The sequence below is a fragment of the Ranitomeya imitator genome, chromosome 8 (genome assembly GCF_032444005.1).
Source record: "Ranitomeya imitator isolate aRanImi1 chromosome 8, aRanImi1.pri, whole genome shotgun sequence".
NCBI lineage: Eukaryota > Metazoa > Chordata > Amphibia > Anura > Dendrobatidae > Ranitomeya > Ranitomeya imitator.
The window spans coordinates 122,100,058-122,244,236 of NC_091289.1; the positions used below are offsets into that span (position 1 = coordinate 122,100,058).

At 45.5% G+C, this 144,179-nt stretch overlaps 1 protein-coding gene across 1 annotated transcript; it reads left to right on the forward strand.

Moving 5' to 3' along the window:
* The first annotated feature begins 4,418 nt into the window (after nucleotides 1–4,418).
* On the forward strand, nucleotides 4,419–115,638 carry KIF14 (kinesin family member 14). The gene is made up of 30 exons (XM_069737332.1): nucleotides 4,419–4,464; nucleotides 6,197–7,138; nucleotides 13,449–13,703; nucleotides 15,372–15,456; nucleotides 16,474–16,572; nucleotides 21,388–21,440; nucleotides 26,975–27,005; nucleotides 39,648–39,755; nucleotides 40,759–40,875; nucleotides 40,958–41,076; nucleotides 52,455–52,627; nucleotides 52,718–52,865; nucleotides 55,715–55,778; nucleotides 56,093–56,277; nucleotides 64,144–64,246; nucleotides 67,868–68,028; nucleotides 68,124–68,271; nucleotides 68,373–68,525; nucleotides 70,312–70,438; nucleotides 80,048–80,141; nucleotides 96,251–96,395; nucleotides 97,425–97,525; nucleotides 97,770–97,864; nucleotides 100,620–100,865; nucleotides 103,483–103,667; nucleotides 104,771–104,929; nucleotides 108,328–108,450; nucleotides 109,407–109,481; nucleotides 111,854–111,977; nucleotides 113,571–115,638. Exons 2-30 carry the CDS (start codon nucleotides 6,324–6,326, stop codon nucleotides 113,816–113,818), a joined length of 4,539 nt encoding a protein of 1,512 aa, XP_069593433.1. The 5' UTR covers nucleotides 4,419–4,464; nucleotides 6,197–6,323; the 3' UTR covers nucleotides 113,819–115,638.
* The last annotated feature ends 28,541 nt before the right edge of the window (nucleotides 115,639–144,179 follow it).

The following is a 144,179-nucleotide window of genomic DNA, read 5'->3' on the forward strand; positions in this document are numbered from 1 at the left end:
TACGGCCTGTGTGTGTGTGGTACATCGTATACGGCCTGTGTGTGTGTGTTACAGTGTATACAGCCTGTGTGTGTGAGGTACGCTGTATACGGCCTGTGTGTGTGTGTGGTACAGTGTATACGGCCTGTGTGTGTGTGGTACAGTGTATACGGCCTGTGTGTGTGTGGTACAGTGTATACGGCCTGTGTGTGTGTGGTACAGTGTATACGGCCTGTGTGTGTGTGGTACAGTGTATACGGCCTGTGTGTGTGTGGTACAGTGTATACTGCCTGTGTGTGTGTGGTACATTGTATACGGCCTGTGTGTGTGTGGTACAGTGTATACGGCCTGTGTGTGTGTGGTACAGTGTATACTGCCTGTGTGTGTGTGGTACATTGTATACGGCCTGTGTGTGTGTGGTACATTGTATACGGCCTGTGTGTGTGGTACAGTGTATACGGCCTGTGTGTGTGTGGTACAGTGTATACGGCCTGTGTGTGTGTGGTACAGTGTATACGGCCTGTGTGTGTGTGGTACAGTGTATACGGCCTGTGTGTGTGTGGTACAGTGTATACGGCCTGTGTGTGTGTGGTACAGTGTATACTGCCTGTGTGTGTGTGGTACATTGTATACGGCCTGTGTGTGTGTGGTACAGTGTATACGGCCTGTGTGTGTGTGGTACAGTGTATACTGCCTGTGTGTGTGTGGTACATTGTATACGGCCTGTGTGTGTGTGGTACATTGTATACGGCCTGTGTGTGTGGTACAGTGTATACGGCCTGTGTGTGTGTGGTACAGTGTATACGGCCTGTGTGTGTGTGGTACATTGTATACGGCCTGTGTGTGTGGTACATTGTATACGGCCTGTGTGTGTGTGTGGTACAGTGTATACGGCCTGTGTGTGTGTGGTACAGTGTATACGGCCTGTGTGTGTGTGGTACAGTGTATACGGCCTGTGTGTGTGTGGTACAGTGTATACGGCCTGTGTGTGTGTGTGGTACAGTGTATACGGCCTGTGTGTGTGTGTGTGGTACAGTGTATACTGCCTGTGTGTGGTACAGTGTATACTGCCTGTGTGTGTGGTACATTGTATACGGCCTGTGTGTGTGTGGTACAGTGTATACGGCCTGTGTGTGTGTGTGGTACATTGTATACGGCCTGTGTGTGTGGTACATTGTATACGGCCTGTGTGTGTGGTAGTGTATACGGCCTGTGTGTGTGTGTGGTACAGTGTATACGGCCTGTGTGTGTGTGGTACAGTGTATACGGCCTGTGTGTGTGGTACATTGTATACGGCCTGTGTGTGTGTGGTAGTGTATACGGCCTGTGTGTGTGTGGTACAGTGTATACGGCCTGTGTGTGTGTGGTACAGTGTATACTGCCTGTGTGTGTGTGGTACATTGTATACGGCCTGTGTGTGTGTGGTACAGTGTATACGGCCTGTGTGTGTGTGGTACATTGTATACGGCCTGTGTGTGTGGTACAGTGTATACGGCCTGTGTGTGTGTGGTACAGTGTATACGGCCTGTGTGTGTGTGGTACAGTGTATACGGCCTGTGTGTGTGGTACATTGTATACGGCCTGTGTGTGTGGTACATTATATACGGCCTGTGTGTGTGGTACATTGTATACGGCCTGTGTGTGTGTGGTACATTGTATACGGCCTGTGTGTGTGTGGTACAGTGTATACGGCCTGTGTGTGTGGTACATTGTATACGGCCTGTGTGTGTGTGGTACAGTGTATACGGCCTGTGTGTGTGTGGTAGTGTATACGACCTGTGTGTGTGTGGTACAGTGTATACGGCCTGTGTGTGTTTGGTACAGTGTATACATCCTGTGTGTGTGTGGTACAGTGTATACGGCCTGTGTGTGTTTGGTACAGTGTATACATCCTGTGTGTGTGTGGTACATATACGGCCTGTGTTTGTGTGGTACATTGTATACGGCCTGTGTGTGTGTGGTACAGTGTATACGGCCTGTGTGTGTGTGGTACATTGTATACGGCCTGTGTGTGTGTGGTACAGTGTATACGGCCTGTGTGTGTGTGGTACAGTGTATACGGCCTGTGTGTGTGTGGTACAGTGTATACGGCCTGTGTGTGTGGTACAGTGTATACGGCCTGTGTGTGGTACAGTGTATACGGCCTCTGTGTGTGTGGTACATTGTATACGGCCTGTGTGTGTGGTACATTGTATACGGCCTGTGTGTGTGTGGTACAGTGTATACGGCCTGTGTGTGTGTGGTACAGTGTATACGGCCTGTGTGTGTGGTACATTGTATACGGCCTGTGTGTGTGTGGTACAGTGTATACGGCCTGTGTGTGTGTGGTACAGTGTATACGGCCTGTGTGTGTGGTACGCTGTATACGGCCTGTGTGTGTGTGGTACAGTGTATACGGCCTGTGTGTGTGTGGTACAGTGTATACATCCTGTGTGTGTGTGGTACATATACGACCTGTGTGTGTGTGGTACAGTGTATACGGCCTGTGTGTGTGTGGTACAGTGTATACGGCCTGTGTGTGTGTGGTACAGTGTATACATCCTGTGTGTGTGTGGTACATATACGGCCTGTGTGTGTGTGGTAGTGTATACGGCCTGTGTGTGTTTGGTACAGTGTATACATCCTGTGTGTGTGTGGTACATATACGGCCTGTGTGTGTGTGGTACAGTGTATACGGCCTGTGTGTGTGTGGTACATTGTATACGGCCTGTGTGTGTGTGGTACAGTGTATACGGCCTGTGTGTGTGTGGTACAGTGTATACGGCCTGTGTGTGTGTGGTACAGTGTATACGGCCTGTGTGTGTGTGGTACATTGCATACGGCCTGTGTGTGTGTGGTACATTGTATACATCCTGTGTGTGTGTGGTACAGTGTATACGGCCTGTGTGTGTGTGGTACATTGTATACGGCCTGTGTGTGTGTGGTACATTGTATACATCCTGTGTGTGTGTGGTACAGTGTATACGGCCTGTGTGTGTGGTACAGTGTATACGGCCTGTGTGTGTGTGGTACAGTGTATACGGCCTGTGTGTGTGTGGTACATTGTATACGGCCTGTGTGTGTGTGGTACATTGTATACATCCTGTGTGTGTGTGGTACAGTGTATACGGCCTGTGTGTGTGGTACAGTGTATACGGCCTGTGTGTGGTACAGTGTATACGGCCTGTGTGTGTGTGGTACATTGTATACGGCCTGTGTGTGTGTGGTACAGTGTATACATCCTGTGTGTGTGTGGTACAGTGTATACGGCCTGTGTGTGGTACAGTGTATACGGCCTGTGTGTGTGTGGTACATTGTATACGGCCTGTGTGTGTGTGGTACAGTGTATACATCCTGTGTGTGTGTGGTACAGTGTATACGGCCTGTGTGTGGTACATTGTATACGGCCTGTGTGTGTGTGGTACAGTGTATACATCCTGTGTGTGTGTGGTACAGTGTATACGGCCTGTGTGTGGTACAGTGTATACGGCCTGTGTGTGTGTGGTACAGTGTATACGGCCTGTGTGTGGTACAGTGTATACATCCTGTGTGTGTGTGGTACAGTGTATACATCCTGTGTGTGTGTGGTACAGTGTATACGGCCTGTGTGTGGTACAGTGTATACATCCTGTGTGTGTGTGGTACAGTGTATACGGCCTGTGTGTGTGTGGTACAGTGTATACATCCTGTGTGTGTGTGGTACATTGTATACGGCCTGTGTGTGTGTGGTACATTGTATACGGCCTGTGTGTGTGTGGTACAGTGTATACGGCCTGTGTGTGTGGTACATTGTATACGGCCTGTGTGTGTGTGGTACAGTGTATACATCCTGTGTGTGTGTGGTACAGTGTATACGGCCTGTGTGTGTGTGGTACAGTGTATACATCCTGTGTGTGTGTGGTACAGTGTATACGGCCTGTGTGTGTGTGGTACAGTGTATACGGCCTGTGTGTGTGTGGTACAGTGTATACATCCTGTGTGTGTGTGGTACAGTGTATACGGCCTGTGTGTGTGTGGTACAGTGTATACGGCCTGTGTGTGTGTGGTACAGTGTATACATCCTGTGTGTGTGTGGTACAGTGTATACGGCCTGTGTGTGTGTGGTACATTGTATACGGCCTGTGTGTGTGTGGTACAGTGTATACATCCTGTGTGTGTGAGGTACACCTATGCCGCTCTACACCGGCTGTCAATACACATCGCTGCCCAGACCAGGAGGCCGCGCAGTGCAGCACACCGAGTGAACAGACCGCCCTCAGCGTAGCACAGCAGCAGCATAGGCCGCGCCTCCGCACGTCACCCATTGCTACAAGTTCTAAACTGAGGTCGGAGTCCACTAACAAATATGGCCGACACGGGCTCAACTTCCGAATGCGGAACGTATGACGTCACCAGCAAGACGTGTCAGCAGTTCTACCAATCAGAACGGAGAGAGGGGAATTCGAAATGACTGGCTTGTTGGCAAACGGAAGAAGGTAGAAGAGACTGCTGCGCCTGGAAGCCGAGGTAACCCGCTCCGTGCTGGCGGTGCGCGATGCCGCTGGTCCCTACACAGTTAGGGCGGCTCCCAGGTCATGTACGGGACGTGCGGCTGGTGCTGCCTCATCCACAGGGATAGTGTGCAGGAAGCCATGGCTGTTATCCGTGCGCCCCATCACTGCGGGGAATGGTGGAGGTTGTCGGGATTTCACATACCTCTAGAGTAGTGATTAATTACCTGACAGTCACATGACTGCTGCAGCCAATCACTGGCCCCAGCAGTCATATGATGTAAATGCAAGTGTCAGCGCAGAGGTCAGCGATTGGCTGCAGTGGTCATGTGACCACAGACGTGACCTCATAACTGCAGGATTGGTGCCAATGCCCAGTAGTAATGGTATTGTTATTATTTTACACCATCTCCTGCTGTCACACAGCCTAGTGCTGCTTTGTCTGGAAGTTGCTGTTTTATACTTGTTATGCCACCTCCTTCCCATCATTTATCCCTGGGCAGAAGGCGCCATAATAAGTGCTCCGTCCCTGCCCTGTGGGGCTGCTGAGCTCTGCTTCAGTGCGAAGAGGAAGGAGCGGCCATGTTGCTGCTGGACTGCGCCCGTCGCTGATTGGTTGTGGCAAAACGCCCATGACCAATCAGCGATTTGGATTCCATGACAGACAGAGGCCGCGACCAGTGAATATCCGGGACAGAAAGACGGAAGTGACCCTTAGACAATCTATATATATGTAAGAGGCATTGTGATTACTTGTTAATCCCGCCCCCTACACAGTAGCTCCTCCCCCACCATATCACCACACGAGGCTCCGTCCCCACACATTACCACACGAGGCTCCGTCCCCACACATTACCTCACGAGGCTCCGTCCCCACACATTACCACACGAGGCTCCGTCCCCACACATTACCACACGAGGCTCCGTCCCCACACATTACCACACGAGGCTCCGTCCCCACACATTACCACACGAGGCTCCGTCCCCACACATTACCACACGAGGCTCCGTCCCCACACATTACCACACGAGGCTCCGTCCCCACACATTACCACACGAGGCTCCGTCCCCACACATTACCACACGAGGCTCCGTCCCCACACATTACCACACGAGGCTCCGTCCCCACACATTACCACACGAGGCTCCGTCCCCACACATTACCACACGAGGCTCCGTCCCCACACATTACCACACGAGGCTCCGTCCCCACACATTACCACACGAGGCTCCGTCCCCACACATTACCACACGAGGCTCCGTCCCCACACATTACCACACGAGGCTCCGTCCCCACACATTACCACACGAGGCTCCGTCCCCACACATTACCTCACGAGGCTCCGTCCCCACACATTACCTCACGAGGCTCCGTCCCCACACATTACCTCACGAGGCTCCGTCCCCACACATTACCTCACGAGGCTCCGTCCCCACACATTACCACACGAGGCTCTGCCCCCTCCCCCCCCCCCCCCCACATTACCAACACGCAGCACTTCCTTTCTATGTAATTCAACCACTTCAGCCAAGGTAAACGTACATTTAATTGCATAATCACCAGCAGTGTTAATTGCATATCATTGAGCGTGCCGAGCGTTAGCTGGCTGAAAACAGCTAGTTATATAGTAGATTCAGTGACTTGGTTCCTTTAGGCTTCACAGTAAAGGTGGCCCGTCACTATATTTTGCAAACCATAAAGCATAAATCCATATTTGATCACTAAAGCATGGTTTTCTTACTTTCAGGATGATGGCGCCCAGTGCATCCAATGGATAACTCCTCAGACCCGATGAGGGAACTTTCACCTTCTTGAAGACGTGATTATTCTTTAACCAATTTTTCCTACTAAGTGGCATCTAAAACTTTAAAGAAATGTCACATAAAGTTTTCCACCCTAGCAAAGAAATAAACAGAACATACGTCATTTCTGCATGTAAAAATGTCCGATCTCCTGGAAACCTAAAGCTGCAGCGCAGGGAGATGATGGTGAGTTCTCCTCATGTGGAGCAGCCATGTCAGGACAAGGATGAGCCGGAAAAGCGTCTGACTTTACAGAGGCGGCCTAGAACTGGATCCACTGAAAATGATGATCTGGAGAAAAATGGAAAATCAACTGAGAAGTCCAAGCCGACACCAGCAGTGACTAGCACCAATGATTCCTCCGGTCAGACCGAATTAAAGACTAAACTGACCAATGTGAGCGGAAAACTACTCCATCCTAAATCTGTTTTCATTGGCCATAGATTGGCAAATCCGCATGTGAACGGATCATCAGATCACGGAAAGTTTCAAGGCTTGAAGAACACAAAGGGAAAAGATTCTGACAAAAATGTTCTCAGTTTTGGCCAAGACGTAATTAGGACACCAGGTGCAAAAAATGGAAATCTGGAGAACCAAAAAACACCCAAGAGTGGGACCTCTGGTCTGATGAGATCAGCATCGACTCGGGAAATCAAAAGCCCAGCAGTCACACCAAAACGTACAGTGGGAACATTACCGGCTGCCCACAAAAAGGTGTCTTCTGTGGTTGGCCAGGGTGAAAAGACTCGGGAAGCAAGCTTTCCATCTGAGGCTCTGCATGGAGAAGATGAGAGGAGTAGTCATCATGTTACCACAGTGGATGATTGCCACCAGGCAGAAAACTGTGCTGTGACTGTAGCAGTGAGAGTCAGACCATTTAGTGGCAGGTAAAAGTAGATCACCTACCTCACATTATGAGCGCCACACAAGTCACAATGCAAATTTAAAAAAGTTGACCAGAGAGGACATGTTTTTACCTATCCATAGGTGATTGGACTTGGGATAGGTAATGGACCTGCACCGATCAGCAGAATGACGAGCTTTTATCCCCGTAAGGCTGGGGTGACACTTGTTCAATGCGAGAAACTTGCATGATGTCCCAGCACTGCCGCTGGTCCTCGGTACTGGAGTGTTCAGCTGCATGTATTTCTATGGGACCGGAGTGTGCGGCTACGAGTACCGGCGGCAGTGCCGGGTATTGATGCGAGAGACTCGCGCTGAACTCGCAAGTGTGACCCTGGCCTAAGAATGGAGATGCCGAGCACATCATCCACCATTTTGTATCGGGCTGCTGGGTACTGTGCTTGGGTTTTTCCGGATAGATAAGGAATTTATAAAGTAGTGGTCGTGCATCCGTCCTGCCGCACCATCTCGTAAGAGGGATATGTCTCCTGATCTGCCGATCGGTGCACGTCCCAGGGGTAGGAAGTGAGTAATAGGCGATAGCTTGTTTTAACCAGAAAACCCCTTTTAATGATCGTATTCTTCTGCCACAAAGTAGTTCTTTTTATATGTTTTTCTTTTTTTTAAAAAACTCCATGAAATGATAAATGAATGTAGAGCAGTGTCATTATCTTATTTCCATTGTGAATCATTTAGTAAAACCAAAAACTGATTCTCGTGGGTTTCAATCAGTTTTTCTGTCTGTTTGGATCGCACTCTGAGTGAAAAAATGGAAAACCCAGTAAATGCTATAAGAAGCATAAGTGCAGAGGTGACATGTCTGTTCTCGCTCAGCTATGGCGGGCTGTGAACGCATCGCGGTAGATGAACACTTCATGTGTACGTTCAATATTGCCCCAGCTCCCATTCACCTTTTGGTCTCCATTGGGGTTGTATGTGTCTGCATCTTATATAAAGTGCAGTACCTGGCAGCCACCACTAAACAATATATGGCGCTGCACTCTTCTTCATGCATCACTTATATACGGCAGCCACTTGAGCAATTTCATCTGATCAGTGGAGGTGTCAAGTGTCGGACCCCCACCTATCTCATATTTCCCCCCACCTATCTCCTTTTGATGGCCCATCCTGCAGATAAGGTCATCTGTTGTTTTTTCGTGGACAATCCCTTTAAGGGGAATCTGTCACCCCCCCAGCATGTATATGACCTATTATGGGCATGCAGGTAATAGAAATGTTACACTAGTTCCGCCTGTATGTACCTCATATTAATGGTCTTGTTGTGGAGAAATGTTATATTCTGTCTTTACGTTAATGATTCCTTCCAGTCTCCGGGGTGTGCGGTGCCTAGAAGAAACCCCTGCCCCCTGTCCTCATCACAATACTACCTCCCTCACATGTGCGTCAGTTATGGCCCTGGAATCGTGCTCCTGTGCCCTGCACTCCCTCAGAAATCCCTACCTCATCCTCCCTTCTGTGTGTGCTGCATTCAGGGATCTTCTGCGCCAGAGAGTCACTGTGACCTCCGGTGTGTGCGCTGATAAGGTGCTCTCCCCACTTCCTCCTGCACAGTTATCGCTAGGAACCATGTGTACGTAGTGTAGTTTTTAGTGCAGCAGGGTTGGTACAGTGTGACAGACAGGCAGGGACCACAGGAAAGTTTACAGCAAACGTGTTTAATTGTCCAAACTCACTTAGTGTATAGCACACGGTATCCTCCGGATCGCAGCCAGGAAACAAGACAGGTCATAAATGTGTCCAGTTGCCGAGGGCAACTGCACCACTGTATCACGCTGTGGGGTGCCAGCAGTTCGCTCTGCTGGTTCTGTGCTACCTCACACAGACGGAGATTCTGCAGAGCCGACTGCTCCACAGATTGCCAACTCCAAACTGACACACCCAAACCCTTCCCGCAGGACTTTTCTACACTGGAATCTATGGCCATGGGCCACTTGTAAGATCCAGCCTGAAGGAAACGGACCGGCCCTACTGCCTTCCTGCCGTCTGTTCCAAAACTAAAAGCCCATACCGGGTTTTCCTGAACAATTCCTTGGCCACATAACTTGACCAGGTTTCATGCTTACTTTTATTCTGCCGTGTGACTCGCAGGTATCCTTCTGTGACCACCAGGCACTCCAGCGCATCTAATAGGCTTCTGAGCGCATCCTGGGGGACACATAGCGACCCTCACAAATCACACCAGCCGCTGCCTCACAATAGAGATGACTGTGCAGGGAGGAAGTAGGGAGCACACCTTATCTGCGCACACTGGAGGTCACAGCACCTGCGCAGAAGATCCCTGAACACAGTCCCCATAGGAGGGAGGATGAGCTATGGATTCTGGAGGGAGTGCAGGGCACAGGCGTGGGATTTCTGCGCCATAACTGACGCTGATGGGAGGGGGATAAGTATTACAATGATGACAGGCGGCAGGGATTTCTTACAGCATCGCACACCCTGAGACCTGGAAGGAATCATTAGCATAAAGACAGAATATAGCAAAAAGACCATTAACATGAGGCATACAGGTAGGACTAGTGTAACATTTCTATTACCTGTATGCCCATATTAATAGGTGATATACATGCCGGGGGTGACGGACTCCTTTTAATCGCTATATAAAGTTCTATATCTTCTCTAAAATAGTTTGAAGAATTTCCGTAGACCCGGGTTTCAGGCTGTGTTCACATTACTGTGTTTGCACATCCCCAGTCCTGGTAATAAATGCATTATTACAGCACAGATGTCCCCAAATCTTTTCTACCATGCATCGCTCTGAAATCCCGGCTGTATAGCTCTTATACCGATGCCGGACCCCAGAACGAGACGTGGGCCGGTGTTCAGCCTTAGGAGTCGCTCACTGGCAGCAAACCAACATCTGTACACTGGTAGTGGATGCATTAAAGTGGAGTAGAGCGCTGTCTGTTCCTTCATACAGTGATGGACGGCACGGACAGAATCAGAAAACACTTGTATACGGAGTCCGTCACCCCCAAAATGCATAAATGGGCTATACAGTATGGTAGTGGACTTCACCCCTATAACTACCATACTATTACTGAGCTACTACTGGTACAATGCCTGAGAAAATAACTTTTAATTCGTATGCAAATGAGGAGGCTTCCGTGTACCCTTGGTGTGGCCGAGAGTTCGGTGCACCATTATACCTCCCTTCTCCTGCTTGTGACAGTGATTGCTTCCCAGAGCGAGCGCTGTCTGAATGCTGCCAATGTGTGCGGCCGCGCATGTTCTCCTTCCTACTGATGCCGCCCCCTGCACTTCCGGAGTCGCACATGCCGGCTGTATTCAGACAATGTTCGCTCTGGGAAGCAATCACTGTCAAACAGAACCGAGGGAAGACCCCCAGTATGCAAATGGGAGGCGTAATGGTGTACAAAACTCTCGGCCACACCAAGGGTGCACTCAAGCCTCCTCATTTGCTAAGGAATTTTAAAGTAATTTTCTCAGGTACTGTACCAGTGACCGCTCAAGAATAGTAGGGTTGTTATTGGGGCTAAGTTCACTGCGATACTGTATAGGCCATTTAAAATGCAGTTTGAGAGTGAAGGGAATCTGTCAGTAGGACCAGTCCTCCTAAGCCATCTATATGGGCATGTAGATCATAGGAAGCTAAATGAAATAATACCTTGATATCTGTGATCCGATGTCTTATTCCAGAGAAATTCACATTTTCTTAATATGTAAATGAGCTGTTAAGATCTATGGCGGGACACTGATCTCCGTGAGAATCTGCCTCCAGAGATTATTATAAATATACTAGATGGTGGCCCGATTCTACAATATGTATGTAGTTTATTTATGAAGTTTTCAGAATAATGCAATTTATACACAGGATTCGGCCGGCTGGGCGCGCCCAATTAGCGAAGCGTGGTTCAAATTCCGCGCCAATTCGCGGCCGGACTGCGCCTGTCGCTGATTATTCGCGGCTGGGCGTGACCAATCAGTGAAGCCAGGGCCTGCTCCAGGTTTTTGAAGGCCCCGTGCGAAAGCGTCTCAGTGGGCCCCCGTTTTTAACACATACCACGATTCATGATGCACAGATACAGCAGAGAAATATAGCACAGCCAAGTAGCATACAGCCCACGTAGTATATAGCACAGCCCACGTATATTACCCAGCCACGTAGTATATAGAACTGCCTCCATAGTATATAGCACACACGTATATTGCACAGCCACATAGTATATAGCACACACGTATATTGCACAGCCACATAGTATATAGCACAGCCACATAGTATATAGCACAGAGACGTAGTATATAACACAGCCCATGCAGTATATAACACAGCCACGTAGTATATTGCCCAGCCACGTAATATATACCACAGCCGTGTAGTATATAGCACAGAAATGTAGTATACAACACAGCCCACGCAGTATATAACACAGAGACGTAGTATATAACACAGCCCACATAGTACATAGCAATGTGGGCACCATATCCTTGTAAAAAAAAAAAAAAAGAATTATGACAAAAAATAGTTATATACTCACCTTCCGTCGGCCCCCGGATCCAGCCCAGGCTTTTACCGATGCTCCTTGCACGCTCCGGTCCCAAGAATGCATTGCAGTCTCGCGAGATGATGACGTAGCGGTATCGCGAGACCGCTACGTCATAATTTCGCAAGACCGCTATGCATGGACCGGAGCGTCGTGAGGAGCAGCGGGAGAGGCGACGGAAGGTGAGAATATAATGATTTTTTATTTTGTTTATCATTTTTAACATTAGATCTTTTTTACTATTGATGCTGTATAGGCAGCATCAATAGTAAAAAGTTGGTCACACAGGGTTAATAGCAGCGTTAACGGATTGCGTTACACCGCGGCATAACGCGGTCTGTTAACGCTGCTATTAACCCTGTGTGAGCACTGACTGGAGGGGGCACTGACAGAGAGTAGGAAGGGGTGAATTCGCGGCCGGACTGTGCCCGTCGCTGATTGGTCACGGCCGGGATTTCCGTGACAGACGGACAAACAGACGGAAGTGACCCTTAGACCATTATATAGTAGATAAGGGGGAGCTACCAGTGTGAGACATAGATCAGGAGAGCAGACTGTCAGTCATTACATGTCTCACACTGATAACACCCCTTTGATTTACAATAATCTCCAGAGCAGATTACGACCCAACGTTTTTAACAGCTCATGTACATATAATTAAAATGTGTAAGGGTACCGTCACACAGTGGCACTTTTGTCGCTACGACGGTACGATCCGTGACGTTTCAGCGATATCCATACGATATCACTGTGTCTGACACGCAGCAGCGATCAGGGACCCTGCTGAGAATCGTACGTCGTAGCAGATCGTTTGGAACTTTCTTTCGTCGCTGGATCTCCCGCTGTCATCGCTGGATCGGTGTGTGTGACACCGATCCAGCGATGCGTTCGCTTGTAACCAGGGTAAACATCGGGTTACTAAGCGCAGGGCTGCGCTTAGTAACCCGATGTTTACCCTGGTTACCAGCGTAAATGTAAAAAAAAAAAAACCACTACATACTTACATTCCGGTGTCCGTCAGGTCCCTTGCCGTCTGCTTTCCCGCACTGACTGACTGCCGGCCGTAAAGTGAAAGCAGAGCACAGCGGTGACGTCACCGCTGTGCTGTGCTTTCACTTTACGGCCGGCAGTCAGTCAGTGCGGGAAAGCAGACGGCAAGGGACAGACACCGGAATGTAAGTATGTAGTGTTTGTTTTTTTTACGCTGGTAACCAGGGTAAACATCGGGTTACTAAGCGCGGCCCTGCGCTTAGTAACCCGATGTTTACCCTGGTTACCTGGGGACCTCGGCATCGTTGGTCGCTGGAGAGCTGTCTGTGTGACAGCTCTCCAGCAACCACACAATGACTTACCAACGATCATGGCCAGGTCGTATCGCTGGTCGTGATCGTTGGTAAATCGTATAGTGTAACGGTACCCTAATCCTCTGGCATAAGACATTGCATCGCAGATATAAGGTATCCCTTTATTCAGCTTCCTATGACCTACATGCCCATATAGACAGCTTAGGAGGGGCGATCCGACTGACAGATTCCTTATATTAAATGGAGGTGTCGTTCTCCCTTACACACCTCCCCTGTTCTCTTGATTACTCAGGGTCCCAGTGGTCGGCCCCCCATCGCATACTTATCACTTACACTGTGGACAGGGGATTAGTTTGGATATGTGGACAGCCCCTTTAAGTTGGCTTTACTCTGCCATCTGGTAGAGTTTAATGTAAGTAATTTATTTTCACCACTTTAATCTCCTGACATGTTGATTACTCTTCCAGGGAAATGAATGAGAAGGCCGCCCAGGTTGTCTTCATGAATGGCCAGGAGACCATCGTACAGTATCCAGACTCCAAGCAGAACCACAGCTTTCTCTACGATTTCTCTTTTTCATCTTTTGAAAAAACTGATCTCAATTATGCAAGTCAAGAAAAGGTGTATGAGAAGTTGGCTGCTCCCTTGTTGGACTGGTCGCTGCTGGGATACAACACCTGCTTGTTCGCCTATGGTCAGACTGGATCCGGGAAGTCCTATACGTATGTAGGATCTGTGCATTGTGGGGCAGGGTTCTCAATGTGCTGCTGCGGAATACAGGGTCCTGAAAATTGGTTTTGAAAAGGCTACATTCACATGTCGTGCTATATACATGGGTTTTTTTTTTCTCTGTGGTTTCCCAACAGAGTTTTTTTTTGTTTTTTTTTAACCCCTTCACAACCTTGGGGTTTTCTGTTTTTGCGTTTCCGTTTTTGCGTTTCCGTTTTCGCTCCCCTTCTTCCCAGAGCCATAACTTTTTTTATTTCTCTGTCAATATGGCCATGTGAGGGCTTGTTTTTCGCGGGACAAATTGTCCTTTTGAACGATACCATTGGTTTTACCATATAATGTACTGGAAACGGAAATAAAATTCAAAGTGCAGTGAAATTGCAAAGAAAGTATAATTCTACAATTGATTTGTTTGTTTTTTTTTTTTTTCTTTTTTACCACATTCACTAAATGCTAGAACTGACCTGCCATTATGATTCTCCAGGTCATTGCGAGTTCATGGATAACAAACATGAATAGATTTTTTTTTTTTTTTTTTTTATTTAAGTGGAGAAAAAAAATTCCAAAGTTTGCAAAAAAAAAAAAGTGTCGCCATTTTTCAGGATCTGATGGATGAGGGCTTGTTTTTTTGTGAACTGAGCTGATGTTTTTATTGATACCATTTTGAGGTAGATCTGATGTTTTGGTAACTTGTTATTGCATTTTATTGCAATGTTACGGTGACCCAAAAAACATAATTCTGCCTTTTTTTTTTAATTTCTCGTTAGACTGTTTACCGATTGGATTAATTATTTCTATATTTTGATAGAGCGGGTGTTTATGAATGCGGTAATAACAAATATATTTATGTTTTTTTTTTTAAATTATTTTGAATGGGGCGAAAGAGTGATTTGAACTTTTTATATTTTTAAAAACTTTTTTTTTTTACTTGCTTCAATAGTCTCCTGATATTTGTAGCTAAAATGATCATCTGTTATGAGTGCCAGCCACAGGACGGTTCTCATAGCAGATCGGCAATGACGATAGAGGTCTCCCGCAGACCCTGAGTTGTCATGCCAACCCATCAGTGCTCTGTGGTCATGTGACATGCTTCCAGCGCGGCCATGTTAAATACCACTGTCTGAGATTGACTGTGGCATTTAACATGTTAACGGCCATGGGTGGATCGCGATTCCATCTACGGCTGTTAGAGGATCAAATCAGCTGTCATGTGCCGGAAAACATGTGGGCTCAGAGCCGAAGCCCCCATGGAATGCAGAGACGCGACTTATGATGTACCAATATGTCATAGGTCGTGAACGGGTTAAAGGGTTGCCCACTACTAGGACAATCCCTTCTCACTCTGAATATTTTCCCTCTTTAAAATAAAGACACTTATACTCCCCTCCGTTGCTGGCACGGCGCTCCCCGGCCTTGTGTGAGGTTGTCACGTGACCCCGGCATCCAATCGGCAGAGGCGTTACTGTCCCCGCTGTCTGACGTATAAGTAATCGAGAGGGAGTGACGGCTGCGGCTGGACACTCACTTGTTGTTAATTGCTTATACTGTATAAAAATGATTGACAGAGGTATTTTTAGTGCTGGTTTATCATCGTTTCAGGGCATATGCTGAAGAATTTTGAACTTGAAGTGTGCTGGACTTTTTTTTTTTTTTTTTTGCAGTATGATGGGTTTTGGTGAAGAACTAGGAATCATACCAAGGTTTTGTGAATATCTATTTTCCCAGATTCAGGCTGTAAAGCAGAAGGTACAGACATTTATTTTATATTAATCACTTTACTAACATTAAGGCAAGTTGTATAACAGCTCATGTGTCAGCTGATAAATACTTTATTGGGTGATCTGGCCGAAGTTTTTCAATAATAATTTATTAATCTGTATCTACAGGGATCTGACATTGTGTATGGAGAGATGCATTGTACTGCCCCATGTGCGGTTGGGTCTCTGCATGACAGATGTCACATCGGGCAAGACAATAAAGGTTATTCCCCAAATTATAAAGTAGTCTGTATTTCTGTACGACCAGAATTAACCATGTGTGCTATAAAACTTACTGGTAATGCTGTCGAGCATGCTCAGATGCACCCAATGACCCTGTGTAGTAACACATCTGACAGCGTGGTTGTAGCACAGCTGAAGATCCCATTGATACCAGCTAAATTTGAACTTAATGTTCATGTCTAATTCATGAAGAACAGATGCACATATGACCCTGCCTAATAAAACATCCTCCAGCCGCTCTCCCTGTAGTCTCATTGACCTGATGGCCTGGTTGTAGCTCAGCTCAGCTATTCTATGCTCAGCTCTGCTATCCATACAGCGGACACCATGAGCGTGCTCTAAATATTCCCAGAAACCAGCAAAGAAATGTGCAGTCAGTAAATAATACTCAAGTTGGGTCACAATAGTGGATCACAGTTACAATATTCAAACTATTACTTTTCACTTCATCCCTAGAAATAAAAATTGTCTATATGGAGATGTATTTATCTCTATCAGAAAGCACACAGGAGAGCAGGGGAGGGGGCCTGCAGCACTGAGGAGAAGCACTGTGCTGCTGTGATATGTAGTTTTACCGGTTAAGATTAGAACTGCCAATTCAGAGGACTACATTGAGGGGCAGATGGAGATGACAAAAAGGCACAAGAAAGAAACTTGATGTTGGGACTGTACTGTACACGAACAATAGTCATGCTGATACTGCGCTTTGTAAAAAAATATTGCCACTGTGGGGATAACCCTTTAACGTGTGTTTTGTGAACAGGTCTCCTTCCATTTGGAGATGAGCTACTTTGAAGTGTACAATGAGAAGATACACGACCTCTTGGTTTTTAAGGCAGATAACGGACAGAAAAAACAACCAGTAGGTATCTTTCCCTGATCATTATGATATCGTTTTGCAGCTCTACTCTTCGAGCTACGTCACACATGTACATCTGCAGATCTGTAATCTCATCGTCAGCTCTATGGCTGAGTAATGGTATCATGTGTCCCCAGCAGTACAGTATAACAATGTTTGCACGGAGTTGCTCCACCATGAAACCACAAGGCCACAAAGTGTGTGCACGCATGGGGTCATAGTACTACTAGTATACTTGGCACACATTTTCTCAGATAACACAGATCCGTTGCTGCAGTTTTGCTCTGTGACTAGTAAGGCTTTGTTCAAACATTTTGGTGTTGACAAGGATTTCAGCCTGGGTTGCATTACGAGATCCGCATCTCACGCATGTGAATTGGGTTACTAGAAACCTGTCTACATGCAATAGAAAAATCTGGGGAGATATTAGGAACCCCATATGTAAACACACTGCTGCCAATCCAATTTCACACTGAAAATCAGAGTAGACCTAATGAATAGCAATGGAGCCAATCCTTATACTGCTGCAGACCCTCATAGAGTGTAAAGCCCACCCCATGCATGTTAGCTGAAGGATGGTTCCTGCAGCAGCCATCTTGGTGGTCTCCTCTATACACAGGAGCACTCATTTTGCTCAGAGCTCCTACCTAGTAGTGGATCTGGAAGAACAAAACAATCGACAGTACAAAATCGGACCTGTCAAATCCTTCCCCAAACATCACAGGGCTCCTATACACATTAGACAGTCGGACCCCTTGATATCAGTGGGTTTGGCTAACATTTGTATAATGTGTATGGGGGGGCTTAAGCCTGGGATTTCTGCTTCATTCTGACATTAGAATGTGAGATTTGATATGTTCTACAGAAGCAAGGGGACAGACACATTTATATTAACATGTATTATATGTTGTTGGAATTTGGGAAGTTTGCTTATATTTGTTCTGCGACTTCTTCACAACCTAATGCCTAATGGTCGTGTCCCTGCCTTTGATGCTGGCTCTGATCTTGTGCCCACATATTTCCCTGCATTTGATGGCTGATTTAATCGCGGATGGATTTAATAGCCGCGGATGGATCAGTGTTCTGCCCGCAGCTGTTAACCAGATAAATCCCACTGCCAATCATTGACAGTGGCATTTAACACACATTGGATGGAGGTGCGTCACAACCCTACCCATCGGCACCCCTGTCATGTGATCAAGGGCGCCAATGGCATGTCCTGACAGCTGGGGATCTGCAAAAGACCCCCCCGTGCATGTCATTGTGAAACTCCGGTAAATGCCGGCGTTCATAGATCATCATTTTTGCTATACATAGTAGTTGGAGTTCGGACGATCATCGCTTCTTGTCTCCTGAAAGGACTATTGAACACAGTAAAAAAAAAAAAGAAAAGTTTTTAAAATATGAATAAAATAATTAAAAAAAAACAGTTCGAATCACCCCATTTTTGCCCCATTAAAAATAAAACAATAAGCAAAAAAAAATTTGTATAGTTGCTTTCAGAGATGTAAAAATCCATCAAAATATAAAATAAATTAATCCGATCTGTAAATGGCATAGCATGAAAAAAAATCAAAACTCCAGAATTACACAATAAGAGGCAAACAAAACATAACTATCTACCCCAAAATGGTATCAATAAATCCGTCAGCTCAGGGCGCAAAAAATAATCCGTCACCCAGCCCCAGATCCCAAAAAATGAAAATGCTGCGGGTCTTGGAAAAATAGCAACATGAGCTAAAATATTGTTTTCTTATAAATATGGGATTTTTTTTTCACCATTTAAACAAAAAAAACAACAACAAAAAACTACACGTGTTTGGTATCTGCGTACTTGTACGGACCAGGAGAATCATATTAGCAGGTTGGTTTTATCATACAGTGAACATGGTAAATTAAAAAAAACAAACAAAAAACAATTGTGGAATGCATTTTTTTTTCTTTGCAATTTCACTGCACTTGAATTTTTTTCCCCATTTCCCAATGCAGTATACTGTAAAATCCATGGTGTCATTCAAAAGTACAACCCCTGGCAAAAATTATGGAATCACCGGCCTTGAAGGATGTTCATTCAGTTGTTTTAATTTTGTAGAAAAAAAACAGATCACAGACATGGCACAAAACTAAAGTCATTTCAAATGGCAACTTTCTGACTTTAAGAAACACTAAAAGAAATCAAGAACAAAAAATGTGGTAGTCAGTAATGGTTAATTTTTTTAACCAAGCATAGGGAAAAAAATATGGAATCACTCAATTCTGAGGAAAAAATTATGGAGTCATGAAAAACAAACAAACAAAAAACACTCCAAAACATCACTAGTATTTTGTTGCACCACCTCTGGATTTTATAACAGCTTGCAGTCTCTGAGGCATGGACTTAATGAGGGTCAAACCGCACTCTTCATCAATCTGGCTCCAACTTTCTCTGATTGCTGTTGCCAGATCAGCTTTGCAGGTTGGAGCTTTGTCATGGACCATTTTCTTCAACTTCCACCAGAGATTTTCAATTGGATTGAGAACTGGACTATTTGCAGGCCATGACATTGACCTTATGGGTCTTTTTCAAGGAATGTTTTCACAGTTTTTGCTCTATGGCTGGATGCATTATCATCTTGAAAAATGATTTCATCATCTCCAGTTTCCATCCATTCGTTCCTCATTTGTTTTGTTGTGCATTTCCTGTTTTGGAGACATATTGCTTTAAGTTTCCGGTCTTGACGCTTTGATGTCTTCCTTGGTCTACCAGTATGTTTGCCTTTAACAACCTTCCCATGTTGTTTGTATTTGGTCCAGATTTTAGACACAGCTCACTGTGAACAATCAACATCTTTTGCAACATTGCGTGATGATTTACCCTCTTTTAAGAGTTTGATAATTCTCTCCTTTGTTTCAATTGACATCTCTCATGTTGGAGCCATGATTCATGTCAGTCCACTTGGTGTAACAGCTCTCCAAGGTGTGATCACTCCTTTTTAGATGCAGACTAACGAGCAGATCTAATTTGATGCAGGTGTTAGTTTTGGGAATGAAAATTTACAGGGTGATTCCATAATTTTTTCCTCAGAATTGAGTGATTCTGCAGCGCCCCAGGGTCCTGGTCGTTGCAGTAATGTCATTCTTTTTCACCAGGAGGAGTAATGTTACGTCTGATGGCAATAATGGAGATCACTTTACCAGGTATCACAAACCACACAACAAACTTCACACTCCAGTCCACCAGGGGGAGCTATGCTCCTATCTATTAGGGCACTCCTCACAATTAGGTAAAACTGGTGGTCTGGATAGGAAGTTAGGCAGAAGCTGACTGGGCATTGACTGAGTCAAAATCTGACTGGGCTTCACCCAGGCAGCACCTGTCAGGCAGACAGGGGAAAGGAGGAACATCAAACAGCTGCAGACAGAGTGGTCCCTGACAGGGGTGGGATCCTATCAGAGGCCTAGATAGAGGGTTACGGAGCTGCGCCTGCCCCGACGTGCGGCAGCATCCTAAGAAAGGATACGAAGAGAATTGCGTTGCTGAGAGTGAGAAACGAAGTCACAGCACAAGGAGAGGAATCCAGAGGGAGTTCTGCCCTGTAAAAGGCTGCCTCCCTCTGAGGCGCAGAAGCCAGTAGCCAGAACACCGAGGGAGTAAGGAACTCTATGCTTTACTTCAGAGACTGGAAGGACAGTTAATCCCACGTTAGCTGCCCGACCTTACACCCAGGAGGCACGGTGGCAACTTGTGGGGGCTGGGGCGTCTCTAGGGTCCCTGTAAAAAGCCTCAGGCCATCAGTCATACGGGATTGTCCTATCCATACCATCTGGGGGACAGAGAGAGAGAAAGAGACATAACATCGAGAACATCAGCATCAGTTGTGAGGACCTCACCGAGAAGCTCAGCAGGGAGGTACTACAACACTCAGGCGCTAGAGGAAGGCTACTGATTTCCACCTGGATAAGGGGACTCTGGATTTGCCTTCAGACCGGCCGGACTCTGCCTGCCCTGTGATCTGTGCTCTGGACTGGACGCTGAAGCCTTTAGTAAAGGTAAAGAAACTGCATCCTTGTGTTCTCGTTATTCACTGCGCCTTACAACATCCACCATTCTCCATCCACACTCTGGGAAGCCCTGGGGACACACTTCACCTGTGGGAAGGTATACCATCTTGCTGCCATAACATCACCCTAGCGGACCCCTAGGCAGCGTCGGTCACCTTGACCGAATACCACAGGTGGCGTCACGAACACTATCCCTTTAAAGACCTTTCCCCCATTTATTAACGGACGTCCTCTAGGGCCACGGACCGGGTCAGCCACCGTGACATCCCCACTGAGAACAGAAGGGCCCGAATCCAAGTACCCCACTGCCCTACTGGGGGGCGATCCAATTCCATAATTTTTTCCCTATTCTTGGTTACAAAAAGTAACCATTACTAACTACCACATTTTTTGTTCTTGATTTCTTTTAGTGTTTCTTAAAGCCAGAAAGTTGCCATTTGAAATGACTTTAGTTTTGTTCCATGTCTGTGATCTGCTTTTTTTTTTTCTACAAAATTTAACAACTGAATGAACATCCTTCAAGGCCGGCGATTAAATAATTTTTGCCAGGGGTTGTACAATGCGTCCCATAAAAAACAAGCCCTCATACTGCCGTATTGACGGAAAAATAAAAAGTAGTAAGCACAAAACCTGAAAATCGTAAGGTCATGAAGGGGTTAAAATGTATTTAGGAAAAGTATCTCAGTAAGTGAACGTCACATATAGACATGATCATGTCACTGTGTGAGATTCCCAAAATAATAACATTTTACTTTAACCAATGTCTTCAATTCACAGCTCCGAGTCAGAGAACACCCCCTGCTGGGTCCCTACGTGGAGGACCTGTCCACGTAAGTAGTAGCACTTAGGTCTGCTTATTAACCCCTTGCTCTGTTTGTGGCATGACTTACATTTAATAAGGTGACATATTTATATATTTAGTACATATACCTTTTGTGGTTTTATTTTATAAGAATTTATTTTGACAAAAAATGCATTTCTGCATACAAGATCTGCTCCAATTTATAATAAGTTATACTATTATTTTTTTGTTTTCCAATTGTGACCACCAAATAGTGTATATAAATGTTTTGTGAATTCTCTTTAACCCCTTTCTGCCATTGGACGTAATATTCCGTCCATGTGGGGTGGGCCTTAATTCCCAAGGACGGAATATTACGTCCAGCGCGATCGGCCGCGCTCACGGGGGGAGCGCCGCCGATCGCGGCCGGGTGTCAGCTGCTTATCGCAGCTGACATCCGGCACTATGTGCCAGGAGCGGTCACGGACCGCCCCCGGCACATTAACCCCCGGCACACCGCGATCAAAGATGATCGCGATGTGCCGGCGGTGCAGGGAAGCATCGCGCAGAGAGGGGGCTCCCTGCGGGCTTCCCTGAGACCCCCGCAGCAACGCGATGTGATCGCGTTGCTCCGGGGGTCTCCTACCTCCCTCCCTGCAGTAAGTCCCGGATCCAAAATGGCCGCGGATCCGGGTCCTGCAGGGAGGGAGGTGGCTTACCAAGTGCCTGCTCAGAGCAGGCACTTGGTAACGCTGCACTGCTCTCAGACAGATCGGTGATCTGTCAGAGTGCTGTGCAAACTGGCAGATCACCGATCTGTATTGTCCCCCCCTGGGGCAAAGTAAAAAAGTAAAAAAAAAAATTTCCAAGTGTGTAAAAAAAAAAAAAAAAAAAAAAAAAAAAATCCTAAATAATGAAAAAAAAAAAAAAATATTATTCCCATAAATACATTTCTTTATCTAAATAAAAAAAACAAAACAATAAAAGTACACATATTTAGTATCTCCGCGTCCGTAACGACCCGACCTATAAAACTGGCCCACTAGTTAACCCCTTCAGTAAACACCGTAAGAAAAAAAAAAAAAAAACGAGGCAAAAAACAACGCTTTATTATCATACCGCCAAACATAAAGTGGAATAACACGCGATCAAAAAGACGGATATAAATAACCATGGTACCGCTGAAAGCGTCATCTTGTCCCGCAAAAAACGAGCCACCATACAGCGACAACAGCAAAAAAATAAAAAAGTTATAGTCCTCAGAATAAAGCGATGCAAAAATAATTATTTTTTTCTATAAAATAGTTTTTATCGTATAAAAGCGCCAAAACATAAAAAAATGATACAAATGAGGTGTCGCTGTAATCGTACTGAACCGAAGATTAAAACTGCTTTATCAATTTTACCAAACGCGGAACGGTATAAACGCCTCCCCCAAAAGAAATTCATGAATAGCTGGTTTTTGGTCATTCTGCCTCACAAAAATCGGAATAAAAAGCGATCAAAAAATGTCACGTGCCCGAAAATGTTACCAATAAAAACGTCAACTCGTCCCGCAAAAAACAAGACCTCACATGACTCTGTGGACTCAAATATGGAAAAATTATAGCTCTCAAAATGTGGTAACGCAAAAAATATTTTTTGCAATAAAAAGCGTCTTTCAGTGTGTGACGGCTGCCAATCATAAAAATCCGCTAAAAAACCCGCTATAAAAGTAAATGAAAAAAATGTATTTATTTCCATTTTCCCATTAGGGTTAGGGCTAGGGTTAGGGTTAGGGCTAGGGCTAGGGTTAGGGTTAGGGTTAGGGCTAGGGCTAGGGTTAGGGCTAGGGTTAGGGCTAGGGTTAGGGCTAGGGCTAGGGCTAGGGTTAGGGCTAGGGTTAGGGCTAGGGCTAGGGTTAGGGCTAGGATTAGGGCTAGGGTTAGGGCTAGGGTTAGGGCTAGGGTTAGGGCTAGGGCTAGGGTTAGGGCTAGGGTTAGGGCTAGGGTTAGGGCTAGGGTTAGGGTTGGGACTAGGGTTAGGGTTAGGGTTGGGGCTAGGGTAAGGGCTAGGGTTAGGGTTAAGGCTACAGTTAGGGTTGGGGCTAAAGTTAGGGTTAGGGTTTGGATTACATTTGCGATTGGGATTAGGATTAGGGGTGTGTCTGGGTTAGAGGTGTGGTTAGGGTTACCGTTGGGATTAGGGTTAGGGGTGTGTTTGGATTAGGGTTTCAGTTATAATTGGGGGGTTTCCACTATTTAGGCACATCAGGGGGATCTCCAAACGCGACATGGCGACCGATCTCAATTCCATCCAATTCTGCATTGAAAAAGTAAAACAGTGCTCCTTCCCTTCCGAGCTCTCCCGTGTGCCCAAACAGGAGTTTACCCCAACATATGGGGTATCAGCGTACTCAGGACAAATTGGACAACAACTTTTGGGGTCCAATTTCTCCTGTTACCCTTGGGAAAATACAAAACTGGGGGCTAAAAAATAATTTTTGTGGGAAAAAAAGAGATTTTTTATTTTCACGGCTCTGCGTTATAAACTGTAGTGAAACACTTGGGGGCTCAAAGTTCTCACAACACATCTAGATAAGTTCGTGGGGGGGTCTAGTTTCCAACATGGGGTCACTTGTGGGGGTTTCTACTGTTTAGGTATATTAGGGGCTCTGCAAACGCAATGTGACGCCTGCAGACCATTCCATTTAAGTCTGCATTCCAAATGGCGCTCCTTCCCTTCCGAGCCCTCCCATGCGCCCAAACGCTGGTTCACCCCACATATGGGGTATCAACGCACTCAGGACAAATTGGACAACAACTTTTGGGGTCCAATTTCTCCTTTTACCCTCGAGAAAATACAAAACTGGGGGCTAAAAAATAATTTTGAGGGGAAATTTTTTATTTTATTTTCACGGCTCTGCGTTATAAACTGTAGTGAAATACTTGGGGGCTCAAAGTTCTCACAACACATCTAAATAAGTTCCTTGGGGGGTCTAGTTTCCAATATGGGGTCACTTGTGGGGGGTTTCTACTGTTTAGGTACATTAGGGGCTCCGCAAACACAATGTGACGCCTGCAGACCATTCCATCTAAGTCTGTATTCCAAATGGCTCTCCTTCCCTTCCGAGCCCTCCCATGCGCCCAAACGCTGGTTCTCCCCCACATATAGGGTATCAGCGCACTCAGGACAAATTGCACAACAACTTTTGGGGTCCAATTTCTCCTGTTACCCTCAGGAAAATACAAAACTGGGGGCTAAAAAATTATTTTTGTGGGAAAAAAATTTTGTTTTATTTTTACGGCTCTGCATTATAAACTTCTGTGAAGCTCTTATTGGGTCAAAGTGCTCACCACACATCTAGATAAGTTCCTTAGGGGGTCTACTTTTCAAAATGGTGTCACTTGTGGGGGGTTTCAATGTTTAGGTACATCAGTGGCTCTCCAAACGCAACATGGCGTCCAATCTCAATTCCTGTCAATTTTGCATTGAAAGGTCAAACGGCGCTCCTTCCCTTCCGAGCTCTCCCATGCGCCCAAACAATGGTTTACCCCCACATATGGGGTATCAGAGTACTCAGGACAAATTGTGCCACAACTTTTGTGGTCCAATTTCTTCTCTTACCATTGGGAAAATAAAAAATTGGGGGCGAAAAGATAATTTTTGTGAAAAAAAAATGATTTTTTATTTTTACGGTTCTGCATTATAAACTTCTGTGAAGCACTTGGTGGGTCAAAGTGCTCACCACACCTCTAGATAAGTTCCTTAGGGGGTCTACTTTCCAAAATGGTGTCACTTGTGGGGGGTTTCAATGTTTAGGCACATCAGTGGCTCTCCAAACGCAACATGGCGTCTCATCTCAATTCCTGTCAATTTTGCATTGAAAGGTCAAACGGCGCTCCTTCCCTTCCGATCTCTCCCATGCGCCCAAACAATGGTTTACCCCCACATATGGGGTATCAGCGTACTCAGGACAAATTGTGCCACAACTTTTGTGGTCCAATTTCTTCTCTTACCATTGGGAAAATAAAAAATTTGGGGCGAAAAGATAATGTTTGTGAAAAAAAATGATTTTTTATTTTTACGGTTCTGCATTATTAACTTCTGTGAAGCACTTGGTGGGTCAAAGTGCTCACCACACCTCTAGATAAGTTCCTTAGGGGGTCTACTTTCCAAAATGGTGTCACTTGTGGGGGGTTTCAATGTTTAGGCACATCAGTGGCTCTCCAAACGCAACATGGCGTCCCATCTCAATTCCAGTCAACTTTGCTTTGAAAAGTCAAATGGCGCTCCTTCCCTTCCGAGCTCTGCCATGCGCACAAACTGTGGTTAACCCCCACATATGGGGTATCAGCGTACTCAGGACAAATTGTACAACAACTTTTGGGGTCCATTTTCTCCTGTTACCCTTGGCAAAATAAAACAAATTGGAGCTGAAGTAAATTTTTTGTGAAAAAAAGTTAAATGTTAATTTTTATTTAAACATTCCAAAAATTCCTGTGAAGCACCTGAAGGGTTAATAAACTTCTTGAATGTGGTTTTGAGAACCTTGAGGGGTGCAGTTTTTAGAATGGTGTCACACTTGGGTATTTTCTATCATATAGACCCCTCAAAATGACTTCAAATGAGATGTGATCCCTAAAATAAAATGGTGTTGTAAAAATGAGAAATTGCTGGTCAACTTTTAACCCTTATAACTCCCTAACAAAAAAAAATTTTTGGTTCCAAAATTGTGCTGATGTAAAGTAGACATGTGGGAAATGTTACTTATTAAGTATTTTGTGTGACATATCTCTGTGATTTAATTGCATAAAAATTCAAAGTTGGAAAATTGCGAAATTTTCAAAATTTTCGCCAAATTTCCGTTTTTTTCACAAATAAACGCAGGTAATATCAAAGAAATTTTACCACTATCATGAAGTACAATATGTCACGAGAAAACAATGTCAGAATCACCGGGATCCGTTGAAGCGTTCCAGAGTTATAACCTCATAAAGGGACAGTGGTCAGAATTGTAAAAATTGACCCGGTCCATAACGTGCAAACCACCCTTGGGGGTAAAGGGGTTAAAGAGGTTGTCTGCCCCCCCACCCCCATCCATCATCAGTTCCTAACACCGGCGGTTGTTGGCGGTCGGCACTGTGTATGGATGTGCTGCGCACAGCTCCATTCATTGTGGATACTGACTAGGCACTGTTCTGCAGCACTCTGCAGCTGCCGCTACACAGTGGATGGAGCTGCACTTCATGCTGCCGGAGCTTATAACAGCTGATCGAGGGGTGCCGGGTGTCAGACCCTCACTGATGTCATGTAGCTGACCAATCCCATGGATATCCGGTCACCAATATAATATGACCGGACAACACCCCTAAAGGGTTGTCTAGAATAAGAAAAACATGTTTACCCTTCTTGCAGGAAGTGTTCCACCCTTGGCCATGGATTGTGCAGGGTATTGGGGCAGAATCAATGAATCAACAATGTTTGTCATGTGTCTTGAAAGGGTTAACATTTAATGGCGAAGGAGCAGTTGTGATGTCTTGGGTGCAGTAGCCATTATTTTATTCACCTTAGATACTGACTTTAGCTTTATCTTTTTTTCAGAAACGTTGTATCTTCTTTTCAGGACATTCAGGTGAGACATGCCACCTTCCCAGTATTCTACATCTGAACCTCCTATAGGAATTGTAGGAATTGTGCTAGTTTAACCCCATAGTTACCATATATTGAACATAAACAAAAACCTAAAGAGATGATCTGGAATATAAGTTGATGTGCATGTTCACACTGGCCACTAAACAGACAAAACCCAAGATTAAAACAAAATAAGCGAATACCCTGCAGTAAATAAATAGCAATAGTGCATGAAAATGATATAGGGTGTTTAGTTAACATAATTTTGATCAAAAAACGTAAAAGCCATCCACCACGTCACGGTGACCCTATTTGAGACGGTCCTAACCTCTAGTATTAATACCTTTTTTTTTCTTCCTGTCTTGGGTTTTGTCTGTTCAGTGGCCAGTATGAACAGGCGCCTACACGCTGCATGCACAACAGTTTATATTCCAGTTAATCTCGTTAGGGTTTTTGTTTCAGTTTTTTTTGCCCTCTGTGCAAATAAAGGTGTAGCCTCTCTTTTATTGAGCTGGACATTTATTCTCCATGTCCGGGTGTCCATTAGCCGGGTCGCAGTCCTTCTCAGCCCTTATTCACATTACATCACTTGATAAATAATAAAGGTACCTTCACACATAACGATTTTGTTAACGATATCGCTGCAACGTCACGCTTTTTGTGACGTAGCAACGATCCCGCTAACGATCTCGTTATGTGTGACAGCGACCAACGATCAGGCCCCTGCTGGGAGATCGTTGGTCGCTGGGGAATGATCAGGACCTTTTTTTGGTCGCTGATCACCCGCTGTCATCGCTGGATCACCGTGTGTTACGCCGATCCAGCGATGTGTTCACCTGTAACCAGGGTAAATATCGGGTTACTAAGCGCATGGCCGCGCTTAATAACCCGATATTTACCCTGGTTACCATTGTAAAAGTAAAAAAAAAAAAAAACAGTACATACTCACATTCCGATGTCTGTCACGTCCGCCGCCGTCAGCTTCCCTGCACTGACTGTCAGCGCCGGCCGTAAAGCAGAGCACAGCAGTGACGTCACCGCTGTGCTCTGCTTTACGGCCGGCGCTGACAGTCAGTGCGGGAAGCTGACGGGGGGGGGGGGACGTGACAGACACCGGAATGTGAGTATGTACTGTTTTTTTTTTTTTTTTACTTTTACAATGGTAACCAGGGTAAATATCGGGTTACTAAGCGCGGCCCTGTGCTTAGTAACCCGATATTTACCCTGGTTACCCGGGGACTTCGGCATCGTTGAAGACAGTTTCAACGATGCCGAAGTCTTTCCCCTGATCGTTGGTCGCTGGAGAGAGCAGTCTGTGTGACAGCTCCCCAGCGACCACACAACAACTTACCAACGATCACGGCCAGGTCGTATCACTGGTCGTGATCGTTGGTAAGTCGTTTAGTGTAACGATACCTTAAGGTTTTAATACTAGTGGTTAGGACTGTCTCAAATAGGGTCACCGTTATGTGGTGGGATGGCTTTTATGTTTTAGGTTAAAATTATGTTAACTAAACACCCTATATTATTTTCATGCACTATTGCGGTTTATTTACTGAAGGGTGTTTGCTTATTTTGTTTTTGTCTTGGGTCTCCTATACTGCTCATAGTATATTTTTTGCATTGCATTGATAATGCCCCATGGCCTGTGATGTTTTCTGCAGATGACGGAAGCGTCCTATAGAAAAAGTATTTCTAAAGTCCGTTTATGATATGTAAATGAGGGCTTTGACTAGACAAGGGGGCGTATGTGTCCCTAGACTAGTTGGCCCACTTAGCATGTTATCACACCCTTCTGGAACATAACTTACAAGAGCCGGTGTCATCGGTAGTGTTATAATTACCTCGCGCATGCGCGTGGCTACTTCCTCTCTCACCATTGATCCTCTGAAGCCAGATGTACGCCTGCCGGCTTCAGAGAGGCGCACACTGCGCATGATCGGGAGTTCCGAGGCTCCCTTTAAGAAATAAGTTATCACTAGTGATAAGCAAATATTTTGAAATGAGATTTCACTAATTCAAATTTTGCTGAGTTTTTCCATAATCTGTCCAATGTGAATTGCAAGTACTTCAGTTGTCATGACACGTATAACACTCTGAGGTCTCCTGGGACTGTATACAACCCCTTCAAAGCTCTTTAACATAATCGTAGCCTTAGTACTGTCACAATGACCTCAACATTTATGACTATGGTTAAATGCATGGGTAACTATTTTTCACTGCTCTGCTGTCACACATCATCTGTTGTACTTGTCCAATATTTTAGGACTTTCTAGCTATTGCTATATGGTGAACTCTGGGTACAAATATACTCTCAGTATCCAGATGTACCCTAAAATGGCTGCTGCATTCCCTGATTTGGCTTTTATACAGACTGATAGTCCCTCCTTGATTGGCTGTTCTATACCATGTGATGCCCGCTTCCTTGCACCTGCGATCATGTGATTTTTCTCTTTGGGATGTAATCTTCTGCAAAGTATCAGTAGTCATTTTAGGTTGTTTGAGTGAAGTTAGTTAATTTCCAAAAATTCGAAACAAATTTGATTTGCATCATATCGATTCACTCATCTCTAGTTAGCACACATATAGGTAGGACTATAAAGAAAAAAAAATAGTGATGGGGCCAGGGTTATACAGAGCTCCGCTTTCAGAGCACTGCTAGATCCGCAGCAGATAAAACAGTGATTGTATCAAAATGACAGCAAGCAGCCCAGTAAGTGATACATCACTGGAATCAGGGTGTCTGTCCCTACATTATGTTGCTTTCAGATTACATGGCAAAAACCCAGTGACAGATTCCCTTTAATGTAAAAGGGCCAGGTTGGACTACTGTCGCTTGAGTATTGGTTTTCTCAGCTCGGCAAAGCTTTTTTACGGGGCAGGTACCTGTTGTGTCTGTTTTGTGCACCTATTTAATTGAATAGGCGAGTTTGATTTGCAAATCAAACGAAAGTAGGATATCATGACTAGCTCCATAGGATCTAAGCTGTCGGTGTACCCAACAAAAATGGACGTGTGAATGAGGTCATAGTCTCCTTTTTGCTGTTTTTTGGCTATTTGTCCCAAACCCTAATGAAGTTATATTTGAGTAAACAGGTTGCACAAGCTCCCATTCGCCTTAGAATAAGCTAGGGAAACTCTGTTCCTCCAAAAAAAAAAAAATTAGAATTTTGGTTCCAGTCTTTTTGGGCACTTTGTTGCCCCCACCCTCATTTTAGCCTTCTAGCCATCAACTTACTGGCACCACATCTTCATCCTTCGTCAAAGGTGTTATAGGATCCAGCACTCCATCAAGCTGTCACTTGGGTTGTAAGTTGGCTCCTTCTTTTGTATAGAGTCTTTTATGAGACTTGTGACCCATCATTGTAGGACCTTGAGTCTACAAAATAGAAATGATCTGAGCCCCAGGTCGGCTTCCTTCAGTCAGCCCCTCTTTGCACTGTGGACTACCTTCTGCCCCAGGGTGTAATTATCTGTGTTTTGCAGTAGAGAAGCTCTGCACCGTTCGCCTCAGCCCTTTTTGTGTGAAGAATTGATAGAGCTGCTTTCTCCTCATTTTACAACAGATAATGCGTTTGTGAAAGTAAAGTTTTGACAGATTGTTTTAATCGGGTTTTTGGATTTAAATGTATTTTTTTTATACTTTTTAGATATCAGTCTTTATAATACTAGATTAGTAATCTTGCAATTTTCACTCTGGTCATTGTGGCTATTTTAGACATTACTCTGAGACTTTTCAGGAAGCGTTTTCAGCAAGCTCGTTATCATCAGAGGCAGGATTGCACTGACAGGTAACACCTGTGTACACAGCTGATAACACAATAGGAGATGTCACAGCTGACCCTGCTCCTCCTCCCTTCACACTGAACTTTGCTCAGGCTCATTACACACTATAAGAGTAAGTTCACACAGGACGTTTTTGCTGCTTTTTTATGCTAATTTTCAGCTGCTTTTTACAGTTACAGCAAAGCCTATGAGACTTCAGAAATCTCATGCACACACATTGGGTTTTTGTGTGATCAGTATTCTGTGCTTTGCTGCGTTTTTTGGACATAGAGCATGTCACTTCTTTCAGCTTTTTTGCTGCGTTTTTCACCCATTGACTTGAATGAATGGTGAAAAAACGCTGCAAATACGCAGGTTGACTTTTCTTGCAGTGTATTTTCTGCAGAAAAGTCAAGGCTAGCTAGATGTGTGGAGCGCCCCCATGGGGCCGTGGGGTACTCGGTACCGGGTCCTTTGGTTCGCAGGGGGATGTCACGGTGGCTGACCCGGCCTGTGGCCCTGGGAGGTCCGTGTAAAAGGGAAAGGTCTTTAACCCCTTTCTGACATCGGACGTACTATCCCATCCATGTGGGGTGGGCCCCTATGACCATGGACGGGATAGTACGTCCAGCGCGATCGGCGGCGCTCACTGGGGGAGCGCCGCCGATCGCGGCCGGGTGTCAGCTGCCTATCGCAGCTGACATCCGGCACTATGTGCCAGGAGCGGTCACGGACCGCCCCCGGCACATTAACCCCTGGCACACCGCGATCAAAGATGATCGCGATGTGCCGGCGGTGCAGGGAAGCACCGCGCAGGGAGGGGGCTCCCTGCGGGCTTCCCTGAGCCCCCCGCAGCAACGCGATGTGATCGCGTTGCTGCGAGGGTCTTACCTCCCTCCCTGCCTGCTCGAGCCCCGGATCCAAGATGGCCGCGGATCCGGGTCCTGCAGGGAGGGAGGTGGCTTCACAGAGCCTGCTCAGAGCAGGCACTGTGAAGCAGCCTGCACTGCTCTCAGATCGGTGATCTGACAGAGAGCTGTGCAAACTGTCATATCACTGATCTGTGATGTCCCCCCCTGGGACAAAGTAAAAAAGTTAAAAAAAAAAAATTTCAAATGTGTAAAAAAAAAATATTCCAAAATAATGAAAAAAAAAAAAAATATTATTCCCATAAATACATTTCTTTATCTAAATAAAAAAAAACAAAACAATAAAAGTACACATATTTAGTATCGCCGCGTCCGTAACGGCCTGACCTATAAAACTGGCCCACTAGTTAACCCCTTCAGTAAACACCGTAAGAAAAAAAACGAGGCAAAAAACAACGCTTTATTATCATACCGCCGAACAAAAAGTGGAATAACACGCGATCAAAAAGACAGATATAAATAACCATGGTACCGCTGAAAACGTCATCTTGTCCCGCAAAAAACGAGCCGCCATACAGCATCATCAGCAAAAAAATAAAGTTATAGTCCTGAGAATAAAGCGATGCCAAAATAATTATTTTTTCTATAAAATAGTTTTTATCGTATAAAAGCGCCAAAACATAAAAAAATGATATAAATGAGGTGTCGCTGTAATCGTACTGACCCGAAGAATAAAACTGCTTTATCAATTTTACCACACGCGGAACGGTATAAACGCCTCCCCCAAAAGAAATTCATGAATAGCTGGTTTTTGGTCATTCTGCCTCACAAAAATCGGAATAAAAAGCGATCAAAAAATGTCACGTGCCCGAAAATGTTACCAATAAAAACGTCAACTCGTCCCGCAAAAAACAAGACCTCACATGACTCTGTGGACCAAAATATAGAAAAATTATAGCTCTCAAAATGTGGTAACGCAAAAAATATTTTTTGCAATAAAAAGCGTCTTTCAGTGTGTGACGGCTGCCAATCATAAAAATCCGCTAAAAAACCCGCTATAAAAGTAAATCAAACCCCCCTTCATCACCCCTTTAGATAGGGAAAAATTAAAAAAATGTATTTATTTCCATTTTCCCATTAGGGTTAGGGGTAGGGTTAGGGCTAGGGCTATGGTTAGGGCTAGGGTTAGGGCTATGGTTAGGATTAGGGTTAGGGCTAGGGTTAGGGCTACAGTTTGGGTTGGGGCTAAAGTTACAGTTAGGGTTTAGATTACATTTACGGTTGGGAATAGGGTTGGGATTAGGGTTAGGGGTGTGTTTGGATTAGGGTTTCAGTTATAATTGGGGGGTTTCCACTGTTTAGGCACATCAGGGGCTCTCCAAATGCGACATGGCGTCCGATCTCAATTTCAGCCAATTCTGCGTTGAAAAAGTAAAACAGTGCTTCTTCCCTTCCGAGCTCTCCCATGTGCCCAAACAGGGGTTTACCCCAACATATGGGGTATCAGCGTACTCAGAACAAATAGGACAACAAATTGTGGGGTCGAATTTCTCCTGTTACCCTCGGGAAAATAAAAAACTGGGGGCTAAAAAATAATTTTTGTGGGAAAAATTTTTGTTTTATTTTTACAGCTCTCCATTATAAACTTCTGTGAAGCCCTTGGTGGGTCAAAGCGCTCAGCACACATCTAGATAAGTTCCTAAGGGGGTCTACTTTCCAAAATGGTGTCACTTGTGGGGGGTTTCTACTGTTTAGGCACATCAGTGGCTCTTCAAACGCAACATGGCGTCCCATCTCAATTCCTGTCAATTTTGCATTGAAAAGTCAAACGGCGCTCCTTCCCTTCCGAGCTCTCCCATCCGCCCAAACAGTGGTTTACCTCCACATATGGGCTATCAGCGTACTCAGGACAAATTGTACAACAACTTTTGGGGTCCAATTTCTTCTCTTACCCTTGGGAAAATAAAAAATTGGGGGCGAAAAGATAATTTTTGTGAAAAAATATGATTTTTTATTTTTACGGTTCTACATTATAAACTTCTGTGAAGCACTTGGTGGGTCAAAGTGCTCACCACACCTCTAGATAAGTTCCTTAGGGGGTCTACTTTCCAAAATGGTGTCACTTGTGGGGGGTTTCAATGTTTAGCCACATCAGGGGCTCTCCAAACGAAACATGGCGTCCCATCTCAATTCCAGTCAATTTTGCATTGAAAAGTAAAATGGCACTCCTTCGCTTCCGAGCTCTGCCATGCGCCCAAACAGTGGTTTACCCCCACATGTGGGGTATTGGCATACTCAGGACAAATTGTACAACAATGTTTGGGGTCCATTTTCTCCTGTTACCCTTGGTAAAATAAAACAAATTGGAGCTGAATTAAATTTTTTGTGAAAAAAAGTTAAATGTTCATTTTTATTTAAACATTCAAAAAATTCCTGTGAAGCACCAGAAGGGTTAATAAACTTCTTGAATGTGGTTTTGAGCACCTTGAGGGGTGTAGTTTTTAGAATGGTGTCACACTTGGGTATTTTCTATCATATAGACCCCTCAAAATGACTTCAAATGAGATGTGGTCCCTAAAATAAAATGGTGTTGTAGAAATGAGAAATTGCTGGTCAACTTTTAACCCTTATAACTCCCTAACAAAAAAAATTTTTGGTTCCAGAATTGTGCTGATGTAATGTAGACATGTGGGAAATGTTACTTATTAAGTATTTTGTGTGACATATCTCTGTGATTTAATTGCATAAAAATTCAAAGTTGGAAAATTGCGAAATTTTCATAATTTTCGCCTAATTTCCGTTTTTTTCACAAATAAACGCAGGTACTATCAAAGAATTTTTACCGTTGTCATGAAGTACAATATGTCACGAGAAAACAATGTCAGAATCACCAGGATCCATTGAAGCGTTCCAGAGTTATAACCTCATAAAGGGACAGTGGTCAGAATTGTAAAAATTGGCCCGGTCATTAACGTGCAAACCACCCTTGGGGGTAAAGGGGTTAAAGGGATAGAGTTTATGTTTGTGACGCCACCTTTGGTATTCGGTCAGAGTGACCGACACTGCTTTAAGGGGTCCGCTGGGGTGATGTTATGGCAGCTAGATGGTACAGCTTCCCACAGGAGAAGTATATCCCCAGGGCTTCCCGGTGTTTAGATGGTGGATAGTGAGAGGCGCAGAGAAGAACGAGGACACAAGGTTGCAGTCTCTTTACCTTTACTGAAGGCTTCAGTGTCCACAGTCCAGGGTACCAGACCACAGGGCAGGCAGAGTCCGGCCGGTTTGGAGCCAAATCCAGAGTCCCCTTATCCAGGTGGAAATCAGTAGCCTTCCTTTGCGCTGCAATGGTGTAGTCCCTTACTGCCTATGGCTTCACATAAGGGTCTCACAGATGCGATGTTTTGCGCTCTCTGTCCCCCATATAGGATAGGACAAAACCCATATGACTGGTGACTTGAGCCTGTTTATAGGGTCTCTTAGATAACCTGGCTCTGTAGGTGTCACCGTGCCTCCTGGGTGTAAATGCGGACAGGTAACCTGCAATTAGCTGTCCTGCCGGTATCTGAAATAAGGCTTAGAGGTCCTTACTCCCTCGGTGTTCCGGCTACCGGGATGTTGCGCCTCAGAAAGGAGACGGCTTGAGCGGGGCTGGTCCCCTTGTGGTATCCTCTCCTTTGCTTTGCTTTCCTTCACGCTTGCTGCAATATAGTTCTGCCTTTCAATGTCTCTTTCTGGGAGATGGATCGCTGAGGGCATGCACAGCTCCGTTAACCTTCTGTCCTCCTCCGACTCCGGTCTGGAACTACTGACTGGAGCTCTGTCAGGAACTGACTCCTATCTGGAACTGACTAAGTTTCCCTACAGACTACCAGTTATATATATGTGGGGAGTGACCTAATAAATAGGAGCAGAAGCTCCCTCTGGTGGCCTGGAGTGTGAAATGTGTTGCATGTTTGTGATACCTGGATGCAGTTATCCTTCTTTGCCTCCAAACGTAGCATCACTTTCCCCGAGAGGAAAGCAATACCACTGCAACGACCAGGATCCTGAGGCGCTGCATGTGACCTCATACTCGGCTCTGCTACATCTAGATGGCAGGCTGCATGATATGTCCATACAGCCTGTCATCCAGCAGAGCGGACCCGATCCCCATTCACTTGAATGGGGAGTCTGACATTACAGTGTTTGACACGCGATCATATGCATCATCCCCACCTATCAGAGAGCCGCGGTTCCCACTCTGTCAGAAGACAGTGGGTGCGCTCAGCTGTGATCGGAGGTATAAACTCCCCTCTGATCACTGGTGTCAGCTGATGGGACCACTGATCCCATCATCTGACACCTACAGCCGCTAATTCCAGTGAGAGCAGGAGCGGCGGATGGGAGTATTCATGTGCCGCTCCTGTGCTATAATTAAATTTAAAAAAAAAAAAGGCGTGGGTCCCCCCCCTTTGATAACCAGCCAGACAAACTTCACAGCTGGGGGCTGCAACCCCCAGCTGTCAGCTTCAGCAAGGCTAGTTATCAAGAATAGAGGGGTCCTCACGCTTTTTTAATTTAAAAAAACAGCATGGGGTCCCCCCCATTTTTTGACAACCAGCCTTGCTAAAGCTCACAGCTGGGGGCTGGTATTCTCAGGCTGGTAAGGGGCCATTGATATAGGCCCCCCCAGCCTAAAAACAGCAGCACGCAGCTGCCCAGAAAAGACGCATCTATTAGATGCACAAATTCTGGTGCTTTGCCCAGCTCTTACCACTTGCCCTGTAGTGGTGGCAAGTGGGGTAATGAGGGGTTAATGTCACCTTCCTATTGTAAGCTGACATTAAGCCGGCTTAGTAATGGGGAGGTGTCAATAAGACACCTATCCATTACTAATCCTATAGTAGTTAAAGGGATAAATAAACACACACACATGCAGAAAAAAGTCTTTTAATGAAATAAAACACCACACAGTTTTGCAATCTTTATTAGTCTGCCATTCCAAACGAAGCCATCGATATCCTGAAATAAAAATAATAAACCAACACAAATACTCCCTGGTCCGATGCAGTCCAATATAACAAGTGTCCCACGCAGTATCTGGGGGAGATAAAGCTTACAACCAGGAGCACTGCTAATGTTACCGCTCCCGCCTGTAAGTGACTGGGGAATGAATGAGACGGAGCAGGCGCAGGCTCAGTAACTAGCGGTGACGTCACCTAGCCTGCGCTCCCTCACTGCCTGACCTGAGGTAACCTCTGCACCGTGGGAAAATGCCAGGAAAGATGATAACACAGGTAATGTATCTATTCTATCAATATATGTGTTCATTCTATCTATTCATTCTATCTATTCAATCTATCTATCTACAGGAAGTTTTTTTTTCTGTGTGCACTCAACTTTATTGGCATGCACAAAGAGGGGAAAAAACGCATGAAAAAAAACGCGACAAAAAGCGCACCTAAAACTACGTTTTTGGCGCAGCTTCTGTCCTGCTAAGAAGGTCAGGTTTTGCTGCAGAAAAAAAAGCAGCAAAAATGCCCTGTGTGAACTTACCCTAAAAGATAGGGTTGAGTCTGCCCATTGTGGCTATGTACACGTGTTATTTCCTGAAACATTAGTAAATTAGCCTAATAAAGTTCCAAGTGGCCAGATTGAACATTGCAAGATTTCTATTTTTTACTATATATACAGTGGGGCAAAAAAGTATTTAGTCAGTCAGCAATAGTGAAAGTTCCACCACTTAAAAAGATGAGAGGCGTCTGTAATTTACATCATAGGTAGACCTCAACTATGGGAGACAAACTGAGAAAAAATCCAGAAAATCACATTGTCTGTTTTTTTAACAATTTATTTGCATATTATGGTGGAAAATAAGTATTTGGTCAGAAACAAACAATCAAGATTTCTGGCTCTCACAGACCTGTAACTTCTTCTTTAAGAGTCTCCTCTTTCCTCCACTCATTACCTGTAGTAATGGCACCTGTTTAAACTTGTTATCAGTATAAAAAGACACCTGTGCACACCCTCAAACAGTCTGACTCCAAACTCCACTATGGTGAAGACCAAAGAGCTGTCAAAGGACACCAGAAACAAAATTGTAGCCCTGCACCAGGCTGGGAAGACTGAATCTGCAATAGCCAACCAGCTTGGAGTGAAGAAATCAACAGTGGGAGCAATAATTAGAAAATGGAAGACATACAAGACCACTGATAATCTCCCTCGATCTGGGGCTCCACGCAAAATCCCACCCCGTGGGGTCAGAATGATCACAAGAACGGTGAGCAAAAATCCCAGAACCACGCGGGGGGACCTATTGAATGAACTGCAGAGAGCTGGGACCAATGTAACAAGGCCTACCATAAGTAACACACTACGCCACCATGGACTCAGATCCTGCAGTGCCAGACGTGTCCCACTGCTTAAGCCAGTACATGTCCGGGCCCGTCTGAAGTTTGCTAGAGAGCATTTGGATGATCCAGAGGAGTTTTGGGAGAATGTCCTATGGTCTGATGAAACCAAACTGGAACTGTTTGGTAGAAACACAACTTGTCGTGTTTGGAGGAAAAAGAATACTGAGTTGCATCCATCAAACACCATACCTACTGTAAAGCATGGTGGTGGAAACATCATGCTTTGGGGCTGTTTCTCTGCAAAGGGGCCAGGACGATTGATCCGGGTACATGAAAGAATGAATGGGGCCATGTATCGTGAGATTTTGAGTGCAAACCTCCTTCCATCAGCAAGGGCAATGAAGATGAAACGTGGCTGGGTCTTTCAACATGACAATGATCCAAAGCACACCGCCAGGGCAACGAAGGAGTGGCTTCGTAAGAAGCATTTCAAGGTCCTGGAGTGGCCTAGCCAGTCTCCAGATTTCAACCCTATAGAAAACCTTTGGAGGGAGTTGAAAGTCCGTGTTGCCAAGCGAAAAGCCAAAAACATCACTGCTCTAGAGGAGATCTGCATGGAGGAATGGGCCAACATACCAACAACAGTGTGTGGCAACCTTGTGAAGACTTACAGAAAACGTTTGACCTCTGTCATTGCCAACAAAGGATATATTACAAAGTATTGAGATGAAATTTTGTTTCTGACCAAATACTTATTTTCCACCATAATATGCAAATAAAATGTTAAAAAAACAGACTGTGATTTTCTGGATTTTTTTTTTTCTCAGTTTGTCTCCCATAGTTGAGGTCTACCTATGATGTAAATTACAGACGCCTCTCATCTTTTTAAGTGGTGGAACTTGCACTATTGCTGACTGACTAAATACTTTTTTGCCCCACTGTATATATTGTGTTTTTTTAATGAATGTAGCACAAAAACATGATTTAAACAAAAATGATTTTGTGAGAATATCTTCCCTTTCAAGAAAATGTTCTGAAGGATATTTTTGAAGGACATTGCTATGTTTTCTTTCTACTATGGTGATCTGGCCTCCTTAATCTAATATATTCTGCTCAGTAGAGATTCTTCAGACTTCACTTCATCCTGACAACTGCTTTTCAAATCCGTACAGAGGTGCACACCACGCCCATATTAGAGAAGCCCATGGCTTTCTGTATAGTGTCTTCCTAGGGTCCTTTCTCTTAGGGGGCATCACAATTGTCCACTTTATTATGCTAGTCTAGTGTCCAGCCCACCTGGACCATTTTCTTCTTCTGTCCTAACAGTACATCATGTCCCGATTTGTCTTCTCTTCGTTAGACTCCCCTATTTTAGGCCATTTGTTCACATCTAGAATGGTGATGCCTCTTCCGTCACTTACATGAGTCATCATGGTGACTGCAGTATTGCCGACCTCTATCTGCTGCTCTCTTCCCCCACAGCCGATGTCCAGACTTTGTTTCCTGCCTTGTGCAGAAGACAATTTAGTTGTCCTCTGGGATCACTTCATCCTAATATACATCTGTGATCACCAAACACCTTTTTTATTTTGTTGTTGCTTGTCTATTTTGTTCATGAAGTTAATTTTCGTTTCTATTCCATTTTTGACCATTTTAACTTTTGACTCCATGTTTCAGAGTTGGCTGGAGCTGGGAAATAAGCAGAGGGCGACTGCTGCAACCGGGATGAATGATAAAAGTTCCAGATCTCACTCTGTGTTTACTCTCATTATGACCCAGACCAAGGTAAAGACATCTAACTTGTCAAGCACCTTTTCACCTGATGAGACTGTTAATTTACTTTGAAAATCCATGTTAGAAAGGCTGTAAAAGGCTGTGTGCACACAGCACTCATTAAACACCGGTGCAGCCGCCAAGTTTTCCCAGCCCCTGCTTCTTATGAATGACGCGTCCTCCATCATCCACACAGTGGCCCCAGATTCTACCCATCTGATGGCAGAGCATGCTTATGTGCCAGGAGAGGACAAAAGCGCTGGTGACCCAGAAGTAATGCTGGCGCATGCTCAGTACAGAACTATGCTCCACCATCAGCAGAGCAGAATGAAGTACGCCTGCGCAGGAGCGAGATTGGGGCGCTGTGTGGATGATGTAGGCATGTCATCCACGTGAAGCAGGGAAGGAGGATGACCATTGCGGAGAGAGAGGAGGCGCCAAGCAAGATCAGTGATTCCCATTGGACCAGACTGTCATATGGGGGATTATAGAAGGTATTTTAGGGGGTTATGCAGAAGGGGTTGGGGACTTATATGCAGGTTGCTAGACTATAAAAGAGATGGTAAAGATGGCGGCCGTAGTGGGAAAACCTGTCAACAGGTTCCCTTATCTGAGAATCCATCAGTCAGCCCGGTGTGATGGGGAGTTTGTACCTCTTTAATCTGCCTTTTCTGAGCTCCTCTACTATAATTTACGACCACAGACCACATCAAAGATGCATTTAAGTGGGTAGTCTGGTCTTCTGATAAGACTGCTGTTACTCTATGTGACCACACACTGTCAGAATGCTCCAGGATTCCTGGCGAGAGCGGGTGGTCACGTGATATAGATTTCTTTAGCTTCCTGTCTTGATCTGTTTGCCACCCTGTATGTAGCGGCGGTAGTAAAGTCTCCCTGTTTTCTCTATCTGTGGTAGATACAGGGTGTCCTTCCATCTTACACATCTGATGGTTTCAAGTATATGTATGCTTTATGTTATTCTATGTATCCTTTTATGTTTTTGCTTTCCTTGCAGACAGAGATGGTGGATGGGGAAGAACATGATCACCGGGTGACCAGCAGGATCAATCTCGTGGATCTGGCAGGCAGTGAACGATGCACTTCAGCTAAGACCAGCGGAGAGCGCCTCAAGGTGTGACCCCAAAGGAGCGCACAGTAACGGACAATGTATCACCTCATATGTCGCATGATTATTGTCTCCCCAATGCCCACAGGAAGGAGTCAGCATCAACAAGTCCTTGTTGACCCTGGGAAAAGTGATCTCTGCGCTATCGGAAAGCTCTCAGATGAGGAAGAAGGTGTTCATCCCATACAGGGAATCCGTCCTCACCTGGTGAGTAGACCCAGTCACTGATGAGATGGGACACGTGCAGGAGGGCAGTCAGCAGAGCATGGGGTCCGAGATGGACAATACAGGAGGCCACCTCTACGTTTGGGTTTCAGAAGGAAATGTGATTTTTAGGTCCCAAACATAAAAGTGTATCAAACAGCTGATGAGACTAAACCAGTGGTCAGAGCGGAGTCACTGTGGTCTACTCCTGACTAGTCCTGACTGTATGGATTCTTATTTGCTGTGGGACTGCTCATCATTTGATGCTGGGAGTGCTGTTCATCCTCCTACTACCACAACGGAATCCCGACTATAAACCTATAATAAACAAGTGAATGGTAAGTGATTGATGACAGTGGGTGTAAAGGCGCCATATATGTTACTGGTGACAGCTGTACCCACTGAGGTCGGCACTTGTCTGACATGTCTGACTTTGGACAGCCGACATCAGAGAAGTGTGACAGCCGCTCTCATAGAGAACACCGGAGCGCTTGGTTGAGCCTAGAGCTTCCGTGTATGAGAAAGTCAGAAAAGATGTCTGGTGGCCAAACCGTCGTTCTGCCCATAGCTCCCTATTGTGTAGGGGGCTTTAGGTATTTCACATGGGCTCATAAAGGGCAGAATGACCTTTCGCAGGAATAAACTTCCCCCGAACATTGCCCATGTAAACATGCCAGCGATCAGGTGGCTAAGAGCTTGTTTGACGCTGATTCGCATTTTTTTGTGTTATTTATTAATTTTCTGTTTGAGTATGGAAGGAGGGAGCGTTGTAAGAATGTGTTGTAGGGTTTCAGCTCTCTGGTAGCTCCGTCACTGTGTATCAAAACAGCATGACGTTTATTGTCCAACATAAAATTTACAGCTGAAACGAAAACCGCTTTTCTCAAGCACAAATGAATAACATGAGCAGCTGTTTCTTCAGGTGCAGTGAAGGGAGGTATATGTAGCCTCACCAATTACTGGTGTTCCAGGCAGTGTCCGCTCAGGCAGTTTTAAACGCGTTCACCAAACACCTCTGTTCAGCTCCAGGCCAATCTCCACATTGCTGAGCTAGCCCAGCTGCTGTTATCAGGCCTGTGAGCCCCAGGCAGGAGTATGTGAATTACCGTATATACTCGAGTATAAGCCGAGATTTTCAGCCAAAAAAAATGGGCTGAAAGTGCCCCTCTCGGCTTATACTCGAGTCATGGAAGGCGGGGGGGTCAGCGGGTGAGGGGGAGCGACGCCTGTCAAATACTCACCTGCTCGCAGTACTCCTGACGTGGTCCCTGCATGTCCCACGGTCTTCGGGCGCCTGCAGCTTCTTCCCATGTTCAGCGGTCACTGGTACCGCTCATTAAAGTTATGAATATGGACTCCACTCCCATAGAGGTGGAGCCGCATATTCATTACTGTAATGAGCGGTACCATGTGACCGCTCACTACAGGAAGAAGCTGCCGCTCCCGAAGACCATGGGACATGCAGGGACCGCGTCAGGAACGCCGGGGGCAGGTAAGTATGGCATATTCACCTTTCCGTGTTCCACCGCCGCCTCGTCTTTCTGTCTTCTTGCAGTGACTGTTCAGGTCAGAGGGCGCAATGACATATTAGTGTGCGCGCCGCCCTCTGCCTGAACAGTCAGTGCAGAGAGATGGGACGCTGAGGAGCAGCGACGAGAGGTGAGTATGTCTTTTTTTTTTTTTTTTTTTTTTTTTTTAGTGCAGCAGCAGCATTACATGTGGCACAATGCATGGCAAGAACTGCATGGAGCATTATATGGGGCATCTATGGGGTCATAACTGCATGGAGCATTATATGGGGCATCTATGGAGCCATAACTGCATGGAGTATTATATGGGGCCATAACTGCATGGAGCATTATATGGGGCATCTATGGGGCCATAACTGCATGGAGTATTATATGGGGCCATAACTGCATGGAGGAGCATTATATGGGGCATCTATGGGGCCATAACTGCATGGAGCATTATATGGAGCATCTATGGGGCCATAAAGAACTGCATGGAGCATTATATGGGGCATATTTTGTATGGAGCATCTTATGGGGCCATAAAGAACTGCATGGAGCATTATATGGGGCATATTTGTATATGGAGCATCTTATGGGCCATAAAGAACTGTATGGAGCATTATAAGGGGCCTATTTTGTATGGAGCATCTTATGGGGCCATCATGAACTGTATGGAGCATTATATGGGGCTGTTGATTCAATATGGATATTCAAAAACACTTAACCTACTGATATCTCAATTAATTTTACTTTTATTGGTATCTATTTTTATTTCTAACATTTACCCGTAGCTGCTGCATTTTCCACCCTAGGCTTATACTCAAGTCAATTAGTTTTCCCAGTTTTTTGTTGCAAAATTAGGGGGGTCGGCTTATACTCGAGTATATACGGTACTTCTCCCACCCAGACTATTTTTTTTTTTTTTTTGTTTGCTCCAAAATCCAGTCAAATTAAGTCTCTCAGTAACCTAGTGCCTTTGGTACAGACTTTACACTGCCGAGGCCAACCCCCTCAATGACAGACCTCTGCCACTCAGAACCTTCCCTCCTGCTTTCTTATGTAGCATGTATGCCTGGGAGAATGCATATCGCATACATCACTGCCGTTCTTGTCTCAGAAACCAGCGAATCCTTGCAATACACAGTGCGTGCGCTTTGGGGGGATTCAGAAGTCTGCACTCACACTGAGTGACTGCAGCTTATCATTGTAGATCAGACAACAGTTTTATCCCACTATTGGATAACTCCTGCTTAATTGCTTCAGGGTTACTTTCCGCACTCAGGAGCGATATTGCATTGATGTCAGTGCCACTAGTTGTGGTGGGCGATGTGACATTGTCATCATATGACAGGAACAGCGGGAGGTGAGTATTCTATTCATTATTTTTAGTTTTTACATACAGGGATCACATAAGGGGTTTCCAGAAGTGGGTTACATCTTTATTTGGTTTGGTATGTAATAAGCCTTATTTTATTTTTCGGAGCAATGTATAAGCTGCAGTGCTTGCTTTGCATTATCTTGTAATCCTGGAAGGCGGCAGCCTGAAGCCCCACTATGACCGGCACGCGCATTGCTCCCATTCTATTCACCTCTGATCAGCAGTTCCGCTGGTGCATTTGTGACACTGCCATATTGTATGTGCCTCCACTTGGCAACGTTTCGATCTTTGTGTGGGGCACAGGGACTAGTAGTGGCACAGAGGCTTGACACAACTGCTGATACCTGTAGGCGGGCACATTTATTTCCTGTTATGCCCCATGTGCAGCTGTCCATAAACTTCAAGACCCTATCTGGCTTTTACTATCTTGTTATATTCAGTCTCACCCCCAAATTAAACCTCTTAGAACATGTGAGTATTCCTTGTATGATTTCTATGCATTCCGGACTGACAGTCACTATTACCCCAGAGGAAACTGAATAGCGAAACACGTGGGAATCATTGACTGCCTTGTGTATCTAAACCCTTTCCTATTTCCATTTTCTCATAATTCTCCAGGATCTTCTAGTGTAATGTATTGGACACTCATTTGCCTACTTCTGCCTGTCTAATATTCATTGCAGTATGTACTCTTGGATGAGGCACCTTTTGCTTCTGGTTTCCAGTATATCTACAGTACATTATTTTTCGCATATTGTTTCTTCTTTTGTGCACTAGCATTATATTAATTCTTTTGTACTTTTTTAATTCGACAGGGCAGGGGTGCGCAACTTTTTTTTTAGTCTAGGGGCCATATTGACATACTGAACCAATTCCGCGGGCCGCAACATTTTTTAAAGGGCTACTTGCATGAATTCACCACCAGAACCACCATCAGTACATTAATACATAAGCAGAACCTAGATGTGAATACATTTGATAATAGGAAGAAGGAAAGAAGGGAGCCGGCGTCTCCCATTTCCTGTGGCTTGCAATAAACCCTTTTGCTGGCTGCATGTTGTACAGTCCTGCTATACGGTGTACTAGGACAAGAGTGGGTGCCCTTGTGGGTCAGTGTACTGTGGGTGGAACAGATTGTCTGTGCGTTCCGTGTTTTATATATCATGTGTTCGGTCTGTGTATCATGGGATAATAAAAATGTGGTGTGTAAATCTTGACCTACACCAGCCTGTATGATGATGTTACTTTGGTTCTTCCTTATCTTTAGTATTTATACATCTGTTGTGCTTCATCCCATTGCATAATTCATAGGATATGCCATTATTGTTTTGTACTTGGAAATTACAAAAGCGAATTTGTTTCTGATCACATTTTTACGTGGCTTAAAAACTATAGCAGTATGGCTCCAGGCTGGCTCAGTGGTTAGAACGCTGGCTCAGTGGGTCAAATTTAGATTGTGAGCCCCGTTAGTCATTGATGTTTGTCCAGTGCTACAAAATATATTGGTGCTGTATCAGAAGTCATAATAAATAACAGGATTTTTGGTTGCTTACCGTAAAATCTGTTTCTTGGAGCCTACATTGGGGGACACAGAAACCATGGGTGTATGCTGCTGCCACTAGGAGGTTGACACTATACACAAAAAAGTTAGCTCCTCCTCTGTAGTATACACCCCACCGACTCGCATTCTGATAATCAGATAGTGAGAAAGCAGTAGGAGAAACAACAAAATTGAAAGAACACAACCACAGATATCTTAACTGTAATGATAGAACATAGATACCTAATCAAAGAACACAGAAAACTACTCCCTGAAGGAAGGTCTTCACCTGCGGTCGGGATGATAACGTCTTCTGGAAAAGAATGGAAAGCGCTGATACTTGACCCTTTAGAGAACTAAGGGCAAGACCCTTGTCCAGTCCTGCCTGGAGAAAAGCCAAAATAGAAGAGAGAGAAAAGGACATAGGTGGGACGTGATTGGACTCGCACCAGTGGAAATAGGCCCTCCAGGTTCGATAGTAGATCCTGGAAGACGACGGCTTCCTAGCCTGGATCATGGTAGGAATCGCCCGATTTGAAAAACCGGATGCTTTCAGAACTGCGGTTTCAACAGCCACGCCGTCAAACTGAGCGACCGAGAATTTGGGTGGCAGATCGGACCCTGAAACAACAGATTGAATTTGTCTGGAAGCCGCGAGGGAGCATTCGCAAGAAGGTTGACGATCTCCTCGAATCAAGACCTTCTGCGCCAATCCGGTGCGATCAGAATGACCGGCACCCCTTCCGCCTTTATCTTCTTCAGCAGCTTGGGAAGAAGGGGATGAAACGGATAGGGAAGCACGATCTGTGACCAAGGAATGGCCAGAGTGTTGGCGCCCACTGCGAGAGGATCGCGGGACCTGGAGACGAACCAAGGAACCTTCCTGTTCAGTCGGGATGCCATGAGGTCCACATCCGGAGTCCCCCATCGAAGGCAAATCTGATGGAAGACCACCTGATGCAGGGACCATTCCCCTGCCGTGAGGCCCACGCGGCTGAGAAAATCGGCGACCCAGTTGTCTATGCCGAGGATATGCACCGCGGATATCGCCGGAACCGTCACCTCTGCCCAAAGGAGGATCTTGGATACCTCTGCCAACGCCAAGGAACTGAGTCCCTACCTGGTGATTGACATATGCCACTGCCGTGGCATTGACCGTCTGAATTCGGATTGGCAGACTCCTGAGAAGCCTTTCCCAGTGAAGGAGGGACAGAAAAATGGCCCGTATCTCGAGGACGTTGATTGGCAGAGTAGATTTCTGCGCGGACCAACGTCTCTGAACAGTCAAGTGACGAAACACCGCCCCCCAGTCGAGAAGGCTGGCGCCCGTCGTCACCACCTGCCAGTGAATGGGAAGGTAGGATCAACCCTGGAAGATGAGGGGTGACGTCAACCACCAATTGAGGGACCGTTTGACCCGGGAACAGAGCCAAACCGGGCGATCCAGAGAAAAGACAGACTTGTCCCACTGCCAAAGAATTGCTTGCTGAAGTGGTCTCGAGTGGAATTGAGCGAAGAACGTTGGCTCCGACGTTGCCACCATCCTCCCTAGGACCTTCATGGCTGATCGTAAGGATCGAAGCCAAGGGCCCTGAAGCAAGCAAACTGCTGTTTTCTCCTCGGGAAGGAAAACCCTTGACTGACGAGTGTCAAACAGCATGCCTAGAAACACGAGGCGCTGAGACGGAACAAGACAGGACTTCTTCCTGTTGACTAGCCACCCAAAACGGGACAGAGTGTTGAGGACGATGGTCAGACTTTCATGAGCCTGAGAAAAGGACGGAGCCTTGATGAGTATGTCGTCGAGGTACGGAAAGAGCACCAGACCTCTGATCCTCAAAATGGCCATCAATGCTGCCATGATCTTTATGAAGACCCTGGGAGTGGTAGCGAGACCGAAAGGCAGGGCGACGAACTGGAAATGCTCCTGATGAATTGCAAAACGTAGGAATCTGTGATGTCCCGGAAATATGGGAACATGAAGATAGGTGTCCTGAATGTCTATGGAGCACAGAAATTCCTGTGCCTCCATGGAAGCGATTACGGAACGAAGGGATTACATCCTGAAATGTCGCAGACAAACCCTTTGGTTTAGTAATCTGAGATCCAGAATGGGACAAACCGCGCCATCTTTCTTTGGCACCACAAACAGGTTTGAGTAGAAACCTGTGAACCTTTCTCTTTCTGGAACGGGAACGATTACCCCCGAACTGAGGAGGGAGGCATGGCTGCAAAGAAACCCGGGACCAAAGCGGGGTCTCTTGGAGGGTGCGATTCGAAGAAGCGATACCGGGGCCGAGAAACAAATTCTATTTTGTATCCTGAGGATACAACTTCCCTGACCCATGTGTCCTCTACTGAGGTGAGCCAAACGTCTCTTAAGAAAAGAAGACGGCCGTCCAGCTTGAGAGTAGCGCTGGGGTCTCGTCGATAGTCATGCCAAGGTAAACCTTCCAGGTCTAGACCTAGTGGATTTACCTTGGGCGTAGCGGGAGCGCCAGGAAGGAGTGGGCCTAAAGGAAACCTTCCTATCTTGACGCGCCTGCAGCCTCTGCTGTTGGGAAAAGGAATCTGCCGTAGCAAAACGACGAAAAGGACTGAAACCGCCGCTTCGGTAGAGATTGGCGAGGTTTGGACTGGGGGAGAAGGGAACTTGTGCCTCCAGTGGCATCTTTAATAATTTGGTCCAGCCTGGAACCAAAAAGAAGCGATCCCTGAAAAGGCAGGCTGGTAAGGGACTTCTTTGAAGACAAGTCCGCTTGCCAGCCCTTAAGCCAAATGGTCCGACGGATGGCAACAACATTACTGGACGCCTGAGCTGCACAAGATGCGGCTTCCAGGGAGGCAGAAACCAAATACTCCCCTGCGTGAGAAATCTGGTTGGCAAGCTCCGCCAGCTGTTCTGGTTGAGCCCCAGCCAGAATGCCCTGACGGAGTTGTTTGGCCCATTTGGCTACAGACTTTGAAACCCACGTGGTAGCAAAGGCTGGACAAAGAGTGGACGCAGCCGCTTCGAAGGCTGACTTAGCAAAGGATTCTTTAATTTTATCATTAGAATCCTTCAGGGATGCTCCACCAGAAAGCGGGAGGACCGTGTTGGTAGACAGTCTAGAAACTGGCGGGACCACGGAGGGAGAAGCTGTCCAGTTAGCGGTGAGCTCCGGAGAAAAAGGATATAACACACCAAGGCGCTTTCCTCTTTGAAAACGTCTGGTTGGATTCTCTCTTTCTCTGGCCAGAAGCTCTTCAAATTCAGAATGAGGAGCAAAAACCTTGGAAGGTGGTTTAGCCCATCTAAACGAAACCGCCTGATCTGCAGGTTCCGTAGAGGATTCTTTGATGCCACAGGCCTGGTTCACTACAACAGTGAGGCTCTGAACCATATCCCTCATGCTAGCGATTTGGTTCGAATCCAGCTCCAAAATATCCTCCGAAGGCACGTCTGAGAACGCCTTGCCTGACTCGGGTGAAGACCGGGAAGAAGCAGACGCTGAGACGGACCCTGTGGCAAGATGGAACGGGAAGAGGACTCAGACCGGCTTTCCTGTCTGTATCTTTTGCAGTCTATATTGGCAAGCTCGGACGGAGCTTCCTGTGGCCCTCTGACTACCGAGGAAGTTTGCGGGGGCAACCTATCCAGTACGGACAACAGGGTCTGAGACATCCTGTTACGATCCGCCACAGATTGTGACAGAGGAAGCCCATCCTGGGATAGGGGCCTCACTCTCACCTGGGACAAGAGGGGGCTCCTGGGCACAGTGGGGTTGCAGCAGTCCTGACAGAGGGGAGAGGACTGACCTGAGGGAAGCCTGCATTTAGAGGAAGAACATACAAAGTGTCTGACTAAGGCAGAAGAGGAAGCAGGAGGATGGAAACGTTCTCCCTTAGAATTATGCAGCGCCCCAGAGATCTGGTCGTTGCAGTAACGTCGCTCTGCCACTAAGGGGAGTGATGGTACGTCTGATGGCACTAAAGGAGTTCTACTGACCAGGTATCACCAAGCACACACTACACTTCACACTCCGGCCACTAGGGGGAGTAAAAGGCTTTATTTATTGGGCCACTCCTCACATTGGTAAAACTAGGGGTTGGACAGGAAGTTAGGCAGAGCGAAGCCTGAGAGAGCTCCAGGGAGGACCTGTCAGAACTGGGAAATCTGGCAGGTACCTAGCGAAAGGACAGATTGTTACGGAACCGTGCCTGCACTACCTTGCGGCGGTATCCTAAGAAAGAGACACGAAGCGAAGGATATTGTGGAGCAGTGAGAAACGAGATCAGCACAAAGGAGATCCAGTAGGAGTCGTGCCCCGAGAACGGCAACATCCTACTGAGGCGCATAGCCGGTGGCCGGAGCACCGAGGAAGTAACAGTCTCCACGCTTTACTTCAAACAGCGGCAGGACAGTTAATTACAGGTTGGCTGTCTACCATGCAACACCTAAGAAGGACATAGGATGCAATCGTGGGAGAGGGGCGACACTAGGGTTCCAGAATAACTCCAGGCCTACCTGTCATAAAGGTGCGTCTTAGCCATAACATACCTGGGGGACGGAGAAGAGAAAGATCTAGAAAGAACGAGAACAGAAGTTGTGAGGACTATCCTGAATGCTCAGCAGGGAAGCACTACAACACACAGGCGCTAGTGGGTAGACACTGAATTCCACCTGCAAAGGGAACTCTGGATGTACCGTATTTTCCGGCGTATAAGACGACTGGGCATATAAGACGACTGGGCATATAAGATGACCCCCAACTTTTTCAGTTAAAATATAAAATCTTCTCAAAAGTCGGGGGTTGTCTTATAGGGTGGGTGCGAAGCAATCTGCAGTCGACATATATAGTGGGGGGGAGTGGTCCCGATGATGAGGTGAGGGAGCGCCTCACCAGGAAGGTGTAAGTGAAGCAAACTGTCAGCGTCTGTGATGCCAGGGGTATGCAAAAAAGAGAGCGGTGCTGTGCCTAGAAAAACACTCCTCTTTCACTAATCTGGCTCGCCCTTGTATCCTATTATCTCCTTCTCTGCCTCTGCTTCACTTACACCTTCCCGGTGAGGCGCCCCCTCACCTCATCATTGGGACCGCTCCCCCCACAATATGCGGCGACCGCAGATTACTCCGCACCTGCCCTATAAGACGACACCTGGCGTATAAGACGACACCTGATTTTTGAGAGAATTTTCAGGGGTTAAAAAGTAGTCTTATACGCCAGAAAATACAGTACCTTCGGACCGGCCGGTCTCAGACAGCCCTGTTGGCAGTGCCCTGGATTGAGGATCCTGAAACCTTCAGTAAAAGGTAAAGACACTGAACCCTGTGTCCTCGTTATTCCTCGCACTACGCACCATCACCCTTTATTGGACGCCCCTTAGCAGGGTCACGGACCGGGTCCAGCCACCGTGACATCCCCAGAACTGAGCTGAGCCAGCAGGGGACCGGTACCGAGTAACCCGTGGCCCTGCGTCTGGGGGCGATTCAATTAGACATAGTGAAAACAGACCCACTAAAAGATGCCAGAGGGTTAGATCGCCTGAACACGCTTCTGTGTTGGGGGCTGGGGTCCTGCCGAGTAGACCTATGAGGATACGGGGTGGCAGTACACGTCGTACTCATACTCCGTATTGTGGGAGTATAGTAGTGACCGTTCACCCTGTATCCCTCCGTGGTACCTGAAAAGAAACCGCACGTTGAGGTAGAAATGGGTCTAATGAAAGACCCGCCGTGTCCACCTCCTACTGACACTAAGCTAAACTGATTATCAGAATGCCAGTCGGTGGGGTGTACACTGCGGAGGAGGAGCTAACTTTTTTGTGCATAGTGCCAGCCTCCTTGTGACGGCAGCATACACCCATGGTTCCTGTGTCCCCCAATGAAGCGATAGAGAAAATCGAATTGTGGTGACATTTGTTGATCCCAATACTGTTTGCAGCTGCACATATAACAGAGTATCATGAGCGGCAATCGATCTCATCGATCACTGCCTTTATCTGCCCCTATAAAAGGACATTTTTCTCGTTGACTGTTCTTTTGGGTAACATAACTGCAGGACCGATGGCACGCAGGTTACATTTAGTATGTTACCATGGAGACACATAATTCTGCATAGGAGCTGTAACAAAATAGAATACTTTTAGGAAAACTAATTTAGTATTTTTTTCTTTTTAGATCAATAATATAATGGTTACCGATCACTAAGAGACCCTAAATGTTTTACCCTATATTTACACCCAGTCTGTGGTGCTTTGTCACATTACGTGTTTGGAAAAAAATGTCTCAATGTACCGCTATATGCAAACCTGTCCGATAACACCCATGGGGAAATGTGGCTTTATTTTGTCTCACTGATAAAAAAGCAAATTGAAACCTGTTTAGACAATTAGTACAGCAATACTGGAAGGTGTAGTGCGCTGTGGAGCCCCAACTTGTATTTTTCTACTGCTTAGGCCCTGTTCACACTGTTTAAGTGCATTTGGGGGTCCTGCCCGAATCCCCTTAAAAACGGTATCCAGAACGGACATCTGATGGGGCCATAAAATGCAATGACCTGGACGGAGTTCATATAATTGCCTTTTGAATTTTTCTCTGAAAGTGATAATGTTTTCAGATGGCACAGAATCGTAGACCATGTGCCTGTGCCAGTATGAAAAGATGGATGCTTTAATAAAAGAAATCCAAATGGAGTTACAGTAACTTGAAGTCTGTTCATGTCATTGCATTCTGCGGCTCTGGGGATTGTCTGAAGCCGGTTTAGAGGATGAATTGGGCGAGACTTGTACATGCCCTGCAGAAACGCAGTGTGAACAGGGCCTTAGTGAGGAGGCACAGATTCACGACGGAAGGGTTAAGGATTAGACTATAGGAACATCACATTGCCACCATGATAAAATGAAAAGGCAATGATGTATGAGTTCCTGGCTTATATTTATCTGTTTCTTACTTTTTTTTTATTTCACAAAGGTTGTTAAAAGAAAGTCTCGGGGGCAATTCCAAAACGGCCATGATTGCTACAGTGAGCCCCGCGATCAGTAACGTGGAGGAGACCCTCAGCACACTGAGATACGCAAGACAGGCCCGGCTCATCATAAACGTGGCCAAGGTGAATGAGGACATGAATGCCAAACTGATCCGAGGTGAGTGCCGGGGTCTTCTATGGGACGTGGCACAAGGTGGGCACACGTGGCGGCCATTCCCTATGGTAGTATTCATATTTTGTCATTTAGAATTGAAATCCGAAATTGAGAAATTAAAAGCATCTCAGCTTTCTGCCAGGAGCAAAGACTCTGAAAAGTATCATCGGTGTCAGCATGAGATTACAGCTCTGAAGCTGAAGCTCAGCCAGCAGGAGAAGGAGATGTCAGCGCTGCACAGGTGACCAAGTACCGATATGTACAGGAGTGAGGGGCCTAGAACAAGTACCAGAGTCTGCAATTACAGCAGATTTGTGCCCAGCCTTCACAATACAAACTGCACACCTCACTACTAAATAGCTCTTGGACCTGATGAGACTTATGGGTTTACTTTGAAAATCCATGTCACAATGGCTGTATAATCTTTTAGGAACGTCTTACTGTCTCCATCCACTTAGCCTTATCATCAGCTTTTTAGTGTTACTCCTCCATGCTGCTGAGATCTCCCTCTGCTCAGTACAAGCTGCAGCTGTCAATCAAGTTGAGTGGATGAAGATAGAGTACACTTGGATTAGTGAACATTTCCATTCTTAAGGTACCGTCACACTCAGCAACTTTGCAATGAGAACGACAACGATCCGTGACGTTGCAGCGTCCTGGATAGCGATTTCGTTGTGTTTGACACGCAGCAGCGATCAGGATCCCGCTGTGCCATCGCTGGTCGGAGCTAGAAGTCCGGAACTTTATTTCGTCGTCAGGTCGGCGTGTATCGTCATGTTTGACATTAATAGCAACAATGCCAGCAATGTTTTACATGGAGCTAACAACCAGTGAGAACGATTAGTGAGTCGCCGTTACGTCACTGGATCGCTCCTGCATCGTTCTGGAGCTGCTGTGTTTGACGTCTCTACAGCAACCTAAACAGCGATCGGCTCGTTGTCTATATCGCTGCAGCGTCGCTGAATGTGACGGTACCTTAAAGCTGTACTACTAAAATTCTCATTTTATTATCAGGATTATACAGTACGGCTGTTGTGACATATATTTTTAAATCTATACCAAGCCTCTCATAGTCTAAGAGATCAGTATAAAAATATATGCAGGTTACGCTATGAAATCTGCTGACAGACCTGCTTTAAAGGGAATCCATCAGCAGGTATTGCTATGTACACTAAGAGCAGCATGATATAGGGGCAGAGACTCTGATTCCAGTTATATATCACTTACAAGGCTGCTTGGTGCAGTTTTGATACAATGCCTGTTTTCTCTGCTGTAGATGTAGCAGTGCTATGAATGCTGAGCCTTGCCAACACCACTGATTAGCAGCTTCCTGTGTACACTGTACATTATCAGCAGGCTGCCGATCAGAGGTGGTGGCGGAGTTAAGGTACCGTCACATTTAGCGGCGCTGCAGCGATCTAGAAAACGATGCCGATCGCTGCAGCGTCGCTGTTTGGTCGCTGGAGAGCTGTCACACAGACCGCTCTCCAGCGACCAACGATCCCGAAGTCCCCGGTTAACCAGGGTAAACATCGGGTTACTAAGCGCAGGGCCGCGCTTAGTAACCCGATGTTTACCCTGGTTACCATTGTAAATGTAAAAAAAAAAAAACAGTACATACTTACATTCCGGTGTCTGGTCACGTCCCTCGCCTTCAGCTTCCCGCACTGACTGAGCGCCGGACAGCCGGAAAGCACAGCTGTGATGTCACCGCTGTGCTCTGCTTTACGGCCGGCGCTCACAGTCAGTGCGGGAAGCTGAAGGCGAGGGACGTGACCAGACACCGGAATGTAAGTATGTACTGTTTGTTTTTTTTTACATTTACAATGGTAACCAGGGTAAACATCGGGTTACTAAGTGCGGCCCTGCGCTTAGTAACCCGATGTTTACCCTGGTTACCAGAGAAGACCTCGCTGAATCGTCGTCACACACGCCGATTCAGCGACGTCAGCGGGTGATCCAGCGACGAAATAAAGTCCTGGACTTTCCCCAGCGACCAACGATCTCCCAGCAGGGGCCTGATCGTTGGTCGCTGTCACACATAACGATTTCGTTAACGATATCGTTATGTGTGACGGTACCTTTAGAGATTAGCTGGACTGTCAGCCTTGTGATACTTTATCCTCTAGTGATCTCCTGCTGATAAAACACTGATTGTATCTGAACTACAGCAAGCTGCAGAGGAAGTGACTCATCCCTGGAATCAGGCTCTCTGCCTCTACAATACGCTGCTTTAAGACTAAATAGAAAAAAACTCTGATAGACTCCTTTAACTAACTAAACTGGCCAAAAGTGACTAAATTGTGTCTTTTCAAGTGACCCTTTCCTATCACCTAGACTGATTGTTACTAATTTTTAAGATTTTTTTTTTATATTAACAATTGGTAGGATAGGAGTAGTGGTGTCGTGGTCTGCGCTGCTGTGCTAGATTCAAGAAATCTGGAGGACATGATGTGGGATTAGACCCTGCAGTTTATTCTTGATGCGTTTCAATGTTGAACCAACTTCTTCATGAGAACCACAATCCTGAAATGAATATTGAATTGAATATGTAATTTTCCTGATGAAGAAGTTGATTCAACGTTGAAACGCCTCGAGAATAAACTGCAGGGTCTAATCCCTCATCATGTCCTCCAGACTTCTTGAATCTAGCACAGCAGCGCAGACCACAACTCCTATCCTCCTACATGGCGGGGTCTCCTGACTCCAGCATCTGTCATACCTTGATTCCTCATTAGTGGGTTAAAGGGAACCTGTCAGGTCCCGCGTGTCCAACAACTCAGCAGAATTCACACATGTATGAGCATTTATAACCTCTGCTTTTCCTATGCTAATTAGGGCTTTGACCAATTGATGGAGCATTCGTATCCTCAGACTAGTCTGTTCTCTTTGCATTTACCATGCCCCTGTGGGTGTGATAACATAATTTTTAGGTAGCCGGTAATGACTCCGGCAAATCATGTTATCACACCCATAGGGGCATGATAACATGCAAAGATGGCCGACTAATCTGGGAACACTAATGCCCCATCAATTTTATTATGGAAAATGTATTTTTTTATCTTTCTTATATTCTTGGTTCTTATTAAGGACCTGGAAAGAAAAGCTGGAGCAAGCGGAACAAAGGAAGAAAGAGGAAACAAAAGAGTTACAGGTGGGTTTTGATCTGGTCTTCGGAGAATATAGCCATTGGCGGTGATGCTCCATATTTGTATGGGAAAGATGGATCTAGCAGGTCCAGGTAGATATCGCATGGCATCCTCTTCAGTAGGTTACCGACACACTCTGACTCTTCTCACATTGCCGATTTCATGTTCCCGTGTGTTGGGGCTAAGAATTGTAAAGTTATTTTATGATCTGAGCCTGTTCAGAATGCACATAATGTGCTGTGTATCATATAGCAATGTCCATATTGCTTGTGAAGACCAGTGTGTGTCCAATATGGTGCCCATTTATTGTGTCTTCCAGAAAGCAGGTATCACTTTCAAGATGGATAATCGTTTACCAAACCTTGTGAATCTTAATGAAGATCCTCAGTTGTCTGAGATGTTGCTCTACATGATAAAAGAAGGAAAGACCACGGTGGGGAAATATCAGGCAGGTTCATCACACGACATCCAGCTGTCCGGCGCACTCATTGCTGAAGACCACTGGTACGTCATGGACGGTTATGACAATTGGCAAATCTGGACCTGTGTAACTATCTATTAATAGACCGGTCGTGTTGTAATCTTATATATATCTTGTTACATATATATATTTATATATATATAACTGATCTATTATTGCAAAACAAATCAAACCAAGAAGAATCCTTGCTAAACTTGTTCCATCTTTTAATGTCACTCATAATCTGTACAAATCCATTAAAAAATAAACTGAAATCTTTTCGGGCGGAAAAAGAAAAATCTAGAGTTAAAATAATGTGGTTGCAAAAATATGCAGACCAATAAAGTAACACTTTTTTGAAGTAACCTTTGAATTTGACACAATTCATACTTCTTTGGTAGGAGTCTATCAGCATGGCACATGTAGAATTGGCAATCTTTGTCCACTCTTCCTTGCAGTCGCTCTCCTAATCTGTCAGATTGCGAAGGCATCTTTCGTCTACAGCTCCCTCTTCAAGTCAGCCATAGATTTTCAGTTGGATTCAGGTCCGGGCTCTGGCTAGGCCATTCTAAAACTTTTATCTTCTTCTGATGAAGTCGTTCTTTTGTCGATTTGGAGGTATGCTTAGGGTCATTGTCATACTTAAAGGTGAAATTTTTCTTCATCTTCAGCTAATTAGAAGTGACCTGATAGTTTAATTGCAAAATTGACTGATATTTCGATCTATTCATAATTCCCAGTTCCAGCTGCCAGAAGTCAACTCTAAGGCATAATGATTCCTCCACTGTGTTTCACTCTGGGTGAGGTGTTCTTTTGGTGTTGTGTAGTGCTGACTTTGCACCAAATATACAGGTGCATCTCACAAAATTAGAATTTACTTCAGTTCTTCAATACAAAAAGTGAATCTCATATGTAAGATAGTCATTACAAACAGAGTGATCTATTTTAAGTTTATTTCTGTTGATGTTGATGATTATGGCTTACAGCCAATGAAAACCCAAAAGTCATTATCTCAGTAACTTAGAATACCTTATAACACCAGCTTGAAAAAATGATTTGAATATCCAAAATGTTGGCCCACTGAAATGCATGTTCAGTAAATGCAGTCAATACTTGGTTGGGGCTCCTTTTGCATCAATTACTGCATCAATGCAGCATAGCATGGAGGCGATCAGCCTGTTGCACTGCTGAGGTGCTATGGAAGCCCAGGTTGCTTTGATAGCAGCCTTCAGCTCATCTGCATTGTTGGGTCTGGTGTCTCTCATCTTCCTCTTGACAATATCCCATAGATTCTCTATGGGGTTAAGGTCAGGTGAGTTTTCTGGCCAATCAAGCACAGTGATACTATTGTTTTTAACCCCTTCCCGACCTGTGACACAGCGTATGCGTCATGAAAGTCGGTGCCAATCCGACCTGTGACGCATATGCTGTGTCACAGAAAGATCGCGTCCCTGCAGATCGGGTGAAAGGGTTAACTCCCATTTCACCCGATCTGCAGGGACAGGGGGAGTGGTAGTTTAGCCCAGGGGGGGTGGCTTCACCCCCTCGTGGCTACGATCGCTCTGATTGGCTGTTGAAAGTGAAACTGCCAATCAGAGCGATTTGTAATATTTCACCTAAAAAAATGGTGAAATATTACAATCCAGCCATGGCCGATGCTGCAATATCATCGGCCATGGCTGGAAACACTTATGTGCACCCACCCCACCCCACCGATCGCCCCCCCAGCCCCCCGATCTGTGGCCCGCTCCCCTCCGTCCTGTGCTCCGCTCCCCCGTCCTCCTGTCCGCTCCCCCGTGCTCCAATCACACCCCCCCGTGCTCCAATCAAACCCCCCCGCACTCCGATCCCCCCCCGTGCTCCGAACCACCCCCCCTGCACACCGATCCCCCCCCCCTGCACACCGATCCACCCGCCCGCACACCGATCACTCTCCCCCTTGCTCCGATCCCTCCCCCCCCGTGCTCCGACGCCCCCCCGTGCCCTGATCTCCCCCCCCTGTGCCCTGATCTCCCCCCCTTATACTTACCGATCCTGGCGGGGTCCGTCAGTCTTCTTCCCCGAGCGCCGCCATGTTCCAAAATGGCGGGCGCATGCGCAGTGCGCCCGCCGAATCTGCCGGCCGGCAGATTCGTTCCAATGTGAATTTTGATCACTGTGATATAATCTATCACAGTGGTCAAAATAAAAAAACAGTAAATGACCCCCCCCATTTGTCCCCCATAGATAGGGACAATAATAAAATAAAGAATTTTTTTTTTTTTTCACTAAGGTTGGAGTTAGAACTAGGGTTAGGGTTAGGGTTAGGGGTAGGGTTAGGGGTAGGGGTAGGGGTAGGGTTAGGGGTAGGGTTAGGGTTAGGGGTAGGGTTAGGGTTAGGGGTAGGGTTTCGGTATGTGCACACATATTCTGGTCCTCTGCGGATTTTTCTGCAGCGGATTTGATAAATCCGCAGTTCTAAACCGCTGCGGATTTATGGCAGATTTACCGCGGTTTTTCTGCGCATTTCACTGCGGTTTTACAACTGCGATTTTCTATTGGAGCAGTTGTAAAACCGCTGTGGAATCCGCAGAAAGAAGTGACATGCTGCGGAATGTAAACCGCTGCGTTTCCGTGCAGTTTTTCCGCAGCATGTGTACAGCGATTTTTGTTTCCCATAGGTTTACATTGAAATGTAAACTCATGGGAAACTGCTGCGGATCCGCAGCGTTTTCCAAAGCGTGTGCACATACCTTTAGAATTAGGCTATGTGCACACGGTGCGGATTTGGCTGCGGATCCGCAGCGGATTGGCCGCTGCGGATCCGCAGCAGTGTTCCATCAGGTTTACAGTACCATGTAAACCTATGGAAAACCAAATCCGCTGTGCCCATGGTGCGGAAAATACCGCACGGAAACGCTGCGTTGTATTTTCCGCAGCATGTCAATTCTTTGTGCGGATTCCGCAGCGTTTTACACCTATTCCTCAATAGGAATCCGCAGGTGGAATCCGCAGGTGAAATCCGCAGGTAAAACGCAGTGCCTTTTACCTGCGGATTTTTCAAAAATGGTGCGGAAAAATCTCACACGAATCCGCAACGTGGGTACATAGCCTTAGGGTTAGGGTTGGGTTGGAATTAGGGTTGTGGTTAGGGTTAGGGGTGTGTTGGGGTTAGGGTTGTGGTTAGGGGTGTGTTGCGGTTAGGGTTGTGGTTAGGGTTACGGCTACAGTTGGGATAAGGGTTAGGGGTGTGTTGGCGTAAGAATTGAGGGGTTTCCACTGTTTAGGCACATCAGGGGGTCTCCAAACGCAACATGGCGCCACCATTGATTCCAGCCAATCTTTCATTCAAAAAGTCAAATGGTGCTCCTTCCCTTCCGAGCCCCGACGTGTGCCCAAACAGTGGTTTACCCCCACATATGGGGTATCAGTGTACTCAGGACAAACTGGGCAACAATTACTGGGGTCCAATTTCTCCTGTTACCCTTGAGAAAATAAAAAATTGCTTGCTAAAACATCATTTTTGAGGAAAGTAAAATGATTTTTTATTTTCACGGCTCTGCGTTGTAAACGTCTGTGAAGCACTTGGGGGTTCAAAGTGCTCACCACATATCTAGATAAGTTCCTTGGGGGGTCTAGTTTCCAAAATGGGGTCACTTGTGGGGGGTTTCTACTGTTTAGGCACACCAGGGGCTCTGCAAACGCAACGTGACGCCCGCAGACCATTCCATCAAAGTCTGCATTTCAAAACGTCACTACTTGACTTCCGAGCCCCGACATGTGCCCAAACAGTGGTTTACCCCCACATATGGGGTATCAGCGTACTCAGGACAAACTGGGCAACAATTACTGGGGTCCAATTTCTCCTGTTACCCTTGAGAAAATAAAAAATTGCTTGCTAAAACATCATTTTTGAGGAAAGAAAAATGATTTTTTATTTTCACGGCTCTGCGTTGTAAACGTCTGTGAAGCACTTGGGGGTTCAAAGTGCTCACCACATATCTAGATAAGTTCCTTGGGGGGTCTAGTTTCCAAAATGGGGTCACTTGTGGGGGGTTTCTACTGTTTAGGCACACCAGGGGCTCTGCAAACGCAACGTGACGCCCGCAGACCATTCCATCAAAGTCTGCATTTCAAAAGTCACTACTTCCCTTCTGAGCCCCGACGTGTGCCCAAACAGTGGTTTACCCCCACATATGGGGTATCAGCGTACTCAGGAGAAACTGGACAACAACTTTTGGGGTCCAATTTCTCCTGTAACCCTTGGGAAAATAAAAAATTCTGGGCTAAAAAATTATTTTTGAGGAAAGAAAACGTATTTATTATTTTCACTGCTCTGTGTTATAAACTTCTGTGAAGCACTTGGGGGTTCAAAGTGCTCACCTCACATCTAGATAAGTTCCTTTCGGGGTCTAGTTTCTAAAATGGGGTCACTTGTGGGGGGTTTCTACTGTTTAGCCACATCAGGGGCTCTGCAAACGCAACGTAACGCCCGCAGAGCATTCCATCAAAGTCTGCATTTCAAAATGTCACTACTTGACTTCCGAGCCCCGACATGTGCCCAAACTGTGGTTTACCCCCACATATGGGGTATCAGCGTACTCAGGAGAAACTGTACAACAACTTTTGGGGTCAAATTTCTCCTGTTACCCTTGGGAAAATAATAAATTGCAGGCTAAAAAATCATTTTAGAGAAAATAAAATTTTTATTTTATTTTCATGGCTCTGCGTTATAAACTTCTGTGAAGCACTTGGAAGTTCAAAGTCCTCACCACACATCTAGATTAGTTCCTTTGGGGGTCTAGTTTCCAAAATGGGGTCATATGTGGGGGATCTCCAATGTTTAGGCACACAGGGGCTCTCCAAACGTGACATGGTGTCCGCTAATGATTGGAGCTAATTTTCCATTTAAAAAGCCAATTGGCGTGCCTTCCCTTCCGAGCCCTGCCGTGCGCCCAAACAGTGGTTTACCCCCACATATGGGGTATCAGCGTACTCAGGACAAACTGGACAACAACATTTGCGGTCCAATTTCTCCTATTACCCTTGGCAAAATAGGAAATTCCAGGCTAAAAATCATTTTTGAGGAAAGAAAAATTATTTTTTATTTTCATGGCTCTGCATTATAAACTTCTGTGAAGCACCTGGGGGTTTAAAGTGCTCAATATGCATCTAGATAAGTTCCTTGGGGGGTCTAGTTTCCAAAATGGGGTCACTTGTGGGGGAGATCCAATGCATAGGCACACAGGGGCTCTCTAAACGCGACATGGTGTCCGCTAACAATTGGAGCTAATTTTCCATTCAAAAAGTCAAATGGCGCGCCTTCCCTTCCGAGCCCTGCCGTGTGCCCAAACAGTGGTTTACCCCCACATATGAGGTATCGGCGTACTCGGGAGAAATTGCCCAACAAATTTTAGGATTCATTTTATCCTATTGCCCATGTGAAAATGAAAAACTGAGGCGAAAAGAATTTTTTTGTGAAAAAAAAAGTACTTTTTCATTTTTACAGATCAATTTGTGAAGCACCTGAGGGTTTAAAGTGCTCAATATGCATCTAGATAAGTTCCTTGGGGGGTCTAGTTTCCAAAATGGGGTCATTTGTGGGGGAGCTCCAATGTTTAGGCACACGGGGGCTCTCCAAACACGACATGGTGTCCGCTAACGATGGAGATAATTTTTCATTCAAAGAGTCAAATGGCGCTCCTTCCCTTCCGAACCTTACCATGTGCCCAAACAGTGGTTTACCTCCACATGTGAGGTATCGGTGTACTCATGAGAAATTGCCCAACAAATTTTAGGATCCATTTTATCCTGTTGCCCATGTGAAAATGAAAAAAATTGAGGCTAAAAGAATTTTTTTGTGAAAAAAAAGTACTTTTTCATTTTTACGGATCAATTTGTGAAGCCCCCGGGGGTTCAAAGTTCTCACTATGCATCTAGATAAGTTCCTTGGGGCGTCTAGTTTCCAAAATGGGGTCACGTGTGGGGGAGCTCCAATTTTTAGGCACACGGGGGCTCTCCAAACGTGACATGGTGTCCGCTAAAGAGTGGAGCCAATTTTTCATTCAAAAAGTCAAATGGCGCTCCTTCCCTTCCAAGCCCTGCCGTGCGCCCAAACAGTGGTTTACCCCCACATATGAGGTATCAGCGTACTCAGGACAAATTGGACAACAACTTTCGTGGTTCAGTTTCTCCTTGTACCATTGGGAAAATAAAAAAAATGTTGCTAAAAGATAATTTTTGTGACTAAAAAGTTAAATGTTCATTTTTTCCTTCCATGTTGCTTCTGCTGCTGTGAAGCACCTGAAGGGTTAAAAAACTTCTTGAATGTGGTTTTGAGCACCTTGAGGGGTGCATTTTTTAGAATGGTGTCACTTTTGGGTATTTTCATCCATATAGACCCCTCAAACTGACTTCAAATGTGAGGTGGTCCCTAAAAAAAATGGTTTTGTAAATTTCGTTGTAAAAATGAGAAATCGCTGGTCAAATTTTAACTCTTATAACTTCCTAGCAAAAAAAAATGTTGTTTCCAAAATTGTGCTGGTGTAAAGTAGACATGTGGGAAATGTTATTTATTAACTATTTTGTGTCACATAACTCTCTGGTTTAACAGAATAAAAATTCAAAATGTGAAAATTGCGAAATTTTCAAAATTTTCGCCAAATTTCCGTTTTTATCACAAATAAACGCAGAATTTATTGACCTAAATTTACCACTAACATGAAGCCCAATATGTCACGAAAAAACAATCTCAGAACCGCTAGGATCCGTTGAAGCGTTCCTGAGTTATTACCTCATAAAGGGACACTGGTCAGAATTGCAAAAAACGGCCAGGTCATTAAGGTCAAAATAGGCTGGGTCATGAAGGGGTTAAACCAGGTATTGGTACTTTTGGTAGTGTGGACAGGTGCCACAGGCAGGTCGCCTCTATGCCACGCCACATTCATGCAAAAGGAGCCCCGACCAAGTATTGAGTGCATTTACTGAACATACATTTCAGTAGGCCAACATTTTGGATGTTAAAAATAATTTTTTCAACCTGGTGTTATAAAGTATTCTAATTTACTGAGATAATGACTTTTGTGTTTTTATTGGCTGTAAGCCATAATCATCAACATTAACAGAAATAAACACTTGAAATAGATCACTCTGTTTGTAATGACTCTATATAATATAGGAGTTTCACTTTTTGTACTGAAGAACTGAAATAAATTAACTTTTTGATGATATTATAATTTTGTGAGATGCACCTGTACCTTTTGTAATTATGGATAAAAAGTCCAACCTTAGTTTCATCAGACCATAACATGCTTTCCCTCATGATTTTGAAAGATTCGATGTAGGCTTGCACAAAACATACAGTAGTTGTGCTTGGATATTTCTCTTTGTAAGAAAAGGCTTCTGTTTTGCCACCCTGCCCCACAGCTTAGACATATGGAGAACATGAGATATATCGCCTGTAGTACACAACCGTTATTTGCCAGAAACTCCTGCTGGTCCTTTAATATTGCTGTAGGCCTGGCTGCTTCCAATACCAATTTTCTCATGGTCTTTTCATCAATTTTTGAGGGACATTGAGTACTGCTAACAAAATGTCTGGAAAATCCTAGAAGAACAGCTAAACTTTATATGAGGTTAATCAGAATCTCCGTAAGTGATGGCATCTGTTTACTGACTACCATTTACAAGTGTAAATGTGATTGGTTAATGCTGAGCACAATCACAGACCCAGTGATAAGAGGGTCTTCACACTTCCGAATCTACTTTATTTTAGTTTTATTTTCATTTCCCCCTCATAATGGTATCAGTTTTTCTCATGCATTTGTATAATTTATGGGTGACACTGAAGGTGGAAAAAGTTGTGAAATGATTCTTCTTGGTATGATTTTTTAACTTTAATATTGCATTATTTTTTTTTCTTGTCCCTTTAGCACCATCACAAATATCCACAGCACAGTGACTGTTACCCCTGCAGGAGATGCCAAGACTTATGTCAATGGAAATCAGATTTCATCTTCAACGGTTTTACACCACGTATGTGCATTTTTTAATTAGATTGCGCCATATTGAAGGATCCTAAGAAAGTGGTATTAAAATACAAGTGACTGGTTTAAATGGTTGTTATGCACCCTCCATAGCGATCAATGGAAATGTGCAAGATAAAGCTGCCCAAACTGAGCTCCATCATTTCATCAGACAGAAATTGCGCAGAATATGCCCCATATTAATCACATTTAAACATAATAAAGGCTAGAAGTTTAATAATTTCTCCTTCGCCTCATTGGGGGACACAGACCGTGGGGTGTATGCTGCTGCCACTAGGAGGCTGACACTAAGTGATACAAAGAAAGTTCTCTCCTCCCCTGCAGTATACTCCCTCCTGCTGGCTCTCAGCTCCTCCCCTGCAGTGTACACCCTCCTGCTGGCTCTCAGCTCCTCCCCTGCAGTATACACCCTCCTGCTGGCTCTCAGCTCCTCCCCTGCAGTATACACCCTCCTGCTGGCTCTCAGCTCCTCCCCTGCAGTATACACCCTCCTGCTGGCTCTCAGCTCCTCCCCTGCAGTATACACCCTCCTGCTGGCTCTCAGCTTTTCCCCTGCAGTATACACCCTCCTGCTGGCTCTCGGCTCCTCCCCTGCAGTATACACCCTCCTGCTGGCTCTCGGCTCCTCCCCTGCAGTATACACCCTCCTGCTGGCTCTCGGCTCCTCCCCTGCAGTATACACCCTCCTGCTGGCTCTCAGCTCCTCCCCTGCAGTATACACCTCCTGCTGGCTCTCAGCTTTTCCCCTGCAGTATACACCCTCCTGCTGGCTCTCAGCTCCTCCCCTGCAGTATACACCCTCCTGCTGGCTCTCAGCTCCTCCCCTGCAGTATACACCTCCTGCTGGCTCTCAGCTTTTCCCCTGCAGTATACACCCTCCTGCTGGCTCTCAGCTCCTCCCCTGCAGTATACACCCTCCTGCTGGCTCTCAGCTCCTCCCCTGCAGTATACACCCTCCTGCTGGCTCTCAGCTAACCAGTTCTTGCTTAGTGTCTGTAGGAGGCACATGGTTCAGACCCCAACGTTTTTATTTTATTTTTTACTTTTCTGTAAATGTTTTATTTTTTAATTAATCGAGTGAGGGGGGCGACTGTTCCTTTCAAGGTTCCGATCTCCCCCGAACCATCAATAGGCGAGAACGCCGAGTGTCACCTCCCCGTACCCTCTCCTGCGACGTGGGAAGCCATGCCTGAGCTCACTTCAGGGGCGACTGTTCCTTCGGGTCCCGATCTCCCCACACCAGCAACGGGCGAGCACATGGAGTGTCGCCTCCATGTATCCTCTCCTGGAGCCAGGCCTAATGCCGGACAACTGGCCCTGTCCACCCGGGGGCTGAACTCCGTGGATGTACAGAGGCCCCTCTCTATGGCGTCCGAGCAGCCCCCACTGTACCACCACTGTGATAGCGGATGGCACAAGGAGGCGGATGGGTCCTCTCCACCTCCCTAACAAACGGATGATGGATTGAGGTTTATCCCTGCACCGTCCACGCTGCAATACCCGACCTGCAGCAGAACAGCGCAGTGGGCGCTTTCCTCGGCGCTGAAACCCAGTCATCCGCGGCGGCTCCTTGCCGGGACGCGCACCAATAGTGAGTGGATCCTGTCAGCGGTGGGCCTCTGCAGTGGGATATTCACATGCTGACAGGCAGCCTCAGCTTCCCTGTGGCCCACCTCCCTGAGGTAACGCTCCAACCGGCTGCAAACATTTAGCCCCCGGCTTCAGCCGATGTGTAGGCCGCATCCTGGATGTCGCGGCCGCACTATGGCACGCTAAGGCGGCTCCGCCCACCTTTTCTGGCACTTCTTCCCTGGCACGGGAGCGATCGCTTCCCTCAGCAATGCTGGTATTGCTCACGCCGGCTGCAGAAATTTAGGCCCCGGCTTGGGCCTATTCATGGAAGTCACGAGGCTTCGCCCACATCACGCCTGTGGCCCCGCCCCTCGACTTGGCGCCTCTCGCTCTCTGCAAGACTTTACCACCTCTGCAACTCCCGGTGGCCATCTTGGTCCACTCTGCCGGCACACACACACACGCAGGGGCGATGGTTTTACATTAAAGGGGCACAAAGACTCTGCAACCGAGTAAGGAAGTACTGCACTCTTCCCCTGCATCTTCCCCCTGTACTTAACATGACCAGTATTACCCGGTCTTAAAGGCACATGACCTATATTCCTGGTCTTAAAGGGAACCTGGCTGTCACCCCCAAAATCGATGGGGAGGTAATCTCACCATCATCAGGGGCTTATCTACAGCATTCTGTAATGCTGTAGATAAGCCGCCGATGTATCCTGAAAGATGAGAAAAAGACATTAGATTATACTCACCCAGGGGCGGTCCCACTGCTGGTCCGGTCGGATGGGTGTCTCGGGTCCGCTCCGGCGGCTCCCATCTCCATTCCATGACGTCCTCTTCTGGTTTTCACGCCGCGGCTCCGGCGCAGGTGTACTTTGTCTGCCTTGTTGAGGGCAGAGCAAAGTACTGCAGTGTACAGGCTCCGGAAAGGTCAGAGAGGCCCGGCGCCTGCGAACTGCAGTACTTTGCTCTGCCCTCAACAGGGCAGAGAAAGTACGCCTGCGCCGGAGCCACAGTGTGAAGACAAGAAGAGGACGTCATGGAATGAAGATGGGAGGTGCCGGAGCGGACCTCAGACGCCCATTTGACCAGACCGCAGCGGGACCGCCCCTGGGTGAGTATAATCTAACCTCTTTTTCTCATCTTTCAGGTAACATCGGGGGCTTATCTACAGCAGTACAGAATGCTGTAGATAAGCCCCTGATGACGGTGAGCTTACCTCACCATCGATTTTGGGGGTGACAGCTTCCCTTTAAAGACACATGACCAGTATTCCCCAGTCTTAATGGCTCATGACCAGTATTCCCCAGTCTTAAAGGGACACTGTCACCTGGATTTGGAGGGAACAATCTTCAGCCATGGAGGTGGGGTTTTTGGGTTTTTGATTCACCCTTTCCTTACCCACTGGCTGCATGCTGGCTGCAATATTGGATTGAAGTTCATTCTCTGTCCTCCATAGTACACGCCTGCGCAAGGCAAGATTGCACTGTGCAGGCGTGTACTACGGAGGACAGAGAATGAACTTCAATCCAATATTGCATGATCAGTATTCCCTGGTCTTAAAGGCACATGACGAGCATTCCCTGGTCTTAAGGCACATGACCAGCATTCCCTGGTCTTAAAGGCGCATGACCTGTATTAGCCGGTCTTAAAGGCGCATGACCAGTATTCCCGGTCTTAAAGGGAAGGTGCCACCAGTTTTCTTGTATTTTGTTTTTTGTGAAATTAAGCTTAAAATAGTAATTAAAATGTATTAATGCAATGTTTGCACTGTTTGCAAACATTTCTATATGAAAATATTATATATTTTTCTACAAATATACATATTTACCACTAGGGGGAGCATTTTCAGTTTTAGACCTCAAGCAGCTATAGTAAGATTTAGCAGCTTTACTGTTAGCAGCAAAATTCGGGCAGTAACTGCTGACATCACCATTTCCCTCCCCTTTTGGGTGGTCTGTGACAGTATATGCATAAAAAAATGTATATGTTTGTGTTAATCTACTTTTAAATAGTGACGTTTGATCATTTTTAGGGTGATCGTGTTATTCTGGGAGGTGACCATTATTTCAGATTTAATCACCCCGTTGAGGTCCAGCAATTGAAAGGACCATCAAGAATTTCAACTCTACCATCAGAACGGCCCAAGGACTTTGAGTTTGCGAAGAATGAGCTTCTGCATGCACAAAGATCTAAGTAGGAAACGTTGTTAGCCATGGCTATAGATGACACACGAAGACCAATAATATCTTATCCGATAAGTTCAAACACACGTGTTCTTTACATTGTAGGTTAGAAGAAGAGATCGAGGAAGCTCGACTGAGAGCAAAAGAGGAAATGATTCACGGAATCCAGATCGCAAAAGAAATGGCACAACAGGAGCTCAGCTCCCAGAGGTCGGCGTATGAGGACAGGATCCGGGCCTTGGAGGCAGTGCTGGTGAGCTTCATCTTCTGCTTGCCTCCATGTATATTATTCAGAATCCTCTATATAAGGCCGTGAGTTGTTCTGTTTTATACCTAATTACCATATCTAATTAGAAAGAGGAGACTCTGAAGAAACAACAGCAGGAGATGAGCAGCAAGAAAGCTGTGAGCAAAATCCAGGAGCTGGAAGAAGCAAAGATGCAACTTCAGCAAGAAGTGCAGCTCAACAAGCGGAGACTTGAGATGGAGACCATCGCAACTAAACAGGTAGATGATTGGGTGACAGGTGCAGTACTGAGCTGAAATTTGTCTTTTGTGCATGGCCAGCCTGAGCTACAACCAAGAGCCTTATGAAGTCAGACACTTGGCTCTGTGGCCAATATATTCAGTGGATGTCTGTTCTCGGGATGCTCCATTTTTAATCCAATATTCATTTGGAAATTTTTCAGCGTATTTAAAACATAAACAAAATCAATATGGATCCTTCAAAGTGACGGGAAAACACTCTTTTGAAATGCTAAACAAAACAATGGAGAACAGAGCGCCACCTCAGCTGCATTGAGGTGATTAAAACTTTTCCCACAACATAATAAAATGTCATTAAACATGAAAATCCAAACAACATACTATCATCAAGGTAGATCTAAAGACATGTAAGATAAGTACAATAACAAATGTACATGTGCCACAAATAACAAATTGTCATCCTAAAATATTAACACGTAGCAGTAAATAAGTTTGTATAATAACAATCAAAAAAGCAATCTCTATGTATGTCAGAGAATATTCGTATGCTGGAGTTTGATCAAGTATCTGTATGTGTGTTATATGCACAAAAAGTATATAATTCAATCTAGTGAACAACTTGTGGGAGTAAGGGTACCGTCACACAGTGGCACTTTGATCGCTAGGACGGCACGATCCGTGACGTTCCAGCGATATCCTTACGATCTCGCTGTGTCTGACACGCTACTGTGATCAGGGACCCCGCTGAGAATCGTACGTCATAGCAGATTGTTTGAAACTTTATTTCGTCGCTAGATCTCCCGCTGACATCGCTGAATCGGCGTGTGTGACGCCAATTCAGCGATGTCTTCACTGGTAACCAGGGTAAACATCGGGTTACTAAGCGCAGGGCCGCGCTTAGTAACCTGATATTTACCCTGGTTACCAGTGTAAATGTAAAAAAAAAATACATACTTACCTTCCCGGTGTCTGGTCATGTCCCTCGCCTTCAGCTTCCCGCACTGACTGGTGAGCGCCGGCCAGCCTGAAAGTACAGTGGTGACATCACCGCTGTGCTTTCCGGCTGGCCGGCGCTCACTGTCAGTGCAGAGAAGCACAGCGCCGAGGGACGCGACAGGAATGTAAATACGCTGGTAACCAGGGTAAACATCGGGTTACTAAGCGCGGCCCTGCGCTTAGTAACCCGATGTTTACCCTGGTTACCAGGGGACTTCGGGATCGTTGGTCGCTGGAGAGCTGTCTGTGTGACAGCTCTCCAGCGACCAAACAGCGACGCTGCAGCGATCGACATCATTGTCGTATCGCTGCAGCGTCGTTTTAGTGTGACGGTACCCTAAGAGTTCAGTCTACCTCGTGGTAACCACTTTCCCTGATGAAGATGGGCTAAAAGTACGTTGGGGCACTTGTTTGACTGGTTTAGCTGTCTTCATTTTTTAATGGCTAGGTATATACAGTATGTTCTAATCCTTAGTGATTTCTGTATCCGATCTTTATTAGATCGAACTCCTACAAGTTTTTCACTAGATTGTATTATATATTTTGATAATTTGTTATTTGTGGCTCATGTACATTTGTTATTGTACCTCTATTATATTTTTTAGATCTACCTTGCTGATAGTATGTTTGGATTTTCATGTATTTTAATATACTTAATTAAAATGACTTTATTATATTGTGGCCAGTGTTTCATCACTAATAGAGCTGAGGCAGTGCTCTGTTCTCCTTTTTATTGTTTCTTATTTAAACCATAGTAAATATTTTTGGGGACAAAGCCACCAGTTTGTGACATGTGATTTCTGTCCTGTAGGCTTTAGAAGACCACACAATACGGCATGCCAAAATTCTGCAAGCTCTGGAGATGGAAAAGCAAAAAATTGCTAAAGAAGTGGAAATGTTACAACATGAGAGAAACAATAGAGACAGAAATGTGTCAGGTACATGAATATGGTGTTTATCAGGCACTCTTGGATATAAGAGTATAAAACGCATGTTACATTGTGCGAGTGTGCCAGTAACGGTGGCCGTATATTATTACCAGATTTAGTCCTTCCCTGGGCATACACTGCATTCTTCTCACTTTAGCTGCCAATTGTCAACCACATCAATGGATCTCTATTCTGAGGAACCCACAGAGATCAGCAGTGGAGAACTACATGGGGCAGGCTACGCTGTCATATGGGAAGGGGAGGAGTAGAGATGAGCGAATCGATTGGTAGGATCCTTGTCTAGCGGCCACCTCAGTGATCTATGGCCACCAATTGGATGGCGTGTGAACCACCTCCTGCCACTTCTGATTTGTAGGTCCAGCATGATGTCATCAATGCAGCGTGACACACTCCAGGCCTACCAATCAGAAGAGCGACTGGGAATTTGCCAGGTAGGAGGTGGTGCTAAAAGGACTACCAGATTGCTGACGTGGCCACCAGACCAGGGTTCTGCGAATGGATTCACTGATTTCTAGCGGGAAGTCAAAATAACGTGCCTCCTTGTGCACAGGGGGCTCAGAACTTCTTTGTAGGTTGGAGAAGCCCACGTTATGTGTAACCTGGGTAGCGCCACACCCCAACGTACCGATTCACTCAGTCATATGTTGTAGACATAGAACATTTCTCAGTAATATTAATTTACGAAAAAAAAAAAAAACATTCAGCTGGTTGTTATATACAGTAAGTCTCTGAGAAAGCTGTTTCACATGGAACGCGGTTGCTATAATGGCTCTCGCGGCTGCTATAATGGCTCTCGCGGCTGCTATAATGGCTCTCGCGGTTGCTTTAATGGCTCTCGCGGTTGCTATAATGGCTCTCGCGGTTGCTATAATGGCTCTCGCGGTTGCTATAATGGCTCTCGCGGTTGCTATAATGGCTCTCGCGGTTGCTATAATGGCTCTCGCGGTTGCTATAATGGCTCTCGCGGTTGCTATAATAGCTCTCGTGGCTGCTATAATGGCTCTCGTGGCTGCTATAATGGCTCTCGCTGCTGCTTGTGGCCCGGCCTTCCCAGATCTGGGTCACGATACTTGACGCTTCTAAATCATTGACCCTATAGGGGTTTATGGGTAATCAGTATCACACTTAGAGGTTTGTCCATATAACAGTTCATCATTTGTCTATATGTTGGGTGATACGTTGCTGGTTATTGTGAGGTCGGACCACTAGGAACCCCAATGGTCAGAAATGCACAGCAGTTTCCTTACCCTTGGGACTGACTTAGATGGCTGAGAGTTGTTTTCCTCTGAACCCTCCCCCACCAATACAGATTTAAGTTCAGCTCATGGGGAAGAGGTGGTGAGGGGGCTTCTCTGCTTTAGGGAACACATGTATTTTCATGGGAGAGTCAGGACCGCCCCTTACATATTAGAATAACCTGTAATAATTGTTAGATGCGCTCACACACATCCTCTTCTGCACTTAGGGGCTGATTTATCATTGTTTGCTCTGTCGCCTCATTGGGGGACACAGGACCATGGGTGTTATGCTGCTGTCCACTAGGAGGTGACACTATGCATAATCTGAAAAAGATTAACCATGGCTCCTCCTCTGCAGTATACACCCCTGGACGGCGTTATCCTTCTCCAGTTTTTGCTTAGTGTCGCATAGGAGGCACACGACGGGATTACAGATGAAGAAAAGTGGGTCTCCTGCGAGACTCCTGGCATGGCTCCTTCCTCGGCCCCCTATTATAGGGTGCCCGGTTGAAGTCGAGATGGCTATTCCCCATGTCGCTCCTTCCCCAGTCCCTCGGGTGCTGGTTCGAAGTTGGGCCCCCCACCCCTTCCTTTCCCAATTCCTTTTGGTTTCTGGGTTGAGGTCGAGGCGAGGATAAAGCCCCCTGAAAGTGACAGCAGCACCCTCCCTAATCCCCCTCTGGGGGCATTAGGTTGAGATGCCTCAGGTAGGGCCTGTACAGGCAGCACTCTGCAGTTTGCAGCAGTATGGGCCAGCACACTGCGCCTGCATCCAGGGACCCCAGCCCAGCTGCGGGCTCCTGTCGGGGCCGGGGGGAGTGCAGGCAGGCATGGCACATCTGAGACACAGGGCTCCCTGCGCCCCTATATCTGCGGCAGCAGCAGGGGGGGACCCTTCAGCCCATCCCCCTACCACTTATAGCCCCACCGCTATCCTGCTTTTCAAATCTGGGAGGGTCCGGTTCAGATCCGATCCACTCCCGGACTTCTGCGCCGGCCTGGTGCCCTCTTGGGCATCAGGCATCTACTTTAGGCCGCGGCTTCGGCCTAGTCGAGGCTGCCACCTTGTTTCTGCCCCCGGCCCACCCTCCGGATGACAAATATGACACTCTACAGTGTCATAGAGGGGGTGGATCGAGACTGAAAGGGCGCGTTTTTACACAGCCCTGCCGCCTTTTTTTTCCGCTATCCGCCCCCTTTCTCCTTCTTCCTCTTGTCCTCAGCGGCCATTTCTGCTGCAGGACAATAGTAACCCTGCATCTCCCGGCGTCCAGGCCAGCCAGTCTCCGGGAGGCACAGGACTGTGGATCTTCGGCGCTGGACCTAGGGGCAAACTGATGGGGTAAGATCACTGCTGGGTTTCTTACTCGGCTGTGATTCCATATTCCTATAAGACCCCCTATAGGTTCCACTGCGTAGTCACCCCTCTCGCGCACTATGCCGGGCTCAAGGTCTAAGAAAACCAGGCAGGACTGCTTTTATGCATTCTGCACAGCCTGCAGGACCACTCTCCCCAGTGGCAGCACGTACCCGCACTGCCGGGACTGTATCCAGACTACTGTGTCAGAGCCCCAAGAATCCCCTACCAATGCTTCGGTATCTAATGCCACGCCGAAATGGGCTACTCAGATGTCGCAATCTATGACGCAGTCTATAGATAACCTAACCTCCACATTGCTTCAGGCTCTGCAGGGTCATGCCTCGGCTATGAACATTACCCAGCAAAGGGAGAGCTCGACTCAGGGACATGATGTCCTTGGCACATCCATATCTAGGTCAGGACGTAAGCGGACCCACAGCTCACGTTCATCTGCGTCATCCCATAGCACACGGTCATCCCCCTCTAGGGAGAGACACCGTAGTTCCAGGTCACCTAGACCGTCCCCTACCAGGGACAGACAATGCAGAACTCCGCAGCGATCACCGACCAGAGAAGACCTCCGCCCCAGTTCACCCACCAAGGGACGCCTCAGTGATACACAGGATTCGGAAGGCAGACAAGGAAACGGAGGGGTCCCTGATCCCAATTCGCCCTAGCAATACAGCGCTAGTTGAGGACGTAATCTCTTCCATCCATCGGCTGCTGGACATTTCTGATCCTCCCCCGGAGGGTCCAGAAGACAAGATTTCCTTTGAAGGAGGTCTAAAACCGCCTAAGGTCTTCTCTAACCACCCAGAGTTTAAGGCGATCCTTAAAAAGCAGCTTTCACAGCCTGAGAAGAAGTTCGCTAATCGTAAATATCTGGAGGCGAGGTACCCCTTCCTCCAGAAGGACACCAAAGAATGGACAGATCCACCCGAAGTGGACCCCCAGTCTCTTGACTAGCAGCACAGACCCTCCTTGCCAGATAGCTCAACCCTCAGGGACGCAGCAGACCGGCAGGTAGAACGCATGGCTCGTTCAATTTTTGAGGCTGCAGGGGCCTCCCTGGCTCCCGCGTTCGCTTCAGTTTGAGCTGCCAAGGCCATCCTGGCTTGGGCCCAAAATTTACAAGCTGGCCTCCAAGCATCCGCTCCTGAGCTGTCGGACCAAGCGGTTCAAATAGCAGTTGTAGCAGATTACATGCTTCATGCAGCTCTGGATTCAGCAAGGGGTGTAGCGGGGATAGCATCAAACGCTATCACGATTCGGCGTATCCTCTGGCTGCGGGAATGGAAAGTGGACGCAGCCTCAAAGAAGTCCCTCAGGCACCTCCCGTATCTCAGTGAGCGACTTTTCGGTGAAAAGTTGGACACAATGATATCCAACGCCACCGGGGGTAAGAGTACCTCTCTCCCTCAACTGAAACCTAAACGCACTTACAAGAAGCGTAACCAAACCCGATTCCGATCCTTTTGGAATTCTTCGGGCTGGTCCATCTCGCGTCCAGCACAAAATCGTAACCGTTCCCCCACGCAGGGACAACTCACGGTCGACGCAAAGGTCGGACAAGACCTGGCAGTCAAAAGCAGGCCACTCAAAGCCCAAAGGAGGAAAACCTCAGACTTTCTCCTCATCATGACTCACGGACTCCGGAAGACATCCCACCCGTAGGCGGCCGACTTTTGCTCTTTCATCAAGTCTGGCTGCCTATTACAGAAGACAGGTGGGTCAGGGAACTAGTGTCTTTCGGATACAAGAGAGAGTTCACTTCCAGGCCACTGAACCGATTCTTCCTCTCTATTCCCCCAAAACCGCCAGCCAAGGCTCGTGTCTTCCACCAAGCGGTTTCCTCGCTTCTTCAAGCAGGAGTCATAGTACCAGTTCCTGCCCGAGCGCTTCCAAGGGCTCTACTCCAATCTATTCGTAGTCCCCAAGAAAGGAGGCAGCGTACGGCCCATACTTGACCTAAAACAACTCGACAAATATGTACGGGTTCGTCACTTCCGCATGGAGTCCCTTCGGTCCATCATTGCGTCCATGGAGAAGGGAGAATATCTCGCCTCCATAGACATACAAGATGCATACCTGAATATACCGATTGCACCCACCCATCAGAGATTTCTCAGGTTCGCAATCGACCAGGACCACTACCAGTTCGTGGCTCTCCCGTTCGGACTCGCCACGGCTCCCAGAGTGTTTACCAAGGTCATGGCAGCCACCATGGACGTCCTGCATAGTAGTCGTTCAATACCTGGACGATCTCCTCATCAAAGCTTCCACCTCCAAGGACTGCGAGCTCAGCATCTCAATCACAATCGACACTCTGAGTCGCCTGGGCTGGTTAGTCAACCTACAAAAGTCATCGCCAACCCCGAGTCAGTCTCTGACCTTCCTGGGAATGCTATTCGACACCTCCAGGGGTCTGGTGCTCCTTCATAAGGACAAGGCACTGGCTCTCCACCTAGGAGTTCGCACCCTCCTCCGCAACCCCCCCTTGATCTCTCCAGTTTGCCATGAGAGTCCTCGTCAGGATGGCGGCAGCAATAGAAGCGGTCCCAGTTGCACCTCAGGCATCTCCAACTAGCCATTCTCAAGTTCTGGGACAGGAATCCTTTTTCTCTCGACAGGGGGTTTGAGCTAACGTCGTCAACCAGGAGGTCCCTGCACTAGTGGCTCAAGCCAACCTCGCTAGCAACGGGGAAATCCTTTCTCACAGGTCAATGGAAGGTCCTGACCACCGACGCGAGCCTGACGGGTTGGGGTGCGGTGCACCTACACCACAGGGCACAAGGCAAGTGGTCACCAGTGGAAGCGACCATGCCCATAAACATCCTGGAAATTTGTGCCATCCTCCTGACATTGAGAGCCTTCCGTCACTTACTGGCAGCCTCTCACATCAGAGTACAGTCGGACAGTGCCACGGCTGTGGCATATGTGAACCACCAAGGAGGGACCTGCAGTACCCAGGCGATGCGAGAAGTGACACACATCCTCCACTGGGCGGAAGACACAGGGTCGGTGCTCTCTGCGGTCCACATTCTGGGTGTGGACAACTTTGAAGCCGACTTCCTTAGCCAACAAGGAATGGACTCGGGAGAGTGGTCTCTCCATCCCGAAATTTTTTGCCAGATCTGCCTTCGCTGGGGGACTCCGGACGTGGACCTAATAGCATCCCACTTCAATGCCAAGGTCTCCAACTTCATGGCTAGAACACCCGATCCGCGGTCGCTTGGAGCAGATGCCCTGGTTCAGGACTTCCACCTGTACATTATTCCACCTCTCCCTCTGATATCCAGAGTAGTGAGGAAGATCAAGCAGGAGGGAATTCCAACCATCCTAATCGCACTGAAAAGCACCTAAACAAAAAATGCCCTCTCGGCCAGCAGAGGGCATACCTCTAAGCCAAAACATATGAACCTATAAAGACACACTAGGTTGTGGAGCAAGTAGATGTCAATGGATCCAGAAAGCTTCAAAAATATTGGTATAACCAAAAATCCACAACAGAGCGGTAGAGGTATCAAAGACAGTAAAACAATATTTATTAAAGTGTCAAATGCACAAAATTGTCATATACATATATGGACAAAGAACAATGAATGGGAGAGAACAGGCAAAACAAAACCAGCATAGAAAATGTTAAACTAAATGCCGGTGAAAAACACAAGAAAATCCAGGCATCCTAACTACACCAACACACTGGTATATGCTCATTGGTCTGAGTGGAAAGAGTCCACAGATAGGCAATCCTAAGGGAAGAAATTATAATGTGAGATTATGTGTAACAAACCCATAGAGGTAGCCCATCGGAGTAAAATATCTCCTGAAAAATGAATGCTGCTATATTTAGAAAGACCAAGGGCAAAAAGATATAAGCGTCACCAGCAACCCCGGATCCTAGGAAATACACATGCATTCTGCTGATGATACTGCAAAATTACCTTGGGACATGCTGGTAATAGGACGCCGGCGTGGTGGGAGCAGGGGAAGGCCTCGACGCGCGTTTCGCTGTCGCGGCTTCGTCAGGAGGCGGACTGGCCCAGACGTACATGGTATGCCGACATCGTACAACTTACAACGCCCCCTGGTGTCTCCCCGACCGCCCCGATCTTCTATCACAAGGCCCGTTCTACCACCAGAACTCAGGGGCTCTCAATTTGACAGCGTGGCCTTTGAGACCTGGGTTCTAACCCAGGAAGGGCTCTCGCCAGACGTCTTTGGAACCATGATCAGGGCACGGAAGCCAGCCTCTGCCAAGATTTATTACCGTACCTGGAAAGCTTTCTTTACCTGGTGCGAATCTCGTGGCCAGACCCCACTCCCTTATTCCCTCCCCAAAGTACTTGCTTTTCTCCAATCGGGTCTGGAGGCCAGGCTGTCCCTGGACTCGCTTAAGAGCCAGGTGTTAGCTCTCTCAGTGCTTTTTCAGAGACGCATTGCTAACAAGCCGCAAGTAAGGACTTTTCTTCAGGGGGTTTCCCGATTGGTTCCCCCCTACAGACGACCACTAGAAACGTGGGACCTCAACCTGGTCCTGACAGCATTGCAGGGACCACCTTTCGAACCTCTTAGGGAGGTCCCACTCCGTCTTCTATCCCAGAAGGTGGTCTTTCTGGTCGCAATCACCTCGCTACACAGGGTGTCTGAACTGTCAGCACTCTCCTGCAGACGGCCCTTCCTGGCTTTTCACCAGGACAAGGTAGTTCTCCGTACGGTCCCATCCTTCCTTCCGAAGGTTGTGTCCAACTTCCACCTCAATGAGGAAATTTCACTGCCATCCCTTTGTCCGGTTGCGGTTCATAGAGTGGAGAAGGCTCTGCATACGCTTGACCTTGTCAGGGCATTGCGTATATATGTGTCTAGGACTACGACCTTCCGGAAGTTTGATTTTCTTTTCCTTCTTCTGGAAGGCGACCGCCAGGGTCTGCCGGCTTCCAAAACTACCCTTGCCAGGTGGATCAAATCCACCATACAAGAGGCCTACCGCCTTAAAAATTCTCCTCTTCCGGCCGGTATTACAGCACACGCTACACGGGCGGTAGGGACCTCCTGGGCCATTAAGCACCAGGCTTTGGCACAACAAGTGTGTAAGGCGGCCACTTGGACTAGCCTACACACGTTTACTAAACACTACAGAGTTCATAGCCAGTCCTCAGTGGACGCGAGCCTGGGTAGACGGGTTCTGCAGGTGGCGGTGCCCCAAGTTTAGGGGCCTGTCTGCACAATATTCGTCCATTGCGTCTCACCCAGGGACTGCTTTGGGACGTCCCATGGTCCTGTGTCCCCCAATGAGGCGACAGAGTAAAGGAGATTTTTGTGTACTCGCCGTAAAATCTTTCTCCTAGCCTCTAATTGGGGGACACAGCTCCCACCCTGTTGCCTTTTACGGGCCGTTGTTACTGTTGAGTTCTCATATTGTTCTTTGAGCTCGTACATAGTGGCCTTCTTATAGGCATGGTTATGTTATTCATGTTACGTTCCTCCTAATGCTTTTGCACAAAACTGGAGAAGACTAACGCTGTCCAGGGGTGTATACTGCAGAGGAGGAGCCATGGTTAATCTTTTTCAGATTATGCATAGTGTCGCCTCCTAGTGGACAGCAGCATAACACCCATGGTCCTGTGTACCCCAATTAGAGGCTAAGAGAAAGAGATTTTACGGTGAGTACACCAAAATCTCCTTTTTGACTTTTTCTGAAGTAAAGTTGGTTCAAAAAGTGACTTTTTTTTATTTTCATCTTACTCATTATTTCATTTTCTCCTTTGATAAGTTTACTTAGTTTGGTCTTTTATTTATTACGGGCGTGGTTTGTCCTATTTAGTCAATTATGAGTTTTCAAATTTTTGTCAAATTATTTTTCAGTTGTACTTCAGTACAAAATCTGTTTTTTTGTGGGTTATTTTGTGCAGTTGATGGTTAAGGCGCAACATTTTAAAGTTTATTGAAATGATCTTAAAACCTTTTTACTCTAATATGGCAGAAAAGAAAAACCCTTATCTTTGAATTTGTGCTATTATATCAAGTTTTGTGCCCTCATTCTGACTTTTTATGAATGGAGCAACATCCTTCTGAGGAAAGAGAAAGACAAGACAAAAAAAATCACGAATCTTGTCCATAAAGTATAAATATTATTTCATGTGAACTTATAGCATATATCCCTCCCTCCATAGACTTTTATTAGCAGCAATTATCCCCTCATTCCTCAGTGAGTGGACATCATTTTTTTCTATGATGCAATATATTACAAAGTTTCTTAAAGTTTAAAATGACTGATCCTCTTTAGGGGTGTGAAAGTCTGCCGTCATTATGTATGACTGTAGACTTCAAGATCCTTACAGTACGCACACCATACACTGTCGGGATTCTCTGGTGTGGATGCTGAGACCAGGCTGTCACGTGCTAACTAGACCGGCTCGGCCTTGCTCAAGACAAGTGAAATAAACGATGCCAAGCACTTAGTTTAATTTAGTCTAGTCCGAATGTGGCCGAATATGCAAATTACATGCATGGTTACATGACTGCCTGGCCTTAGCAGCATCATCGGAGAATCTTGACATTGTGCGCACTGTTAAGGAATCAGAAGTCTGCAGACACATAGTGTCTGCAGACTTTCACCACAGGAATGGATAATCCCTCTAAAAGGACTCTGAAAGCAAGTAATGACTTGGTTTCCAAATATTGCCACCCTTCTCTGGCTCTATGAAGCCAGAGCTGTCAATCAAAGACGATGGAAGTGAAGATTGCAGGAAAACAGGCAGATGGGAAGGTGTATATAAATGCTTGCCTCCGCCATGAAGCACCTAGCTCCTGTACTTGGTTTGAAGAGTCATTATGTGTCGACAGTCTCTTTAATAAGTAGCGAGGTAAAGAATTTGGAGATAGAATATATGAGACGTGTTATATTATAGTTGCCCCTTTATGTAAAGTATTATTATTCTGCACGATAAGTGCATTGTGATTTTTTTATAGTTGTGAATGTATCATTTACTCCTCTAGTTCAGCCGACTTGGAACGCTTTAAAACTGTCTGTGATGATTCAGGAAGCGAACACCATCAGTGCTAGACTGAAGAAGAACACTGTATTTAGTAGGTAAGTGAATATTGCATGCATGGGCTGTTACTTTTGCTTGGTACATCAGAATGACTGTCCTATCACAAGAAGTGGTAATGGGACCCAAACCGTAAAGCATTAAATGGCTTCAAGCAAATGAGTGAGGCAGGAAAATGCATGGAAGGGATTCTTCTCACTACTTCTAAGTATCCAAGAGTTTATTATCTTAGAGGACAATTACATGTAGGATTTGCGGTGAGTGGACAGTCTTTTGACCTATGAATGCAGATCATACATAGAATAACGCACTCTTGTAAGTCTGTCTGCATTTGTCTTTTTACTCCTTTATTTGTTGTGTTGGTTGATTCTTTGGAAATAAATAAGTGCCTGGTTGCTTTTTTCAATAAGTATGATGTGAACCTGTCATGTCACAAAACGGCTATTAACCTAAAGATATGGGGTTAAAGGGGTATTCTGTGGAGGTAAATAATATTTGCATTGTCCCTGCCCTCATACACTATAAAGATGAGAGGCCCAGTACAGTTTTATGATCTCTATAACCCTTGTAATTTAGTGTGACAGGAGCTGCTCTTCACTGCTCCCCTCCTGTCTGGGAACTTAGGTCACACAGCAGTGTGCTGCTCCCCCTTGTGAATAACAACCAGCCTGAGAAGACATGGTCTGGCCTTCTCCTTGCTAGTAGCCCTGCAGTGAGGGTGATATTATCAGGGGTGGGCTGCTCCTAGATGCTGAGGGGCAGGCCCCCCATGCCCCTTCACTTCGGACTGCAGACAGAGAGACATTGAGTGGGTTGGTGTAACAGGAGCTGCTTTTCACTGCAGTGCTCACCTTCATCTGGGACATTACAGCAGTGTTCAGATCTCCGCTGTTATCAGCCAGTCTGCTGAAAATAGCGCTTTCTCTGTAGAGAACAGGGGGAATGGCCACACGCCTTCTGCTGGAACTGGCTTTTCCTTACAGAGGAGAGCTGCACCTTTGGTGTGTGATGTAATGTCCCAGACAGGAGGGGTAGCAGTGAGGAGCAGCTGCTGTCACACGGAATTACAAGGGTTATAAAGATAATAAAAGTGCACTGGGCATCTCATCTTTCTAGTGTTTGAGGGCAGGGACAGTATAAATATTTTTGTCTCCTCGGAGTACTCCTTTAATACACAAATTAATAGTGTTCTGAAGCCATGCAGCCGCCATACTGGAGCCAATCTACTGTAAGGAAATTAACGTTATTCCTCCTGGCAGCCTTGGGCTTTCAGTCATAGGGGTGCAGCCGGTGCGACTTCAGTCACCACTCAGTACATAGTGACTAATGGCTGTTATCATGCCTCGGCACTGACTGACAGCCGGCTCAGTAATGAAAGCTGTGTCGCTGACTGAAAGCCGGAAGACGCCGGGAGGAATGAAGTTAATTTCCTACCGGCAGCAGTGCTCTGTGTGGCGGTCATACAGCTTTAGAACACTAATGCCTTCAGACTATCCCCATATATGCAGGTTAATAGTATGTTTTTTACATGACAAATTCCCTTTTAATATGACAGATTATGGTTTCTATATTTCTGGACATGGGTTGTTGATAGAGATTAGTTCTGATTGCCACATTCAAAGCTGAATTTCTCCTACTCCTCATTGGGGGACACAGGACCATGGGTGTTATGCTGCTGCCACCAGGAGGACACTAAGTGAACATAGAAAGATTAGCTCTCCTCTGCAGTATACACCCTCCTGCTGGCTCAAATTGAACCAGTTCTTCCTTCGTGTCTGTAGGAGGCACTTGGGTCTTGTTTTCATACCCCAACATTTTATTTTGCTTTTCTGTAAATTTTTATTTTTTAATTAATGGAGTGAGGGGGGCGACGGATCCTTTCAAGGTTCCGATCTCCCCCGAATCATCAACAGGCGAACACGCGGAGAGTCCCTCCCCGTACCCTCTCCTGCGACGTGGGATGCCATGCCTGAGCTCACGTCAGGGGCGACGGTTCCTTCCCGTTCCTCATCTCCCCACATCAGCAACAGGCGACCACATAGTGTCGCCTCTATGTATCCTCTCCTGGAGCCAGGCCAATAGCCGGACATTCTGCCCTGTTCCATGGATATACAGAGGCCCCACTATGGCGTCCGTGCAGCCCCAACTGCATCACCACTGATTAAAAACGGATGATGGAAGGAGGCAGAAAGTCCCTCTCCACCCCCCCTGGCTATGGGGATGGTGGATTGAGGGGGAGTCATGAGGATGACCAGTAACACCGCAGCGCCTGCCCTAATACATCACCTCTGTGAGTATGACTGCGTCTGGCACCATCTGGTCGCAGAGGCGGGGTCCTAGTCCCTGGGGGGAGCGGTGTCACGGCGTCCAGCGGCATTTTACACTGCTTTATTGGGCTATCTGTTTGCGCCGGTGCTCATTTTTGGCAGGCTTCACAAATTTAGTCCCTGGCTTCTAGCTGACCTAGGCCGCGTTTTCATGGCTCCAACCCACTGTGGCCGGCGCCGCCCACACTTCTGGTGCTTCTCCTAAACGAGAGACTCCCTGCCCGCTCTCGGTGGCCATCTTTCTGCACCTCAGAATACTGAGACGGTTTCCTGACAGCGGTGGCAGTAACAGCAGCCCTAACAGAAGCGCTGTGAGGAGTGACACCGACACCTTCCCTGGGGACACAAGAGCAGGACCTGGGTAAGCTGAATCCACTGGAGCTGACAGCTTAGGCTACGTTCACATTTGCGTTGTGCGCCGGCGACACAACGCAAATAAAAACGCACCAAAACGCATGCAAAAACGCTGCGTTTTGCGACGCACGCGTCCTTTTTTGCCAAAATTTGCACGCAAGAAAAATGCAACATGTTGCGTTTTCTGCGCCCGACGCTTGCGGCAAAAAAAACGCATGCGTCACACAACGCAGCACAACGCATGTCCATGCGTCCCCCATGTTAAATATAGGGGCGCATGACGCATGCGTAGCCGCTGCGTCGCCCGACGCAAACACGCAAAACGCTAATGTGAACGTTGCCTTAACATCTTCTCTGCATTCTTTTCTCTGCCCATTTTCTCTGGTCACATGCTCCTTCTATCTTTTAAAGGTTACACTATGTCTCAATATAAGGCGTCCAAAAAGGCTAACAAAATACATAGTGTTTTTTGCCTCATGTACCACTTCCAATACTGCCTTGCCCCGAGCTCACAGTACTCTGTTCTGCACGGCTTGTGACCCGGCATGCACCCAGGAGCCACCCCCCTCCGCTTTCGACCTCAATGAGCCTAGTCCCCCTGAGTGGGCTACGTCTCTGTCACGGTCTATGGCTTCCCTGGCCAAGGCAATAGACTCTCTCCGGAATCCCTCCTTAAGACAGGACATCAGTTTGCCGACAGCCGCAGAGGCCCCTTGCGAAGGTCGGGAACTGTCGACCAGCAGGGATCGTACTCTATCTAAAAGTGCTCAGGGTTCTACAAAAAGGACCGATGACACGTCCCCCGAGCTTGTTCGTGCTTCTGCATCCCTGAGTTCAGTTTCTCGCTCCCCCTCTCCAGAGGTTCGCAGCGAACATAATTCAGAATACTCCACATAGAGCTATAGAATGGGACGGCACTAGAACGATACCATATACAGCATTCAGGACTTGAGATGGGATCCAGAGTATTAGGCGTCACGCTTACTCCGGGGTATGAGGTGCTCAGCAGCTGAAAACTAATAGTTCATTTGTACTCATAAGTAAGAAAATATGCGGCACTCACCCCAAATTCTGCAGTGGAAAGCGTGAATTTTAATGGAAAACTTCAACAGATAAACATCCGTTATAACATAAGGTAAGCAGGAGGGTGCGGTGTTGGAGCTTGGACGACGGCCGTTTCGCACAGCAGGTGCTTCAACGGGTCCAGATGGTAGATTGCTACACGTCATTTCCTTATAAAGGTTTCTTGACGTGCAAGCGTTATTCAGAAAGTGAAAATACATACATATCAAATGTGTGAAATAGTGACAAATTATAACATAATCTACATAAACAGAACCTGCAATATAAAGGATTAATGCAATTAGTATTTTATACAACATTAAATATTAAATATTCTTATTAGTAATATTGCTTTTTATTTTTTACTTTTTAAGAGCTATATTTATAGTATTTTTCCGACCTATACTATTATAAAAATACAGACATGTCAAGCCTGTCGTTTAATCCTATCGGACCTTGTGCGTTAGCATTTAGGATCCATTTGGCTTCTTTTTGTAATAGTAGCCTGTCTTGATCACCTCCCTGCGGGGGAAATTTAACTATTTCAATGCCTGCAAAACTGAGCAACTCAGGGTTGGTTTCATGTTTCTCTCTCATGTGTTCTATTAGTCTTAGACAGCCTTTTCCCGTTCTGATTGAATTATAGTGCTCTCTGAACCTCACAATCAAAGGTCTTATTGTCTTGCCGATATAGAAATACCGGCACGGACAGAACAAAACATATATCACATATTTGCTTTTACAGAAGATAAAATCTTTTACCCTATATGTAATAGAACCTATTTTCAAAGGATTTTTTGTTACATGAAGGTGGCAGAATCTGCAATTGCCGCATTTATGGTTCCCTACAGCAGTATTACTAGTTAACCATGTATTTTTAGAAGACAATAATCTGTTATGCACCAATAAATCAGACAAATTGTGGGCACGCTTATATGCAAACTTTGGAGCATTTTTATATATTGATACAAGATCTTTATCTGTTTGTAATATGTGCCAGTTTTTTCTGATGGAGGCATGAATAGCCTTATCCATATTACTGTGCTTAAAACAGAATGAAAAATTACTGTCAATTTTTTCACTTTTATTTTTTCTTTTTAGAAAATGGGATTGAGTATATTTATTTATCCGAGTTTCGGCTTCATTTAGTAGCTGTGAAGGGTAACCTCTTTTTAGGAAGCGGGTTTTTAATTCATTTATCTGTTTATTAAATGTTATATCGCTGTTATTAATTTTACGCAATCTCGTCATTTGGCTGTATGGCAGTCCTCTTTTCGTGTGCAAGGGATGAGCACTCCCGAAATGGAGAATATTATTGGTAGCAGTTTGCTTCCTAAATACTTTGGTAAAAATATTTCCTTCTATAATTTCCATTTTGACATCCAAATATTCGAGATTGTCATTCCCAAAACAATAGGTAAATCTCATATTTTCACTATTGGAAAGATTCAAATATTCCACAAATTCCCTAAACTCTATTTCATTACCATCCCATATGATCATAATGTCATCCACAAATCTAGTATAGAATCGAATATGCTTCAAAAAGGGGTTATTGATATTATTGACATATGTATCCTCAAATACTGCTAGGAACAAATTTGCATATGTACAAGAGATGGGCGTACCCATTGCAGTTCCAATTAGTTGTGTATACCATCTATCCATAAATTTAAATGAATTATTTGATAATATAAAATCCAAACTGTCCAATATAAACGCAATAATTTCTGGATCTAATTCCCTTTTGAGTAGAATTGTTTGAATGGCCTGTATACCTTTTTCCTTTGGGATTCGGGTGAATAAATTCACTACATCAATAGATGCTAAAGCAAACGTAGGTTGCCAATCTACCTCTTTTAAGATTGATACTAATTCTCCCGAATCTTTAATATATGAAGGAATTGTTAGCAATAATGGTTTCAATAACCAATCCATATATTGAGACAATGCTTCGGTTACAGAATTGATCCCTGAAATTATTGGGCGTCCTGGGGGTTCTTTTGTATCTTTATGTACTTTAGGTATACTGTACCAATGGGGAAATTGCGGGTGTTCTAACAGTAAACTCTCTGCACGCTTTTTTGGAAGGATTCCTTTCTCAACATATTTCCTCAACAGCGATCTTAGTTTAAGTGTATATTTGTGGGTGGGATTATTTGGCAAAGTACAATAGGTGGTCTGGTCATTTAATTGTGTGTATGCGTCTTTTATATAATACTCTTTATCTAACACAACAATATTACCTCCTTTGTCAGCTCTCCTGATAACGACATCGTCCCATTTTTGTAACTCTTTCAGAGCTATTAATTCGTTATTGCTAAGATTGTTTGTTGGGGCAGGATACAGAACTGCTTCTACATCTTTTATGACCAAGTCTTGGAAGAGATCGATGACGTTACCAGGAGAGGTGGGAGGCATAAATCGGGACTTAATACCGCCTCTGAATGATTTCATTTTGTCCATATTTACAGTCTGTGTGCCAGATGTATCATTTAGACTCAATAGTAGTGCAGCATCTTTGCTATCTTCATCTATTGCCGCTGGATATACCATAAATCCTAAAGCTCCAATCTCATTCTCTGCAAACGTCGATGTTTCATGTAATATTTGGAAGTCAGATGTAGATGACACATATTTTTTATCTTTTTGGAAATATTTATGAAGATGGAGTTTCCTTATACTTTTATATAAATCAATCTTGAAACCTGTCAAATCAAATGATTCCGGGAGGCAATAATTAAGCCCTTTAGATAATAATGCTATATGGTCTGCATTTAAAGTTCTTTTTGACAGGTTTAAAACCTGCAGTCCATCTGTTGTTTCTTCTGTATCCGTCAAGTTTATCTTCTCCATGAAACTTGTTTTCGTTTTCCTTTGGGCATTGCGGTTTTTTCCTCCTCGTCTGATCTTTCTTCTAAAGGGATTGAACCGCTTGCTTTTACTGAAGTAGTGGACTTAGGTTCACCTGTGTCCTCTGCAGCACTTGATTCGGAATCCGTAATCCAGCCGTCTTGCCTTTTCTTCTTATAGGCTTTTTTGCTTTTTTGATTGCGATTTATATTGTAGTATGCAGATTGCTTTTTATTTTTGTTCCAATTAAAAATAGCCCCCATGTCGTAATCGGTTTTATCCCTTAAGAATTTTTCTTTCTTTTGTTGTTTAATTTCTATTTGCAGTAATGTTAATTTTCTTTCCAGTTTATTGTGAAAATTTTTGTTTTGATTATCTGTCACTCGGGAAGATAATTCTTTTTTGGCTTTCTCTAATTCTTGACATAAGATTGTATATTCTTTCTCATTTTGGGAAGTTACCAACAATAATAAACTGCGAGAGCACTGCAAATGAATTTTTTCCCATTCCTCTTGGAACGAACTGTCATGTTGAAACTGGGAGATTTCCTTGAAAACACGCAAACCTCTGGGCACTCTGTCACAGTCTATATATGATTTCAAAGATTTAATAGTCCAAAAAAGCCGCATTTCCTTTTCGGCAAGCATGCTAATTTTGGTTTCCAAGGTCTTCGTACTAATAATTTGAAGCTCATCCTTTAAATTGCAGTCAATTTAAACAACAAAAGAAAGAAAAATTCTTAAGGGATAAAACCGATTACGACATGGGGGCTATTTTTAATTGGAACAAAAATAAAAAGCAATCTGCATACTACAATATAAATCGCAATCAAAAAAGCAAAAAAGCCTATAAGAAGAAAAGGCAAGACGGCTGGATTACGGATTCCGAATCAAGTGCTGCAGAGGACACAGGTGAACCTAAGTCCACTACTTCAGTAAAAGCAAGCGGTTCAATCCCTTTAGAAGAAAGATCAGACGAGGAGGAAAAAACCGCAATGCCCAAAGGAAAACGAAAACAAGTTTCATGGAGAAGATAAACTTGACGGATACAGAAGAAACAACAGATGGACTGCAGGTTTTAAACCTGTCAAAAAGAACTTTAAATGCAGACCATATAGCATTATTATCTAAAGGGCTTAATTATTGCCTCCCGGAATCATTTGATTTGACAGGTTTCAAGATTGATTTATATAAAAGTATAAGGAAACTCCATCTTCATAAATATTTCCAAAAAGATAAAAAATATGTGTCATCTACATCTGACTTCCAAATATTACATGAAACATCGACGTTTGCAGAGAATGAGATTGGAGCTTTAGGATTTATGGTATATCCAGCGGCAATAGATGAAGATAGCAAAGATGCTGCACTACTATTGAGTCTAAATGATACATCTGGCACACAGACTGTAAATATGGACAAAATGAAATCATTCAGAGGCGGTATTAAGTCCCGATTTATGCCTCCCACCTCTCCTGGTAACGTCATCGATCTCTTCCAAGACTTGGTCATAAAAGATGTAGAAGCAGTTCTGTATCCTGCCCCAACAAACAATCTTAGCAATAACGAATTAATAGCTCTGAAAGAGTTACAAAAATGGGACGATGTCGTTATCAGGAGAGCTGACAAAGGAGGTAATATTGTTGTGTTAGATAAAGAGTATTATATAAAAGACGCATACACACAATTAAATGACCAGACCACCTATTGTACTTTGCCAAATAATCCCACCCACAAATATACACTTAAACTAAGATCGCTGTTGAGGAAATATGTTGAGAAAGGAATCCTTCCAAAAAAGCGTGCAGAGAGTTTACTGTTAGAACACCCGCAATTTCCCCATTGGTACAGTATACCTAAAGTACATAAAGATACAAAAGAACCCCCAGGACGCCCAATAATTTCAGGGATCAATTCTGTAACCGAAGCATTGTCTCAATATATGGATTGGTTATTGAAACCATTATTGCTAACAATTCCTTCATATATTAAAGATTCGGGAGAATTAGTATCAATCTTAAAAGAGGTAGATTGGCAACCTACGTTTGCTTTAGCATCTATTGATGTAGTGAATTTATTCACCCGAATCCCAAAGGAAAAAGGTATACAGGCCATTCAAACAATTCTACTCAAAAGGGAATTAGATCCAGAAATTATTGCGTTTATATTGGACAGTTTGGATTTTATATTATCAAATAATTCATTTAAATTTATGGATAGATGGTATACACAACTAATTGGAACTGCAATGGGTACGCCCATCTCTTGTACATATGCAAATTTGTTCCTAGCAGTATTTGAGGATACATATGTCAATAATATCAATAACCCCTTTTTGAAGCATATTCGATTCTATACTAGATTTGTGGATGACATTATGATCATATGGGATGGTAATGAAATAGAGTTTAGGGAATTTGTGGAATATTTGAATCTTTCCAATAGTGAAAATATGAGATTTACCTATTGTTTTGGGAATGACAATCTCGAATATTTGGATGTCAAAATGGAAATTATAGAAGGAAATATTTTTACCAAAGTATTTAGGAAGCAAACTGCTACCAATAATATTCTCCATTTCGGGAGTGCTCATCCCTTGCACACGAAAAGAGGACTGCCATACAGCCAAATGACGAGATTGCGTAAAATTAATAACAGCGATATAACATTTAATAAACAGATAAATGAATTAAAAACCCGCTTCCTAAAAAGAGGTTACCCTTCACAGCTACTAAATGAAGCCGAAACTCGGATAAATAAATATACTCAATCCCATTTTCTAAAAAGAAAAAATAAAAGTGAAAAAATTGACAGTAATTTTTCATTCTGTTTTAAGCACAGTAATATGGATAAGGCTATTCATGCCTCCATCAGAAAAAACTGGCACATATTACAAACAGATAAAGATCTTGTATCAATATATAAAAATGCTCCAAAGTTTGCATATAAGCGTGCCCACAATTTGTCTGATTTATTGGTGCATAACAGATTATTGTCTTCTAAAAATACATGGTTAACTAGTAATACTGCTGTAGGGAACCATAAATGCGGCAATTGCAGATTCTGCCACCTTCATGTAACAAAAAATCCTTTGAAAATAGGTTCTATTACATATAGGGTAAAAGATTTTATCTTCTGTAAAAGCAAATATGTGATATATGTTTTGTTCTGTCCGTGCCGGTATTTCTATATCGGCAAGACAATAAGACCTTTGATTGTGAGGTTCAGAGAGCACTATAATTCAATCAGAACGGGAAAAGGCTGTCTAAGACTAATAGAACACATGAGAGAGAAACATGAAACCAACCCTGAGTTGCTCAGTTTTGCAGGCATTGAAATAGTTAAATTTCCCCCGCAGGGAGGTGATCAAGACAGGCTACTATTACAAAAAGAAGCCAAATGGATCCTAAATGCTAACGCACAAGGTCCGATAGGATTAAACGACAGGCTTGACATGTCTGTATTTTTATAATAGTATAGGTCGGAAAAATACTATAAATATAGCTCTTAAAAAGTAAAAAATAAAAAGCAATATTACTAATAAGAATATTTAATATTTAATGTTGTATAAAATACTAATTGCATTAATCCTTTATATTGCAGGTTCTGTTTATGTAGATTATGTTATAATTTGTCACTATTTCACACATTTGATATGTATGTATTTTCACTTTCTGAATAACGCTTGCACGTCAAGAAACCTTTATAAGGAAATGACGTGTAGCAATCTACCATCTGGACCCGTTGAAGCACCTGCTGTGCGAAACGGCCGTCGTCCAAGCTCCAACACCGCACCCTCCTGCTTACCTTATGTTATAACGGATGTTTATCTGTTGAAGTTTTCCATTAAAATTCACGCTTTCCACTGCAGAATTTGGGGTGAGTGCCGCATATTTTCTTACTTATGAGATAATTCAGAATACGACTGATGCGTCCCTAGTCCAGGACTCGCAGAGCTATTAGGAGACACTTGATTCACTCATTCAATCAGTTAACAAGACTGAGGGTAGACAAGGAATCTATATCTATTCTGGATCATGTAGTGTCTTTTAAGAGGGCCAAACGTCCTCACAGGGTATTCGGCTATCACCTTGAGTTTAAGAACATCGTCCAAAGACATAGGGATAGACCAGATAAAACAGTTCACAGGTCAGAAGCCCATTGAGTCGAGATATCCCTTTGCTCCTGATTTAAGTAAGGATTGGCTACAGTCTCCTTCAGTGGATCCCCCTGTATCGTGTCTTGCATCCAAAATGCTTCTATCCGTGTCTGATAGTTCCTCAGTCAAAAATCCCACTGACCTTCAAATTGACAACCTTGCTCGGTCAGTCTTTGAGGCCTCTAGAACTGCGCTCTTCCCATATTTTGGGTGGCTAAGGCTATGGTCACTTGGGCAGTAAGTTTAACCAGCCATTCAGGATAGTGATCTTCCCCCCCCCGGACTCAGCAAGCATCGCTGGTCAAATATTTCAGGCCTGGGATTTTGTAGTAAGCGCTTCTTTAGATGTGGCCAATTGTGCTGCACAGGTAGCAGCAAATGCCGTCTCCATCAGGAGGGTGCTTTGGCTCAGAGAATGGCGAACGGATTCTGCTTCCAAAAGGTCATTAACCTCTCTGCCTTACCAGAGCGGTAGCTTATTTGGAGAAAAGCTGGACCAACTTATCTCTGACGCAACCGGAGGGAAGAGCAAATTCCTTCCCCAGCAAAGGCCCATTTGGCGTTTCGGAGCCAACAACAGGTCCGGACCCGGCCCTTTCGCAGCAATACCAACTGGTCCTCTACAACTTTGTCTTCGGCATCAGGGTGGTCCCCGCGTAGGGACAGAGGTTCCCAGGTCTCATGTAGACCTAATCGTTTCTGGAAAAGCAGGCCAAAACCGTCTGAATAAAAAGGAGCCAGATCCTTTACATCCTCTACACAATGACTCGTTACGGTATCCGGTGGGCACCGACAAAGTAGGCGGCCATCTACTTTCGTTCCGCCAAGCCTGGCTTTCGGTCATTCAAAACGAGTGGGTCAGAGAACTGGTGTCCTCCCGGATACAAAATAGTTTTCTTCCCCTCCCCCAACACGTTTTTTCCTGTCTTCTCCCAAAACAAAGGCAACAGCCTTTTTCAGAGCCTTAGATGCGCACCGAAGGGACGGAGTCATTATTCCTGTCCCTCAAGATGAAAGGTTCAAATGTTTTTTTACTCGAACCTATTTGTGGTTCCGAAGGACGGAACAGTGCGACCCATACTGGACCTAAAATTGTTAAACAAATTTTTCAGAGTTCAACGTTTCAGAATGGAGTCTCTTGAGTCTTCACCAAGGTCATGGCTGCTGTCATGGCCATTCTTCACGCTCGGGGTGTGGTGGTGCTTCCGTACCTGGACGATCTGTTCATCAAAGGACCGTCTTTTCGGGCCTGCGAGGCGTGCGTGAGTATCACAGTGGATACACTTTCACGCCTGGGTTGGAAGATAAACTTTAAACTTAAAAAAGTTTTCTCCAGTGCCAGCTCAGCAGATTTCCTTCTTGGTGATGATCCAGGACACTCTCCGCAGGTTGGTAATTCTCTCTCCAGAAAAGGTCTTAGCCTTATAACAGGGAGCACAGATGCTCTCCCGCTCTTTCCCTCACTCCATACGATTCAGTTTGGGGATTCTCGGCAAGATGGTGGCAGCGATAGAGGCAGTTCCATTTGCGCAGCTACACCTCCACCCTTTTCAACATTCACTTTTGAAGGCTTGGGACAGGAACCCGTTCTCTCTCGACCGTCTGTTCAGTCTACCTCAGCGGGTCAGTCAGACCTTCAGGTGGTGGACGCTGAAGTCTTCACTGGATCAGGGAAAGTCCTTCCTTCCAGTATGTTGGCTGGTTGTGACCATCGATGCCAGTCTTGGCTGGGGTGCAGTTTTCAACCATCACATGGCACAGGGACACTGGTCTTCTCGAGAGCCGCGCCTGCCGATCAACATTTTGGCGATAAGGGCAATCAAGTTAGCCCTTCTGCGTTTTCATCATCTCCTTGCAGGTCGTCCCATCAGGATCCAATCTGACAACGCCACGGCTGTGGCGTACATCAACCGTCAGGGGGCACCCGCAGCAGGATGGCCATTTACGAAGTAGGTCACATACTTCATTGGGCCGAGAGGAACCACACATCCATATCGGCGGTTCACATCCCGGGCGTAGAGAATTGAGCAGCAGATTTCCTCAGCCGCCAGGGCCTCGGGAGAGAGGTCTCTTTATCCGGAGGTCTTTCATCAGATTTGTCATCGCTGGAGGACTCCGGATGTGGATCTGATGGCCTCAAGGCTAAACACAAAGGTTCCCGAGTTCATAGCTTTGTCCCACGACCCAGTTGCCATAGAGGCGGATGCACTGGTTCTTCCGTGGCAGCAATTTCGGTATGTATTTACCCTGCTCCCCTTAATTCCAAGGGTCATCAAGAAGATCAGGGCGGAGGGGGTACCAGTGATCCTGGTCGCGCCGGGCGGAGCTAGTTCAACTCGTTGCCGACGTTCCCTGGCGACTGCTGGATCGCCCAGATCTGCTTTCCCAGGTCCCTATTTACACCAGAACTCCGGGGCCCTGTGTTTAACGGTGTGGCCGTTGAATCTTGGGTTCTAGCTCCAGCAGGATTCTCTCATCAAGTGATCTCCACCATGATTAGTGCTAAGAAACCCGTGTCTATGCACATTTATCATCGCACCTGGAAGACCTTCTTCTCATGGTGCAAGGACTGTGGACTCTCGCCTCTTGAGTTTTCCATTCCTTCCATCTTGGAGTTTCGGCAGACCGGATTGGAGTCAGGTCTTACTCAAGGGACAGATTTCTGCCTTATCTGTTTTTTTCCAACGCAGGATTGCCACCAGATTGCAGGAGAAGGCATTCATTCAGGGAGTTTCCCACGTGGTGCCTCCCTATAAAATGCTGTTGGAACCATGGGATCTTAATTTGGTCCTCCGGATTTTACAGTCCGGTCCCTTTTGAACCGCTGCAGGATGTTTCGCTAACTTTTCTTTCTTGGAAGGTAGCTTTCCTATTCGCGGTCAAATCCATCAGGCGGGTTTCGGAGTTTGCGGCCCTGTCCTGCCGAGCTCCGTTCCTGATTTTCCATCAAGACAAGGTGGTTCTGAGAACGCCCCCCGTCTTTTCTGCCGAAAGTTGTCTCTTCTTTCCATCTCAACGAGGATATTGTTTTGCCCTCATTCTGTCCGGCACCAGAACATCGTATCGAGAAGGCTCTTCACACTCTGGATCTAGTGAGAGCTCTTAGGAGATAAGTCTTGCGGACAGCGCCTTTCTGCAAGTCAGATGCTCTATTCGTGCATCCGGAGGGGCATAGGAAGGGCCTAGCCGCTTCAAGGGCCACAATAGCCAAGTGGATTCGCTTGACTATTCAGGAGTTCTACCATGTTAAGGGCAAACCTGTCCCTACAGGGATTAAGGCACACTCCACTCAGTCAGTGGGCGCCTCTTGGGCCATTCGGCGCCAGGCGTCAGCAGAACAGGTTTGCAAGGCTGTGACTTGTCCAGCTTGCATACTTTCACAAAATACTACAGTATTCATTCTCAGGCCTCTGTAGATGCGGCCCTCGGCAGGCAGATTCTGCAGTCTGCAGTGCCACATCTGTAACTTACTGGTGCATGGGGTAATAGCACTTGTGTTGTTTCTGCTTTAGGACGTCCCATGGTCCTGTGTCCCCCAATGAGGCTTAGGAGAAATAGGGATTTTTGTGTACTCACCGTAAAATTCTTTTCTCCGAGCCAATCACTGGGGGACACAGCTCCCCACCCTGTTAGCCTAATGGCTTGTGTTCGTTCTTAGTTTTGACATGGTTTATTCTTGTTAATAGATACAAGCTCCTACTGCTTTGTTACGAACTGGTTCAATTTGAGGGTGTATACAGCAGAGGAGGAGCTAATCTTTCTATGTCTTCTTAGTGTCCTCCTAGTGGCAGCAGCATAACACCCATGGTCCTGTGTCCCTCAATGATTGGCTCGGAGAAAAAGATTTTACGGTGAGTACACAAAAATCCCTCTTTACTTTTTTCTCTTTATATGAAGCAACTGACATCCTTCTCATATCGGCTTTGCCTTTCATTTAATCAGCCAGATATGACTATAGATGGGACTTGATGGACCTCTCCTTTCAGCCTTATGTACTGTTTAAAATATAATATATTGTGAAAAGTCCACTTTCTATCACTAAAAAGGGGATGATTAAAGCTTGTTTTGTCCACTACGTTGTTGGGATATGGACTTTGGAAGTTTGGTGCACCTGATATGCCAATTTACTCTTCGACAAAGGTGGGGTTAGCATTGATTCTTCTCTGGGGGTGTTTATTTTTTCCCTCTTTATGACACTGCTCAATCATGGGAAGGCCACATCGTACAGGGGAAAAAAACACGACCCCAGAGAATGACCAAACAGACTTTTCCAGTGTCATCCGGTGAGAAATGATGTCTGACTCTACCACACTGAGAACTCCTCACTCCCTGCCATTATAGAGCTGGGAGAGGAGGAGAGCATCGTGGGAGCAGCGTTTGTCACATACAACGCTTTGGATCTTCTACAGATATTGTGCACGCTATCAATTATCTGATTCCATGCTGCAGCTTTAATTACAGTGTGGTCAAGTGAAACACTTCAAGCCTCATCATGTGAAACTAAAAATGACTGTTTGCACCCTCTTTGGGGGTTTCCTTTACCTCCCCCCCCCCCCCCTCTATGGTACTGCCTTCTTATGATTGGGCAGCGTCATAGAGTAGAAAAAGTAAGTATCCCCAGAGAATAATCTGTTAATATCCCATTGGTTGAAGGGGAAATCTGCATTTTTGGCACCCTATTCTTCACTGCATTTCAGAGATATTCGCTTTTGGAGAGAAAAAACAGACAAAAAAAGCCATTTTAATTAGTCCCTCAGCCCCTCTTTAGTAATAAGCATGGTTTAAAATATAATCGTCGTTTTGATTTTTTTTTTTCTATACAAATCAATAGTGCAAATGAAAATAAGAAACTTTTGTAATATAACTTGCCATTTAAATCTGCTTTTCTGTACACCAGGTCTATTTAATTCTCAAATTTCTCATTTAACATGTACGATCTATATTTAGTTAAGACAGATTTTTACATTACGGAGATAGAATCTTATCAGCACCAACTGCTATCTCCTATGTAGAAGGGAGCGCGGACTAGAAGGGAACAACCTTGTCTCATCGCCCTGCCGTCTCCATAGAACTTTATAAGCACCAACTGCTATCTCCTATGTAGAAGGAAGGGCGGACTAGAAGGGAGCAACTTTCTCATCTCCCTGCCCTCTCCATAGAACTTTATAAGCACCAACTGCCATTTCCTATCTCAAAAATGTAAAAATCTGTTTTTTTTTACTGAGCACAGATTTTACCTGTGACATATCATTTTCTGAATTAAAAATTAAAAGAACAGTAGAAAAATATTGTCAAAGCTCCACTAAAACATTTTTAGTTTTTTTTTTAACTTTTATTTCAATATCTTTGCTAAATCTATTTGTCATTTTTCATGATAAACATCTATTATTTTCCAGGCATCATATATCTGATACAGATAAAGAAAACCAGCCTGGAGATTCTGTACAGATCCTGGTTAGAAATCTCAAGTTGGGCATTGTGACATTTTGGAGTCTTGAGAAATTTGAGTACAAGTTGGCTGCAATGAAGGAGTTGTACGAGGTGACTGACGAGCTTGATGTGAACGGTTTTGTTCACTGATAATTATACGCTTTAATGATTGCGCAAATGCATCTGGGTTTGTCCAACCGTTACAGATCTCCTCACAGTTTCTACAGATAATGTTATAGGAAACCTGAAGACTACGAATAAGGGGAAGGAGGATTATTACAAAGTAATAACAGTATTTTACAATGAAAAGTTAAAAAAAAGTTTTTGAAATACAAAAAAATAATAAAACAAGTTCAAATCTCCCCCTTTTGACCCGTTAAAAATAAAAAGTACACATATTTGGTGCCGCTGCATTCATAAAAGTCAGATAAAAATATAATATAAATTAATCCAATCAGTAAATAGCGTAATGAGAAAATGGATCGAATTGGCAGAGTTACGTTTTTTTTGGTTGCCGCAAAATTGCAATAGAATGCAGTAAAAGATGATGAAAACATTGTATCTACCTCAAAATGGCATCAGTAACGACATATGCTCAGGCCGCAAAAAAAAAAACCTTCGCACAGTCCCAGATCCTGAAAAGTGGAAGCATTACAGATCTCAGAAAATGGCGACACAAAGTTTTTTTTTTTTTTTTGTTTTTGTTTTTGTTTTTTACGAATTTCCCAATTTTTTTTCACCGCTTAAAAAAGAAACTATACATGTTTGGTATTGATGTACTCGTACTGACCTAGAGAATCATATTGCCAGGTCGGTTTTACCATGTAGTGAACATGGTAAACAAAAAAAAGCAATTATGACATTATACTTCTTCGCAAGTGGGATTTTTTTCCGCTTTCCAGTGCATAACATGATAAAATGAATTGGGTCGTTCAAAACTAGAACTTGTCCCACGAAAAACAAGCCCTCTTATGGTTATATGGACATAACAATCTAAAAAGGTTATGGCTCTTGGAAGAAGGGGAGATAAAAATGGAAAATGTCCATGGCGTGAAGGTTTCAACACTAGAGCCTGCAGGTGACAGTGTTTTTGGAGATTTCCCTTTAAATGCTAAATAGCTGTGATTTTTACATTTATAGAGCAATGGCAGTGCAAAGGATGATGACATATTTTATGACCCAGGAGATGAATGGGAGCCAGACTTATCAAAATCATCAGTGTCACATTTCTCAAGGCGCAGGTAAAGTACAGCATGATGGTCCACTAACAATGTTTAACACCTGAAAATGCAGCCAGATCTGCAGTGTGCATGTCCAACTTTATGGTCCAGGCTTCTATTAGTGCTGGACGTGGCAGCCGCTTACATACCCTAGAAAAGGTGGAAGGCCGGTGGGAAACACTTCAGAGCACAACAGAGCTTCCATTGATTGAATGTGACTTGTAGATACAGATTTATTTAATTTCAGATATTTTTTTTTTTTAAGGAGCAAAAGTCTCATGAAGAACAAGAGGATTTCTGGATGTCTTTATGAGATACGAGTCCACCCTATTCAAAGTTTACAATCTGGACACTCATCGGGTTAGTATTCAGGTCAAATTTTATTTTGGAATGAATATGTGGGTTATTGTACCTTTTAGAAACTTTTGTCAAATTACGTGGCTATACTTGCATTGCTTACGGTCTTCTACTGGTGATGGTCACGGATCTTCCTCATAGCTCAGACATTCTCCACCATTTGACTACTCTTGGACCCTTCTGTGGCGATGGTGGCAGTAAGCCCATCTCGCAGCCACACAACCTGTCATGGTACAGGTTCTGGCGCCAACTCTTCCCTTCTCGGCCTGGCCTTTTTTTTATTTTATAACTGCAGCACAGGTGTCATCTGACCTGGTGTCGTCTTCAATCTCTTCCCTGTGAACATGCTCTTCCACTCTTGGGGTTCCTACTACTATAATTCTTTCTTTACGTTCGCCTTTGACCGGCAGATGGCGGTGTTCGTGTGCAGTTACTCAGTTATGTATCAACTGTACTCTTCTTTCTTGTCCACTCCTTTAGGTTAAGTTTACATTAGCGTTCGGGGGCTTTGGGGAGGGCTGCGTACAGCCTCAGTTAAGCCCCGCTTACTTCTGCATACTTCTGCATGCATCCTGCGTACCTATCTTTAACATTAGGTATGCAGGACATGCAGATGCATTGTTTTGACGCAACGCAAATGTGAACCCGGCCTTACACACACACACACACACAGGCATACACACACACACACACACTTTCTGCTAAACTAGATATTGATCTGTAACATTTAAGAAAAAAGGAGGGGGGAGAGGGAAGGTTAGGAGCTTGACACGCCGAGACGTGCATCTGTAAACCGTTGCAAATGAATGTAGCTGGTGGGTGCCGTACCTGCTGGTGATTTCAGCTGAAGTGGAAGAAAGAAAAAGGGAATATCCAGCACGTCCATCCAGTGTAAGTAAAATATCCAAAATTTATTGAAGCATTTTAAAAAACAATATTAAAAAAGAGAGAGAGACTCTCTCTGCCTGCCTTAGTCATAGGAACTAATACCATCTAGATGAACAGGTTTATATATAGCAAGGAACCAATCACAGACATAGCAATCAATTACAATGAAAAAATGTTTTAAACAACAGTTTTAAAGGTTTTTGATACTTTTCAATGGTGTCATAATTATTCTTTTGTAACTTGCGATGTCACAAATTTATATTCATGCATTCCCCATTCTTTGGCTATGACAGCAATTGAACATCATCTAAGTATAGTAGCTATTCAGATTCATTGAAATGGTTCATTCTTGCGTCTCTACATTATTTACTAAAGCATAATTTTTTTATGTTTCAAAATGAGTACTTCATCCAGACCATGGGTGCTCCTATGGGGTCTAAATTCTCCCCATCTTTAGCCGTTTTATTTATGGCATGGTGGGAAGAAACCTACATATTCACAGATGATAATCCATTTCTCCCATACCTTAATTGGTATGGGAGATTTGTGGATGATATTCTGCTAATTTGGCAAGGGGACGTGACTAAGTTTTCTTATTTCATGCTCTATTTGAATAACAACAAGTGTAACCTGCGTTTCACCAGCGGCATTCCATCGCACGAGGTTTCATTCTTGGATGTGCTCCTTACCGGCAGCAATACAACACATAGGGTTAATACTTCTCTTTATAGAAAAGACAATTCTGGAAACACAATCCTGATGTCTTCAAGCGCACACCCTCGACATACCATTCATGCCATTCCTAGGGGTGAGCTCACGAGAGCGAGAAGAATTTGCTCTAGTGAGGAAAGTTTCCACAAGGAAAGTCATCTTATTTCTAATAGATTATTTGATAGGGGATATAAACAATCCAATATAAGACATGCATTCAGACATGTTTCCAAAATTCCACGTGCTGATTTATTGTATTCTGACAGTGAAAATGCAAGTGCCGCTCCTGAAACGCAGATTACTTTTTCTACCGCTTATAGCAGTCAGTACAATAAAATTAAACAGATCATTCTTAAATATCTCCCTGTAGTCAATCAGGATAAATCTTTATGCACAATTCTTCAGAATGGATGCAGAGTAGTGGCCAGGAGAGGTTGCACACTGGGGAATATTTTGTCTCCCAGTATGGTGCGCCAGAAAAAAACTCCCACATCATGGCTATCAATAAAAGGTTTTTTTAAATGTTCTGGCAACAGATGTAATGTCTGCCAATTTGCAGACAACAAAAGAAATACTTTTTCCTCGAATCACAATGTTACTTATAATATAAAATCATTTATTAATTGTGATTCTGACCACGTTATATACTGCATAAAATGTAAGGCTTGCAACATTTGCTATATAGGTTACACCACGAGGAAAATCAAAAAAAGAATTTCAGAACACATAGCAAATATAAATAACAATAATTCAGGCTATTCTGGGGCTACGAAACATTTTATTTCTGTACATAAAGGAGACCTATCAGATTTTTCATTTTTTGGCATAGAAAGGGTTAGTCAGTCACCTAGAGGTGGAGATTGGAAGAAACAATTAGCACTGCGGGAAGCCTTTTGGATTCTGACTTTAGACACTAAACATCCACACGGTATGAATTACAGGAATGACCTTTTTTACATATATTGAACTAACAGATAGATCTTGCGGCAATTTAAAGTATATATTTATGCAATTTCAATGTATTTGAAATAGGAGAAAAAAGTCTTCTTATGTGTGTTTAGCTGCAGCTTTTTTCAATGTAATTGATCTGTAACTTTTCTGCTGATTGTGCAGATGGAGCAGACACACTGTAATGTATTTTATACTTCTATGTCTATAGGTTTAATGAACAAATCGAGCAGTTTCTTGAGTAAGTCCAGCAGTGTTTGCTCTAACCCCACAGATTCCCATCTTCCTGGGATCTGTAAGGATCTAATCGGATCTGCCCTGGATTCCCTAAGTCGCAGTCATGCAGATGACAGTAACATAGTGGACAGTGTGATCTGCTGTCTGCGTACTGTGTGCACTGGAGTCCATGCTTTGTCTGGGGCTTATGAACAGCAGGACGATGACAGCACTGATGCCTGTGAGTGTAAAGCAATCTTATGCTACATCTTGTATTTTCTTGTTGTAAATATGAATGTAGGATTATTACCAAACTTTCTTATTTTTCCCCCATGAACAATGAGCAATTTATTGTTGGGTGTCCTACACTCAGAACCCCCCGATCGGTTGAATGAAGGGGGCAACGTTCGTGCTGCCGTGTCTCATGCTACAGTTTAGCAAAAATCACTGTGCGTGGTAAAACAGGGTGATAATTGCCTAAAATTATTGTTCTATCTGTTAGGGGCTGCTCTTTCTTACTGATTGACGTTTATCGAGGTCCTTACCCCCACACTGATCAGTGAACCACCGCCCTGAAGTGCTCCTCTCATGATCATGTATGGGCTCTATAGTGAGTCTATGGGTCCATAAAGCTCTTGCAGAGCGTTGTATGGACCATTAGATATTGAGACCCTGCTCTGCTCTGTGCACACAGCTCACACGGGTGTTTGGACCGATTGAGGAAGATCTCAGAAATCCAGACCTCCAGCAATCAGCTGCACTATAACATAGAGAAGATTGCATGGGATGAGCGATTCCTTCTTAAAGACATTGTGACACACCTGCAATTTGTTGGGCTCCTCCATGATTACACAGTGTCTATCCTAAGGGAATGAGCTGTCAATTTGCTTTTCTTGATAAAATTGCCCTTCCTAGAAAGTTCTTCCGTGATAAGGCAATGTATTGCTGCCTATCTGTGTATTTGGATTTTACTAATGGCGACCATGATGTTTGTCACCTTTTGTCAGTTGGTAAAGAAAAAGCCAGTGATTGGTGACCCCAGTCAATCAGCTGATTACTGCAGGTGCTCAATCAGACACCCTTGTAGTTGATATTGATAAATCGTCAATATTGCTGGGGTTATTACCTACAAAGCCATAACCAGATTCATCATGCACCACAAAGAATTCTCTAAAAAACACAATGATACGTCATAAAATGGGTCTATTCCAGAGAGAATCAGATGCTGGGAGAGTATACAGAAGTTACACAACAACATCCACAATAAACGATTAGTATGTGTGAACACCATGATGGCGGCACTAAGGCAGCACTATGTTGTGCCTGTGACCCTTTACTGTAGACCACTGACCACTTCTCTAAATAATTAGTAACTGCCATGTGTAGCAAGCTTCTGCGCACTCCTCCTGCAACAGGATTCTTTTATGCCATATATGTTTAGTATTTTCGAATAAAAATATTGTCCCGATTCAACAAAACAATTTCACCAGAATTCTGGGGTAAATCCATAGAAAAAAAAAAAATCACAACATTTTGCTACAACTAGGAGCTGTGCAAAAATGTGGAAACTTTTAGCGTTTTCACAAGTTTCTCTCTGCCCCGTCAAAATGAGTAAATCTGTGGGGTGGCGCTACAGCTAGTCTAATTGATTATGGGTGGCGCATGGAGATGAACGCTACTTGTCAGATACCCCTCATTTATCAAGAGCTGTGCACGTTTTAATGAATCGCGAGTGTCTAACTCCAACACGGACCCGATCAAGACAAGGGGAGAGAATCGCCAGTGTTGATGGATCACAGCATACGTCTTAATGAATCTCTCCGGTCTTGTAGAGTCGGATACTATGTCTTAATGAATCTTGCCAGTCTTGATGGAGGGCATTTAGGAGTCAGACGCTCCTGATTCATGAGTAGGTGCATGCTTCTCAATGACAAGTGGGGTGCACCTTGCTACAAATCTTACTTCGCTCCTTGACTGGAGTGAGCGTTCTGAGTAAGGAAGGCACAACTTGCCATTAGTCAGATGATTACAGGGGGCCTTGTGAACTTGGTTTTCTTTAAGATTAATGGGGTCGTCCTTTACTTTTCATTAGTTTGAATAATAGCCAATAGAATTGTCTACCGGATTCTCATCTGCTCCTCCATCCTGCTGGCCTCCTATCTTCCTTTTCTGGTGGGGGCATCAGTGGACAGTGGTGGCCATTCTTGTGTCACTGATACGCCTCATTGGTCACTTTCCTTCGGAGCTGGAGGACACCCCTCGGAAGCCCTCCCGGCCTGGAAGGAGTTTGGCTCCTGATTGGCTGCCATAATCACCTGATGTCCCCTATGAAAATGACAGGACATCAGAGTGCAAAGGCAGACACATTTTAGAGCAGTGGGGTCCAGAAGTAGTAGGTTTTTTATTTTAGGATCACCCGTTTTCAAACTAATAAGCAGTGCACAACCCCTTTAACATCTAGATATCCTGTACATGCACATTCTGGGAATATTATTTATGGAGTTCCTTTTACAGGGGTTATATTGAGTTTTGAAGCTATACCCTATCCATAGGAGGGGCAACATCCCAATTGTTGGGACCCCACTGATGCCGAGAGCCGGTTCTCTGTAGAGCCCCATGTAAATGGAGCGGTGGTTGCTCATGCGTACCTCCACTCCCTTCATTCTTTATGGGAGTGCCGAAGAGCAGCCGAACATTACACCCTGGTGGTCCCATAGAGAATGAGCTCAGTGGAGGTGCGCGTGATCCGTCACACAGGGCTCTTCACATAGGAGATAACGTCCAGAATTGGTATGACTCCTTTAGGTTATATTCTACAGCATGGATTCCTACAATCCCGTCTTCTGCTGTCTTCCCAGTGTTCCTGGTTAATCGCGCAGCCCAATTCCAGAGCGTCCGGCTGACGTCTGCATTCCAGCAGCTGGTTGTGCTAAGCAAGCATTGGTTGGAGCGTCTTCTCGAGAAGCCGGAGAGCTCCCGGCTAGCTGACAGCCTGGTGCTGGCCATTAGGAAGCTGGGCGGATACCTGCAGCTGCTCTTACAGGTGGTCTTCACATTGTCCGACACTTGCATTTACAATATCTCCATTTTTGTTAGTGTTATCAGCCACTAGTGATGGATCGATTTTCTTGGACTTCCTTTTTTTATTAGTGGTACACAAATTTGCATGACAAACTGTTTTATTTATGATATATCAAAAAAGAAATATCCTGAACGGGAAAATAATCGATGATCTGATCTTATTAACAAGCCCAATTATAGGGTTTTCAAAGGTTGGATTGTTAAAACTAATATCTGACTGCTTGTTTTATATTGTCTATAATATTATTTTCATTTATACATTAAGAATTTATTTTTATTTAGAAAATGTGTTTAAAGGGCACCGGTCTGTAGGATCATTCCTCCTAAGTTTTTTATATGGGCATATAAGTCATAGGGAGCTGTATAAAATGATACCGGATATCTGCGATCTGATGTCTTATTCCAGCATAATTCATGATTTTCTTAATATGTAAATGAGCTGTTAAGATCTATGGATGGACGCTGATCTCTCTAAGAGCTCTTATTTCACATCAAAGGGGGATACCCGTATGAGGCATGGAATGGCTGACAGTCTGCTGTCCTGATGTCACTGCAGAGCTGTGTGCGATTACAACTAACACTTCTTCAGCTTCTCTCCAGCAGTAAATGTGGGGGGAGACGAGTACAGCGGAGCTGACAGCACTGTGAGAGGAGGCCTACAGCTGCAGAGGTGTTTGTAATGAGACAAAACTCAGCTCTGCATTGAGATTAGAGCGGAGAGCGGCCATTACACATCACACTGGTAACTCCCCCTTTCATTTACAATAATCTCTGGAGGCAGATTCTCATGGAGATCAGTGTCCGGCCATGGTTATTATCTCATTTACATATAATAAAAATGTCTGTCTCTGGAATGAGATATCGGATCACAGGGGGTGAGTCCTGCATTGCGCAGGGGGTGGGACACGATGACCCTGGAGACCCCTGCTATGATTCTATAATATAAAGGTATCACTGTATTCAGCTTCCTATGACCTACATGCCTATATAGATGGCTTAGGAGCAACGATCCTACTGACAGATTCCTAATACCAAATGTAGCTAACGACTTTAACATTTTGGTAGGGTTGTTGCTCAGATATTTCGGCCATGGTTACAGAAGCTAAAGAAAAAGCCAATTATACAACAGAGCAGATACTGCAGAGCGTAGGAAACCTGGCTGCCCTGAATGACATTGAATTACATCTGTCAGAAGAGGAAACCGTGGAGGATCATGGTCTCCAGGTATAAAATCTACACAAACAAAAATGCCTGACATCTCCTCAGTGAATAAAACCCATTTAATTCACCTTTTAAAGGGAATCTGTCTCCAGGTTTTTGCAGTTAACCCCTTTACCCCCAAAGGTGGTTTTCACGTTAATGACCGGGCCAATTTTTACAATTCTGACCACGGTCACTTTATGAGATAATAACTCTGGAACAGATCATCGGATCCCGGTGATTCTGACAGTTTTTTCGTGACATATTGTACTTCATGATCGTGGTAACATTTCTTCAGTATGACTTGCGTCTATTTGTGAAAAAATGGAAATTTGGCTAAAATTTGGAAAATTTTGCAATTTTCCAACTTTGAATTATCATGCCCTTAAATCATAGAGATATGTCACACAAAATACTTAATAAGTAACATTTCCCACATGTCTACTTTACATCAGCACAATTTTGGAAACCTAATTTTCTTTTGTTAGGAACTTATAAGGGTTAAAAGTTGACCAGCGATTTTTCATTTTTCCAACAAAATTTACAAAACCATTTTTTTTTTAAGGACCACATCATATTTGAAGTGAGTTTCAGGGGTCTGTGATGGAAGATACCGAAAAGTGACACCATTCTAAAAACTGCACCCCTCAAAGTGCTCAAGAAGTGCACATTCAACAAGTTTAGTATTCCTTCAGGTGCTTCACAGGAATTTTTGGGGAAAAAAATAAAAAACTTAACTTTTATTCCGAAAAAATAAACTTCAGATCCAATTTTTTTTATTTTGACAAGTGTAACAGGAAAAGTGGACCCCACAGTTTGTTGTGTAATTTTTCCTGAGTACGCCGATACCCCATATGAGAGAGAAAACCACTGTTTGGGCGCACAACAGAGTTCCGACATGAAGGAGCGCCGTTTGACTTTTTGAATGCAAAATTTGCTGGAACAGTTGGCGGACGCCATGTCGCGTTTAGAGAGCCCCTGATGTACCTAAACAGTGAATACTCTGCAAGTGACACCATTTTGGAAACTAGACCCCTCAGGGAACTGATGTAGATGTGTCGAGACTTGTGAGCACATTGAACCGTCAGGTGCTTCACAGAAGTTTATAACGTTGAGCAGTAAAATTTAAAAAAAATCAAATTTTCCCCACAAATGTTTTTAGCACAAAATATTGCATTTTCATAAGGATAACAAAACAAATTTCACTATACAATCTGTTCTGCAATTTCCCCTGAGTACACCGATACCCCATATGTGGGGGAATACTACTGTTTGGGCGCACGGCAGGGCTTGGAAGGGAAGCAGCATCATTTTACTTTTTGAATGTAAAATTTCCTGGAATCATTAGCGGACATCATGTCCCATTTGGAGAGCCCCTGATGTGCATAAACAGTGAAATCCCCCCCACAAGTGACCCCATTTTACAAACTACACCTCTCAATGAATTCATCTAGGGGTGCAGTGATTGTACTGACACCACAGGTGTGTCACAGAATTTATACCATTGGGCAGTGAAGAAAAAAAAAACTACATTTTTACCACCAAAATTTAATTTTCGTCCCAGATTTTACATTTTCACACAAGAAGTGGTTAAAAATGGCACCATAATTTGTCCCACAGTTTCTACTGAATGTGGCAATACCCCATATGTGTCTGTGTAGTACTATTTAGCCATACAGAGAGACTCGGGAGGACCGGAGCACTATTTGCCTCCTGGAGTGCTGATTTTCCTAGAACAGTTTGGGAACTCAATATACAGTGCCCCTATTTGCTAGAAGAGCAGAATCCCCCCTAAATTGACCCCATTTTGGAAACTATACCCCTTGGGGAATTTATCTACAGGTGTAGTGACGATTTGGACTCCGTGGGTATTTTCCAGAAACAGGCAGCAATGAATGTTGCCGAGTGAAAATTGCAAACTGCCGTTGTAATGACCAGTACATAGCAGTCACCAGTACGTTATACCCAGCCCGTGCTTCAGGAGGCATGTACCCTTAAGTTAGGCGGGCTCTCATCGCTTCAGAAATGCCAAGTGTGGACGCAATATCTGGTTTAGGTTCAGTGTGGGAGTTTTCAGAAGTATGAAAAACTGTAGTCCACGGCACTTTTATGCAGTCCTAAAAAGACGGACACCACCGGATCACAGGTCTTATGGCGTCCACAGTACCTCCATCTGCCTCATTATAGGGAATCTTCCACCGGGTGTTCTGTCTGATTCACGTATTTCAGAGATTTACACGGAAACCCCGGTTTGAGCGCATAGCGCAGAGCGCAGGATAAACATGCGCAGAGCCTTAATACAATCTTTGGGAGGCAGAATGAAAAAATCAACAGCATGTTAAATTGGTTTTATTTATTTTTTACGCCGTTTCTCATGCGGGATAAGTGATATGGCGACTTTATTCTTCGGGTCGGTGCGATTACAGCAATACCAGATTTATATTGGGTTTTTATGTTTGGCTGCTGTCACACTAAAAGATGCTTTTTATTGCAAAAAATAGTTTTTGCATCACCACATTTTGAGAGCTATAATTTTTCCAGATTTTGGTCCACAGTGTCATTTGAGGCCTTGTTTTTTGCGGGACGATTTGGCGTTTTTATTGGTACCATTTTCAAGCAACTGACTTTTTTTGATCGCTTTCTATTCTAATTTTTGGGAGGCAGAATGAACAAAAAACCAGCAATTCATGAATTTCTTTGCGGGGGAGGGGTTTATGCCGTTTCAGGACTGGTAAAATTGATAAGGCAGTTTTATTCTTTGGGTCAGTACAATTACAGTGATACCTCATTTATATTGTTTTTTTTATATCAATTATTACGTCTGATGTCAGAAAGGGGTTAATCTGAGGACAGCATAATGCAGTGACTAAGAACCCAATTCCAGCAATATGTCACTTACTGGGCTGCTTGCTGTAGTTTGGATAAAATCAGAGTTTTATCAGCAGCAGATTATCACTAGAGGACTAGTAAACCTGCTGCCATGTAGTCCTCCATATTCATGAGATCTGTGTAACTTCGCCCTCACCAGTGATTGGCAGATTTCTGTTTATGTTCAGAGAACTGCTAGATCTGCAGCAGAAAAAAAATATTTTATCAAAGCTGCAGCTCAGTAAGTGACACATCGCTGTAATCAGGGTCTCTGTCCCTAAATCATGCTGCTCTCAGGTAGTCAGCAAAACCTGATGACCGATTCCTTTTAAATAAGAGTGTGGCAAATTTCTGGGACTGCATTTTTTTTTTCTCCTGTTTGTGGTCAAATAGTGCTATTGCCCACTATTTGGTGAAAATCAGACAGACTCCATTATAATCAATGGTGGTGTTTGCATTTGTTATGTAACCAATCCATCCTCTGCATGAATTGCATATCTGAGATTGAAAATGCCGGTGTGAACGGAGCCTAAGTTGTATTCTTGTCCTGCCAGAAGTCTATAGGTGAGCTACTTTACATGGGACTGCGGTCTGGATTGGAGATTATAATGGACAGTGGGCTGCAGGCGTCATACATGATGCAGAGAGATGTGGACCGCTGCTCTGTGCATGATAAGGTATGTGAACCGTCTCCGTCCTTGTGAACTCGTTCGGATGTTTACTTTTGGGTAAAACGCTTTACATTTAATAATTTCTTCAGGACTGTGAGAGTTCTGCAAAACCAAGAGTAGGAGAACATCATCCCTGAATGCATCGCGACCAGACCTCCTTCTCATGTCACATGTAGGGTCCCCAGGTGGGACCCAGAGCTAGCATCAGTTTATGGCGTAGCCTGTGAACTTGCTATGAATGTATGAGATAGAAATACACCTTCAATATATAATAAAGGGGCGGTCCGAAACTAAAATGTATTTTAATCCTATTAATATAATTCATTTTCTAATATTCTGTCATTGAAAAATCCCTTCAGTTCTCTCTTTACTCTGCTTTATTTATTTATTATTTTACTACTTCTTCTTTGTGGACGCTTCCTTTGAGTATCCCCAGTGCATGCTGGGATAGTCAAACGAGTCGTCTTCAGGGGGCAGAGAGTGTGGTAACTGCCACAGCCTCTTCCCCCTCCCTGAAACGAAGCATCATCAGTGACGCATCAGGTCTACCGAGCATGCGTCTGTTTCCAATTGTGACGTGTGTTCAGTAGATTCTTGTAACTCTGCAATATGCAGAGTGACAGTGCACTCCCTCTACAGGTCTAATCAGAAGTAACTAGCCGCTAAGAGAGCACACTGTTAGTGCACATTGTAAAAAGAATACCCAGTGTGCAGGAAAAGTAGAGACCAGCGTCGCCCTTACAAGTCACTAGCCCAGCCCCGAAAATGGATATTATTAATAATGCTTTTCTCCGGGGAGGGGCAGAGGCTGCAGTAGTGACCATAGCCTCTGCCTCTGCCCCCTGATAACGATTTGTTGACTATCCCAGCATCCCTAAATAGTCAGACATATATAGGATTAAAATGCATTTTAGTTTCGGACCTCATCTTTAAGCCAGAGTCAATGTTTTTTTTTAATCTAGGTTCTTGAAGACATAAAGAAGAACTCCCGCACATTATCGTCTTTCATGCAGAATAGCCTAGCTTCTTGTAAGAAGGTACAACTTACTGTTTTTCTTATAATATAGAGTTGCAATTCCAATTGTTCGGCTATCATTGAATGTTATATCTATTAGCAACATTTGCAAAGTTTCTGCTGTTTGCAATAAACCGAACCAGAACAAGGTAAATGGATGAACCAAACTAACACAAGAAGTCGTTTCTTCAGATTAATGGGAAATGCTGCAGCATGCAAACGCCAAAAAATACTAGTGACCTGGTCGGCCAAGTCCATGAGGATTGGGCCAAGATTCCTCAGGACTGCTGCCAGAAGCTAGTGTCTGGCGTTACACTACATTAGCAGCGAGTCAGAGGCTCTTATAAGTACTGAAGGGGTGAATAATTCGGAGATGTAGTAGTCAGTAAAAGTGACCTTTTGTGATTACCGTATATACTCAAGTGTAAGCCAAGTTTTTCAGGACATATTTTTGTGCTGAAAATGCCCCCCTCAGCCTATACTTGAGTGAGGGTCCCAAAAGATGGAGGGGCAGCGGTGGAGCAGTGGGTCACAGGAGGTAGGAGCCAGCTGCTGTGGCTAAAGCCTGTGCCCACTGCTAAAGAGAAATGAATATTCACTGCGCCTCCTGATGAAGTTCTAACGAAACGTACGTTGGGGCGATGGGGAGCGTTCAGACTGACACTGGTTTGTAAATAGTGTATTGTTTCATTAGGCTCTTTGACTTATTTTCTGTCATGGTATTTCCTCCTATGCATGTGATTTTCTCCATTTGGGAACCCTTTACTGCTGGCCACTATTGTGCCTGGGTTTTCCAGACACTCTGTTAGGCCACAGCAGGTGATTTAGCCTGTATATTCATTAGGCGGACTCCACTTATTACTTTGTACTTACTAGCACACTTTGCTCTTATGTATGGCTGAATGGTTTATTCTGCTGCACTAGGCACTTTAATTGATCAGTCTCTATGCTCCCTGTGTTTTGCGTCGCAGTCTCTGTTTTTTATTATTTGTTGTTTTTTTTTATTCAACTTTAATAAAAATTATTTTTAGATTATACTCTGTGAGCTTCATATTGCTCCTTCCTTAGTGTTATTGAGTCGCCCGCCAGGGCCGTGGGGTACTCGGTACCAGGTCCGGTGTTCACAGGGGGATGTCACGGTGGCTGACCCGGTCCGTGGCTCACGGCGCCCATGTAAAAGGGAAAAGTCTTTAAAGGGAATAAAGTTTATGTTCGTGACGCCATCTGTGGTATTCGGTCAGTGGGGACCTACGCTGCTTTAAGGGGGGTCCTCTGGGGTGATGTTTTGGCAGCTAGATGGTATAACTTCCTACTGGTGAAGAGTATCCCCAGGGCTCCCGGTGTGTAAACGGTGGATGGTGAGAGGTGCAGTGAAAAACGAGGACACAAGGTTGCAGTCTCTTTACCTTGTTTACTGTTGGTTTCAGCAGCCACAGTCCAGGGTACCAGACCACAGGGCAGGCAGAGTCTGGCCGGTTTGGAGGCAAATCCAGAGTCCCCTTGTCCAGGTGGAACTCAATAGCCTCCCTTGCGCTGTAGTGGTGTAGTCCCTTACTGCTAAGCCTCTCATAAGGTCCTCACAGATGTGATGTCTCTCTCTCTGTCCCCCCCCGTATAGGATGGGACAAAACCTGTATAACTGGTGACTTGAGCCTGTTTATAGGGTCTCTTAGATAACCCGGCTCTGAGGGGTGTCACCGTGCCTCCTGGGTGTAGGTGCGGACAGGTAACGTGCAATTAGCTGTCCTGCCGGTCTCTGAAGTAAGGCGTAGAGGTCCTTACTACCTCGGTGTTCCGGCTACCGGTTCTCTGCGCCTCAGAAGGAGGCAGCCTGCTCGGGGCTGGTCCCCTTCTGGTATCCTCTCCCGTGCTTTGCTTTCCTGCACGCTCACTGCAACGTATTCTGTTTTCTGAAATGTCTTTCTGGGAGCTGCAGCTCTGAGGGCATGCACGGCTCCGTGAACCTTCTATCTTCAGACGGCTGTCTGGAACTTTTTTTTTGGTATTGGCTGTTAGGATTGCTACTTCCAATAGGTGGCGCTAGAGTTCTAGTCCTCTTTGTAGATGCAGTTTGTGATGATTTGGAGGCCCCATTTGTTATATTAGTTGTGTTCAGTTATTTAAATTGTTCTTGTTTCATAGGTTTATTGCAAACAGCTGAAAGTTGATACATTTTGCTAATAAACCTAAATTGCGATGGAATCGAATATTTTTTATAGATACTGTACACGTATAAATGATTAATTTTGTAATAATTTGGTAAGTTATTGCCATTGCATAGCTGGCTAACATTTTATATGTGGCTGATGATGCTATCTTTTTTTTTTATTTCTAATTTAATACAATAAGATTTCTAACTTTTTTTTTTTATTCAAACTTCCTAAATTTCTCCAGCTAAACGTGGACCTGCTGATGAAAGACCTGTCCTTTAGTGTTCGGAGCCCCCTATGTACAGGGCTGCAGCGGATCAATCATAGCATGGACTTACTGCGACAGAATGTGGTTTCTATACTAACAGGTAAAATACTGTGTATCTTCACTGTTGCTTTATTCTGTTTTTGAGTGTTTATTTTACAGGTAATTTCACTAACTGCATGTATAGATATTAACGGACAGAGGATATTACCTATTCTTAATATTATATGGCCATATCTATGCCTGTTTCCATTGTGAACTGTGAGTCTTTTTAAAAGGAATCTGTCACCAGGTTTTTGCCGCCTAATCTGGGAGCGGCATGATGTGGAGAGGTGCCTCTGATTCCAGTGATCTGTCACTTATTGGGCTGCTTGCTGTAGCCTTGATGAAATCCCTGTTTTATCAGCAGGAGATTATCACTAGAAGACTAGTAAACCTTCTGGCAGGTAGTGCTCTACATTCATAAGCTCTGTATAACCCCACCACTGATTGGCAGCTTTCTGTGTACACTGTGCATAGGCAGAAAGCTGCCAATCAGTGGTGTGGGCGGAGTTATACAGAGCTTCGCATTAAGAGAACTGCTAGATCTGCAGCAGAGAAAAACGGGATTTTATCAAAACAGCCACAAGCAGTCTAGTAAGTGAAACATCACTAGAATCAGGGTCTCTGTCTCTTCATTATGCCGCTCTCAAATAAGATCACAGCAACCTGTCAACAGATTCCCTTTAAAGGAGCACTCTGCTGTTTTTTGTATTTTTCTTGCCCCATCTGTTACCAATCAGTAGTGTGTGCAGAGAATATTTTAGAATACTTCCCGGCCACTGTCTTCTGCCATTTCCAACACCGCAGCGGTGGCATCACGTGACCGCAGTTGTGACCTGCTGGCTCACTTGGCGACTTCTGGTTGGAACCAAGGTCACTTTCCCAGGGTAGATCTAGGAGACTGAGAATGGGGCTCTTATAGATTTGCGTTAAGGAAGGAAGGAACGGTCTTCAGTGTCAGCTGACATGTATGATCTGGGGTTGGAGCAAGCATCGGACCTGGCGACCAATAGGTATGTGAATGAACTCGTTACACCCATTACTGATTAGTAACAGAGGGGGCAAATAAAAAAGCCAGTGTTCTTTTAACTGTGCTTTTGCACAAAATTAACATTATTAGTAACATCACAGGTCAGCGGCTGCCCAATGTCTTCTTTAATAAAAAGAGCCGCCCCAGACAGGTGGTATGTACTCTTTGAAACAGATCTGTCACCAATTTTACAATTATATACTGCATACTTTCCAAAAATGAATTTCTTAGACCTGATAAGGATGTTGTATTTACATTGAAAATCCAAGTCCATACGGCTTTAGGGTCCTATGTGAAAGATTAACTCCATTTTTGCTCACCTAACCTGATTGACTGCGCCTCCTCCCTGCTGAGATCTCACACTGCTCCCTGCAAGCTGACATTGGCAGTCAGGAAAGGCGAGCAGAGACTCGTAAAATTGGACTCATGAGCTATTTTATTATAACTGGATGCATCTTAATATCAGAATTATACTGCCATTCTGACTTTCAGTGTTAATACACCAGTCTCATAAGGTCTAACAGATCTAGCCAACAATGTATGTAGTTAGTATTGTGGAATCTGGTGACTTTAGGTTGTGATTTATGGGAGTGCTGTCAATTTTGAGAATTCCTTTTTTTCCAGGTCTGGACATAGATGCGTCAGAAGTTCTTACCTGTCTGAACAATCTTAATTCTTCATCAAATCAAGTGAATAAAAGCCTGCCGGTACGAATCATTGGTCTTCCGGAGCTTCAGACCTTGTTGGAGGCCCTGTCATGTGCCATTCACCAGCGCTGCAATGACAGACCTTCTCCTAGAGCTCTCACCGTGCAGACCTCAGAGGCCTCGAGTCACGGGGTGTTCTCCCCCAGCACCATCCAGTGGGTGTGATGTTCATCGTCTACGTGTAAGGCGGTGGCCAGAGGATGGGTGCCGCTGTGTGACCGCCCAATGCTTACAAATGGATGGAGCTACACAGCCGGCGAAAGTCAATCAGAGCAAAAGTGGCCTTCTTGATCATTGGGGACAATCAAAGTATGGCCTACATTTTGTAAATCACATTGGGAAATACACAAGGAAGGTGACTAGGGCCAGGTTCCTCCGTGTACAGACTGCAATTTCCAGACCCAAACTCACAGACACATGTAACATACGTCTGTCTGTATATGTTCCATTAAATACGCCCATCTGAACCGGCCTTAGGGCGCATTTACACTCTCCATTGGGAACCTCCATATCTAAATATGCTGCCGATCAGCCGATGAATGAGCAAAACACTCGTTCTTAGGCAAAAGTGTTTTTAATCTTGATTAACAGTCATGGTTCTCGGCAGCACGTTACCCTATGCAATAATGCTGGCGATAACATGATGTTCCCTGCGTGCAGAACAATCGCATTGATCAGGGGTCCCCAACTCCAGTCCTCAAGGCCCATGAACAGGTCATGTTTTTAGGATTTCCTTTGTATAGCACAGGTGATGCAATTATCACCAGGGTAATGCTAAGGAAATCCTGAAAACATGACCTGTTGGTGGGCCTTGAGGACTGGAGTTGGGGAACACTGGCATTGACGATCCCTCTGTGCACATATGAGTGCAGTTGGCTTTTCTAAAGAAGCTAAAGGGACCATCTTCTGTGCAGCACGGGGCGGCCGGAGTAAGCGCACGCACCCTTAATTTGTCTGAAGTTCGGATTCTGCAGCTCTCACACATTTAGATCAAGCCACATTGTCACAATATGGCAAGGAAAAATACTACAAAATGAGTACTGTTTAAAACAAATTTGCACTGAATGCACAATGTATGTATGTACGTATGCTTGTATATAGATTTTTATCATTTGGCTTTTTTAAAATTCTCTGTAATATTATCTTAGCTAAAAAAACAAGCAAAAAAAATCAGATAACCATTGCTCTGATTCTAGATTTCACAATACAAACTGCCTTTTTCAATAGATCCTTTAGACCTGATGAGGCTAGTGTACTTACCGCAAAGGTCCATGGTGCAATGGCTGTGTAATCATTAAAAGTGTCAAGCCTAATATTAAAGTCCAGTAAGAGCCTGTAAAGATAAAGAGCCCGATGCTTCAATTAATATCAGGGGGAAACATTTTCAAAAAACAGATCATACAAAGTAATGTACCCCAGCTTCATCAGGCCTGAGAGATGTATGTAACGGTATGTGCAGTTTATAGGGTGATATCCGGTGAAGGATCTGCATGGAATGTTACCATGAATAGCCAGATTTGGAATGGTTTATCGGTTCCTTGCGTGCGCTGTCGCGGTCTCTGTTGGCTGCATTGCACTTTATCTGACTTCTTTTTAACCAGGCTCTTTAAAGTCCATAGAACAATTAGCAGGATAAATTTCTTAATCCGTAGTGGAGCAAATATTATCCTGCATCCGATAGTTAGAGGTCGCAACCTTTCAGAAAACCCCTGCACAGCTTTCTACAATAGGATCTATAACGCTGTTACTCCAGGAGCTGTAGCCATAACATGGAGAGACGGACACTAATATGGGCCCATAATCCGCTTATGGGCAACCACCAGTATAGCTATTAGTGCTTTCACCTCTGTGTGAAACTGATCTCAATGTAACGTAAACTATGTAATAAGCATTAATGGTGTAGTGTGTGAATTATGTAATGACCGGAATTGTCTGCTATTTATAGTGTGCTAATACATATGGGGAATAAACGTAAGTCGATCATCTGTGTTTCTCCTGTCTATTTTTTGCTTTAGTTTATTAAAGTTGTATTGAATTCTATTAAAGATATTTTCTCTTAAAGGGAATTGGTCACCAAGTTTTTGCAATCTCATCTGAGAGAAACCCAATGTAGGGGCAGAGATCCTGACTCCAGTGATGTGTCACTTACTGAGCTGCTTGCTGATAAATTTACTGTTTTTCTTGCTGTATATCTATCAGTTCTCTGAATGCTGAGCTCTGTATAACTCCGCCCACACCACTGATTGGCAGTGTACACAGAACATAGCCAATCAGTGGTGAAAGTGGGGTTATACAGAGCTCATAAATATGGAGAACTTACATGGCAGCAGGTTTACTAGTCATAATCTCCAAGCAGCCCAGTAATTGACACCTCCGTGGAACGAGGCTCTGTGCCTCTACATCATGCTGCTCTCAGATTACATGGCGAAAACCTGGTGACAAATTCCCTTTTAAGATTTGCTAAACATGATATTAAAAAATATTTCGCCACTTTTGCTTTTCCTTAATACTTCCACTTCAATTTAAAGATATCAATCTCAACGTCCTCACCTTAGACTAGAGGCCTGTTATGCTGTGCTATCAGGCAACACAGTGTGCAGTAATCAGCGCACATACAGTGATATGGCAATAACCCAAAAACAATAGAACAAGCTCTGAGACGTGGAATCTCTGCAGACTGCAATACCTGAACCAATCCTCACACAACTAAAAGCAGCAGTGGATTGCGCCTAACACTACCTATGCAACTCGGCACTGCCTGAGGAGCTGACTAGCCTGAAGATAGAAATACAAGCCTGACTTGCCTCAGAGAAATACCCCAAAGGAATAGGCAGCCCCCCACATATAATGACTGTTAGCAAGATGAAAAGACAAAACGTAGGAATGAAATAGATTCAGCAAAGTGAGGCCCGATATTCTAGACAGAGCGAGGATAGCAAAGAGAACTATGCAGTCTACAAAAAACCCTAAAGCAGAACCACGCAAAGGGGGGCAAAAAGACCCACCGTGCCGAACTAACGGCACGGCGGTGCACCCTTTGCGTCTCAGAGCTTCCAGCAAAAGAGAATAGCACAGCTGGACAGAAAAAACGGAAACAAAAACAAAGTAACACTTATCTAGCAGAGCAGCAGGCCACAGGAAAGATGCAGAAGCTCAGATCCAACACTGGAACATTGACAAGGAGCAAGGAAGACAGACTCAGGTGGAGTTAAATAGCAAGGCAGCCAACGAGCTCACCAAAACACCTGAGGGAGGAAGCCCAGAGGCTGCAATACCACTTGTGACCACAGGAGTGAATTCAGCCACAGAATTCACAACAGTACCCCCCCCTTGAGGAGGGGTCACTGAACCCTCACCAGAACCCCCAGGCCGACCAGAATGAGCCACATGAAAGGCACGAACAAGATCTGGGGCATGGACATCAGAGGCAAAAACCCAGGAATTATCCTCCTGAGCATAACCCTTCCATTTGACCAGATACTGGAGTTTCCGTCTAGAGACACGAGAATCCAAAATTTTCTCCACAATATACTCCAATTCCCCCTCCACCAAAACAGGGGCAGGAGGCTCCACAGATGGAACCATAGGTGCCACGTATCTTCTCAACAACGACCTATGGAATACATTATGTATGGAAAAGGAGTCTGGGAGGGTCAGACGAAAAGACACCGGATTGAGAATCTCAGAAATCCTATACGGACCAATAAAACGAGGTTTAAATTTAGGAGAGGAAACCTTCATAGGAATATGACGAGAAGATAACCAAACCAGATCCCCAACACGAAGTCGGGGACCCACACGGCGTCTACAATTAGCGAAAAGCTGAGCCTTCTCCTGGGACAAGGTCAAATTGTCCACTACCTGAGTCCAGATCTGCTGCAACCTGTCCACCACAGAATCCACACCAGGACAGTCCGAAGACTCAACCTGTCCAGAAGAGAAACGAGGATGGAACCCAGAATTGCAGAAAAATGGAGAGACCAAGGTAGCCGAGCTGGCCCGATTATTAAGGGCGAACTCAGCCAACGGCAAAAATGACACCCAATCATCCTGGTCAGCAGAAACAAAACATCTCAGATATGTTTCCAAGGTCTGATTGGTTCGTTCGGTCTGGCCATTAGTCTGAGGATGGAAGGCCGAGGAAAAAGATAGGTCAATGCCCATCCTACCACAAAAGGCTCGCCAGAACCTCGAGACAAACTGGGAACCTCTGTCAGAAACAATATTCTCAGGAATGCCATGCAAACGAACCACATGCTGGAAGAACAAAGGCACCAAATCAGAGGAGGAAGGCAATTTAACCAAGGGCACCAGATGGACCATTTTAGAAAAGCGATCACAGACCACCCAAATGACCGACATCTTTTGAGAAACGGGAAGGTCAGAAATGAAATCCATCGAAATATGTGTCCAAGGCCTCTTCGGGACCGGCAAGGGCAAAAGCAACCCACTGGCACGTGAACAGCAGGGCTTAGCCCTAGCACAAATCCCACAGGACTGCACAAAAGCACGCACATCCCGTGACAGAGATGGCCACCAGAAGGATCTAGCCACTAACTCTCTGGTACCAAAGATTCCTGGATGACCAGCCAGCACCGAACAATGAAGTTCAGAGATAACTTTACTAGTCCACCTATCAGGGACGAACAGTTTCTCGGCCGGACAACGATCAGGTTTATTAGCCTGAAATTTCTGCAACACTCTCCGCAAATCAGGAGAGATGGCAGACACAATGACTCCTTCCTTGAGGATACTCGCCGGCTCAGATAACCCCGGAGAGTCGGGCACAAAACTCCTAGACAGAGCATCCGCCTTCACATTTTTAGAGCCCGGAAGGTACGAAATCACAAAATCAAAACGAGCAAAAAATAACGACCAACGGGCCTGTCTAGGATTCAAGCGCTTGGCAGACTCGAGATAAGTAAGATTCTTATGATCAGTCAATACCACCACGCGATGCTTAGCTCCCTCAAGCCAATGACGCCACTCCTCGAATGCCCACTTCATGGCCAGCAACTCTCGGTTGCCCACATCATAATTACGCTCAGCAGCAGAAAATTTCCTGGAAAAGAAAGCACATGGTTTCATCACTGAGCAATCAGAACCTCTCTGTGACAAAACCACCCCTGCTCCAATCTCAGAAGCATCAACCTCGACCTGGAACGGAAGAGAAACATCTGGTTGACACAACACAGGGGCACAGCAAAAACGACGCTTCAACTCCTGAAAAGCTTCCACGGCAGCAGAAGACCAATTAACCAAATCAGCACCCTTCTTGGTCAAATCGGTCAATGGTCTGGCAATGCTAGAAAAATTACAGATGAAGCGACGATAAAAATTAGCAAAGCCCAGGAATTTCTGCAGACTTTTCAGAGATGTCGGCTGAGTCCAATCCTGGATGGCCTGGACCTTAACCGGATCCATCTCGATAGTAGAAGGGGAAAAGATGAACCCCAAAAATGAAACTTTCTGCACACCGAAGAGACACTTTGATCCCTTCACGAACAAGGAATTAGCACGCAGTACCTGGAAAACCATTCTGACTTGCTTCACATGAGACTCCCAATCATCAGAGAAGATCAAAATGTCATCCAAGTAAACAATCAGGAATTTATCCAGATACTCACGGAAAATGTCATGCATAAAAGACTGAAAAACAGATGGAGCATTGGCAAGTCCGAACGGCATCACCAGATACTCAAAATGACCCTCGGGCGTATTAAATGCCGTTTTCCATTCATCTCCCTGCCTGATTCTCACCAGATTATACGCACCACGAAGATCAATCTTAGTAAACCAACTAGCCCCCTTAATCCGAGCAAACAAGTCAGATATCAATGGCAAGGGATACTGAAATTTCACAGTGATCTTATTAAGAAGGCGGTAATCAATACACGGTCTTAGCGAACCATCCTTTTTGGCTACAAAAAAGAACCCTGCTCCCAATGGTGATGACGATGGGCGAATATGTCCCTTCTCCAGGGATTCTTTCACATAACTGCGCATAGCGGTGTGTTCAGGCACGGACAAATTAAATAAACGACCCTTAGGGAATTTACTACCAGGAATCAAATTGATAGCACAATCACAATTCCTATGCGGAGGTAGGGCATCAGACTTGGGCTCTTCAAATACATCCTGAAAGTCAGACAAGAACTCTGGGATGTCAGAAGGAATGGATGACGAAATAGACAAAAATGGAACATCACCATGTACTCCCTGACAACCCCAGCTGGTTACCGACATAGAGTTCCAATCTAATACTGGATTATGGGTTTGTAGCCATGGCAACCCCAACACGACCACATCATGCAGATTATGCAGTACCAGAAAGCGAATAACTTCCTGATGTGCAGGAGCCATGCACATGGTCAGCTGGGCCCAGTACTGAGGTTTATTCTTGGCCAAAGGTGTAGCATCAATTCCTCTCAACGGAATAGGACACCGCAAAGGCTCCAAGAAAAATCCACAACGTTTAGCATAATCCAAATCCATCAGATTCAGGGCAGCGCCTGAATCCACAAACGCCATGACAGAATACGATGACAAAGAGCATATCAAGGTAATGGACAGAAGGAATTTGGACTGTACAGTACCAATGACGGCAGAGCTATCGAACCGCCTAGTGCGCTTAGGACAATTAGAAATAGCATGAGTGGAATCACCACAGTAGAAACACAGCCTGTTCAGACGTCTGTGTTCTTGCCGTTCAACTTTAGTCATAGTCCTGTCGCACTGCATAGGCTCAGGTTTACTCTCAGACAATACCGCCAGATGGTGCACAGATTTACGCTCGCGCAAGCGACGACCGATCTGAATGGCCAAGGACATAGACTCATTCAAACCAGCAGGCATAGGAAATCCCACCATGACATCCTTAAGAGCTTCAGAGAGACCCTTTCTGAACCAAGCCGCCAGTGCAGATTCATTCCACAGAGTGAGTACTGACCACTTCCTAAATTTCTGACAATATACTTCTACATCATCCTGACCCTGGCATAAAGCCAGCAAATTTTTCTCAGCCTGATCCACTGAATTAGGCTCATCGTAAAGCAATCCAAGCGCCTGGAAAAACGCATCAACATTACTCAATGCAGGGTCTCCTGGCGCAAGAGAAAACGCCCAGTCCTGTGGGTCGCCGCGCAAAAAAGAAATAATAATCAAAACCTGTTGAATAGGATTACCAGAAGAATGAGGTTTCAAGGCCAGAAATAGCTTACAATTATTTTTGAAGCTCAGGAACTTAGTTCTGTCACCAAAAAACAAATCAGGAATAGGAATTCTTGGTTCTAGCATAGATTTCTGATCAATTGTATCTTGAATCTTTTGTACATTTATAACGAGATTATCCATTGAGGAGCACAGAGCCTGAATATCCATGTCCACAGCTGTGTCCTGAAGCACTCTAATGTCTAGGGGAAAAAAAAAAAAAAAACTGAAGACAGAGCTGAGGAAAAAAAAATGATGTCAGGACTTCTTTTTTCCCTCTATTGAGAATCATTGGTTTTGGCTCCTTGTACTCTTATGCTGTGCTATCAGGCAACACAGTGTGCAGTAATCAGCGCACATACAGTGATATGGCAATAACCCAAAAACAATAGAACAAGCTCTGAGACGTGGAATCTCTGCAGACTGCAATACCTGAACCTATCCTCACACAACTAAAAGCAGCAGTGGATTGCGCCTAACACTACCTATGCAACTCGGCACTGCCTGAGGAGCTGACTAGCCTGAAGATAGAAATACAAGCCTGACTTGCCTCAGAGAAATACCCCAAAGGAATAGGCAGCCCCCCACATATAATGACTGTTAGCAAGATGAAAAGACAAAACGTAGGAATGAAATAGATTCAGCAAAGTGAGGCCCGATATTCTAGACAGAGCGAGGATAGCAAAGAGAACTATGCAGTCTACAAAAAACCCTAAAGCAGAACCACGCAAAGGGGGGCAAAAAGACCCACCGTGCCGAACTAACGGCACGGCGGTGCACCCTTTGCGTCTCGGAGCTTCCAGCAAAAGAGAATAGCACAGCTGGACAGAAAAAACGGAAACAAAAACAAAGTAACACTTATCTAGCAGAGCAGCAGGCCACAGGAAAGATGCAGAAGCTCAAATCCAACACTGGAACATTGACAAGGAGCAAGGAAGACAGACTCAGGTGGAGTTAAATAGCAAGGCAGCCAACGAGCTCACCAAAACACCTGAGGGAGGAAGCCCAGAGGCTGCAATACCACTTGTGACCACAGGAGTGAATTCAGCCACAGAATTCACAACAGAGGCCCCAACTTGTGGCTCACAAGCCTATGATGTGTGGCTCACAGCAGTCTGCCAGCTTGGTGTGTTAGCATCAGGCCTTTCAAACAGCTATGAAGAGTAAGTCTCCAGATAGTTACTTTTGTGAGTAGCCCCTCACAGAAGAAAAGAATTGGATGTGCATATACAACCTCGTGGTAGAGAGCTAAATTAAAGGGAACCTGTCAGCAGCGATTTGCTACCTCATCTGAGAGCAGCACAATATAGGCAAAGAGACCCTGAATCCAATGATGTATCACTTAGATTACTGGGTTCAGCTGTTCTGATACAATTGGAGGTTTTAGGTTTAGCAATGCAAAATGCTGACCCACCAGGCTCTCTGTAGACAGTGAGCTGCTTATCACAGAAGTGGGCGGAGTAAACTTTTCCTCCCCTTATTCCAAGAGCGTTAACTTCTTTATTTATCCGTCCCCACACTTGTATGAGGGTTTGTTTTTTACGGGATGAGTTGTACACTTGAATGACCCCATTCATTTTATTAGGTGACGCACTGTAAAGCAGGGAAAAAAGTTCAATTCAATAATTGTTTTTTATTTTTTTTTATTTACCATGTTCACTATATGGTAAAACGGACCTGGTAATATGATTGTCCAGGTCAGTACGACTATGAAGATACCAAACATATAGCGTTTTGATATTAAGTGGTGAAAAAAAAAATTGGAAATTTGTAAGAATTGTTTTTTGCTTGGATCTCGGATAAGGCAAGATATAGCGTTTTCATTTTTCAGGATATGGGGCTGTGGGAGGGCTTGTTTTTTCCGCTTCTTGAAGTAGAAGCTTTATTTTTTTCCTGTTCTTGGAGTAGATACAATGTTTTGATTGCCACTTATACATTGTTGTGGAGGCCGCAAAAAACTTAATTCTGGCGGGACGAATGACGGGCTTCCGGCTGGGTTTTAAGTCCCGCTGTCAGGGATAGACAGCCGGATTTAAATAGTTAACAGCTGCACGGCTGTTAAAGGTACATCTTGGCTGATTAAATCAGTCATCCTGCAGGGAGGAAAGATGTGGCTCGGTGTGTGAGCCCGCATCAAAGGCAGTGACATGACCTCTTATGTAAATTTACCTTAAAGGTCCTGCAGCGGTTAAGTATTGCATGCTGGAGATGGATCATACTGACAGTCAGAAGACGTGCTTGAAGCTGGATGCGGTGTGGTGCGAATGCTTGATGCAAGAATACCTTACACATGGATGTAAGTATACTATCTTGGCTGTCATTGTAATGGGAGGGCTTCAGGTGTCCATACTGTGGGGGGGAGAGAGTACTTGGATGTTATTATTTGGAGAGGTGTAGAGAGGGGTTTCGGTTGTGGCTCATGATTCTATGTCCGAACTGAATCTCAACATAAGGTGGATTTCAAGGTAAAGATTGAGGACCGCTACCTTAGCCTACGTAAACAGTAAGAATAGGAAAAATGATGGAGTCATAGGGGTTCTCTTAGAATTAGATAAAACCTGTGTCTCAACTGACAAGAGCTGCATCACACATATCTGTAATCGACCAGGAGCACGGCTGTCACATGTGAAGAAATATATCTCTTCCTCGATGACCACAATGGGCATAGGGGTTGGGAGGGGTTTGGGGTTTATCTACTCAATGTTTATTGGTTTTCCAGTTGGGCGCAGTTAGTTTATCTGCACTGCTTTAAGTTGGTCAGAGGGACAGAGGAGGATGAAGTTGGAGATATCCTCGCGGAGCACAAACCTGGTTTAAAACATATTTCTTATCGTATGACAGCCGTGTTCCTGGCCTCCAATGGGGTTAGTATGCTACAGCTCTTGCCATTGAGACACAGGTCTCAGGAGCTGTATGTCCTCAGTCTCCAGCCTATCCTGACACGTTAAAAGGAGAGGGTGCTGGTTAAATTGTTTTGGGGACTCCATTTTATCTAGTTCTCTGAGAACCTCTTTAAAGAGGTTCTCTCACCATGTTTTGCAGTACAACATTATTAAATAATCTCATAGACTTGATGGGGGCAGTGTACTTATTTTCTAAATAACTGAAAATAGCTGTAACATCCTGACATTAAAAAAAGAGATGCTATGCTGGAGTATCTGAAGAGGAATAATTTCATGACCCAATATCAGCATGGGTTTACTAGGGACCGTTCCTGTCAGACTAATCGGAACTTACCGTATTTTTCGGACTAAAAGACGCACTTTTTCCCCCCCAAAAAAGGGGGGAAAATTGGGGGTGCGTCTAATAGTCGCAATGCAGGCTTACCTAGGTGGCAGAGGTGCGGTGGCAGAGGTCCGGTGGCAGAGGTGCGGTTGCGGGGGTGTGGCGGCAGAGGAGACGCAGTAAGCGGGGTCCCTTTCCCCGGTATGGTGATGCAGCAGGCCCGGTATGCAGCAGAGCCGGGTGAATCCTCTTGTTATCGGTGGTGGCGGCCATTTTCCGGAGGCCGCGCGTGCGCAGATGGAGCGCTCTGCTTCCCGGGGCTTCAGGAAAATGGCCGCCGCGATCTCCATCTGCGCACGCGCGGCCTCCCGCGGCCATTTTCCTGAAGCCCCGGGAGCAGAGCGCTTCATCTGCACACGCGCGGCCTCAGGAAGATGGCCGCGCCCACCGATAAGAGGATTCACCCGGCTCTGCTGCATACCGGGCCTGCTGCATCACCATACCGGGGAAAGGGACCCCGCTTACTGCGCCTCCTCTGCCGCCACACCCCCGCCACTGCACCTCTGCCACCGCACCTCTGCCACCTAGGTAAGCCTGCATGGTACGCCAGGGACCCCTCTCACGCCATACCTCTCACTGCACCTCCTGATCCCAGCACCTCCTGATCCCAGCACCTCCTGATCCCAGCACCTTCTCATCCCAGCACCTCCTCATCCCAGCATCACCCCACCTCTGCCGACACCTTGCCTCCTGTGACCCTGCTCTGCCACCGCCATAAGATACTGTAAATTCGGACAATAAGACGGACCCCCCATGTTATAAAAAATCTTTTTTTCTGCAATTTTCACCCCAAATTTGGGGTGCGTCTTATGGTCCGGTGCGTCTTATAGTCCGAAAAATACGGTACCTCTTCATAGAAACTGATCAGGACTGGACCAAGGACACATAGTGGACGTAGTGTATATGGACTTTTCAGAAGCTTTTGATACGGTGCCACACAAAAGGCTGATGCATAAAATGAGAACTATCAATCGCAATCCCTCTCACTTAAAACCTGTGCAACTGACTCCCACCCCCCTGCTTCCTCTCTCTGGGGCACTTTGGAATGCCCGCTCTGTCTGCAACCAGCTCCACGTGATCCACGATCTCTTTACTTCCTGCAACCTTTCCTTCCTGGCCCTCACTGAGACCTGGCTGACACCCCCTGACACGGCATCCCCTGCTGCACTGAGTTACGGTGGCCTCCACTTTACCCACACTCCTCCCTCTGGCAAAAGACATGGCGGAGGAGTGGGTTTCCTTTTTTCTAAAAACTGCTACTTCAACCCTATCCAACCCCCACCCTCCCTTAGCCTCCCTTCTTTCGAGGTTCACTCTGTCCGTATCTACTCTCCCTCTAATCTCCAAATGGCTGTCATATACCGACCACCGGGCTCAGCCACTGCCTTCATTGCCCAATTTTCCACCTGGCTTCTTCACTTTCTCTCTGACATCCCCACCATCATAATGGGTGACTTTAACATCCCTACTGACACCCGCCAACCAGCAGCCTCCAAGCTCCTGGCCCTTACCTCATTCTTTGGACTTACTCAGTGGTCCTCCACAGCCACCCACACAGACGGACATACGCTAGACCTCATCTTCACCCACCTCTGTTCCTTATCTAATCTCACAACCTCTCCCTTCCCCTTATCTGACCACCATCTACTCACCTTCTCTTCCTTGTCCTCCTCACCTGCCTCCCACATCCAGCCAGTACCACATCCTCGCAGAAACCTTGCACACCTAGACATTCACAGACTCTCAGACTCTCTTCTACCCCTGTCCTCCATATCTTCACTCCACGACACGGATAGCACCACTGCTTTCTATAACTCCACCCTCACATCAGCCATAGACTCATTTGCCCCTCTCATGCATGGCAAAGTGCGACAAATCAATAGGCAACCCTGGCATAACAACCTCACCAAAAACCTCCGACAAGAATCCAGGGTCGCTGAGCAGCGTTGGAAAAAAAACACGCCTGCCAGACAACTTCAACACTTTCAAACAAGCTACACTTGCCTTCAAACTAGCCCTAACTTCTGCTAAACAGACCTATTTCACTAACCTTGTATCTTCACTATCCTACAACCCAAAACAACTGTTCAGCACATTTAACTCTCTCCTCTGCGCACCACTGCCACCTCCAACTCCCCTAATCTCTTCTGAGGATTTTGCCACCTTCAAAAACCAGATCCACCAAACAAGGCAAACCTTTACTTTTCCACCACCCCAACCACTCCATATACCAGACCTCTGCCCTTCCCCAATAACTTCCCTCTCCAACATCACTGAAGGAGAACTTACTTGCCTCCTTTACAAATCACACCTCACCACCTGAGCACTTGACCCCATCCCTTCCCACTTGCTCCCCAACCTCACTAACACGCTCATTCCAGCCCTAACTCATCTCTTCAACCTATCGCTATCTTCTGGTACTTCCCCTCTGCCTTCAAACATGCCACCATCACACCCATCCTCAAAAAAGCTAACCTTGACCCAACCGCTATGCCCAGCTATTGCCCCGTATCACTGCTCCCGTTTGCTTCCAAACTCCTTGAGCAGCATGTCCATGGTCAACTTTCCTCCCACCTCTCATCTAACTCTCTCCTTGACAACCTCCAATCTGGCTTCCACCCCCACCACTCCACTGAAACTGCTCTGACCAAAATTATTAATGACTTACTCACAGCCAAAGCTAACAGACAGTTCTCCATCCTCCTCGATCTGTCCTCTGCTTTCGACACAGTCGACCACCTCCTACTGCTACAGATTTTCTTCCCTCAGCATCAAAGGCCTTGCCTTATCCTGGATTGCCTCATACCTTTCCGACTGCACATTTAGCGTTTCCCACTCACACAGTACCTCCTCACCCCGCCCTCTCTGTTGGAGTCCCTCAAGGCTCTGTCCTAAGGCCTCTACTTTTTTCTATCTATACCCTTGGCCTAGGACAACTCATAAAGTCCCATGGCTTTCAGTACCACCTATATGCGGACGACACTCAGATCTACCTCTCTGGCTCATGTCACTTCTCTTCTGTCCAGAATCCCGGAGTGTCTGTCAGACATATCCTCCTTCTTCAACTCTCGCTTCCTAAAAAATACTAATACTAAAGCACTAAAAAATACTTGGAGCACCCCAGAGCATGCTCGAGAAATCTCGAGTAACTGGTATATTCGCTCATCACTAATAGTAAGAGATCCATCAGTGGGGCCCGCATCCGCCGGCGTAGTCGGTGGAAGGACCAGGTCGCAGTTAGGGGACCGGCCCCTGCTAGTAAAGAAACTAAGGATTCAGCTAGCAATCCGGAGGCGGTAGGCATTGGAAATGCTTGAGCCACATCCGCACATACTTTGCCCGAAAAAGCAGGCATAAAGGATCCAGGGGTCTGACCCACGTCCCCGGCAAGATCTGAGCCTGCTACAGTAGCTTGGGACACTGTGGAGGTGCAGGGCAGAAGGGTGAGAGCCAGCGCAGTGAGACGGCCAGGGAAGGAATACAAAAGGGAGCCCTGGCAACGTGCACCCCAGTTTACCTGGGAGCTGGCTGGACCACGGACCCTAAGGACATAGCACCCCGGCTGGGGATGGTAACATTCGAATCGTGAGTAAAACCTGTGAAGACTGCACACTGCTGTGTCCTCCAATTTATTCCTGCATCACTTGTCTTGCACTACAGCCTCCATTATCACCATCTATTACACCATAACTTCCCTGGGGAATAGCTCTGCCTGTGGAGAGCTGAACCAACTCTGCTGCATCAACAACTACCCCAGTGGACTGAATCTGCAGCGTTGGCTAGCACCTTATTTGCCGAGTACCACAGGTGGCGTCACGAATATTTAATCCCATAAACTTTATTCCCCTTTTCATCATCACTCTTTTATTGTACGCTCAGGACCACAGACCGGGTCATTGCTACCGTGACAAATCCCCTTTAAGAATTGTCCCGGTGCCAAGTATCCCCACGGCCCTGGCGGGCGCTCCAAGTCCTCCACTTATCCTGCAATTCTACCGTAATCTGTATTCCACCAACTGTGACACTGTCCATAACTAAGGGGAATCTGCCTATATATTGTGCAGAAGAACATGGCGAGCTCATATCCTGTTTTTCTCTGTATATCAGTTTTGGTTGTTAGTAAAAAGGATTTTGGTTTTGCAAGCTGGTGTTGTTTCCTTATCGTGGGGTCATAAGGGGACCGACATCACGCAAAGCATTTGAGAGCTCAACTGGGAGGTGTCCGCAACAGAATCATGCTTGTACACACACACCGAGTCAGGACCCTGTTTCTCTGTAGCGGGCCGGGCATGGGAGACATGTGCCTCGGAAGTAAACAGCAAGCATTAGGAGTAGTGATGAGCGAGTATACTCGTTGCTCGAGATTTCACGAGCCTGCTCGGGGGGTGCCCGAGTATTTGTAAGTGCTCGGAGATTTAGTTACTGTTGACGCAGCTGCACGATTTACAGCTGCTAGCCAGCCTGAGTACATGTGGGCGTTGCCTGGTTGCTAGGTAATGCCCACATGTAATCAAGCTGGCTAACATGTAAATCTTACAGCTCCAGCAATGAAAACTAAATCTCCGAGCACTAAAAAATACTTGGAGGATGCCCTAGCGTGCTCGGGAAATCTCGAGTAATGAGTATACTCGCTCATCACTAATTTGGAGTACTGCCCACAAACAGATAACTTCCTGGGGAAGCCCATCACGTGAAACGTGCATCGAGGCTGTGGCATACACCGTTCATCACCCTCTCTCTCCCACATGGAAAAGCACTAGTTATTTATTGTACTATGAGTGGCACTTTATACCTATGAAATGTTGGTGCATACTTGTCATGTTATACACCACATTTTTATATGGCACTCTTATACACCACAATTCCAGGTTGTTACCTAAAGCCATCCCTTTGAGGTACATGTGCTAAATAGTGATGAGCGAATATACTCGTTACTCGAGATTTCCCGAGCATGCTCGGGTGTCCTCTGAGTATTTGTAAGTGCTTGGAGATTTAGTTTTCCTTGCAGCAGCTGAATGATTTACATCTGTTAGCCAGCTTGATTACATGTGGGGATTCCCTAGCAACCAGGCAACCCCCACATGTACTTATGCTGGCTAGTAGCTGTAAATCATTCAGCTGCGGCGATGAAAACTAAATCTCCGAGCACTAAAAAACACTCGGAGGACACCCGAGCGTGCTTGGGAAATCTCGAGTAACGAGTATATTCGCTCATCACTAGTGCTAAACTACTGTATTTATGCTGTGTGCTGCTCTTTCTTGATATGAGATTTGCTGATGATACATGTTGCTAGGCCTTTTCCCCTTTTTACCCATCTTGTATTATGGGTTATTTACACCCTTACCTTACATGTGAGTATTCATTAAATATTTCTATATGTCACTGATACTACTGTTGATGCATGTAAAGAAGCTGCGGAGACACCATCACGTGTTTCTCGACGCAAGCAGTGAATAGCCAGGCCTTTCCCCGGGATGGAACAACCACGGGAAGGGCAGCATCCTATGAAGGAAAGCCACCTATGCCAAGCATGGTATCCATCCACAGACAGCTGTTTCGGGGTTTTTGCCCCTCATCAGTGTGGAGTAGGAATCTGGCTATTAGGAGCAGTGCCTAGTAAAAAGGCTATAAAGGCACAGATGATTGGCCTCGGGGAGACCAAAACATCCAACACTGCGGAGACACCATCACGTGTTTCTCAACGCAGTGATTCCAGAACACTGCCCCCATCCCTTATGGGAAATATGCAGATGCATGTAAAGAAGCTGCGGAGACACCATCACGTGTTTCTTGACGCAAGCAGTGAATAGCCAGGCCTTTCCCCGGGATGGAACAACCACGGGAAGGGCAGCATCCTATGAAGGAAAGCCACCTATGCCAAGCATGGTCTCCATCCACAGACAGCTGTTTCGGGGTTTTTGCCCCTCATCAGTATGGAGTAGGAATCTGGCTATTAGGAGCAGTGCCTAGTAAAAAGGCTATAAAGGCACAGATGATTGGCCTCGGGGAGACCAAAACATCCAACACTGCGGAGACACCATCATGTGTTTCTCAACGCAGTGATTCCAGAACAATGCCCCCATCCCTTATGGGAAATATGCAGATGCATGTAAAGAAGCTGCGGAGACACCATCACGTGTTTCTCGACGCAAGCAGTGAATAGCCAGGCCTTTCCCCGGGATGGAACAACCACGGGAAGGGCAGCATCCTATGAAGGAAAGCCACCTATGCCAAGCATGGTATCCATCCACAGACAGCTGTTTCGGGGTTTTTGACTGATACTACTGTGTCTCATCTAACTTCATGTCTTAGTTAGGGCACATTGCTCCATTGCTTTTTTTAGGATCAGATAAGTATATACCAATAATCTCACTAAATAACAGGATATACAGCAACCAGTGACAAATAATACATTAAAATGTGACCTTTAAGCAAAATAGGTAACTAAAACGTTATAAAGTGCCATCTCTAAAAATAGGTAACTCGCCCACGGCTACCACCCCGAGTCCCATTACAAGGCCTCATTCAGAAGTCAGTGAGTCATGTATGTGTTCTATTTATGGTTTTCACGGATAAAACATGTTCCCATTATAATCTATGGTCCTGTTCACATGTCTGTGTTTCATCTGAGTCATGGATCAAAATTACCCATACAAGTCTATGGGTCCTTGAAAATCGCAGACTGCACATGGATGGCATCAGCGTACAATCTGTGTGCTGCTTGTGATTAACATTGCACTGTATAAGAGAAGATAGTTTGCTTACATTTTTTTCATTGGTGAAAAATCTCTGATGGTAAAAACTGACACATGGAGCAAACACTGATGAAAATCGGATCCAAAATGTTGATGACAATGGTCTGTGTTTTTATGTTTGAGAAAGCTCAAGGAGGTCTTAATTAGGCCTTAAAATGATTTTTTAGTATTGTTGTTGGCAGACACCTGCAGTTAATTTTTATAATTGCTAATTATCTTTTGCTCTGCCTACTGACTCCAGGAAACAAAAATGTTCTGGTAAGCAAATTTTTATAATACATATGATACAAGACGGTTATTAATATAATTTGAGGCAGCATTGTCACATTTTGGATACTGATTCTACCCCATTGTCCTTTCTACAGTAAGGTCACTAGCAATGATATATTGACGTGCAATAGTTCAAATATCCCACACAACTGCCATCCCACACAGCCGCCGTCCCACTCAATCGCCATCCCACACAGCCGCCATCCAACATAGCCACCATCCCACACAGCTGCCATCCCACACAGCCGTCGTCCCACTCAATCGCCATCCCAGACAACCGCCATCCCAGACAACCGCCATCCCACACAGCCACCATCCCACACAGTCACCATCCCACCCAACCGCCATCCCACACAACCACCATCCCACACAGCCACCATCCCACCCAACCGCCATCCCACACAGCCGCCATCCAACATAGCCACCATCCCACACAGCCATCGTCCCACTCAACTGCCATCTCACACAGCCACCGTCCCACTCAACCGCCATCCCACCCATCCGCCATCCCACACAATCGCCATCCCACACAGCCGCTATCCCACCCAACCGCGATCCCACACAGCCGCCATCCCACACAGCCGCCATCCAACATAGCCACCATCCCACACAGCCGTCGTCCCACTCAACCGCCATCCCACACAGCCACCGTCCCACTCAATCGCCATCCCACACAGCCGCCATCCAACATAGCCACCATCCCACACAGCTGCCATCCCACACAGCTGTCGTCACACTCAATCGCCATCCCAGACATCCTCCTTCCCACACAACCGCCATCCCAAATCAACCACCATTCCACACAGCCGCCATCCCACACAGCCACCATCCCACACAGCCGCCATCCCACCCAACCGCCATCCCACACAGCCGCCATCCCACCCAACCGCCATCCCACACAGCCGCCATCCCACCCAACCGCCATCCCACACAGCCGCCATCCCACCCAACCGCCATCCCACACAATCGCCATCCCACACAATCGCCATCCTACACAGCCGCCATCCCACACAGCCGCCATCCCACACAGCCGCCATCCCACACAGTCACCATCCCACAAAGCCGCCATCCCACACAGCCACCATCCCACCCAACGCCATCCCACACAGCCGCCATCCCACCCAACCGCTATCCCACACAGTCACCATCCCACTCAACCGCTATCCCACACAGAAGTCATCCCACTCAACCGCTAACCCACACAGCTGCCATCCCACACAACCGCTGTCCCACATGAGGTCATCCTTATTCAGCTGAGCACAATATTTAGTTGAATATATGTCTGATTTTTGCACTTTTCCCCTGATGTATATGCTAAATCAAAGAACAAACAATTTGAAGTCCCTTCAGCATTCCACGTGCCAAATTGTAGAGTGAGTTTTTTTCATATTAAATTCTCAGTTTTCATAACTGTAATCATTATGCCCTGCTGGAGCAACGTACTTTACATTTCCAAGCAATTATCTAACATCTGCTAATACAATCTTTATGAAACTAATTGCTATGAAAACATCATTTTGGTTTGTGCACTGGTCTGTGGAATCACACATTTGTCAGCTTAATCCTCAGCTTCATCTGTGCTGCCTGCATATTCATTGTCTGATCCTCACCGAGTCCAAGACGTAAAATGATCAGACTCTATCTTATTCGCTCCGTCTTCTTCTGATATGGATTCTGCCTCTAGTAGTTAAATGACTATATCCTTGTAATGTCTTTTTACATCTCATGGATTAACATCTTATCTTAATCATACACACATGGGGAATAATAATACTGTACTTTCTGATCCTCCAGAAACTGATTAGTACAATTGTATTATTCAGGGATCCTGGATCACCTACACGGGCCATAAGCCATTGAGCAGCAGGAGACTCTGCAATTGTCCAGTATGGTTTTCATCACCCGGGTGAGATGTATAATATATCATTAGAACAATGCCCCATGTTTGGTTTGATTCCTTCAAAGTTCATGTCCGTCTGTTTCTACAAGGTCGGGATCTGACGATCGTATGAAGAGTTGTCCTGAGTCCATCCAAAAAACTCACACGATTTTCATCCTTGTCAGGTGTGTTTCCGTTCCTTAAAGGGGTATTTCCATCTCCAAGATTCTATGCCAATATGTAGTATGTGTAATAATAATAGTATTAGTAAATACCTTCAATTAGAAATGTAGTATAGCTCTTCTGATTAGCTATGTGGCTTACCACATTTGTAGCTTAGGCATCTATGGTTAAGTTATGACAACTAATACCTAACTAGCTGTCACTATATGAGTGCTCGCAACTGAGAGGATGTGAACTGTCTTTCCCTGTCCCTACACTGAAGACAACTGCCGAATGCATAAGTGTAATGTGAACAGTGTAAGGCTTCTTTCACACTAGCGTCGGAATCTCCCCGTCGCAATGCGTCGGGGAGAGATTCTGATGCCAGCGTTTAGCTCATTGCACAATGGAGGCAGCGGATGCATTTCTCCGGCGCATCCGCTGCCCCATTGTAAGGTGCGGGGAGGTGGGGGCAAAAAGCAGTCCGTCAGGAGCAAAAAACGTTACATGTAGCGTTTTTTGCTGCCGACGGTCCGCAGAAGCACGACGCATCCGTCGCTCGACGGATGCAACGTGTGGCAATCCGTCGTAAATGCGTCGTCAATGCAAGTCTATGGGGAAAAAACGCATCCTGCAAGCACTTTTGCAGGATGCGTTTTTTCTGCAAAACGACGCATTGTGACGGATTGCAGAAAACGCTAGCGTGAAAGTAGCCTTAGGTGTTTTATGCATTCAATGTGTTATGGTAATGTGTAGAATAGAGGGGTAAATGTGGAAACCCCATGATAGTGCATAAAGGTAAGTGTTTTATAGATAAAAGGAAGCAAGGATGATTAGTAATATACTCTAGGGATAGGAAATAGATAAAGAACAGCTAATGCTAGGTACAGGTCCACAGATGGGAGGGGAATAGTGTTAATAAAAGGAGCGGTACTTCCTAGTTATGTAATACAAGAATACGGGTATTCAATAGCAACATCACTGAAACAAAGTCTATATAAATCTGTTGCTTCTATAGGGGATTAAATTCAAACCAAGCCATAAAGCAGCATATAAGAAGAGGTGTGGAAACCACATAAAACGACCAAAACTGGTAATTCAATTCTATAAATAGTTTTATTGAACATATAGAGTATTACACATAGAAAAAGTAAGGACATAAATGGTACAAAGTGGGACCATGGTGCGAGACACCGCACAAAGGTGTAATTGTGTCAGCGGATGGAAAGACACAGACTCCTAATAATAAAGAATGGCCATATAGACGAAGCTTGCGAGCTCCGAAACGCGCGTCGGGTGACCAGCGGACCGGACCCAGGGACACCGGAGTACTTCTCTCTCCCCCCCTTGTCTTGAGAGGTAATATACATTTGGGCTGAGCGGCCGCTAGCCCATGGAGTTATAGTTAGACTCTTACCATATTTTGTCTACCTTGACTATGGGGGGAACTAGTTAGGTTAGGTGTATGGTGCACCGGTATTTGTCTTCCCCACTTGGTTTTCCTAGGGATGTACATGTGTCGCTGAGCTACAGATACTGATTGTATTAAACCCTATGTGGTAAATATGAGCACATTGTAGTACCCACATTCTAGGACTAGGGTTTATTATTGTTCTATGTCCCATACCCTTGTGATTGATATCTGTACTCTGGAGTCCTCTCCTCTATATGGCCATTCTTTATTATTAGGAGTCTGTGTCTTTCCATCCGCTGACACAATTACACCTTTGTGCGGTGGCTCGCACCATGGTCCCACTTTGTACCATTTATGTCCTGACTTTTTCTATGTGTAATACTCTATATGTTCAATAAAACTATTTATAGAATTGAATTACCAGTTTTGGTCGTTTTATGTGGTTTCCACACCTCTTCTTCCTAGTTATGTGTGGTGAGGAATAGTGGAAGGTTTAAGCAAGTTCATCGTGGAGTTCAAGTGCAGTGGGCTGCTAGGGCCAACATGGGCCTATCACTCGGGGCAGTGGTTTGCCATACAACCTCTCCATGTGGATCCATTCATCGGGACTGGGACCTTGAGATTGGTGCCGGGGCGATCAGGCACAATGCACTTGCAGACCAATGGGGGAAGATGGACACGGATCCTCAAAGGCGGAGGATGATGGAATCTGGGTGCAGTGCCATAGGTGGAGAAGGATCCCTAGAGGTAGTGGGGACAGCAGGAAAAGGGATGGTCTATCGGGAACGATTGCTAAGGCTGAAGTTATGTCCGGTACGTGAGGGAAAGACTGTAGCCTGTTGTGCCCTATCCCACATGCTCCACTGTAATGACTATGTACTGCTCAGTAAAAGTTTGAGTGTTGAAAAGCACTTGGTGTCCTCTGGATTGTGTGCAGCGGTTCCTGAAGATGGGAGCCGGGAGTCAACCTGCGATGCCCACTAACAGCACACAGAGAATAGGACACGATTTTCTTGTAGGGTGCCAGAGTGTGCAGGAGCTACAGCTCGCACACGACTACCGCGCTTGGGCACCTTACATAACCATGGATACCTAAGCTACTGCAATGCCCTGCACAAGAAGTAAGCGACAGCTAATGAGAAGAACTGAATTCTAATAGGAGGTATTTGCTAATATTATTATTATTATGACAACCATTACATATTGGGATAGGATCTTGGAGATGAGAATACCCCTTTAAGTCCATATGATATCCCTCTCTATATATCAACAGTTTAAAATGTCCACGATCAAATACAGTTTCTTACATTAATAAGCATTTGATCCCTCTGGCAAACAAGATTTAATACTTGGTGGCAAAAGCCTTGTTGGCAAGCACAACAGTCAGATGTTTTTTGTAGTTGATGAGGTTTGCGCACATGTCAGGAGGAATTTTGGTGCACTCCTCTTAGCAGATCTTCTCTAAATCATTCAGATTTTGAGCCTGTCGCTTGGCAACTCGGAGCTTCAACTCCCTAAATAAGTTTTCTATGGGATTAAGGTCTGGAGACTGGTTAGGCCACTCCATGACCATAATGTGATTCTTTTTGAGTCACTCCTTTGTAGCCTTGGCTGTATGTTTTGGGTCATTGTCTTGCTGGAAGACCCAGCCATGACCCATTTTTAATGTCCTGGCAGAGGGAAGGAGGTCGTTACTCAGGATTTTACGGTACATGGCTCCATCCATTCTCCCATTGATGTGAAACAAAACAGAAAAGCAATCATAAAGTCCCATAAAAATGTGTAACCTTTATTAAATACAAAATATACTCGTACTAAAACTGATTGTAACAATGGCAAAAAGCGGGGGAGAATGAGCACACTCACTGGCTACACATAAGAAAAAGGCTTATAGGCGTTGAAGTATTCCTGTGCCCCTAGCAGAGAAACACCCCCAAAACATAATGTTGTCGCCCACCAGGGCAATGGGGATACTCTGTACCGGGTCCAGTCGCAGTTAATGGGGTGGTCACGGTGGCAGCGTAAATTGGAAAGGTCTTTAGAGGGGAGTTGTAATAAAGTTAATATTCGTAACGCCACCTGTGGTTCTCGGTCAGAGTGGACCGACACTGCTTAAAGGTGTCCTCTGGGGCGATGTTACTGCAGCAAGATGGTAACGCTTCCCATAGGTGAAGCGGGGTCCCCAGGGCTCCCAGTGTACTGGGCAAGGATGGTGGGTTGCCGGTAAATAAATGGAGGACACAGGGTTGCAGTCGTTACCTGGTTTACTGTTGTTGTAGTCCGCCTCAGTCCAGGGTACTGGCAACAGGTGTAGATGAAGTCCAGGCAGCCCGAAGACAGGTGGAAACCCCTTTAACAGGCCAGTTTGGGAACCTTCCACTTTGCGCTATTAGTCCTTTGCTGCCTGTAGTGTCCTGACAAGGTCCTCTTTCTCTCCTGTCCAGGGACAGTACCAGTGCAGCGCCCCAGAGATCTGGTCGTTGCAGTATGACACTCTGCCACTAAGGCGAGTGATCGTACGTCTGATGGCACTGAAGGAATTCTACTGACCAGGTATCACCAGCACATATTACACTTCACACTCCGACCACTAGGGGGAGAAAAAGGCTTTATTTATTAGGCGACTCCTCACACTGGTAAAACTAGGGGTTGGATAGGAAGTTAGCCAGAAGCTGACTGGGTCGTGCCGTGAGACCGAGGCAACATCCTGCCAAAGGGATCCCTCCTATCTCCAGGAATGACATTACCCTCCCTGAGAGGAAGGCAGCACCACTGTGGTACCTGAATTCCTGGGGTGCCACATTCCCTGCCCACATTAAATCCAGTACTCCCGGACTGGGAAAAGAAAACATAAACATAAAATAACTTCTTCCATCCAAAGTGTCCTGCTCCATCATGGTATGTTTCCAAGACCATTGGCCCATCTTGTCTCGGGACTACCACCTGCCAGACCAACTCGTGAGTGTGTGGGTCGACATTCCTCCGGCACAGCTTACAGTCATAGATAAATAATTGCCCTTCTCCTTCCACAGCTGTTGAGTCTCTTGTGGAGCATCTGGACCAGGGTGTGAATCTGCTTGCGTCAGCAGTTCTTTGACCAGACGGACTGCTGGGTCACTATCCTGCATCTCTGCCCATCCATGGTGGGGCAATGGGTTCAGCGTGGCTTTTTGCTTGTTATTGCGCTTGTTCCTCACATAATGGGAGTACTGAGTCGCTCCGGGGCGATGGAAAGCTGGTAACTCAATCTCTTCAAGTGCTTCCGGATCTTCTCCCACCTCTGGTAAATTGGGCATTCTGGACAGCGCATCAGCATTTGCATTCTTGTGCCCTGCACAGTACTTGATGGTGAATTCATAGTTGGACAACCGGGCCATCCATTGCTGCTCCAATGCACCTAGTTTTGCAGTTTCCAGGTGGCCAGCGGATTGTTGTCCATGAAAACGGTGAATATTGCTGAGGCCAGGTAGTGTTTGAACTGCTCTGTTACCGCCCAGACTATGGCGATGAACTCCAGCTTGAAGGAACTGCAGTTTTCAGGCTTCCTTCCAGTGGGACGAAGATTCCTGCTAGCGTAGGCAATTACTCTTTCTTTGCCTTTCTGCACCTTGGACAAGACTGCTCCCAATCCCACATTGCTGGCATCTGTGTAGAGCACAAACGGTTGGTCGTAATCAGGGTAGGCCAGTACCTCATCTCCTGTGAGAGCCAACTTCAACCGAGTGAAGGATCCTTCCAGCCTGTCGTTCCGCTCAAACGGAGGGCCCTTGCTCTTTGCCTTCTTGGATTGGCCCATTAACAGGTCTTGCAGGTGTGTGGCTATCTTAATGAAGTCCTTAATGAACCTTCGATAGTAGCCTACCAACCCGAGGAACTGCCGGACTTCGTGGATGTTGCTGGGTTTCGGCCAGTCCCTGATCACGGTGACCTTGCCACTCCTTCAGAGCTTACCACATGGCCCAGGTACTGCACTTTCAGCTTTAACAGGTGGCACTTGGACGGCTTTACCTTCAGGCAAAAGTTAGACAAAGCTTCAAACACCTTGGCCAGGTGCTTCAGGTGGTCTTCATATGTCTTGGAGAAGACGATGACATCATCCAGGTACAACAGGACGGTTTAAAAATTCTTGTGCCTGAGACAGCACTCCATCATCCTCTGGAAAGTTCCTGGTGCGTTGCATATTCCAAACGGCATGTAGTTGAATTGAGATAGACCCATCGGTGTCGTGAAGGCAGTCTTTTCCTTATCCGCCTCTGCCACGGGAACCTGCTAATACTCACTAGTGAGATTCAAGGTGGAGGAATAGTTAGCAGATTTTAAAGCAGCTAATGACTCTTCGATTCTGGGCAACGGGTAGGCATCTTTGTGTGTAATGCAGTCAATCTGCCTGTAATCAACACACATCCTCATTGTACCATCCTTTTTTCCTGATGAGGACTAATGGAGCTGCCCAGGGGCTACAGCTATCTCTGATTACCCCAGCCTCCTTCATCTCTCGTAACATACTTTTGGCACATTGGTAGTGAGCTGGAGTTACAGACCGGGACCTCTCTTTAATGAGCGGATGACCTCCACTTGGCTTATGATGTTGAATTCCTTTTACCTGCCCAAAATCTAGTGGGTGTTTGCTGAATACCAGCTCATACTCATGGACCACCCGGTAAGCCCCATGTTTTTGGTGTGATGGGGCAGAGTCAGTGCCCATGTGTAACTTCTGACCCCAATCGTCCATCTGTCTTGCTGAGCCATTGTCTGCCGCCTGGTCGGATGGGACCAATGGTTCTGTTGCTTTTATTGCAATATCATTAAAGGTAAACAGTCTAGCAAGTGTAGCATATCTGGGTAAGTGGACCTCTTTCTCTCCACAGTTAAGGACACGTACTGGTACCCTCCCCTTGTGGACCTCAACCACCCCCCTGGCTGTCAGGATGGTGGACCTACTATCTGAATACACAGGTTCTACAGGGCCTGGTAGTCTTTACCTCTGAGGCCTTTTGCTGCCCAACACCATATTAACATTTCACTCCTGGGGGGTATTGCAATGGTGATCGGATCTCTCACTGTGACACGTCCAACTTCTCTACCAGACAATTCTACCTGTTGTCTCTGCATCAGGGCTCGGATTTCTTTTTGCAGGACTCTCTGCTCACTGGAATCAGCAGTTTCGGCCACCTGTTGTAACAAGACAATAACCTCGGCAAGACAGTTTTCCATGACATTAGTACCTATGGTCATCATGGGGTTACATTCACGTTGGTCAATATCAACAATCACCAGTCCTTGGGCCTTCAATTCTACCCGCCCACCTTAATGGTTACCTCTACCCGCCCCACCTTAATGGTTACCTTAATGGTTACCCCACTTGTGGCAAAGGCTGACCATTACTGGCTACTATTGTCAAATCACTATCTGGGCCATGGGTAATGTCTGAGTCAGCCCAATACCGTTTGTAGAGAATGTAAGGCATAGTCACCTGAGAGCCGGTGTCCAGTAAAGCGTTCAGCGGGATGCCATCTATCACAATGGGGAGGACTGGTCATCCTCCGACGTACTTGGCTCGCCAACTTTGTGGGCCTGATCATCCTATTCCTAGGGGTTGGCCCTCTGCCCCAGGGGTCACTCGTTTAAATGGCAAAACCTTGCGGTGTCCTGCCTGGTTGCAGCGGCTGCAGATGGGTCATCCGTCCTGATGATAGCGGTCATTGTCTCTTCCTCTGATCGGTGGGATCCTCTTCTGTCATCACCAGGGGACGTCCTCCGGCCTGGAAGCCAGCTGGTTTTTCTCCTTTGGGGATTCCTGCAGGGACTGCACAGTTCTGGCTAGTGCAGCTACACTTTTAGTCAGTTCCTGGACCTGGAGGCGCAGTCCTGTGGAGGGTTCATCATCCAGGATCTGTGCGTCGGCCTCAATGGGGGCCTGATGAAATGATGCCACCTCCTGGTGGTACGTGACTGCTGAAAGCCTAGGGGGCCCTGTGCGGCTGGGCGGTGGTTCATGCAGCACCCGGATGGCCCTGTCATTAAAATGTGCAAAGTCCAGGTCAGGGTTTTGCAAGGCCAGGATGCGCAGCTGTGTACTGTGGGTGCTGGACAGGAGCCCCTCAATGAACTGTTCCTTTAATAGCTTGTCTCCATCCTTCATGCTGTTAGGGTCAACTTGTTTAATGGCCCACAGTGCCTCCTGGAGATTAAGGGCATAGTCCCGTATGCTATCCTGTGTCCTTTGCTTGCACCCGAAAAACCGCATTTTGATTTCTGCAGCGGTGCCGGGTGTCAAAAGTGGGTTTAAGTTTGGCAAATATCTGCTTAAAAGTTCCTTTTTCCATATCTGGCCAGGATTTTACCTCTCTTAGTGCTGTGCCAATTATTTGGCCAGTTAGGGTGCTGACCTTTTGATGTTCTGTCAGGGGACATACTTCAAATAGGCTGCAGAGCCTTTCCTTAAAGTCACTCAATGTATGGGACTCTCCTGTATATTGTGGCAGCCAGGCTGCTCCAGGTATATAGGGTATGGATAGCGGCAATATAGGAGCTGTTACTGTGGTGGGGTCCGGCCGGCTTACAGGAGCTGTGGGCGCTGCGGGGCTTGGTGGCATTATGGGACCTGCGGCTGCAGCCACCACAGGGCCTGGGGGCATCATGGGGCCTGCGGCTGCAATCGCCGCCAATTCTCCTCCTGGGTCAGACATGTCCCTTTCCCCTCTTGCTAACCTTGCAGGGCTGATGTCTTGCCACCAGGGTCTGTAGTGGTTCCTCCTGCATGAGGTGCTTCTCCCGGCCCTCCTTCTGGGGCTCCTGCACGGCATCCTCACTTCCGGCTCCCCTGTATGGCATCCTCACTTGCGGCTCCTCTGGCAGCGCGGCACCTGCTTTCACGCTCTTTTGCTGGCTCTGCCCACGAAGGTACGCCTCATTCTTCCCCTCGTGCTCCACATGGCGTGGCAATGGCGGCTTACAGGCAAATTGTCACATTTTCTGGTGCACAGTATCTGGCGATGCCAGGGCACGTAATCCTGTTTGTGACACCAAGTTTGAGTCGCCCACCAGGGCAATGAGAGTACTCTGTTCCGGGTCCGGTCGCAGTTAAAGGCGTGGCCACGGTGGTAGCGACCCGGTCCATGGCCCTGGGCACTCAATTAAAAGGGGAAAAGTCTTTAGAGGGGAGTTGTAATAAAGTTTATATTCGTGACACCACCTATGGTTCTCGGTCAGAGGGGACCTCCTCAAGCTCCTGATCTCTCCTCTGCTCCTTCCCTGTCTCTTGTCTGCACCAGACTGTCTAACAACTCCTCCTCCAGACCAGGATGTATATTCAGGGAAGCTCCTCTAAAACCAGGTTTTGAGCTCCCCCTTCTGGCCTGGAGTCAGAATGTGTTGAATGTAAGGTTACCTGCCAAAGGGATCCCTCCTGTCTCCAGGCTTGGCATTACCCTCCCCGAGAGGAAGGCAGCTCCACTGTGGTACCAGAACTCCTGGGGTGCCACATTTCCACCTCCATGCTTGACAGTGGGGAGAGTGTTGTTTGGGTCATAGGCAGCATTTCTCTTCCTCCAAACACAGTGAGTTGAATTAATGCCAAAAACCTCAATTTTTGCCTCATGTGTCCACAGCACCTTCTCCCAATCACTCACAGAATCATCCAGGAGTTCATTGGCAAACTTCAGATGGGCCTGCACAAGTGCCTTCCTCAGCAGGGGAACATTGCGGGCAATGCAGTATTTTAAACCTTTACGGCGTAATGTGCTACCAATGGTTTTCTTGGTGACTTTGGTTCCAGCTGCCTTGAGATCATTAACAAGTTCCCCCCGTGTAGTTTTTGGTTGATCTCTCACCTTCCTCATGATCAAGGACACCCCACGAGTTGAGATTTTGCATGGTGTCCCAGATCGATGTCGATTGACAGTCATTTTGTATTTCTTCCATTTTCTTTTTATTGCACCAACAGTTATCTCCTTCTCACCCAGCGTCTTACTTATGGTTTTGTAGTCCATTCCAGCTTTGTGCAGGTCTATGATCTTGTCCCTGACATCCTTATAAAGCTCTTTGGTCTTACCCATGTTGTAGAGGTTAGATTCTGACTGATTAATTGAGCCTGTGGACAGGAGTCTTTTATACACTGCGTGCAGAATTATTAGGCAAGTTGTATTTTAGAGGATTATTTTTATTATTGATCAACAACTATGTTCTCAATCAACCCAAAAGACTCGTAAATATCAAAGTTTAATATTTTTAGAAGTTGGAGTGGGTTATTTTTAGATTTGGCTATCTTAGGAGGATATCTGTTTGTGCAGGTAACTATTACTGTGCAGAATTATTAGGCAACGTAATAAAAACCAAATATATTCCCATCTCACTTGTTTATTTTCACCAGGTAAACCAATATAACTGCACAAAATTTAGAAATAAACATTTCTAACATGCAAAAACAAAACCCCCCAAAATTAGTGACCAATATAGCCACCTTTCTTTGATGACACTCAGCAGCCTCCATCCATAGATTCTGTCAGTTGCTTGATCTGTTTACGATGAACATTGCGTGCAGCAGCCACCACAGCCTCCCAGACACTGTTCCGAGAGGTGTACTGTTTTCCCTCCCTGTAGATCTCACATTTTATGAGGGACCACAGGTTCTCTATGGGGTTCAGCTCAGGTGAACAAGGGGCCATGTCATTATTTTTTCTTCTTTGAGACCTTTACTGGCCAGCCACGCTGTGGGGTAGTTGGAGGCTGTGATGGAGCATTGTCCTGCATGAAAATCATGTTTTTATTGAATGATACCGACTTCTTCCTGTACCACTGCTTGAAGAAGTCTTCCAGAAACTGGCAGTAGGTCTGGGAGTTGAGCTTCACTCCATCCTCAACCCGAAAAGGTCCCACAAGTTCATCTTTGATGATACCAGCCCATACCAGTACCCCACCTCCACCTTGCTGGCGTCTGAGTCGGAGTGGAGCTCTCTGCATCCAGCCTCTGGCCCATCCATCTGGCCCATCAAGAGTCACTCTCATTTCATCAGTCCATAAAACCTTTGAAAAGTCAGTCTTAAGATATTTCTTGGCCCAGTCTTGGCATTTTATCTTATATTTCTTGTTCAAAGGTGGTCGTTTTTCAGCCTTCGTTACCTTAGCCATGTCCCTGAGTATCGCACACCTTTTGCTTTTTGTTACTCCAGTAACGTTGCAGCTCTGAAATATGGCACAACTGGTGGCAAATGGCATCTTGGCAGCTTCACGCTTGATTTTCCTCAATTCATGGGCAGTTATTTTGCGTCTTTTTTGCCCAAGACGCTTCTTGCGACCCTGTTGGCTATTTGCCGTGAAACACTTGACTGTTCGGTGAGCACGCTTCAAAAGTTTGGCAATTTCAAGACTGCTGCATCCCTCTGCAAGACATCTCACAATTTTGGACTTTTCAGAGCCCGTCAAATCTCTCTTCTGACCTATTTTGCCAAAGGAAAGGAAGTTGCCTAATAATTAAGCACACCTTATATAGGGTTTTGATGTCATTAGACAATACCCCTCCTCATTACAGAGATGCACATCACCTGATTTAC

Bases quoted from the DNA above. Each gene is read 5' to 3' on its own strand.
- KIF14 (XM_069737332.1), top strand. From the start codon at position 6,324: ATGTCACATAAAGTTTTCCACCCTAGCAAAGAAATAAACAGAACATAC. The intron at 21,441-26,974 runs GTAAGTAGTAGC...TCTTTTTTTCAG, and splicing joins TACGTGGAGGACCTGTCCAC to AAACGTTGTATCTTCTTTTC. The intron at 96,396-97,424 runs GTGACTGACGAG...TTACATTTATAG, and splicing joins CAATGAAGGAGTTGTACGAG to AGCAATGGCAGTGCAAAGGA.